Here is a 144,179-nt window from a genome sequence, read left to right on the forward strand (position 1 = left end):
CATCCCCACTGTCAAACATGGTGGTGGCAGCATCATGGTTTTGGCCTGCTTTTCTTTAGCAGGGACATGGAAGATCGTTAAAATTGATGGGAAGATGGATGGAGCCAAATACAGGACCATTCTTGAAGAAAACCTGTTGGAGTCTGCAAAAGACCTGAGACTGGGACGGAGATTTGTCTTTCAACAAGACAATGATCTCAAACATAAAGCAAAATCTACAATGGAATGGTTCACAAATAAACGTATCCAGGTGTTAGAATGGCCAAGTCACAGTCCAGACCTGAACCCAATCGAGAATCTGTGGAAAGAGCTGAAAACTGCTGTTCACAAACGCCTCCATCCAACCTCACTCAGCTCCAGCTGTTTACAAAGGAAGAATGGCCGAGAATTTCAGTCTCTCCATGTGCAAAACTGATAGACACATACCCCAAGATACTGCAGCTGTAATCGCAGCAAAAGGTGGCGCTACAAAGTATTAGCTTAAAGGGGACGAATAATATTGCACGCTCCAATTTTTTGTTACTTATTTTAAACTGTTATAAAAAATAAATAAATTTCGTTCATCTTCACAATTGTGTCCACTTGTTGTTGATTCTTCACCAGAACATTACATTTTTTTATCTTTGTTTGAAGCCTAAAATGTGGGAAAAGATTGAAAAGTTAAGGGGCCAAATACTTTCGCAAGGCACTGTATTTGCATGCGATATCAATATCCGTATGTAGCGGTCTCTTGGTATGTCTATTGTACTCCTGTCCACTGCTATGCTCCTTATTTTTGTATATCTGTCTACCCATACCAGTGTGCATCAGCTGTTATAGGCAGTATAAAATTTGTGGTTTTAAAACAAAAAACACTTTTTGCTACCATATCCCAGGTCTTGTTTGTATTCCTTAACATATTTGGTATACTGGTACCTCGCTTAACGAGTAACCCTCTTAACGAGAATTTCGCTTAACAAGCAAAGCTTTCTGTAAATTTGTAACCCGCTTTACGAGAAAGCTTTGCTGTACGAGTGAAATTCTCACTGCACACACTTCGGCTTTCGTCCATCCACCACACTCTGACCCGCACTTGCAGTCCACACAAACACACACATGTACGCACACATGCACTCACAAACACACACACACGCACACACATACAGTATTATGCTCACCTTACCTTCCGTTCCACCGCCGGTCTCATGGTTCTTGTAGTTCCCGGGTACATCGCGGCGTCCTCGCGGCGAACTACAAGACCCAGGAGGCCTGCGATGGAACGGAAGGTAAGGTGAGCATATAATATAACATAATATGTTTACCTTTCGTTTCATCGCCGGCCTCCTGGGTGCTGTAGTGCGCCGCTGCGCTCCAGTCCATGCTGTGTCTCTGCATCCATAGCGACGAGGGAGGAACTTCCTGTCACCGCTAATAAAAGGCAGAGCGCTGGCCAATCAGAGGAAAGCGGCTCTGCCTTTGACGTCAGCGCTCTGGCCGGGAACTTCCTGCCTCGTCGTTATGGTAACGCGTTACACAGCCCGGCCCCGTACCAGAGAACAGCAAGTCCCAGCAGACCGGCGATGGAACGGAAGGTAAGGTGAGCATATAATGTGTGTGTGTTTGTGTGTGTGTGAGTGTGAGTGTGTGAGTTTTTGCATGTGTGGAATGATAGAACAGGGGACCAGGATGGGACATTTTAGAAGTTGTGGAACGGATCGTCAGCATTGCAATGGTTTCCTATGGGAAATCTTGCTTTGCTGAGCGAGTACCTTGATTAACAAGCACAGTCCCAGAATGGATTGTTCTCGTTAAGCAAGGTTCCACTGTATACGGTATAGATTTCATTTTTTTAGTCCTTGGATGCATTGGGTTAGGCATCAGGTTTTTAATTGGTTTTACAGTATTGTGTGCTTTTTCTGTTACCAATAAACCTTTGACTATCTAATTGGTGGTTTGCACTTTCATAGGCTAAGCACTCTTCTGATCACACACCTTACTTTTTCTTAAATTTTGAGCACTCCCTTTCTTACATCGTTGGCTGTGCATCTAAGGCCCGTTTCACACGTCAGTGAAAAACAGTGACGTTTTTCACTGACGTGTAAAACACGCACATGTCCCTGCGTGTGCCGAAAATCACGGCACACGTGGGTTGTCTAAGTGCAATCCGGGCTCCGTTCTCTGTGGCCCGTGATTGCACTTAGAGATTCACTCACCTGCGCCCGCTCCCGCTGTCCATGGTGCTGATCACTCCCGCGACGCAGCATCCGGCCGGCGGTGACCCCTGCAGCAGCTGCTTTCGGGTCGGCTGTGTCGCGCAAAATGAATATGCGCGACAGTAATCAGCCGGCACAGAAGGAGCAAGCTGCACGGGCTGCAGAGGACATCGCTGGACGCCGGGTGAGTTAAAATGTTTTTTATTTTAAAAGTACGTTTTTTTCTGGCACGTGTTTCACGGATCACACCACTGCGTGGTCCGTGGGACATCAGTGATGCCAGAAAAAAATGGACATGTCTCCGTGCAGCAATCACGCACACGCGGATACGCCGCACGGAGACACGTGCAGTGACAAATCACTGACGTGTGAGCAGAGCCATTCATTATAATGGGTCTGCGTATGTCAGGGATTCTGGTACGTTTAAAAAAAAAAAGCACAAACGTACCAGAATCACTGACGTGTGAAAGGGGCCTAATACGAACTATCCTTTCTCTACGTAATCCTTATCCTGATCATCCTCCTCTTACCATGGCGAGTCCCAGGAGACAAGTGATCCCACACTCAGACTCTCCGAGGAACTTTTTACATTTACATTTCTTGATTCCGACTTCTCGCCCTGCACGTTTCAAGAGGAGATTGTGTGCGGTGATGCCTAAATATTTGAGCAGCCATGGTGAGAAGACAATGGTGGGAAACTGCAATTTAGTGTCTCGAGGTGGATAATTATGAGACACAGTTGCCAACAAGGAGCATCACAATGCAGAAGAGGAAGACGAGGTGGTGGGCGATGAAGTCACTGACCCAACCTGAGAAGGTGCCATTCCAAATATGGAGTCAAAATAATAATTCAAAAAGTACAATATAGTAAAAAGAAAATCATTTTAATTGTCATAATACAATAACTTTTTTTTTTTTTTTGTTTTATCTTAAAAGAAAGACCTAGGTACAGGCATAAGAAATAAGTGGATCAAACACTCCCCAAAGCGTAGTAAGGAGAGGGCATATACAGGATAATATGTATTTGGCACATTGACAATAATTATGTAACTAGCTCTTTAAATCCCTGATATGATGCAGGGAACACACTAACATATCAATATCAGAAAGGGATATGCAGAGTAACCGCACCAAAAGAGGTAGAATGTGTAAACAATATAAACGCATGCATAAGTGCATGTCAATGCAATGGGGTCAATTAAAGGGAATCTGTCATCAGGTTTTTGCTACCCCATCTGAGCGCAGTATGATTTAGAGACAGAGATCCTGATTCCAGCGATGTGTCACTGAGCTGTCTGCTGTCATTTCGATAAAAATCCCTGTTTTCTCTGCTGCGGATCTAGCAGTTATACAGAGCTCGTGAATATGCTGGATTACCTGCAGCACGCCAAGTAGTCCTCTAATGATAATCTGCTGATTTTTGTTTTTTCCTCCCCTCCCAAGAGCTGTAACTTTTATTTTTCCATCAATGTAACTTTTAATATTAGGGCTTGTTTTTTTGCGAGACAAGTTGTACTTTTGAATAAAACAATTAGTTTTACTAAATACTGAAAAAAAAAAAAAACTGAACTGAAAAACAGGAAAAAATTCCAAGTGCGCTGAAATTTAAAAAAAAAAAAAAATGCAATTGAACCATTGTTTTGGGGGTCTTTTATTCACCCTGATCACTATATGGCAAAACTAAAGTGTATGTAGGATGCCTCAGGTTGGTACGAGTTCGTAGATACCAAACATGTATGTATATTTTTAACTAAGGGGTTAAAAAAAATTCAGCAGTTTGTCCCAAAAAAGTAGCACTGTTTGCGCCATTTTCCGAGACCCATAGCGTTCTTATTTTTTCAAGTCTAGGCCTCAGTGACTGCTTATTTTTTGCGTCTTGTTTTGACGTTTTTAATGATACCGTTTTTGGATAGATGCGATGTTTTGATCACTTGTTATTGCATCGACCAAAAAACGTCATTTTGACGTTTGGAATTTTTATCTTGCTGCACCGTGTACCAATCAGAATAATTGATTTTATATTTTGATCAGGCATTTCTGAACTCGGCGATACCATATATGTGTATTTTTTTATTGTTTGATTTTCAGTGGGGCGAATGGGGGAGTGATTTGAGCTTTTTAGGTTTTTATTTTTTAAAACTTTTTTTTTTTTTACATTTTTATTTATTTTACTAGTCGTCCTAGGGGAATTTATCACTGCACAGTCCAATGCCTGTGCTGATCAGAGGGCTCTGATCATCAAAAATGCTGCGTTGCTGTCAGTGTCGTCTCTCACCGGAAATACGTCATCAGCTGACCCCGTGCTACTGTAATGATGAGCCAGGGTAGCCTCTGGCCTTGTAGTCGTGGCTATAGTTTTCAGGCTGGTCCCTGGCTTCACCACTACTTCACGGTCGGGGACTGACTTGGTGGGGCAGAGTGTGATGGTGCATTCGCCGGACGATGTACAAACGATCTTCAGACAAAGGGTGCTGGTAACAAACGACATCCTTTATTTGCACAACACGATCCGGCGGTAAAATCAGGCACTTTCAGTGGAGCTGGGGGCAGCCTGCCCTAACGCACCCTCTGGTGGGGATATGCCCGGGGTACTCCACTTCGCCGGGCTCCCACTTCTTGGTTTCATGCACACCGGACCCACACCAGTTGCTTCGCACCCTGAGGTTACGTTCCCCTCCTTGTTCTCCGGCGCCCCCTGGTGGTCCCGCTCACACACTCTGCCCCTCGATGTTCACACTCTCCCGTCCCGGATCCGACTCCCTCTCACACACACACACACTCCCCTGTGATTCAGCCGGCTCCTCCTCCCCGGTGGCGACAGCCGTCCCACCCGGCCACTAGGGGTGCCCTATCACAACATAAAATAATAAAAGTCAACATTTTTATTAATTACAATTCCGGGTTATCTATGCTGGTACTGGTAGGGGGTAGGCTCACCCACTACACTACCATGGCAACCCAGTGGCGCCACCGTGATCACGCCACGGGGCCACCGATTGCAGTGGGGAACAGTGCGATTCCCACCGCGCCCATTTAAATTGCGCTGTCAGTATTTATGCTCTGCAGTGGGGAGAGGAGACCACAGACCCAAACGCGCATTTCGCGTTGGGCTTCCTCAGGGAGCACTGGTTGTGCTCGTTGGTTGGCACTGTTACGAAGTACCAGTTATTTTTTTATGAAGCTGTCTCTTATAGGGTGGTGGTTACCAATGTTATAAGCACAGGCTGGCCATATTCTGGAGGTACTGGTTGGCACTATTATGGGGTAGAACTTGTTGGTACTGCTATACAAACTGTCTGGATATAATTGGAACAACTAGTTGGCATTATTATGAGGGCACTGACTGGCTTTTCTGTAGTACAGTTTGACATTGGTATGTGGGCACAGTGGTTGGCACTGTAATGAAGTAGAAGCTGACTCTGGTATAGGCCAATAGGTATCAGGGTTATAGAACTATTGGCTGGCATTATTTTGGAGGAACAGTTGCCAGTATTGGGGCCACTAAGCAACAAGCAGTGAACACGGTTCAGTACACAGGGCATGGGAATATTTTACTACAAAAATCTTCCTTCTTCCTCATGCCTGAAACGTGAGAGACCAAATCCGACTCAGAACGAATCTGAAAGCTTATGTCCCCGTCTTTGCGGCCATTTTCCTAAAGTCCTTTCGATAGAATATAATGAGATTTGGACTTCAATAAGATGTCCGCCAGTGAAGAATTTTGGAGACATTTTTTCCTATTATGGAAGAGCCAGCCCTGATATGAGAAGTCAGCTGAGGTGGGAGGGATGAGGCAAGAACAGTGCAATAACCACAGGCTGGTACATCACACAGAGGAGATCCGAGGAGTGTGAGGGAGGACATGGCGGGGCAGCTCGTCACTCTGCTGCTGATTCTGCGTGTGATGGCTGCCGTGTCGGATGGTAAGTCACACTGAGCATGTGAGTCGTTTGCTGGACTGTGCCCATTCTACTCCTGCCGGTCCCTGCACGTTAGCAGCATCTACCTGTGCAAAAGTAGCATCGGTGCAACAGCAAAACTGCATTGCCTGTATCAACCAATTACATCGCTGCTTACATTCTTTTCTATGACCTGATAAAATGAAAGCTGGATTCTCATTGGTTGCTGGTTAGATGGCAAAATTGGATTGTCCACATATCAACCACTCACATTGCAGCTTGCATTCTTGTCTTTGACTTCATGAAATGAAAGCTGCAATCTCATTGGTTGCTAAGTAAATGTTCTCCAGGGTTTCTATGGCTTTTGTATTGATGGTGAAAGAATTCATATGTGACGTCCCCCTGTACGTTTCCACAACACGCACATTTTTTCTATCAATTATAACAAATATCTGCATGGAACTGAATGTCCACAATCCCAGCCCGTGCCACACGGCAAATAGAATTATTCCATATTCCGCCAAAACCTACAGCGGGAAGTTACAAGTTTCTCTTATGTTAAAATTGCAAAAACAAGAACAATTACATTCCTCTGATTTTGAAAAAAACAAAAAAAAAGCACTGCAGGCTATCAACAGATAGAAAAAAAGGGTTATAATGAGCGAGAGTCTCCCGAAATGAAGGCACGTTGTTCAGTATAGAGTCCGTTGGGGCATCTGCAGTCGCAGCATGGTCCCCTGGGGGGCGTCTGTAGTGGCAGCGCGGTCCCCTTGGGGGCGTCCATAGTCGCAGTGCTGTCCCCTGGGGGGCGTCCGTAGTCTCAGCGTGCTGTCCCCTGGGGGGCGTCTGCAGTTGCAGTGCGCTCCCCTTGGGGGCTTCTATAGTGGCAGCGCTGTCCCCTTGGGGACACCTGTAGTGGCAGCGCGGTCCCCTTGGGGGCGTCTGTAGTGGCAGCGCGGTCCCCTTGGGGGCGTCTGTAGTGGCAGCGCGGTCCCCTTGGGAGCGTCTGTAGTGGCAGCGCGGTCCCCTTGGGGGCGTCTGTAGTGGCAGCGCGGTCCCCTTGGGGGCGTCTGTAGTGGCAGCGCGGTCCCCTGGGGGGGCGTCTGTAGTGGCAGCGCGGTCCCCTGGGGGGGGCGTCTGTAGTGGCAGCGCGGTCCCCTTGGGGGCGTCTGTAGTGGCAGCGCGGTCCCCTTGGGGGCGTCTGTAGTGGCAGCGCGGTCCCCTGGGGGGGGCGTCTGTAGTGGCAGCGCGGTCCCCTGGGGGGGCGTCTGTAGTGGCAGCGCGGTCCCCTGGGGGGGCGTCTGTAGTGGCAGCGCGGTCCCCTTGGGGGCGTCTGTAGTGGCAGCGCGGTCCCCTTGGGGGCGTCTGTAGTGGCAGCGCGGTCCCCTTGGGGGCGTCTGTAGTGGCAGCGCGGTCCCCTTGGGGGCGTCTGTAGTGGCAGCGCGGTCCCCTTGGGGGCGTCTGTAGTGGCAGCGCGGTCCCCTTGGGGGCGTCTGTAGTGGCAGCGCGGTCCCCTTGGGGGCGTCTGTAGTGGCAGCGCGGTCCCCTTGGGGGCGTCTGTAGTGGCAGCGCGGTCCCCTTGGGGGCGTCTGTAGTGGCAGCGCGGTCCCCTTGGGGGCGTCTGTAGTGGCAGCGCGGTCCCCTTGGGGGCGTCTGTAGTGGCAGCGCGGTCCCCTTGGGGGCGTCTGTAGTGGCAGCGCGGTCCCCTTGGGGGCGTCTGTAGTGGCAGCGCGGTCCCCTTGGGGGCGTCTGTAGTGGCAGCGCGGTCCCCTTGGGGGCGTCTGTAGTGGCAGCGCGGTCCCCTTGGGGGCGTCTGTAGTGGCAGCGCGGTCCCCTTGGGGGCGTCTGTAGTGGCAGCGCGGTCCCCTTGGGGGCGTCTGTAGTGGCAGCGCGGTCCCCTTGGGGGCGTCTGTAGTGGCAGCGCGGTCCCCTTGGGGGCGTCTGTAGTGGCAGCGCGGTCCCCTTGGGGGCGTCTGTAGTGGCAGCGCGGTCCCCTTGGGGGCGTCTGTAGTGGCAGCGCGGTCCCCTTGGGGGCGTCTGTAGTGGCAGCGCGGTCCCCTTGGGGGCGTCTGTAGTGGCAGCGCGGTCCCCTTGGGGGCGTCTGTAGTGGCAGCGCGGTCCCCTTGGGGGCGTCTGTAGTGGCAGCGCGGTCCCCTTGGGGGCGTCCGGACTTGCAGTGCGGTCCCCTTGGGGGCGTCCAGAGTCCCAAGCGCGGTCCCCTTGGGGGCGTCCAGAGTCCCAAGCGCGGTCCCCTTGGGGGCGTCCAGAGTCCCAAGCGCGGTCCCCTTGGGGGCGTCCAGAGTCCCAAGCGCGGTCCCCTTGGGGGCGTCCAGAGTCCCAAGCGCGGTCCCCTTGGGGGCGTCCAGAGTCCCAAGCGCGGTCCCCTTGGGGGCGTCCAGAGTCCCAAGCGCGGTCCCCTTGGGGGCGTCCAGAGTCCCAAGCGCTGGGCCCTGGGGCAGACAACACAGGGTGAGGGAACCACACATTGTAAGACTTTATTGTTTCACCAACAGGCAAAAACTATATTTTTGGATTAAAATCCTGAAAATTGCAATAAAAAAGCAGCAAATAGTTGGGTTTTATACAGGATGTAGCGTTTGGCTGCGGAAAAAAGCTACAAAAATGCCACATGTAATCAAAGCCTAAATACTAGTAAGAAAAAAAAAAAAGACCATTAGGAATATACAGTATAGCCTGAGAATAAAAAAATATATATCTAAATTGTGTGTACATACGTATATGCGGCAATATACACATATATAATATATTATTTTATATTTAAATACATCCTATATATATATAATATATCTCTCAATGATATATATATATATATATATATATATCAATGTATATATATATATATATCAATGTATATATATATATATATCAATATATATATCTCAATATATATATATCTCAATGTGTGTGTGTATATATATATATATATATATATATATATATATATATATATATATATATATACTAGAAGGTGGCCCGATTCTACGCATCGGGTATTCTAGAATTTACGTATTGTGTAGTTCATGTATGATTTTTGTTATATATATGTGCAGTATGTGCGTATATTTGTGTGTGCAGCGTTGTCTGTGTGTGGGTGTCTGTGTAGGGCAGTTGTTTGTGGTTTCCAGTGTGTGTGTGTGGTGTGTTGTGCAGTGCGCGCGCGCGCGTGTGTGTGTGTTGGGGGGAGGTGTGCACTCTCCATCGTGCTCCATCCCCTATGCTGCGCACCCCCCATCGTGCTACATCTCCCATCCTGCGCACTCCCAAACGTGCTCCATCCGCCATGCTGCGCACTCCCAAACGTGCTCCATCCGCCATGCTGCGCACTCCCCATCGTGCTCCATTCCCCATGCTGCGCACTCTCCATCGTGCTCCATCCGCCACGCTGCGCACTCCCCATCGTGCTCCATCTCCCATGCTGCGCACTCCTAAACGTGCTCCATCCGCCATGCTGCGCACTCCCAAATGTGCTCCATCCACCATGCTGCGCACTCCCAAACGTGCTCCATCCGCCATACTCCACACTCCCCATCGTGCTCCATGCCCCATGCAGCGCACTCCCCATCGTGCTCTATCCCCTATGCTGCGCACCCCCCATCGTGCTCCATCATCCATGCTGCGCACTCCCAAACGTGCTCCATCCGCCATGCCGCGCACTCCCAAACGTGCTCCATCCGCCATGCCGCGCACTCCCAAACGTGCTCCATCCGCCATGCTGGGCACTCTCCATCGTGCTCCATCCCCCATGCAGTGCACTCCCTATCGTGCTCCATCCCCTATGCTGCGCACCTCCCATCGTGCTCCATCTCCCATGCTGCGCACTCTCAAACGTGCTCCATCCGCCATGCTGCGCACTCCCAAACGTGGTCCATCCGCTATGCTGCGCACTCCCAAACATGCTCCATCCGCCATACTCCGCACTCGCCATCGTGCTGCATCCGCCATGCTGCGCACTCCCAAACGTGCTCCATCCGCCATGCTGCGCACTCCCAAACGTGCTCCATCCGCTATGCTGCGCACTCCCAAACGTACTCCATCCGCCATGCTGCGCACTCCCAAACGTGCTCCATCCGCCATGCTGCGCATTACCAAACGTGCTCCATCCGCCATGCTGCGCCAGCATCAGCCTCTCTACCCGCATCATCAGCCTCTCTGCCCGCAGCATCAGCCTCTCTCCTCCCAGCATCAGCGTCTCTGTCCCTAGCATCAGGCTCTCTCCTTCCAGCCTCCCTCAGCATCAGCCTCCCTTTCCCAGCCTTCCCAAGGATCAGCCTCTCTCCTCTCAGCCTCCTTCCTCCCAGCCTCCGCCTCCCAGCCTCCCTCAGCATCAGCCTTCCTCTCCCAGTCTCCCCCAGCATCAGCTTCCCCAAGCATCAGCCTCTACCAGCATCAGCCTCTGTTCTTCCAGCCTCCTCCAGCATCAGCTTCCCTAAGCATCAGCCTCCCTCGTCCCAGCCTCCCTCAGCATCAGCCTCTCTCCTTCCAGCCTCCCTCAGCATCAGCCTCCTCTCCCCAGCCTTCCCTAGGATCAGCCTCTCTCCTCCCAGCCTCCTTCTTCCCAGCCTTCCGATCCCAGCCTCCTTCAGCATCAGCATTTCCCTCTTCCCCATGATCAGCCTCTCTGCTCCCAGCCTCCTCCAGCACGCCCTGCTCCTCTGCCGACACTCACACACCCGATCGCATGCACTCACACACACACCCGATCGCATCCACTCACACACACACCCGATCGCATCTACTCACACACACACCCGATCGCATCCACTCACACACACACCCGATCGCATCCACTCACACACACACCCGATCGCATCCACTCACACACACACCCGATCGCATCCACTCACACACACACCCGATCGCATCCACTCACACACACACCCGATCGCATCCACTCACACACACCCGATCGCATCCACTCACACACACAGACACTGACGATATCGCACTTACGCGCTCATACTCACAACATCCGGGGATATCACATGCTTCTGGCCATGTGATCCTCCGTCAGGTCCTGGAAGATCACAACAGCACATTTTCGCCGCCGAGAAGCAAGCGATATCCCAGGATGTCGTGAGTATGTGGATGCGATGTGAGGTGTGTGTGAGGTGTGTATGAGAGTGAGTGTGAGTGTGATCTGATGTGTGTGTATGTTTGTGTGTGTGCGTGTGGACCTTCCGGCGCAGCAGGACCTTGATGGGCTTGTAACCATGCGAGCATGGTTACCAACGTATCCACACCACTCCCACCACTGCCGTGGGAGCGGGGGCCGGGGGAGGGGGAGGGAGTACAGTACTCACCTCCGTGACAGCGCTTGTAACCATGCGAGTATCCACACCACTTCTTTGGGAGCGGGGGCCGGGGGGGGGGGGGGGGTTGGGGGGGGATAGGGAGTACCGTACTCACCTCCGTGACAGCCGTGTCAGTTAGAGAAATGCGCGGGGGGAGGGAGGGGGTGGGGCCAGAGCTAACGTGCATTGCGTGAGGGGGGCGGGGCGTGGCGTGGCTGAATTGCCAATGCCTGCAGGGTGCCGGGGCGAGAGGCCAATCTGTGGGGGGGGCGGAGCCTGGGCGAGCGGCTGGCCAATCCGTGTGGGGGCGCAGCCTGGGCGAGCGGCCAATCCGTGTGGGGGGGCGGGGCCATGGCGAGCCCAGCGGCCAATCAGCTTTGTGTCACCGTAAGGACACAATTTTGGAGCATGACAGACAGACAGACAGACAGACAGACAGAATAAGGCAATTATATATATAGATAGATATGGGTCGTACACAAAATTTGTTTTCTATGATGTACTCGTAAAACACCTCAACCAAGATTTATCAAAAGTTTCAAAACGGATTTATTTTTTGTCTTCTGTTTTTCCCACCTTGTAAAATGCAATTAAAACACCATAAGCAAATTGCCAAAGATGACGTAAATCCAAAAAGGTCATTACAGAATATGCATTACAACCACTCACTTCATCTCCTGATCAGTGGTGGGTGGACTCGCAGATAGCCGGGATCAGGAGCATAGGGCTGTGGAAAAATAGCGTAATAGGGTCTTACCAGATAAAACGCCAAGAAAAATTAAAATTAGGTAGACTCACCCATAGGGGTTGTGTCAGTCACAACTGCTATAATAGCATAGTACAGAGGTGAAGTAGCTGCAGCCCCGAAGAATTCAGGCAGATATGTTTAGAGGAAACCAGGTGTCTCGCTGCGCTATCACCAATACATGGATAAGATAAAAATGATTCCATGTCTTTATTAGATTGCCAGGTTGAAGTCAATGCGTTTCGGAGGTTGCAGCCCCCTTCTTCAGGACTTCAAGCAACGCCAAAGAATCTTTGTCATTGCTTGAAGTCCTGAGGAAGAGGGCTGCAACCTCCGAAACGCGTTGACTTCAACCTGGCAATCTAATAAAGACACGGAATAATTTTTATCTTATCCGTGTATTGGTGATAGCACGGCAAGACACACTGTTTCCTCTATAGATACCCGGGGTCGGCGGGTCCAACCAGATTTAAAAAAAAAAACAAACAAAACGGTTGATCCCGGATATCTGGCCGAACGTTGGTTCCCATATAAGTCTATGGGGACCCGAATCAGGAGCTTGAGAATGGTGGTAGAAGGGATAGAGGGATTAGAGAAGGCGCTTTATACTTACCAGTCGCCGTGCGGCTTCAACGCTACTTCCTGGGCTGCTCATTATCACTCATACATATTCACTGCTTCCCCCGCCCACTGGCAGTCCTGTTGTCTGTGATTGGTTGCTGTCAGACGTTACCCCCACCCTCTGTGACTGCGTGTCTGACTGCTTTCACTCAGAGGCGCTGTGTTTGTGTCTATACTACTGTAAAAATAAATAAAACAATTGGCATAGGGTGCCCCCTTATTATGATACCCAGCTCAGATAAAGCATACAGCTACAGGCTGCAACCCCCGGCTGTGCACTTATCTTGGCTGTGTATCAAAATATGAGGAACCGTATGCGGCTTTTTATTTTTAATTATTTCAATAATTTTTAAAAACCAGCGTATGATCCACCCCCCCCCAACTTTAATACCCAGCCATGATAAAGCTGACAGCTGGGGGCTACTATTCTAAGACTGGGGAGACCCAAGCATTGGCCCTTGAAGTATAGTGAGCGGTCCCAGAAGCAGAGTGACAGCCGCGCAGAGACCGGTAAGTATGAAGCGCTTGCTTTATTCTTGTTTCCTTTTGATTTTTTTTTTTTTCTTGGTGGCCAGGCCTGGATTGTTACCTGGAGTTCACTGGGAACTTTGGGCCGGGGTCGGTGCTCAGGTTTTTGTTTTTTTTTTGGAACCCGCACGGATCCAGACTTTTCTAGTCCAGGTCCGCCCATCACTACTCCTCTCTGTGACTGTACGAGGCTTTTATCTATATGGACCCTGCAGCCAAGCCGCGCTCTAATGACTTTATCTAAGAACTCCTTATACCAACGATATTAATTTTCAACTTCCACTGCCAGGTTTATATATATCCTGATGAATGTGTTACATGTTTACACACTAGTGCGCTGGGGGGTTTATACTGGTATATTTTACCTCAAAGTTTATATAACTCTAAGCTCGCCTCCCAATACCGGCGCACTGTACCTTCATCATGTATTATACTTAAAGGGGTCGTCCACTACTACTATACTGATGGCCATTCCTTAGGATAGGTCATCAATATCTGATTGACCGGGGTCCGACACCCGGCACCACTGCCATTGAGCTGTTCGTGGTGCTGGCAGCGGCAGCAGAAGGCCGAAAGTGCTCAGTTCCAGACCTGACCACTGACCACGGCCGGTTACTGCACATCTGCCTCCCATTCCTATCAATAAGAGGCAAATGTGCAGTAACCGGCCGTGGTCTCTATCAGAAGACTAAGCAACTCCGGACCTGAGCATTTCCGTCCTCCTGCTGCTGCTGCCACCAGTGAAAACAGCTGATCGGTGGAGGTGCCGGGTGTTCGGACCCCGGCTGATCAGATATTGATGACCTATCCTAAGGAAACCCCATCAAGTCTACCTATAGAGTCTGCTATACTACCCGCTAGGCACTAGTCTGAAAGCACTCAGAACAATTAGTATTTTATCCCCGGTTTGCACCTATTCAATCCTGAGGAGATACACTACCAAATATTGTTTATAACATTGTTTATAATATTATCAACCAATAATATTCACTTCAGGGACACTGCCTAACTATATTACCTGCTATTGTTTATTTTACAACACCGAAAGTCAATAGGAGAAAAGCTTTTGGGCAAATCAACAATGAAGTCACCGGACGAGGTCTTTAAATCGAGGAACATTTCACTGGTGACGTAGACCCGGCTCATACATAGTCTGGTCTCGGCTCATACATAGTCTGGTCTTATCTGTAGTCACGTATGGATGCGAAACCTGGACAATAAAGAAACAAGACAGAAGAAGAATCAATGCCTTTGAAATGTGGTGCTGGTGAAGGATGTTATCAATACCATGGATGGTAAGAAGAACAAAACAAGCCAGACGTCATTAAAAGCAAGGACCACCAAGCAAAACTTGCCTACTTTGGACATATCATAAGAGAAGCAATCACTGGAGAAGGACATCACGGGGGGGAAATGTGCGATCGGACCTCAGCTGTGGGGGGCGGGCCGGCACTGAGGAAGGGAGGGAGGGATTTATCTCCTCCATTGCTGGCTATTGCCATTCTCGCCCGGCACTCGCAGTACACCAGTGTAATGTGAGTGCAGTGCGGTTTCTCTCGCCCCATAGACTTGAATGGTTGAGAGAGAAAGAGGATCGCATTGCACCTGCAGCATGCTGCGATTGTTTTCTCGGTCCCATTAGAGCTGAGAAAATAATTGCTTGTGCGCTGACACGTAGGCTAATATTGGTCCGAGTGGAATGTGATGTTTTATCGCATTCCACTCGCTCCGATTTTCATGCCGTGTGTCTTAGGCCGAACAAAGAGAATAGGAAGACCAGCAACCCGATGGCTTGATATTATCAAGATCATGGTGGAGAAGGAGTCCCTGGTGGACCTGCCTAGGCGGAGGAGTGAGTCCCTGGTGGACCTGCCTAGGCGGAGGAGTGAGTCCCTGGTGGACCTGCCTAGGCGGAGGAGTGAGTCCCTGGTGGACCTGCCTAGGCGGAGGAGTGAGTCCCTGGTGGACCTGCCTAGGCGGAGGAGTGAGTCCCTGGTGGACCTACCTAGGCGGAGGAGTGAGTCCCTGGTGGACCTACCTAGGCGGAGGAGTGAGTCCCTGGTGGACCTACCTAGGCGGAGGAGTGAGTCCCTGGCGGACCTACCTAGGCGGAGGAGTGAGTCCCTGGCGGACCTACCTAGGCGGAGGAGTGAGTCCCTGGCGGACCTACCTAGGCGGAGGAGTGAGTCCCTGGCGGACCTACCTAGGCGGAGGAGTGAGTCCCTGGCGGACCTACCTAGGCGGAGGAGTGAGTCCCTGGCGGACTTATCTAATGCACAAGATCAATTTTACTGCCTAGTATTCATCCATTATTCACCATGGCTCAAAATCGAGCTGAAGGCCGTTAAAAGAAGCAAGAATTGTTTATTTTCATTTTATCTTGTGTTTCAGCATCTTGATCTTTATCAAAATCACTGTTAGATTTTCTTTTTCCTAACTTATAATAGAATGAGGAACATTAGCATGGGTTGAGAGCTTGTGTATTTTGGACAAAATATCAATCCGTTTTTCATTATTTTTTTCATCTATGCAGTCCTGACCCTGTAGTGTTGGAGGGGGGATTGTGGCGTCTGTCCTTCTGGGGAGCACTTGCAAAGTGCTGAGCAGCCCGCCTGAGCTGATAGTATGGGTGTGATCGATGGGCTGTAAGGCAGACACTGTGCACTACACGTATCTGTGTGACTGGCACTCTGTATAAGCTTTATCCACATGCACTAGATAGCCATCAGCATTGAGGACTTTTTTTTTTACATTCAAGCCCTATCCATGTTTTTTATGGGTAGAGCTCATACCTAGAAACCTGTATCGTGCAACATTGCGGAGACTTGTCCGATATTGATCCACCAATGACTTATTCGTACGTCATTGGTCGTGTCCTACAGGTAAACGCGGGCTCCGGCAGTAATCCCCGCACATGTCTGCTGACCTGATCAGTAGACATGTGGCTAACAGGTGCAGGTGGATAGGACATCTGCCCGCTCCTGTTAGCCCCTTAGATTGCTCTGTCAAATACTGGCAGCGCAATTTAAATGGCTGCAGTGGGGATCGCGCTGTTCCGTGCCGCCATCGGTTGTCCATGAAGTGATCACGGGGATCAGCTGATGACCCCTGACACTACCGTGACAAACCTCCTGTGAGAGCTGACCGAGCGCTGGCAATCACACAAAATCAGCATTTCTGCTGAGCGGAGCGATGCTGCTCAGATCAGCAGAAATGAACAGGCGATTGGACTGTGCAGTGATAAAGTCCCCTAGGGGGACTAGTAAAATAAACAAAAAATGTAAAAAAAAAAAGTTTTTTTAAAAAAAACCCTAAAAGTTCAAATCACCCCTTTGATGTTAAAAAAATTAAATATATTATAAATAAATGTTTTTATATATACATACATACATTTGGTATCGCTGCTTTTAGAAATGCCCGATCTATCAAAATATAAAATCAATTAATCTGATTGGTACATGGTGTGGTGAGAGAAAAATTTCAGACGTCAAAATTAAGTTTTTTGGGGTTTTTTTGTCACCGCAAAAGTTTTTTAAAATTCAATAACAGGTGATCAATATGTAGCATCTGGACAAAAATTGTATAATTAAAAAAAAAGCCAGCTCAAGACGCAAAAAAATAAGCAGTCACTGAGGCACAGATGCCAAAAAATGAGAAAGCTACAGGTCTTGGAAAATGGTGTTACTCATTTTTCGGACAAAATTCGGATTTTTTTTTTCCACCCCTTAGATAAAAGTAATAGTATATTTATTCATTTATATAGCGCTATTCATTCCACAGCGCTTTACATACATTGGCAACACTGTCCCCATTGGGGCTCACAATCTAAATTCCCTATCAGTTTGTTTCTGGAGTGTGGGAGGAAACCGGGGAACCCGAAGGAAACCCACGCAAACGCGGGGAGAACAGACAAACTCCTTGCAGATGGTGTCCTTGGTGGGATTTGAACCCAGGACCCCAGCGCTGCAAGACACAGTGCTAACCACTGAGCCACCGTACAGTGCTAACCACTGAGCCACTGTGCTGCCCAGTAAATGTATACATGTTTGGTGTCTACGAACTCGTACCGACCTGATGCATCACACCGACATATCGGTTTTACCATATAGTGAACACTGTGAATAAAATATCCCAAACACTATTGTGCAGTTGCACTTTTTTTTTCCCCAATTTGACCGTACTTGGAATTTATTTCCTTTTTTCCAGTACATGATATGGTAAAAGTAATGGTTTCATTCAAAAGTAAAACTCTATGGTCTATGGGTCCTTGGGGAAAAAAAAGTCAGACAGCACGCCAATGCAAATCGTGTACAGTCTGTTTTGTACAGACTAGTTCATAGAAGATGTTGGAGAATTTTTTTTTTTCTTTTCATACAGGTAAGTCGACTGTGGAGAAAAAAAAATCCCTAAACAGAATGTAGAACAGGTGGCATAATAACAATGGCAGAGCTGAGCGTCGTCCTCTTCTTGGTCCCGGCCTCTGAGTCGTCTCTTTGGCTCGGATCCTGTGACTTCGCAGAACTGGTGGAATTCCCCTCTGAGTCCTGCCGGTTCCGTTTTCCTTTCACTTCTGTGGTTTCTGTGCTATGGCTACATAGGAAGATAACGGCCGTCGGCCGAGCACAATCGGATATTTGCCCAGAATTGTCAGAAATTGCTATAAGGCACAAACCTAACTGTCGTCACTTAAAGGGGTTCTCCACCTTTTGGACTTTTGGGGACAATTATTATTTTTTCTTTTATTTTTTCCAGACTTGCTCGGGGTATAAACATTATTTTTCCACTTGGGTTTCATTAACGATTTTGCACATTTCCCTTCTCTTGCACTTGTCTATTGGAGCCACAACAGAAAATGCATTAATATTATTATTAGGTTGTGCTTTCGAATACAGTAAATGTTCCTGCAGTCCTATGTAAAACTGTGACGCCACAATTCATTACCTGCGACTTTTAACATAGGACTGGAAGGAAACCTACTTCTGACATACTCAGCTCTGCTACCCAAACATCCTGCTACAGGTTCTCCTGAAACGATAGGTACAGGTTTCTTTAGAATTTTGACCACCAACTGTAGAGTACTGTTCTCCATAGAGCTTTATGAGCACCAACTGTAGGGTACAGTTCTCCATAGAACTTTATGAGCACTAACTGTAGGGTACAGTTCTCCATAGAGCTTTATGAGCACCAACTGTAGGGTACAGTTCTCCATAGAACTTTATGAGCACCAACTGTAGGGTACAGTTCTCCATAGAACTTTATGAGCACCAACTGTAGGGTACAGTTCTCCCTAGAACTTTGAGCACCAATTGTAAGGTACAGTCCTCCATAGAACTTTATGAGCACCAACTGTACGGTACAGTTCTCCATAGAACGTTATGAGCACCAACTGTAGGGTACAGTTCTCCATAGAACTTTATGAGCACCAACTGTAGGGTACAGTTCTCCATAGAACTTTATGAGCACCAACTGTAGGGTACAGTTCTCCATAGAACTTTATGAGCACCAACTGTAGGGTACAGTTCCCCATAGAACTTTATGAGCACTAACTGTAGGGTACAGTTCTCCATAGAACTTTATGAGCACCAACTGTAGGGTACAGTCCTCCATAGAACTTTGAGCACCAACTGTACGGTACAGTTCTCCATAGAACTTTATAAGCACCAACTGTAGGGTACAGTTCTCCATAGAACTTTATGAGCACCAACTGTAGGGTACAGTTCTCCATAGAACTTTATGAGCACCAACTGTAGGGTACAGTTCTCCATAGAACTTTATGAGCACCAACTGTAGGGTACAGTTCTCCATAGAACTTTATAAGCACCAACTGTAGGGTACAGTTCTCCATAGAACTTTGAGCACCAACTGTAGGGTACAGTTCTCCATAGAACTTTATGAGCACCAACTGTAGGGTACAGTTCTCCATAGAACTTTATGAGCACTAACTGTAGAGTACAGTCCTCCATAGAACTTTATGAGCACCAACTGTACGGTACAGTTCTCCATAGAACTTTATGAGCACCAACTGTACGGTACAGTTCTCCATAGAACTTTATAAGCACCAACTGTAGGGTACAGGTCTCCATAGAACTTTATAAGCACCAACTGTAGGGTACAGTTCTCCATAGAACTTTATGAGCACTAACTGTAGGTTACAGTTCTCCATAGAACGTTCATATTTCTCCTATCACATCTGTTGTTACCTGCCCCTGGACATTCATCACATCTTCGCATTCTCAGATTGTGGATGTTTCTACTTAGTACCTTGAGTGATCAGGGATGTAAGGTTTTGAATTGGCCCATGATGGGTGTTTCTAAAAAATGAGATGTATGGTGGATTTCATAGGTGGTGGTACGAGCCATGGCACGCAGACTGGTCCCTGCGACCATACACATTTGAAAACTACTAAGCACAGTAACTTAAATTGTGTGTCTGCCAACTATACAGCCGGGTTCAGGGACCGGTTTCTAAAATTATGCCTCATTAATCTGTGTGCCTGTTTTTCATCAACAATTTTAAAAATTAAAGGCCAAATAGTTTCTTATGTTAATAATTGGAATTTCTAAAGGTGCTATTGACATGAATTTCTCACCAGATGTCGGTAACAACCCATCCAATCCACACAGGCAAAGAAATCAAAACCATAGCTGTCCATAAATGTGTAATAATCATAATGACTCAGGGAAAAAGTAATGAACACACTTATAGAAATGTATTTAATACTTCGTATAAAAGCTTTGGAGCTAATAGCTACGTGCATTGCTCAGGTGTGATTTTGGCCATTCTTCCACACAAACACTCTTCCCATCCTGAAGGTTAACTTTGCTCTGAGCCTTCCATAGATGTCAATGAATGTGTAATAATAGTAATGACACAGGGAAAAAGTACTGAACACACTTATAGAAATTTATTTAATACTTCATATAAAAGCTTTTGTTGGTGACGAAGCTTCAAGACGCCTCCTGTATGGAGCAACTAGCTACGTGCATTGCTCAGGTGGGATTTTGACATTCTTCCAGACAAACACTCTTCATAACCTGAAGGTCCCGTCTCCTTCTATGAACTCTGAGCCTTCATTCCTTCCAGACATTTTTTATGTACACATCACTAAAATTCTGTTCATCGATGGTTTGATTTCGTTGCCTTTGTGGGCTGGATGGGTTGTTACTGACAACTGGTGAGAAATGCATGTCAATAGCACCTTTAGTAATATATTTACTTAGAAAATATATATTTCTAAGATACCACCAGTATGCACAAAGCCTCGCTCCCTTTACTTATTGTTCCCCACCAGCCTGTAACCTGCTTGTTGACAGTTTCCATGTTACATACAGTAGGTGGAGAAATCTATCCATCAATTTCAGCCTTTCTCGACCGGTTTCACCTTCTCTATCGCTTGGTTATTTAGAAGCACACGTTATATCTTTCTTTCATCCAGTGTACACATACAATACATAGCAAACAAAAAAAAATGAAGTACGGTAACTTTCCACCTTAAAAAAAAATACCCCTCCCCCTTATTTTGCAGACCTGAAACCCATCGAAATCACAATCGCAAAAGTTCCCAATGGCTTTTCGGTGATGTTGGACTGGGAAAACGAGTGTCTGAAGGAGGAGAGAGAAGTCACCTTTTCAGCTGTTTATAAGAAGTAAGTTCTTTACCTGTAAATTGTCCGTTCTGTAAAGAGCGTCAACATTTTGGGTGATAAAAAAAAGGGTGAAAATCTTTTTTTTTTTTTTTTTTTTTTTTTTTTAAATTTTTCTAAGCCATGGCTCCTTTTTAATAAACAACCGTATCAGGGGAGAACAAGGACTGACCAAACTGAGCACTAAGCTTCATCACTAAAGGGAACCTGTCTCCAGATTTGGGGCCTATAAGCTGCGGCCACCACCAGTGGCCTCTTATATACAGCATTCTCACATCCTGTATATAAGAGGCCAGGCCGCTGTGTAGAACATAAAAATCACTTTATAATACTCACCTAAGGGTGGCTTTACACGCTACGACATCAGTACCGATATCGCTAGCATGCGACCTGCCCCCATTGTTTGTGCGAAACGGGCATATCGCTGTCCGTCGCGCACAAAATCGCGCACCCGCGTCACACATACTTACCTGCATAGCAACGTCGCTGTGACCGGCGTACCGCCTCCTTTCTAAGGGGGCGGTCCGTTCGGCGTCACAGCGACGTCACTAAGCAACCGCCCAATGAAAGCGGAGGGGCGGAGATGAGCAGGACGAACATCCCGCCCATCTCCTTCCTTCCGCATTGTGGCCGGCGGCAGGTAAGGAGATGTTCCTCGTTCCTACGGGGGTCACACACAGCGATGTGCACTGCCGCAGGAACGACGAACAACAACGGCAAAGCGACAGTATCGATAATTGGGAGCGGACCCCCTTGTCAACGAGGAGCGATTTTCGACGTTTTTGCAACGATCCAAAATCGCTCCTTGGAGTCACACACTACGAGATCGCTACAGCGGCCGGATGTGCGTCACAAATTCCATGACCCCGAGATCGCTGTAGCAAAATCGTAACGTGTAAATACCGCTTAAGGGGCGGTGCGGGCTAGTCGGATGGGTGTCTCCATTCTCCGGTATCGGCGCCTTCCTTTTCGGCTATCTTTGTCCTTCTTCTGAAGCCGGGGTGCACGACGTATCCTACTGGTTTAGAAGAGAATTTTTGACCTGCAAATGTGAATGCTGCTGGGTTGGAGGCCATAAGGGAGCTGACAGGTTTCCTTTAATAATTGAGACTACAAGTGAATCTCAATAAATTAGAATATCATCAAAAAGTTAATTTATTTCAGTAATTCAATACAAAAAGGGAAACGCATATATTATATAGAGTCATTACACACAGAGTGATCTATTTCTATATATTATATAGAGTCATTACACACAGAGGGATCTATTCCTATATATTATATAGTCATTACATACAGAGGGATCTATTCCTATATATTATATAGAGTCATTACACACAGAGGGATCTATACCTATATATTATGTAGAGTCGTTACACACAGAGGGATCTATTCCTATATATTATATAGAGTCATTACACACAGAGGGATCTATACCTATATATTATGTAGAGTCGTTACACACAGAGGGATCTATTCCTATATATTATATAGAGTCATTACACACAGAGGGATCTATACCTATATATTATGTAGAGTCATTACACACAGAGGGATCTATTCCTATATATTATATAGAGTCATTACACACAGAGGGATCTATTCCTATATATTATATAGTCATTACACACAGAGGGATCTATTCCTATATATTATATAGTCATTACACACACAGTGATCTATTTCACATGTTTATTTCTGTTAATGTTGATGATTGTGGCTTACAGCCAATAAAAACCCAGAAGTCATTATCTCAGAAAATTAGAATATTATATAAGACCAACTAAAAAAATGACTTTACACTCAAATGTTGGCGCCTCCTGAAAAGTCTGTACAGTAAATGCCTCAATACTTGGTCGGGTCCTTTTGCATGAATTACTGCATCAATGCGGCAATGTGGCATGGAGGACATCAGCCTGTGGCACTGCTGAGGTGTTATGGAAGCCCAGGTTGCTTTGACATCAGCCTTCAGCTCGTCTGCATTGTTGGCTCTGGTGTCTCAGATTCTCTATGGGGTTTAGGTCAGTAGAGTTTGCTGCCAATCAAGCTCAGTGATACTGTGGTTAGTAAACCAGGTATTGGTACTTTTGGCAGTGTGGACAGAGGCCAAGTCCTGCTGGAAAATGACATTTTCATCTCCAAAAAGCTTGTTGGCAGAGGGAAGCATGAAGTGCTCTAAAATTTCCTGGTAGACGGCTGCGCTGACTTTGGTCTTGATAAAACACAGTGGAGCTACACCAGCAGATGACATGGCTCCACAAACCATCACTGATTGTGGAGACTTGACACTAGACCTCAGCAGCTTGGATTGTGGCCTCTCCACTCTTCCTCCAGACTCTGGGACCGCGATTTCCAAATGAAATGCAAAATGTACTTTTATCTGAAAACATCACCTTGGACACTGAGAACAGTCCAGTTCTTTTTCTCCTTGGCCCAGGTAAGACGCTTCTGGTGTTGTCTATTGGTCATGTGGCCTGACACAAGGAATGCGACACTTGTAGCCCATGTCCTGGATACGTTTGTGTGTGGTGGCTCTTGAAGCACTGACTCCAGCAGCGTCCACTTCTTGTGAATCTGCTCCAAATTTTTGAATGGCCTTTTCTTAATAATCCTATAAATGCTGCGGTTAGCCCGGTTGCTGTGCACCTTTTTCTACCACACTTTTTCCTTCCACTCATCTTACCATTAATATGCTTGGATAAAGCACTCTGTAAACAGACAGCTTCTTTAGCAATGACTTTTTGTGGCTTACCCTCCTTGTGGAGTGTGTCAATGACTGCCTTCTGAACATCTGTCAAGTCAGCAGTCTTCCCCATGATTGTGTAGCCCTACAGAACCAGACTAAAGCGGGCTTTACACGCTGCGACATCGCTAGCCGATGCTAGCGATGGCGAGCGTGATAGCACCCGCCCCTATCGTTATGCCGATATTTGGTGATCGCTGCCGCAGCGAACATTATCACTACGGCAGCGTCACACGCATTTACCTGGTCGTCGTCGTCGCTGTGACTGCCGAACAATCCGTCCTTCAAGGGAAAGGGACGTTCGGCATCACAGCGACGTCACCGTGACGTCACTAAGCGGCCGGCCAATCAAAGCAGAGGGGCGGAGATGAGCGGGACGAACATCCCGCCCACCTCCTTCCTTCCTCATTGCTGGCGTGTGGCAGGTAAGGAGAGGTTCCTTGTTCCTGCAGTGTCGCACGTAGCGATGTGTGCTGCCGTAGGGACGAGTAACAACTTCGCCCACGCGACAGCAGCGATATTTGAGAATTGACCCCCATATCAACGAGGAGCGATTTTGGACGTTTTTGCAACGATCCAAAATCGCTCCTAGGAGTCACACACAACGAGATCGCTACAGCGGCCGGATGTGCATCACAAAATCTGTGACCCCAACGAGATCGCTGTAGCAATCTCGTAGCGTGTAAAGCCCGCTTAAGGCACCATTTTAAATGCTTAGGATGCATTTGTAGGTGTTTTGTGGTAATTATTCTAATTTTCTGAGATAATGACTTTTGGGTTTTTATTGGCTGTAAGCCATAATCATCAACATTAACAGAAATAAACACGTGAACCAGATCCCTCTGTGTGTAATGACTCTATATAATATATAGGAATAGATCCCTCTGTGTGTAATGACTCTATATAATATATAGGAATAGATCCCTCTGTGTGTAATGACTCTATATCATGTATAGGAATAGATCCCTCTGTGTGTAATGACTCTATATAATGTATAGGAATAGATCCCTCTGTGTGTAATGACTATATAATATATCGGAATAGATCCCTCTGTGTGTAATGACTATATAATATATAGAAATAGATCCCTCTGTGTGTAATGACTCTATATAATATAGGCATTTCCCTTTTTCTATTGAATTACTGAAATAAATGAATTTTTTCATGATATTCTAATTTATTGAGAAGAACTTGTACTTCTCATGGCACTCATCCACTATCCCCCTCTTCTTCCATTTTTCTTACCCTATTTATCCAAATTTAAGCCCTAGCAGGAATTTCCGACCCAAGGTTTAAATATAAGTCCTACCCCGAAAATAAGCCCTAGTCGCAGTTCAATAATGAAGTGTCCATACAGCTAAAATAGTTAAATAATAATGAAGGACGCTTCATTATAGAAAGCAGACACCCCCTAAAGAGAGAAGACAAACCGCGCAATCATACTTACCACACCCCCGAACAAGACATTGTGGAACGCGAGGACCTGCAGATACACACCCGGTGATACGGGGATGTGAAAGGCGAGGACCTGCGGTTGAACGCATCGATTCATTCTACCGCAGGTCCTTGATGCATCCCAGGTGCCCCTTCCGGTCAGAAGCAGATCTGATGTGTGTGTGTGTGTGTGTGTGTGTGTGTGTGTGTGTTGGACAGAAGTAATAGAGGACCACTGTGGATCACACAAGGAACTGCTGGGAGACCGTTTTTTGGATCACAGGAGGACCTGCGAGTGACGCAGATGTCTGAGGTCTGGTAAGTACGATTCTCCTGGGGTGGTATCTGCTTTTTATGTAATTTGTGCAATTTCCTCAAACAAATTTATGAAAACAAATTCTAAAAAAAATGTGGTTTTGTTCGTACGTCGGTAAAGCGCTCACATGTTAATATAAAAATAAATAAGTTACAAGTTACGCTTGGAAGAACGGGAGGAAAATATGGAAGCACAAAAAGGGAAATTAGTGAGGCGAAGAGGTGACTGGTGTCTATTAGGGTATATTTATTTACTTATTTTTAAAAAAGGAGACTAGCACTGAAGACCACTGTGGTAAAAGGAAGACCAGCACTGAAGACTGCTGTGGTAAAAGGAAGACCAGCACTATAAACCGCTCTGGTAAAAAGGAGACCAGCACTGAAGGCCACTCTGGTAAGAGGAAGACCAGCACTGAGGCCCCCCTGGTAAAAAGGAAGACCAGCACTGAAGACCGCTCTGGTAAAAGGAAGACCTGCACTGAAAACCGCTCTGGTAAAAGGAAGACCAGCACCGAAGACCGCTCTGGTAAAAGGAAGACCAGCACTGAAGACCGCTCTGGTAAAAGGAAGACCAGCACTGAAGACCGCTCTGGTAAAAGGAAGACCAGCACTGAAGACCCCTCTGGTAAAAGGAAGACCGGCACTGAAGGCTGTTTTTGTAAAAGGAAGACCAGCACTGAAGACCCCTCTGGTAAAAGGAAGACCGGCACTGAAGGCTGTTTTTGTAAAAGGAAGACCAGCACTGAAGACCGCTCTGGTAAAAAGGAGACCAGCACTGAAGACAGCTCTGGTAAAAAGGAGACCAGCACTGAAGACCGCTCTGGTAAAAAGGAGACCAGCACTGAAGACCGCTCTGGTAAAAAGGAGACCAGCACTGAAGACAGCTCTGGTAAAAAGGAGACCAGCACTGAAGACCGCTCTGGTAAAAAGGAGACCAGCACTGAAGACCGCTCTGGTAAAAAGGAGACCAGCACTCAAGGCTGCTCTGGTAAAAGGAAGGCCGCTCTGGTAAAAGGACGACCAGCACTGAAGGCTGCTCTGGTAAAAGGAAGACCGCTTTGGTAACAGGAAGACCAGCACTGAAGGCCGCTCTGATAAAAGGAAGACCAGCACTGAAGGCCGCTCTGATATCTAAAATACCGGACTGGCCATCTACACCCTCGGCGGAGGTTCTGGGCAAAGTCTTTGGTGGTGCGACTGTTCCTGCAGTGAATTGTGCCATATTTTCCTGCACTTCCGTTGATTTCTTTCTCTTTTGTTTTAAGGCTCGGAGCGCCGGACAATGAATCCCAGACGTGTGAAATTGATGAAGAATGCTCCTGTTCGATACCTTCTCCTGGACTCGACCACAGCCATAATTATACTCTACTGGTCACTGCTAAAACTCCCAGCGGAAAAACCCTATCAAACTCTCAGAACTTTGATCCCAATCAGGGTAAGTAGAATTTGTTCTGGAGCTGGTTCTCCTCTCATCAGATCATGAATGTGTCCATTGTTCTAGTCTGCACCATACTTCCTTCTTTTCATCTATGACTATGAAAGGCGTTTTTCCAAATTAAGAGTTTTCCCCTCTATTGATCAGCGCCGCATAAAAATGATTCAATCAAATAGCACTCATCCTCCCCGGACTCCAGCGATTCCAACTCTTTGTCACTGCCATGGTCTACGTTATCTGAGCTCAGTGATCGGCTGCAGCGGTCACTTCAGTGCTTCAGTCAAAACACAGACCAAACCACTGGTGTGCTCAGGTTCTCTCGGTGCTGGGCCCATGGGGAAGCCGCCTCCAGTCTCTGAATGGCTTTCACTGGTGGTAAAAACAACATTTTTGGACGGTGTATTTGAAGGGAACCTGTCACCAGATTTGTCCACTATAAGCTGCGGCCAACACCAGTGAACCCCTATATACAGCATTCTAATATACTGTATATAAGAGCCCAGGCCGCGGCGTATAACATAAAAAAGACTTTTATAATACTCACCTGGGGAGGGGTAGTCCAACTCAATGGGTGTCACTGTTCTCCGGTTCGGCACATCCTCTCTATGGCGATCTCCATCATCCTTCTACCCAGCCCAGTATTGATGACGCGTCCTACATCATCCACACAGGCCGGCATTGCAATGCCGGCCTGCGTGGATGACGTAGGACACCTCATCCACAATGGGGCTGGGTAGAAGTCAGATGGCGATCGCCGAAGAAAGGAGGCACCGGACCGGAGAGTAGCGACCGGCCAATAGGGGAGTATAATCAAAGATTTTTTTACGCTATAGAGAGCGGCCTGGGGTCTTATGTATAGTATTCTGGAACTCTTTATATAAGAGCCCACTGGTGGTGGCTGCAGTATATAGGGGCCAAATCTGGTGACTAGTTCCTTTTTAAAAAAAAAACCAAAAACACCCCTCCCCTTGAAATGCCTTGTTTATAGTTGGCTGTATGTGGATGGAGAGCCGAACTTCCCAATCATTGACTTCCATTATATCCGCTACCCGAGTCAAGCCCGCTAGTTTGGGTTCCCATTGACTTGTATGAGGTTCGGGAACAAGTTTATGTCAAGTTCGGATCCCGAAACAAACTTTTAACTAAAGTCCAGGCAAACGCGAATATTCAAGGGTCCGCTCAATCTGTAGACATGAGCATTGTATAAATCCAAATTTCAGAGGCTCACCCCTAGGGAAGGCTTCCAAATAGTGGATGGGGGCTCCTCCTCCACCTCGGTAAGCCCAGTGGGAAAAATCCTCCAATAGTGACCGAAAAAGGATCGAAGCAAAAAATGGCCAAGCGTAGAAGGCGCCAACCTACGGATGTAGTAACCGGGACATCTCAAATGGTAGGATTGTGAACCGTTTATTTAAAGGGAACCTGTGAGCAGATTTGGGGCCTATAAGCTGTGGCCACCACCAGTGGGCTTGTCGCGGGCGGAGGAGGGGACGCCGCGCTCTCCCTGCTGCTCGGGTCCGGCTGCTGCGGCCTGCTGCTGCTCGGTGGCTCGAGCGATGGGCTGGATCCCGGGGACTCTAGCGGCACTCCTCGCCCGTGAGTGAAAGGGGATTGGGTTTTGGGATATAGTTTATTGTCCATGACGCCACCCACGGTTGTGGTGATTTGTTGGCACCACCTCTGCTCTCTATGAGGGTCCCGGGAATGATGGTGGGGAGCAGCTAGTTGTTGTGTTGCCCCTCCGTGGGTAGGGGTTGGTGATCCCGGGGCCCAGTGATGAGGTGGGAGATGCAGGGCTTGGTGGGCGCAGGGACGCAGGGGCAGCGCTGTGCCTTGCGGCACTGTGGTACTCACTCAGCCTGAAACGATGACACAGTTCTCGGTAAAACACACGGCTGGAAAGACTGTTCCCACGGACGGCTGCACTTGCTTTCCCCAGTAGGTGACGGTGACGGTCCCTCTGTCCTGCACCTCAGTTGATGTTGGTTGCGATGGGTTCCCACCGGTAACCCGCTCCCCGGCTTGGATATGGGCCGGAGAAGCCCTACTTTGCCCGCAGGCGCTGGCCCTGAGAAACTGGTGCCCTGGCGGTGTCTCTCCGTTACGGTTGGACTGTTGCCTTCTATCGGGATTTGGTTGTTGGGAGACAGTCGTCCCCTTCACTGACGGATTTGGCAAATTATGGCGACTCCTAGCCTTGCCGGGATCCGAAAGGCCCCTGCCCTGGTGCTGACTGTCCTTTGTATACTGCTCCAGACCGCCGGGCCACTACCCGTCCGCGGTCCTTCCAGCAACCTCCGAGCAGTCACCCCTCCAGACAATCTGCAAGTGACAGCAAGGTCTGCTGACCTTGCTGTCACTGTCCGGGCACACAGCCGGACTCACTTCAGGCTTACTACTGTCACTTCAGCTTTTCTCTTTAGCTTTACTACTACTTCCTTAACTCGACTCCTTCTTTACTCCTCTCACTTCCTCCTCCTAGACTCATCTCTGATCTGCCTGGTTCTTCCCACCTCCAGGGCTGTGTACTCCTCGGTGGGCGGAGCCAACCGCCTGGCCCACCCCCTGGTGTGAACATCAGCCCCTGGAGAAAGGCAACAAGGATTTTGGTAGCTTGGGTGTTCCTAACTGGGGTGTAGGGTGTGGTGGTGTGATGACCTGTGACCCCTGGCTTGCCCAGGGCGTCACAGGCTCTTATAAACAGCATTCTAACATGCTGTATACAAGAGCCCAGGCCGCTGTGTAGAATGTAAAAATCACTTTATAATACTCACCTAAGGTGCGGTGCGGTGCAGACTGGTCCAATGGGTGTCTCCGTTCTCCGGTACCAGTGCCTCCTCTTTCGGCCATCTTTGTCCTCTCTTTTCTGAAGCCTGTGTGCATGACGCGTCCTATGTCATTTACGCTAGTCAGCATTGAGGTCCTGCGCAGGCGCACTTTGATCTGTCTTGAGCAGGGCAGATCAAAGTATTGTAGTGCGCCTGCATGAGGCCACAATGCTGGCGAGTGTGGATGATGTAGGACGCGTCATGCACCCAGGCTTCAGAAGGAAGACAAAGATGGCCGAAAGAGGAGGCGTCGGTACCGGAGAACGGAGACACCCATCTCACCAGTCCGCACCGCCCCTTAGGTGAGTATTATAAAGTGATTTTTATGTTCTACACTGCGGCCTGGGCTCTTATATACAGGATGTTAGAATGCCGTATATAAGAGCCCACTGGTGGTGGCCGCAGCTTATAGGCCCCAAGTCTGGTGACAGGTCCCCTTTAAATGTTACTTTTTCCAAACGCGTTGTTCATTTAATTGAATAGTTCTTAATCCTACAATTTGCAGCATAATTTGTCATAATAATCTAATAAATTTTATATATATATAATACACACAGGCCAGGACAAGTTATTAATAATTTGAAATAGGTTTTCTTTGTCGCTCCATGGGAGACCCAGACAATTGGGTGTATAGGCTATGCCTCCGGAGGCCGCACAAAGTATTACACTAAAAGTGTAAAGCCCCTCCCCTTCTGCCTATACACCCCACGGGCTCCTCAGTTTTTTGCTTTGTGCGAAGGAGGCAGACATGCACGCACAGCTCCACAGCTTAGTCAGCAGCAGCTGCTGACTATGTCGGATGGAAGAAAAGTGGGCCCATATAGGGCCCCCAGCATGCTCCCTTCTCACCCCACTCTTGTCGGCGGTGTTGTTAAGGTTGAGGTATCCATTGCGGGTACGGAGGCTGGAGCCCACATGCTGTTTTCCTTCCCCATCCCCCTTGGGGCTCTGGGTGAAGTGGGATCCTATCGGTCTCCAGGCACTGAGGCCGTGCTCCATCCACAGCTCCTGAGGACCCTGCTGGATAGGAGCCGAGTATCGTTCAGGGACATGGCCCTGCTACTTGAAGGTACTCTGTGTCCCCGTGGGGACCGCGCACAGCAACGCTCCAGCATTGCTGGGTGTGCTAGTGCACCGGGGACTGCGGCACTGACCGCGTTTGTGCTATTACACACTGCAGCGTCGCGGAGTGTGTTAGTGTAAGGGGACTGCCGCGCTAACCGCCGCTGCCATTACTATTACTGCGGCGCGGCTGGGACTGTTAGTGCGCCGGGGACTTCAGCGCCGACCGCGCTTTTACGGCGGCCGCGCTCATAACTCGAGTCCCCGGCTTTTTGCGGCCTAGTCTCGTTCTTCCCGCCCCCAGCCCTGCCAGTCAGGGGAAGGGCGGGACGCTGTACAGCACAGCAGCACTGAGGGCTGGAGCATGCTTTGCATACTCCACCCCCCTCACTGTGCACAGTGGGGCACCAGTTCCCGCACTTTCTGGGTCACGCCCACGGCTCCTTCTTCTCCTTAGGACGCCGGCAGCCATTACTCAGCTCCTCTGACGCTGCAGAGGACAGACAAGCACTGGGGGACTCAGACAGGGATTCTGCTGGCCACACAACCGCTCTAAACAGGCGGTAAGCAGCACCTCAGGTGCTAGCCACACTGGTGCAGTAGTGTAAATATAATTATAGGTATACGTTACACTGTATGGTGCACGGTTGTTTCTGGCTATATACCCTATTGTGTTGCTCAGGGGAGTCAACAGCATGGCTCCCACAAGAAGCAGGGGTGCCAAAACACAGGCTTACTATGCTGCCTGCGCCGCATGTACGACCTCATACCGGCAGGCTCCACTGACCCTCATTGTGCGCACTGCTCGGCCCCCGTGGCACTTACTCAGCCGGAGCCTCTGCTAAGGGAGGCCCAGGGGGAACCACCTGCTAACAGGTGACAGGGACGGAGTTTACAGCTTTTACTGAAAGGCTTTCTGAGACTATGGCTAAGATACTAGAAGCTTTGCAGTCCAGACCGGTATCTCAAACCAGGGACACTGTGGAATCATTGCCACCTAGTTCCCCTCAGTCGGAACAACCATGTCCTCCCGGGGTGTCTCATAGATCCCAGAGTGAGGTCTCTGACACGGACCGCAGTCCCAGACCGCGTAAGCGAGCTCGCTTGGAAATTCCCTCGACATCATCACATATGGTCAGGGTCTCAGCGGGATGACTCTCTGTATGATGAAGCGGAGGTAGCTGATCAGGATTCTAATTCTGAGGCTGCGCTCAACCTTGATACTCCTGATGGGGACGCCATAGTGAATGATCTTATCGCGTCCATCAATCAAATGTTGGATATTTCTCCCTCTGCTCATCCAGTAGAGGAGTCAGCTTCTCAGCAGGAGAAATTCCGTTTTAGGTTCCCCAAACGTACAACGAGTATGTTTCTGGACCACTCTGACTTCAGAGAGGCAGTCCAGAAACACCGGGCTAATCCAGATAAGCGTTTTTCTAAGCGCCTTAAGGATACACGTTATCCCTTCCCCCCTGACATGGTCAAGGGCTGGACTCAGTGTCCCAAGGTGGATCCTCCAATCTCCACACTGGCGGCTAGATCCATAGTTGCAGTTGAAGATGGGGCTTCGCTCAAGGATGCCACTGACAGGCAGATGGAGCTCTGGTTGAAATCCATCTATGAAGCTATCGGCGCGTCTTTTGCTCCAGCATTCGCAGCCGTATGGGCGCTCCAAGCTATTGGAGAGGGTCAAGCGGAAATTGAGGCATTTACACGTACGTCTGCGCCGCAAGTGGCGTCTATAACCTCTCAAACGTCGGCATTTGCGTCCTACGCTATTAATGCTGTCCTGGACTCTGCGAGCCGTACGGCGGTTGCAGCCGACAATTCGGTGGCAATACGCAGGGCCTTGTGGCTCCGGGAATGGAAGGCAGATTCAGCTTCCAAAAAGTGCTTAACCGGTTTGCCATTTTCTGGCGACCGTTGTTTGGTGAGAGGCTGGATGAAATCATCAAACAATCCAAGGGAAAGGAAACATCCTTACCCCAGGCCAATCCAAGATTACCCCAACAGAGAAGGGGACAGTCGAGGTTTCGGTCCTTTCGGGGCGCGGGCAGGTCCCAATTCTCCTCGTCCAAAGGTCCTCAGAAGGATCAGAGGAACTCCGATCCATGGCGGTCTAAGGCACGCCCTAAAAAGACCGCCGGAGATGCCGCCACCAAGGCGGCTTCCTCATGACTTACGGCCCCCTCACACCGCATCCTCGGTCGGTGGCGGGCTCTCCCGCTTTTCCGACATTTGGCTGCCACAGGTAAAAGACCGTTGGGTGAGAGACATTCTGTCTCACGGTTACAGGATAGAGTTCAATTCTCGTCCTCCGACTCGATTTTTCAGAACATCTCCGCCTCCCGAGCGAGCCGATGCTCCTTCTGCAGGCGCTGGACACTCTGAAGACAGAAGGAGTGGTGGTCCCTGTTCCTCTTCAGCAACAGGGTCACGGTTTTTACTCCAACCTGTTTGTGGTCCCAAAGAAAGACGGATCTTTCCGTCCTGTCCTGGACCTAAAACTGCTCAACAAACACGTAAAGGCCAGGCGTTTCCGGATGGAATCCCTCCGCTCCGTCATCGCCTCAATGTCCCAAGGAGATTTCCTTGCATCGATCGATATCAAAGATGCTTATCTCCACGTACCGATTGCTCCAGAGCATCAGCGCTTCCTGCGCTTCGCCATAGGAGACGAACACCTGCAGTTCGTGGCACTGCCGTTCGGCCTGGCGACAGCCCCACGGGTTTTCACCAAGGTTATGGCTGCAGTAGTTGCGGTCCTCCACTCTCAGGGTCACTCGGTGATCCCTTACTTAGATGATCTGCTGGTCAAGGCTCCCTCTCAAGAGGCATGCCAGCACAGCCTCACCGCTACTCTGGAGACTCTACAGAGTTTCGGGTGGATCATCAATTTGCCAAAGTCAAATCTGACACCGGCCCAATCGCTGACATATCTTGGCATGGAGTTTCATACCCTCTCAGCGATAGTGAAGCTTCCGCTGAACAAGCAGCGTTCACTACAGACGGGGGTGCAATCTCTCCTTCAAGGTCAGTCACACCCCTTGAGGCGCCTCATGCACTTCCTGGGGAAGATGGTGGCAGCAATGGAGGCAGTCCCTTTCGCGCAGTTTCACCTGCGTCCTCTTCAATGGGACATCCTACACAAATGGGACAGGAAGCCGACGTCCCTCGACAGGAACGTCTCCCTCTCTCAGGCAACCAAAGCTTCCCTTCGGTGGTGGCTTCCTCCCACTTCATTATCGAAGGGGAAATCCTTCCTACCCCCATCCTGGGCGGTGGTCACGACGGACGCGAGTCTGTCGGGGTGGGGAGCAGTCTTTCTCCACCACAGGGCTCAGGGTACGTGGACTCGGCAGGAGTCCTCACTTCAGATCAATGTTCTGGAGATCAGGGCAATGTATCTAGCCCTAAAAGCTTTCCAGCAATGGCTGGAAGGCAAGCAGATCCGAATTCAGTCGGACAACTCCACAGCGGTGGCTTACATCAACCACCAAGGAGGAACACGCAGCCGACAAGCCTTCCAGGAAGTCCGGCGGATTTTGATGTGGGTGGAAGCCACGGCCTCCACTATCTCCGCAGTTCACATCCCGGGCATAGAAAACTGGGAAGCAGACTTTCTCAGTCGCCAGGGCATGGACGCAGGGGAATGGTCCCTTCACCCGGACGTGTTTCAGGAGATCTGTTGCCGCTGGGGGATGCCGGACGTCGACCTAATGGCGTCCCGGCACAACAACAAGGTCACGGCATTCATGGCACGTTCTCACGATCACAGAGCTCTGGCGGCAGACGCCTTAGTTCAGGATTGGTCGCAGTTTCAACTCCCTTATCTGTTTCCTCCGCTGGCACTGTTGCCCAGAGTGTTACGCAAGATCAGGGCCGACTGCCGCCGCGCCATCCTCGTCGCTCCAGACTGGCCGAGGAGGTCGTGGTACCCGGATCTGTGGCATCTCACGGTCGGCCAACCGTGGGCACTACCAGACCGACCAGACTTGCTGTCAAGGGCCGTTTTTCCATCTGAATTCTGCGGTCCTCAACCTGACTGTGTGGCCATTGAGTCCTGGATCTTAGCGTCTTCAGGATTATCTCAAGAGGTCATTGCCACTATGAGACAGGCTAGGAAACCAACGTCCGCCAAGATCTACACAGGACGTGGAAAATATTCCTGTCATGGTGCTCTGATCAGGGTTTTTTCTCCCTGGCCATTTGCCTTGCCCACCTTTCTGTCCTTTCTTCAGTCCGGATTGGAAAAGGGTTTGTCGCTTGGCTCCCTTAAGGGACAAGTCTCTGCGCTCTCTGTGTTTTTTCAGAAGCGCTTGGCCAGACTTCCACAGGTACGCACGTTCCTGCAGGGGGTTTGTCACATCGTCCCTCCTTACAAGCGGCCGTTAGAACCCTGGGATCTGAACAGGGTGCTGATGGTTCTTCAGAAACCACCGTTCGAGCCACTGAGGGATATCTCTCTCTCACGCCTTTCGCAGAAAGTGGTTTTCCTAGTAGCAGTCACTTCATTTCGGAGAGTGTCTGAGCTAGCAGCATTGTCATGCAAAGCCCCTTTCCTGGTGTTTCACCAGGACAAGGTGGTTCTGCGTCCGGTTCCGGAATTTCTACCTAAGGTGGTATCCCCGTTTCATCTCAATCAGGATATCTCCTTACCCTCTTTTTGCCCTCATCCAATTCACCAATGTGAAAAGGATTTGCACTTGTTAGATCTGGTGAGAGCACTCAGACTCTACATTTCTCGGACGGCGCCCCTGCGCCCCTCGGATGCACTCTTTGTCCTTGTCGCTGGCCAGCGTAAAGGGTCACAGGCTTCCAAATCAACCCTGGCTCGGTGGATCAAGGAACCAATTATCGAAGCTTACCGTTCGGCGGGGCTTCCGGTTCCCTCAGGGCTGAAGGCCCATTCTACCAGAGCCGTGGGTGCGTCCTGGGCTTTGAGGCACCAGGCTACGGCTCAGCAGGTGTGTCAGGCGGCTACCTGGTCGAGCCTGCACACTTTCACGAAACACTATCAGGTGCATACCTATGCTTCGGCGGATGCCAGCCTAGGTAGGCGAGTCCTTCAGGCGGCGGTTGCCCACCTGTAGGAAGGAGCCGTTACGGCTCTATTATGAGGTATTATTTACCCACCCAGGGACTGCTTTTGGACGTCCCAATTGTCTGGGTCTCCCATGGAGCGACAAAGAAGAAGGGAATTTTGTTTACTTACCGTAAATTCCTTTTCTTTGGCGCTCCATTGGGAGACCCAGCACCTGCCCCTGTTTTTTTGTGTACACATGTTGTTCATGTTGAATGGTTTCAGTTCTCCGATATTCCTTCGGATTGAATTTACTTTAAACCAGTTTATAATTTGTTTTTCCTCCTTCTTGCTTTTGCACCAAAACTGAGGAGCCCGTGGGAGCACGGGGGGTGTATAGGCAGAAGGGGAGGGGCTTTACACTTTTAGTGTAATACTTTGTGCGGCTTCCGGAGGCATAGCCTATACACCCAATTGTCTGGGTCTCCCAATTGGAGCTAGAAGAAAAGGAATTTACGGTAAGTAAACAAAATTCCCTTCTTCTGGTATTGTATCCTGACGTTAGAGATCTTTACTAACAGTTTGCTCGATTACGGCTCTGTCACATTGAAGTGAATGGATCTGAGCTGCAGTTCCAAGTAGAACCACAATAATTTGTGTGGCGCTGTTGCAGCACCTCATTATTCACTATAATCTTACGGATATTTTAATCTTGCATATTTCACCAGAGACTAAATCTGCTCCCAAGTTTTCTGTCACAGTCAGTGACGCATTGGTCATCATTGCTATCAAAGACCATCAGCATAATGAAGAATATAACATAACTCTCAGAAGAAACGATTCAGCGGAGGAGGTCAGTGGCTCACAGCATCTTGTACTGTATATGGTGTGTTATACCAAAATATAATATGAATGGTAGATCTAACAAATCTTAAAAGGACGATGTCAGAAATGACATACACACACACACACACACACACACACACACACACACACACACACACACACACACACACACACATACATCCACACACACACACACACACACACATCTACACTCACACACACACACGCCCGCGCGCTCACTCACACACGCTCACTCACACACGCTCACTCACTGACACACACACACATCTACACACACACATCCACACACACACACACACATCTACACACACACACACACACACACACACACACATCTACACTCACACACAGACACACATACATAAGTATTTGATCCCTTGCTGATTTTGTAAGTTTGCCCACTGACAAAGACATGAGCAGTCTATAATTTTAAGGGTAGGTTAATTTAAATAGTGAGAGAACATGCAAAATAATAGAAAATCACATTGTATAAATTTATTTGCATTTTGCAGAGAAATAAGTATTTGATCTCTCTGGCAAACAAGACTTAATACTTGGTGGCCGCTCCCTTGTTGGCACCCCAGCAGTTAAACATTTTTGTAGTTGATGATGAGGTTTGATGTCAGGAGGAATTTTGCTCCACTCCTCTTTGCAGATAATCTCTAAATCATTAAGATTTTGAGGCTGTCGCTTGGCAACTCGGAGCTTCAGCTCCTCCATAAGTTTTCTAGGGGATTAAGGTCTGGAGACTGGCTAGGCCACTCCCTGACCTTAATGTGCTTTTTTTTTAGCCACTCCGTTGTTGTCTTGGCTGTATTTTTTGGGTCATTGTCGTGCTGGAAAACTCAGCCATGACCCATATTTAATGTCCTGGCGGAGGGAAGGAGGTTATCACTCAGGATTTTACGGTACATGGCTCCATCCACTGTCCCATTGATGCGATGAAGTAGTCCTGTGCCCATTGCAGAGAAACACCCCCAAAATATAATGTTTCCACCTCCATGCTTGACAGTGGGGATGGTGTTCTTTGGGTCGTAGGCAACATTTCTCTTCCTCCAAACACGGCGAGTTGTGTTATGGCCAAAGAGCTCAAATTTTGTCTCATCTGACCACAGCAAGTTCTCCCAATCACTCTCACAATTATCCAGGTGTTCATTGGCAAACATCAGACGGGCCAGCCGCACATGGGCCTTCTTCAGACGGGCCGGCTGCACATGGGCCTTCTTCACACGGGCCGGCTGCACATGGGCCTTCTTCACACGGGCCGGCTGCACATGGGCCTTCTTAAGACGGACCGGCTGCACATGGGCCTTCTTCAGACGGGCCGGCTGCACATCGGCCTCCTTCAGACGGGCCGGCTGCACATCGGCCTCCTTCAGACGGGCCGGCTGCACATCGGCCTCCTTCAGACGGGCCGGCTGCACATCGGCCTCCTTCAGACGGGCCGGCTGCACATCGGCCTTCTTCACACGGGGGCCGGCTGCACATGGGCCTTCTTCACACGGGGGCCGGCTGCACATGGGCCTTCTTCACACGGGGGCCGGCTGCACATGGGCCTTCTTCACACGGGGGCCGGCTGCACATGGGCCTTCTTCACACGGGGGCCGGCTGCACATGGGCCTTCTTCACACGGGGGCCGGCTGCACATGGGCCTTCTTCACACGGGGGCCGGCTGCACATGGGCCTTCTTCACACGGGGGCCGGCTGCACATGGGCCTTCTTCACACGGGGGCCGGCTGCACATGGGCCTTCTTCACACGGGGGCCGGCTGCACATGGGCCTTCTTGAGCAGTGGGACTTTGCGGGCACTGCAGGATTTTAATCCATTACGGCGTAATGTGTTACCATTGGTTTTCTTGGTGACGGTGGTCCCAGCTGCCTTGAGATCATTAACAAGTTCCCCCCGTGTAGTTTTAGGCTGATCTCGCACCAACCTCATGATCCTGGATACCCCACAAGGTGAGATTTTTCATGGAGCCCCAGATAGATGTCGACTGACACTCATTTTGTATTTCTTCCATTTTCTTACTATTGCACCAGCAGTTGTCTCCTTCTTACGCAGCGTCTTACTTATGGTTTTGTAGCCCATTCCTTGGGCAGGTCTATAATCTTGACCCTGACATCCTTAGAAAGCTCTTTGGTCTTTCCCATGTTGTAGAGGTTAGAGTCTGACTGATTAATGGAGTCTGTGGACAGGAGGCTTTTATACAGGGGACAATGTAAGAGCTGTCTGTAATGCAGGTAACAAGGGGATTAGGAGCGTCTAAGCGTCTGTAGGAGCCAGAACTCTTAAGCTGGGTTCACACTAAGCGACAACGACGTCGCTGTTACGTCACCATTTTCTGTGACGTAACAGCGACCTTGTAAGTCGCTGTTATGATCGCTGCTTAGCTGTCAGACACAGCGACGCAGCAGCGATCATAACGTCGCTGTGCTAAATGTGCAGAGAGCCGGGAGCCGCGTTTAGCGCTGGCTCCTTGCTCTCCTAGGTACAGTACACATCGGGTTAATTAACCCGATGTGTGCTGCAGCTACATGTCACAGTGCAGAGAGCAGGGAGCCGCGCGCACTGCTTAGCGCTGGCTCCTTGCTCTCCTAGCTACAGTACACATAGGGTTAATTACCCGATGTGTGCTGCAGCCACATGTGCACAGAGCAGGAGCCGGCACTGGCAGCAAGAGCGGAGGCTGGTAACGAAGGTAAATATCGGGTAACCAGGGAAAGGTCTTCCCTTGGTTACCTGATGTTTACCTTGGTTACAGCTTACCGCAGCTGCCAGACGCCGGCTCCTGCTCGCTTCATTTCGTCGCTCTCTCGCTGTCACACTGCGATGTGTGTGTCACAGCGGGAGAGTGACGACCAAAAAATGAAGCAGGACATTCAGCAACGAGCGGCGACCTCACAGCAGGGGCCAGGTCGCTGCTGGATGTCACACACAGCGACAGCGACGGGACGTCGCTGCAACGTCACAGAAAATGGTGACGTAGCAGCGACGTCGTTGTCGCGGTGTGTGACACCAGCTTTAGGCTATGTGTGCACGGGAGAATGTAGCTGCGGATTTTTCTGCATCAAAATCCGCAGCTTTCCCCCGGAATCCGCACCTTTTCAAAGCGGATGCGGATTTTGGTACGGATTTTTTTTTTTTTCTTCTTCCCAATTTTAAAGCCAAAATCCGGATCAAAATCCGCAACAATAATTGACATGTTGCAGATTTTTCCGGATCAAAATCCGCACCAAATCCGCTGCGGAAAAATCCGCAGCGTGGGCACAGCATTTCTAAAATGCCATAGAAATGGCTGGGAAGTGCCTGAGCTGCAGATTTTCGGGAAATCCGCGGCAAAATCCTCGCATTTTCCGCAGCGTGGAAACATAGCCTTATTAATGGTTGGTAGAGGATCAAATACTTATTTCTCTCTGCAAAATGCAAATAAATTTATATAAATTTATATAATTTATACAATGTGATTTTCTGGATTTTATTTTGGATATTCTATCACTGTTAAACTTAACCTACCCTTAAAATTATAGACGGTTCATGTCTTTGTCAGTGGGCAAACTTACAAGATCAGCAAGGGATCAAATATTTGTTTCCCCCATTGTATTTATTTTTTTAATCTAAATATTTTTTTAATTTAACAGACCTCAATCTGTATTAACAATAAAAATGTGAAATCTTGCAGTTGTCACACTGACCGCAGGGACTATTCTAGAATCTTAACTCCCTGGTTGTTTCAGGAAGCAACATATGTACATTAGTCACAGCGGTCAGACCCCAAACCTGTATTTAGTCTTAACGCATCTAATGATCATGTGCACAGGTCATTGCAAAATGAAGGTGAGCTGTGACATCACCTATTGTGAATGGTGGATCCTGTGTTATCTACTGTATATAGAGGTGTTATCAGTCATTGTACAGAAGGAGGAGGTGAGCTGTGACATCACCTATTGTGAATGGTGAATCTTGTGTTATCTACTGTATATAGAGGTGTTATCAGTCATTGTACAGAAGGAGGTGAGCTGTGACAACACCTATTGTGAATGATGGATCCTGTGTTCCCTACTGTATGTACTGTATGTAGAGGCGTTATCAGACATAGTACTGGAGGATGTAAGCTGTGACACCCCTTATTCTGAATGGTGGGTCGTGTTATCTACTGTATATAGAGGCGTTATCAGTCATTGTACTGGAGGAGGAGGTGAGATGTGACACCCCCTATTGGGAATTGTGGATCTTGTGTTACCTACTGTATGTAGAGGTGTTATCAGTCATGGTACTGGAGGAGGTGAGCTGTGACACCCCCTATTGTGATTGGTGGGTCGTGTTATCTACTGTATATAGAGGCGTTATCAGTCATTTTACTGGAGAAGGTGAGCTGTGACACCACTTATTTTGAATTGTGGATCCTGTGTTACCTACTGTATATAGAGGCGTTATCAGTCATTGTACTGGAGGAGGTGGAGGTGAGCTGTAACATCCCATTTTGTGAATGGTGGAACCTGTATTGTCTACTATGTATAGGTGTTACCATTTCAGTCATTGTACAGGAGGAGGTGGAGGTGAGCTGGGACATCACCTAATGTGAATGGGGCTACATTTTAATTTTTTTCTGGTGCCATGTCCTTCTCCCAGACAGTGACTGTGGCATTAGTCACCTATTTTGTTTGCTTATGCTGAAAAAAACTCCCTGCTGGCATCCTTTCCTCCTCTGTGCTCAGTGGTTTATCCCGATCCCCCTTCCTCAAACCACTTCTACTTAAGATCTCTCAGATTTTCCTTAGGAACCTGGCTGCCCCCCTCCCAAATAGGGGTCTTTGATCCAGGTCATAAGGTAACCTGGCCATCCTCTCATTTTATGCATTCTCCTTTTGAGCACTTGGCAGCACGGCTCGGCGTCAGTATTCACTTGCACAAGCAGGTTCTGCCCCCCCTCCCCCCCCTCCAATGCTGAAGCTGAGGAGCCTACCCCAAGTACCCGCAGACGATCGGGTACCATAGCGCATCCTTGGCCTCTAAGGATCACTCCCAGAAGAGAACCACGGATGGCACTGCTTCTCTCCTGCCTAGTCCAAACCCCAGTGGGACACCTCTGACTCAGATTTGGATCTTATTTGGGCACTCTCTTGGATAAGGACAAGTCCGCTGCCACCTCCTTCCATTTTGTCAGCACCATCAACAGCACTTTTCCCAAAAATGAAGACTTCAATGAGTTTCTATCTAAATAATGGAAACACCCAAAAAGGCAAATTGTTGACCCACTGGATAATAAGATTTAGTGATAAGAAGTAGTGAATATGCACCTTATCACACAACCACTGCTCCTTTTATATCACCACTGAGCGCAAGCAACAACATTATATCACCACTGAGCACGTGCAGCTACATGCACCAGTATAGCACATTGTTCTTGTAGACGGATGTCACAAGTCTGTTACAATATTGTTGTCATGATGTGTGGACCATTTAACTTTTTTATTTTTTTTGCTTTTTAATTTAGACATCTGTAATTATAAGACTGTACCCTCACATCATTCCTCTCAATGAGCTCCTTCCCGAGCAGACTTATTGCGTGAAGGTCAGTGTGTATTGTATTGAAACAATGGCATTGAGTCCATTCAGCCCAGAAGAATGTTTCACAACTCCAGCTCCAGGTAAGAAACTCCTACAGTAAGTCTAGCACCAGGTATAATCAAGACTTGACTTTTTTTGTTTTTGTATTTTTTTTTTTTCTTAAAGCTCTATGAAATCGAATGTTTATATATTGTATTATAATTTCTGAATTGTCTAACCAATCATCATATATTCATGGCTAGAGAAGGGTGCACGGGCTGTGCGATAGATTTGCTTTAATTCGTGATTGGAGATTCTTTTACTGTCCTTACACATGACGCATTATAGTCCTTCCCTCATCTCCTACCACAAATTAAAATTGTTTGTAATACCAGTCTAATGTACCAGTTCCTATTCATCGGGTTTTTTGTGGGCACTTTTAGTACTGGAGCTTCCTTTCTCTTGCTTCATGCTATGCATTGCAATTACAGTGGATTAAGGCTATGTGCCCACGTTGCGTTCTGTCCCTGCAGAAATTTCTGGAGCGATTTGAACAGCACACGTGCGCTTCAAATCGCTGCAGAAACAGTCCGTACTGAAAAGCCGATTTCTTGCGCTCTGGATGCAGCCTCTCCCATACACAGAGCGGGGGCTGCATCCAGAGCGCACGAAAGAAGTCACATGTCACTTCTTAGAACACAGCGATTTGGCAGCAGCCGAAGTGCCGCGTTCTAATACGCCACGTGGGCATGGATTAGGCACAATCTTCATAGATTGTGCTGGGGACGTAGGACGCCTGCAGTTACGCTGCGGTGCAGATCGCAGCGTAACTGCATGAAAATACGCTGCGTGGGCACAGAGCCGAAGTGCACCAAACTGAAAGCCAACTTCTATGTTAGGTCTGCATGGAATTTGACAGACAGGAGAGCAGGAACCGAGAAAAAGCCTTCCTGTAGAAAAACAAAGCCACACGCAACTTCCACTACAGAAACAAAGCCACACCCCAGCTTAATGCCCAAAAACAAAGCTACACCCCAACTTCTCGTTCAGAAACAAAATTACACCCCAACTTCCTGTCCAGAAACAGAGCCGTGCCCCAATTTCCTGTCCAGACACAGAGCTTCACCCCGACTTCCTATCCAGAAACAGAGCCGCGCCCCGACTTCCTGTCCAGAAGCAGAGCCACACCCCGACTTCCTGTCCAGAAGCACAGCCGCACCCCGACTTCCTGTCCAGAAGCACAGCCCCACCCCGACTTACTGTCCAGAAGCACAGCCGCACCCCGACTTACTGTCCAGAAGCACAGCCGCACCCCGACTTACTGTCCAGAAGCAAAGCCGTACCCCGACTTACTGTCCAGAAGCAAAGCCACACCCCGACTTAATGAACAGAAACAAAGCCACACCCTGACTTACTATCCAGAAACAAAGCCACACCCTGACTTACTATCCAGAAACAAAGCCATGCCCCAACTTCCTGTCCAGAAGCAGAGCCACACCCCGACTTCCTGTCCAGAAGCAGAGCCACACCCCGATTTCCTGTCCAGAAGCAGAGCCACACCCCGACTTCCTGTCCAGAAGCACAGCCGCACCCCGACTTACTGTCCAGAAGCACAGCCCCACCCCGACTTACTGTCCAGAAGCACAGCCGCACTCCGACTTACTGTCCAGAAGCACAGCCGCACCCCGACTTACTGTCCAGAAGCACAGCCGCACCCCGACTTACTGTCCAGAAGCAAAGCCGTACCCCGACTTACTGTCCAGAAGCAAAGCCGCACCCCGACTTACTGTCCAGAAGCAAAGCCGCACCCCGACTTACTGTCCAGAAACAAAGCCACACCCTGACTTACTGTCCAGAAACAAAGCCAGACCCTGACTTACTATCCAGAAACAAAGCCACACCCTGACTTACTGTCCAGAAACAAAGCCACACCCTGACTTACTATCCAGAAACAAAGCCAGACCCTGACTTACTATCCAGAAACAAAGCCACACCCTGACTTACTATCCAGAAACAAAGCCACACCCTGACTTACTGTCCAGAAACAAAGCCACACCCTGACTTACTGTCCAGAAACAAAGCCACACCCTGACTTACTATCCAGAAACAAAGCCAGACCCTGACTTACTATCCAGAAACAAAGCCACACCCTGACTTACTATCCAGAAACAAAGCCACACCCTGACTTACTGTCCAGAAACAAAGCCACACCCTGACTTACTATCCAGAAACAAAGCCAGACCCTGACTTACTATCCAGAAACAAAGCCATGCCCCAACTTCCTGTAATTAGTCTCCCTGCCTCTGCTTGCTGTTAGTGACAAATTGCACTTGACAATAGTCATCTAGTTACATAGAAGGGAGACACTTGGTGACTGGCTTTTTTTGTGAGATTATTCTGGAGTAAGACACTAGTTACAATGGCAGCATCCTCTTGCCAGGTTCCTTAATAAGGAGAGGGGTATTTTTAAACATTTTTCTCTTGTCTTGCAGGACTGCCGAGTAATCTGGCCATGAATGCACTAGACTTAACATACCTCTTGAAGTGGGACTGGGACTTTGACCAGTCTCCAAATGCCACATTTTTTGTGGAAAAATGGTAAGTGCTCTTGTCTGATAAAAGAGGAAAGTCGCTGTAGATCTGCCTTCTGTAACTAGCGCACCATGTTTTTGATTTCGATATTTTATAAACGGAAATCTTTTCAGATGGAAAAAGAAAAATAACTAAAATAATGTGGTTGCATAAATCTACACACCCTTACTCCAATATTTGTTGAAGTCCTCTTTGAATTTATGACAGCAGGCAGTCTTTTTGGGTAGGAGTCTATCATGTGGTACATTTAGAATTGGCCATCTTTGCCCACTCCTTGCAGCTGCTCCAAATCTGTCAGATTGTGGGGGCAGCTCCTGCGTACAGCGCCCTCTTCAGGTCACAAACAGCAGATTTTCCATTGGATTCAGATCTGGACTCTGGCTGGACCTTTCCAAAACTTAGTTCTTCCAGTGAAGCCAACCTTTTGTTGATTTGGTCATTGTTGTGCTGAAATGAGAAATTCCTCTTTAGCTTTTTGGCAAAAGTCTGAAGGATTTGATGCAAAACTTACTGATAATTAGAACTGTTTATAGGTCCCAAAAAGACTGACCCGCACATTCAACAGGTGGGAACAGGTGCACACAATATAACTACAAAATACAGACACCTGCACTCTAGAATGCTAACAATGAATAAGGGAACTCTGGTATTGCATTACTGCTATAGGAATATTTGAAAAAAATAGATATTTAGCTTATGTATTGGCCAATGCATGCAAGCCCAGTAACCAACAGCAAGGTGATCTCAATATACCGAGACTGCCCTATAACCAGGCTGTGTCCATCCTCCTTAAAGCTGGATCTTTTCTGCCCAGACATGGAGGCTTTTATCCCAGATAGAGGTATTTAAGTTAGGGTCCCAGTATATTGAGACCTTGCCATTGGTTACTGGGCTCACATGCATTTTCCAATATATAAGCTAAGTATCTATTTTTTCAAATACTCCTATAGCAGTAATGCAATACCAGAATTCCCTTATTCATCGTTTGCATTCTAGAGTGCAGCTATACGTATTTTTGTTTATAGTTCCCTCCACCTTGAATAAAGCCCTGGTTCAAGCTGCGGTTCAGAGCCCTAAAGCATAATGCTGCCTCCACCATGGCTCATTGTGGGTATGGTGTTCTTTTCATAATGCAGGGTCCTGGTTTTGCAGAAAATATTTTGTTTGAAATTATGGTAAAAAATGTAATCCTCGGTCTCCCCAGACCATGACACATTTTTCCACATATTTTTCGGAAAACATAATGTGCATTTCGCAAAAGTTAGTTAGACTTGTATGTTTTTCTCTATTAAAAAATTCTTCTGACTTGCCACCTAACACCACAGGTCAAACATATGAAGAATACGAGAGATTGTTGTCACATGCAGAACACAACCACTACTTGCCAGAAATTCCTGCAGCTCCTTTAGTGTAACTTAAACTCACTGTTGTGCCAAAATTTGGCCACTTCTTGTGAACCTTTCTCGTGACTAATAACTTTCATCAATTTGATGCCTTTGATATCTGTAAGATGTTTACAGGCCATGGCTTCTGCTATAAAATGCAACCAACAAAATATCCGGAAAATCCTACTTAACTTTTATATGGGCTTTATCAGAATCACTATAAATGGCGGCGGCTGTGCACTGACTACTATGTAACATGAGTGTAAACTGAATACAATCACATCCAAAGTTATAAGAGGGTGTTCACACTTATGCAACCTTATTATTTTAGCTTTGTAATTTTTATTTGTATTCCCGGATCATATGCCTTAAATGCTGATATCTGAGATTTACAGCGGCATTTAAAGGGTTAAGCAGCAGCAATTGGATCTAGCTCTTGTCGCTGCTGTTGGAGGCTGATGCCGGCTGTATAACACAGCTTTTTCCATATACTCGGCGTGTATATTGGTAAGGGGTTGAAACGGCGCCCACCCTGCTTATAAAGTTTATCTGGTCTTGCAGCACCTTCTCTACCATCTTCATTCGCATCGTTCTGTGATTCTTGGTGCAGAATCCTAATGAACAACTAACAACGATTCCTTTTTGGTCTCAGCCTTAGTTACAATGGATGCACTAAAATAAAGGGATGTGAAAATATAACGACTCCTCAGTGTGACTGCTCTGGATTGAATTTCATTGGGAAGTTTATCCTCCGTGTCTCTGTGTATGACGGCCAAAGAAAAGAAAAAAGCGCCAGCACCATACGCTTCTCTGCCAGGGAAGATAGTAAGTACAGTCATCAACATGATTATGTACTGTACAGTGTGTCCACCCATATCCTGTCCATCGCCATTAACTTGAGAACAACAGCAGCTATAGGCATAGAAGTGGTGTCTAGGTATAGTAAAGTAGCCATGCGCTACGCAGTGAAACCCCCTATAGCGCCACCTGGTGGAAAACAACGGAGTTAGCATTTTTATCTCAAAAACTGAACGAGATAGAGGAAAAGAGTGCATTACAAACATCAATTCAATACGAATCGACACCTTGCATACAGAAATGCTATGATTAGGACGTATAAAACTCACAAGGCTGCGGACATGAAGCGATACCTCATGGAGACCTTCCTACAAGTCATTGGGTATGGTGGCTGTGTGGAGTGGCCTCCACGCTCACCTGACCTGACCCCATTGGACTTCTTTCTGTGAGGTCACATCAAACAGCAGGTGCATGCGCCCCCTCCACCAACATTGCAGGACCTACGACGACGTATCACAGATGCTTGTGCAAACGTGTCACCTACCATATTGCGCAACGTGCAGCAAGATACAGTATGCTGTGCAGAGGCCAGATGTGCATTGCAGCTGACGAGGGCCACTTTGAGCATCAAAGTTAAATGAGCGCCATATGCATGACCAGCATTCAATGTTTTGGGGGGGTCATGGGTTTCATATCATAGCATTTCTGTATGCAAGGGGTCGATTCACATTGAATTGATGATGCCCTACAATTTTGTAATTCACTTTTTTTTCTCTATCTCGTTCCATTTTCGAAATGAAAATGCTAACTCCGTTGTTTTCCACCAGGTGGCGCTATAGGTGGTTTCATTGCGTAGCACATGGCTACTTTACTATACCTAGACACTACTTCTATGCCTATAGCTGCCGCCGTTCTCAAGTTAATGGCGGTAGACAGGATATGGGTGGATACACTGTATAGTCATGTACACCATTCATTTATTACATTTATGTACCTGGACAATTAAGAAATGACAAATAGGAAACAGCTAAAATTTTGCTTAAAACTTTCAAAAGTTAGAAAAAAACTTGCAATTTTCAAACTTTTTTAATTTTTGTGTCATGAAAAACTAGCACGCTGCACAAAGTAACTAACAAGGAACATTTACCGCATGTCTTATTTACGACAGCATAATTAAAACATTGTATTTTTTTGTTAGGAAGTTACAAAGGTTAATAGTTCAACATCAGTTTGTCATTTTTTTCCCAAAAAATTAGGGGCCACTTCACCTTTGAAGTGACTTTGAAAAGCCTATATGTCAGAATATACCCAAAAGTGACACCATTCTAAAAAAAACAACTGCACCCCTCAAAGTAATCAGTATAAAACTTTTAATACTAAGTATTGATAGGCGGACACACAGATACCTGGGGTCAGTGGGTCTAAAAGCCGCTTTACATGCAGCGATATCACTAACGTGCGTACCCACCCCCGTCGGTTGTGCGTCACGGGCAAATCGCTGCCCGTGACGCACAACATCGCTAACATCCGTCACAGCAACGTCACACGGCAGCCATCCAATACCAGAGGAGGGGCGGAGATGAGCGGCCGTAACATGCCGCCCACCTCCTTCCTTCCGCATTGCCGGTGGACGCAGGTAAGGAGATGTTCCTCGGTCCTGCGGTGTCACACACAGCGATGTGTGCTGCCACAGGAACGGCGAACAACATCGTACCTGCAGCAGCAACAATATTAAGGAAATGAACAATGTGTCAACGGGCAACGATTTTTCACGTTTTTGCGCTCGTTGATCATCGCTCATTGGTGTCACATGCTGCGATGTCAGTAACGGCGCCGGATGTGCATCACTAACGACGTGACCCCCAACGATATATCGTTAGCGATGTCGCAGCGTGTAAAGCACCCTTAACAGCCTTAAAAAAAAATAAATAAATAATTGTTTCCGGTCCATAATTGATCCCGGATATCTGGCCAGATTTCGGTCTCCATAAAAGTCTATTAAAAATGGTGGTAGAAGGTATAGGAGCAAGCACGCTATACTTAGTCTCCGGCACAGCTGTAACTGCTTCCTGGGCACTCATTCTACTTCCGGGGTTGCTCATTAGCTTCATGCATATGCACTGCTTTTCTCGCCCACCAGCATCTGTGATTGGTTGCAGTCAGACAGGCCCCCAACATGAGTGGCAGCACGTCTTACTGCTTCCAATCACATATAGTGGATTAAAAATTTTCAGTCTGGTTGAGCGCTAATGAAAGGGCTGCCAGTCTTGTAAGGTGATTTGCTTTATTATTAATAGTAATAAAAAAGCTCCTGTTTTACATAACGCGTTTCAGCAAAATCTCTGTTGCTTTCCTCTGGTATAACAGGAGTAGTTTGCATACATTAAATTTATAGGTAAAATAAAGACCCCACAGGTGAAACTAGTGGGTGTGCCGTAAATTTAAGTTATTGGGTCATTTAACCCCATGGGTACCAAAGTTTTATATTGAGTCAAAAGTATAATAAGAATTATAATAAAACACATATTAAACACATATTTAAAAAGATGATGGCTAAAAAAATGTTTTTATAACTGTTATATAAATAAAATTGAATGAATTTATACTTGTTATGTTAAATTAAGTTATATAAAGTGTATCGATAATGTAGACACATTTCATAAAATCTTTATGCTATGGAATATTCCCCTTATATTTGATTTTAATATTGTGATATTTTAATATTTTTAAAAAAAATATAAAAAAAATTTTTAAAAGGATTTTTTTGTATTTAGAAGTCATGATAACACTCAAATAATAAGAATAGGAAGCCCTTTTTGGATTGTTGTTACAGTTGGGGTTATTCCCCATATCCAATTTACTATCCATTTGTTATACCAGTCGTTATTATACCAGTATTAATATTGATTTCTTTATTATCTCTTGTTTTTTGGGGAAAGTATATATTAGAGGATGATTTCTCAAATATTAATTGTTCTTTTTGTATATATAAATATCAAATATTAATTGTTCTTTTCTTTGTCGCTCCATTGGGAGACCCAGACAATTGGGTGTATAGCTTCTGCCTCCGGAGGCCACACAAAGTATTACACTCAAAAGTGTAACCCCTCCCCTCTGCCTATACACCCTCCCGTGCCTCACGGGCTCCTCAGTTTTATGCTTTGTGTGGAAGGAGGCACACATCCACTCACACATCTCCATTTTAGTCAGCAGCAGCTGCTGATTGTATCGGTTGGAAGAAAAGAGGGCCCCCACGGGGCCCCCGGCATGCTCCCTTCTCACCCCACTAAGTCGGCGGTGCTGTTAAGGTTGAGGTACCCATTGCGGGTACGACGGCCGGAGCCTCATGCCGTGTTTCCTTCTCCATTCCTGAGGGCTCTGGTAGAAGTGGGATCCGAAGCGGTCATCCAGGTTCTGGGACCGTGCTCCCTCCGCAGCCCCTGAGGGAATCTGCTGGACAGGAGCTTATCTATCCTCAGGGACAGGGCCCTGCATCCACGAGGTACTCTGTGTCCCCATGGGGACTGTGTATGGAGCGCCTGGTTTCCGGACGCCGCAACTGACTGCTGAATTGTGAAGACCGGGGACTACCGCGCCGACCGTGCCTGCTTGTCGGCCGCGGTATTAAATTTAGTCCCCGGCTTCATCGCGGCCTAGTGGCAAAACTCCCGCCCCCGGGCCTGTCTATCAGAGATAGGGGCGGGACAGCCGACCTGACGTCGGATGTGAGGGCCGGGGCATCCTGTATGCTCCCTCCCCCCTCACTGATCACTGTGGGGACCCCAGATTCCCGCACTTTTCCTAACGCCACCCATGGCTTCACTCCTCCCCTGAGAGCTCCGGCAGCCATCTTTAGGACATTCTGCCGGTGGAGAATCACAGAGAACAGCTCTGCAGCTCTGGGAGACCAAGGCAGGGAATCTGGAGCACACACACCCCGCTTTTTAGCGGTCGGTAAGCCGCACCGGTCACTCGGTGTTGGTCCCCTTGGGTGCCGGTATAGATACGTATATATATACTTTTCTGTTCGGCCGGGCTGTATACCCTTTTTTCTATATACCCTCAGTGATCACGCTCCTAGGACACAACAGCATGTCGGCCACAAGGAGCAAGGGCACTAAAGCACAGGTTTTTTTTGCGACATGTACCTCTTGTAGGGCCATGTTACCTGCGGGTTCCACCTACCCTCACTGTGAGCAATGCTCGACCCCTGTTACGCTTGCTCAGCCGGAGCCTCGGTCACTAGTGGGCCCCTCGGCTCAGGCAGACCCCCCTGCTTCCACTGTCCAGGTGGCAGCGACAGAGTTTGCAGTTTTTGCTGACAAGCTCTCAGAGTCACTCTCACAATCCATGGCTCAGTCTATGGACGAATGGTCTGCCAAGTTGCTGGAAGCCCTGCAGTCCAGACCGGTCCTTACACAGGCCCCGGACCCTGTTAGATCGGCACCTCCAGGTCCCTCTCGGTGGGCCCTAGGTCTCACGTGGAGGACTCCTCCACGGACCACAGTCCCAGACCAGCTAAGCGGGCTCGCTTGGAATCTTCCCCGACTTCCTCACGCTGCTCGGGTTCCCAGCTTGAGGACTCTCTGGAGGACGAGGCGGAGGTCGCAGCTCAGGGCTCGGACCCTGATGTTGCTCTCAATCTTGATACACCTGAAGGGGACGCCTTAGTAAATGATCTTATCTCGTCCATCAATCAGGTGTTGGATCTATCTCCCCCGCCTCCACCTATAGAGGAGTCGGCCTCTCAGCAGGAGAAACACCAGTTTCGGTTTCCCAAACGTACACGGAGTGCATTTTTTGATCACTCTAACTTCAGGGATGCCATACAGAAGCCCAGAGCGGTTCCGGACAAGCGCTTTACTAAGCGCCTTACTGACACACGTTACCCCTTCCCCGCTGACGTAGTTAAGGGTTGGGCTCAATGTCCTAAGGTAGATCCCCCAGTCTCCAGATTGGCGGCTAGATCTGTGGTTTCGGTTGCAGATGGCTCATCACTAAAAGATGCCACTGACAGGCAGATAGAACTCCTGGTGAAATCCATCTATGAGGCCACGGGAGCGTCTTTTGCCCCGGCTTTTGCAGCCGTGTGGGCACTCCAAGCTATCTCAGCTTGTCTGGCTGAGATTAATGCGGTCACACGTACGTCTGCCCCGCAGGTTGCATCTTTAACCTCTCAGGCGTCGGCGTTTTCTTCCTACGCCATGAACGCAGTCCTAGACTCTGCTAGCCGTACAGCGGTGGCATCCGCTAATTCTGTTGCAGTCCGCAGGGCCATGTGGCTGCGCGAATGGAAGGCAGACTCGGCTTCCAAGAGGTTCTTAACCGGTTTGCCGTTTTCTGGCGAGAGATTGTTTGGCGAACGATTGGATGAGATTATTAAGGAATCCAAGGGAAAGGACTCCTCCTTACCCCAGTCCAAACCTGAGAGACCTCAGCAACGAAAAATACAATCGAGGTTTCGGTCCTTTCGTCCCTCCGCCAAGCCACAGTCCTCTTCGTCCAATAGACAGAACAAAGGCCAGAGGAACTCCTATGCGTGGCGGTCTAAGTCACGCCCCCAAAAGACCGCCGTAGGCACTGCTTCCAAGGCGGCCTCCTCATGACTCACGGCATCCCCGAACCGCATCCTCGGTCGGTGGCAGGCTCTCCCGCTTTCGCGACGCCTGGTGGCCACATGTTCTAGACCGATGGGTGAGAGACATCCTGTCTCACGGTTACAGGATAGAGTTCAGCTCTCGTCCTCCGACTCGTTTCTTCAGAACCTCCCCGTCCCCCGCGCGAGCAGACTCACTTTTTCAAGCAGTGGACGCTCTGAAAAATGAAGGAGTCATGACCCCCGTTCCCACTCAGGAACAGGGTCGCGGTTTTTACTCCAACTTATTCGTGGTGCCAAAGAAAGACGGATCATTCCGTCCCGTTCTGGACCTCAAATTGCTCAACAAACACGTGAGCACCAGACGATTCCGGATGGAATCTCTCCGCTCGGTCATCGCCTCGATGTCACAAGGAGACTTCCTCGCATCGATCGACATCAAGGATGCCTATCTCCATGTGCCGATCGCACCAGAACATCAACGCTTTTTGCGTTTCGCCATCGGGGACGAACACCTTCAGTTCGTGGCATTGCCCTTCGGCCTGGCGACAGCCCCACGGGTTTTCACCAAAGTCATGGCATCCGTTGTGGCGGTCCTGCATTCTCAGGGGCACTTGGTGATTCCCTACTTAGACGATCTCCTAGTCAGGGCACCTTCTCGGGCGGCGTGTCAACACAGCCTTACCGTCGCTCTGGAGACCCTCCAGCAGTTCGGGTGGCTCATCAACTTCCCAAAATCCAAGTTGACACCGACCCAATCTCTGACCTATCTAGGGATGGAGTTTCATACACAGTCAGCGGTAGTCAAGCTACCACTAGACAAACAGCTGTCACTGCAGGCAGGGGTGCAATCTCTGATTCAGACTCAGTCACACCCCTTGAGACGCCTCATGCACTTCCTGGGGAAGATGGTGGCAGCGATGGAAGCAGTGCCCTTCGCGCAATTCCATCTGCGCACGCTCCAGTGGGACATTCTCCACAAATGGGACAGGAGGTCGAACTCTCTCGACAGGAACGTCTCTCTTTCCCTTGCAACAAAGACGTCTCTTCAGTGGTGGCTTCTTCCCACTTCTCTATCACAGGAAAAATCCTTCCTGCCCCCAACCTGGGCTGTGGTCAACACGGAAGCGAGCCTGTCAGGGTGGGGAGCGGTGTTCCTCCATCACAGGGCTCAGGGAACCTGGACTCCGATAGAGTCTTCCCTTCAGATCAATGTCCTGGAGATAAGGGCAGTGTATCTGGCCCTATTGGCTTTCCAGCAGTTGCTGGAGGGCAGGCAGATCCGTATCCAGTCGGACAACGCTACTGCCGTCGCATACATCAACCACCAAGGCGGCACGCGGAGTCGTCAAGCCTTCCAAGAAGTCCGGCGAATTCTGCAGTGGGTGGAAGCCACAGCATCCACCATCTCCGCAGTTCACATACCGGGCGTAGAAAACTGGGAAGCAGATTTTCTCAGTCGTCAGGGCATGGATGCGGGGGAATGGTCCCTGCACCCAGAAGTGTTTCGAGAGATCTGTCGCCGCTGGGGAACGCCGGACGTCGATCTCATGGCGTCACGGCACAACAACAAGGTCCCGGCCTTCATGGCACGATCTCAAGATCACAGAGCTCTGGCGGCGGACGCATTAGTTCAGGATTGGTCGCAGTTTCGACTGCCTTATGTATTTCCTCCTCTGGCAATGCTGCCCAGAGTACTACGCAAGATCAGGTCCGACTGCCGTCGCGCCATTCTCGTCGCTCCAGACTGGCCGAGGCGGTCATGGTACCCGGATCTGTGGCATCTCACGGTGGGTCAGCCGTGGGCGCTGCCAGACCGCCCAGACTTGCTGTCGCAAGGGCCGTTTTTCCATCTGAATTCTGCGGCCCTCAACCTGACTGTGTGGCCATTGAGTCCTGGCTCCTAGTGTCTTCAGGGTTGTCTCAGGATGTCATTGCCACTATGAGACAGGCCAGGAAACCGACGTCCGCCAAGATCTATCACAGGACTTGGCGGATTTTCTTGTCCTGGTGTTCTGAGAAAGGTTTTACTCCCTGGCCTTTTGCCTTACCCACTTTTCTTTCCTTCCTTCAATCCGGAATGGATAAGGGGTTGTCACTTAGTTCTCTCAAAGGGCAAGTATCGGCACTCTCAATATTCTTTCAAAAGCGCCTGGCCAAGCTTCCGCAGGTCCGCACGTTCCTGCAGGGAGTTTGCCATATAGTCCCACCTTACAAGCGCCCGCTTGAACCCTGGGACCTTAACAGGGTGCTAACGGCTCTTCAGAAACCGCCTTTTGAGCCGCTGCGGGATGTCTCCTTATCACGTCTTTCGCAGAAAGTGGCATTTCTAGTAGCAGTTACTTCACTCCGTAGAGTGTCGGAGCTTGCAGCACTGTCATGCAAAGCCCCCTTCCTGGTTTTTCACCAGGATAAGGTGGTTCTCCGTCCTGTTCCGGAATTTCTCCCTAAGATGGTGTCGCCTTTTCATCTCAATCAGGATATCGCCTTACCTTCATTTTGCCCTAATCCAATTCACCGCTTTGAAAAGGATTTGCACTCATTAGATCTAGTGAGAGCACTTCGTTTCTACGTGTCTCGCACAGCGCCCCTGCGCCGTTCAGATGCGCTTTTTGTCCTTGTGGCTGGTCAGCGTAAGGGTTCGCAAGCTTCCAGGTCAACCTTGGCTCGGTGGATCAAGGAACCGATTCTTGAAGCTTACCGTTGTCCGGGGCTTCCGATTCCTTCGGGGCTGAAAGCCCATTCTACCAGAGCCGTAGGGGCGTCCTGGGCATTGCGGCACCAGGCAACGGCTCTACAAGTGTGTCAGGCAGCTACGTGGTCTAGTATGCACACTTTCACAAAGCACTATCAAGTGCATGCCTATGCTTCGGCAGATGCCAGTCTAGGTAGGCAGGTCCTTCAGGCGGCGGTGGCCCACCTGTAAGAGGGAGTCGTGTCGGCTCTTGTTGTCGAGGTATTCTTTTACCCACCCAGGGACTGCTTTTGGACGTCCCAATTGTCTGGGTCTCCCAATGGAGCGACAAAGAAGAAGGGAATTTTGTTTACTTACCGTAAATTCCTTTTCTTCTAGCTCCTATTGGGAGACCCAGCACCCGCCCCTGTTCCCTTCGGGCTAGTTGTTCTTTTGTGTACACATGTTGTTCATGTTCAATTGTTTCATGGTTTTCAGTTCTCCGAACATCCTTCGGATTGAATTTACCTTAACCCTTTAGTGACGGAGCTAATTTTCACCTTAATGACCAGACCAAATTTTGCAATTCTGACCAGTGTCACTTCATGAGGTTATAACTCTGGAACGCTTCAACGGATCCCGGTGATTCTGAGATTGTTTTTTCGTCACATATTGGACTTCATGTTAGTACCAAATTTAGGACAATATTTTTTGTGTTTATTTATGAAAAAAATTGAATATTGGCAAAAATTTTGAAAATTTAGCAATTTTCAACTTTTGAATTTTTATACCGTTAAACCAGAGATTTCTGTGACACAAAATAGTTAATAAATAACATTTCCCACATGTCTACTTTACATCAGCACAATTTTGGAAACAAAATTTTTTTTTGTTAGGAAGTTAGAGGGGTTCAAAGTTTATCAGCAATTTCTCATTTTTACATCAAAATTTACAAAACCAGTTTTTTAGGGACCACATCACATTTGAAGTGACTTCAATAGGCCTAGATGACAGAAAATACCCAAAAGTGACACCATTCTAAAAACTGCACCCCCCAAAGTACTCAAAACCACATTCAAGAAGTTTATTAACCCTTCAGGTGCTTCACATGAACAAAAGCAATGTGGAATGAAAAAAAGCAAAAATTAAATTTTACCTAAAAATGTTGCTCTAACCCAAATTTATTCACTTTTAGAAGAAATAACACAACAAAATGGACCTCAAAACTTGTTCCCCACTTTCTTATGAGCGCGCCGATACCCCACATGTGGTCAGAAACCTCTGTTTGGACAAATGGGAGGGCTCGGAACAGAAGGAGCAATATTTGAATTTTGGAAAGCAAATTTGGCTGAAATAGATTGCGGGCACCATGTTGCATTTACAGGTCCGCTAAGGTACCTAAACAGAAGAAATCCCTCACAAGTGACACCATTTTGGAAACTAGACCCCTCAAGGCTTCTATCTAGGGGTATAGTGAGCATTTTAGATCCACAGGTACTTCACAGATTTTGTTAACGTTACGTTGTCATATTGAAAATTTTAATAATTTTCTCAAAAATGTTGCTTTAGCATCAATTTTCTCACTTTTTCAAGAGGTAATTCCAAAAATTTGACCTCAAGGTTTGTTAACCACTTTTTTATGAGCGCGGTGATACCTCACATGTGGTCTGAAACCTTTGTTTGGACAAATGGGAGGGCTTGGAACGAAAGGAGCAATATTTGAATTTTAGAAAGGAAATTTGGCTGAAAAAGATTGCGGGCACCATGTCGCATTTGGAGGTCCCCTAAGGTACCTAAACAGCAGAAACCCCGCACAAGTGGCCCCATTTTGGAAACTAGGCCCCTCAAGGAATTTATCTAGATGTTTGGTGAGTACCCTGAACCCTCAGGTGCTTCACAGAATTTTATAACGTTGAGCCATGAAAAAAAAAAAAAAAAATTTTACCACAAAATTGTTATTTCAACCAGGTAGCTTTTTTTTTTACAAGAGTAAAAGGAAAAAATTCAGCATAAAATTTATTGTGCAATTTCTCCTGAGTTTGGCGATACCTTATATGTGGTGGAAATCAACTGTTTGGGCGCATGGCAGGGCTCGGAAGGGAAGGAGTGCCATTTGACTGCAAAATTGGCTGGAATCAATAGCGGACGCCAGGTTGCATTTGGAGAGCCCCTGAGGTGCCTAAACAGTGGCGGTCCCCCAAAAGTGACTCCATTCTGGAAACAAGACACCTCAAGGCTTTTATCAAGGTGTATAGTGAGCAGTTTGAATCCACGAGTACTTCACAGAATTTGATAAGCTTAGGTTGCCATATTGAAAATTTTCATTTTTTTCACAAAACTGTTGCTTTAGCATCAAATTTCTCACTTTTTCAAGAGACAACAACAAACCGTGGACCCCACAGGTTGTTATCCAATTTCTTGTGAGCGCAGGGATACCCCACATGTGGCCAAAAACCTCTGTTTGGATAAATGGGAGGGCTTGGAATGGAAGGAGCACCATTTGAATTCTGGAAAAGTTGAAATAAATTGCGCGCACCATGTCACATTAGCAGGGCCCCTTGGGTACCTATACATCAGAAAACCCCCACAAGTGACCCCATTTTGGAAACTGGATTTTATTCAGGAGTATAGTAAGCATTTTGAATCCACAGGTACTTCACAAAAATGTTGCTGTAGCAACAAATGTCTCACTGTTAGGCTCTGTAGCCATGATCCAGCGACACGGCATCTAGTACACAGTGTCAGCCTCCTGCAGAGATGTGAGTGTTGTCCACGGGAGAACGCAGCTGCCCAAGCCCACGATTTGGGTTCAGGCCGCTGTGGAGCTCTATGCTACCTGCAGAGAACACTCATCTCCGCAGCATAAATTGACATGCTGAGGCTCAGGAAGCTGCGCCACAGGTCGGTTTATGCTGCGGAGAAAAGAAGCACATTGGGCATGGGATTTCTAAAAATCCTTCCACTGTGCTTCTACTGCACAACGCAGCGCTATGGACGCAGGGAAAACACTCTGCGCCCAAAACGCTGCAAACCCTGATTGTGGGCACACAGCGTAAAATGCTACAATGGATGAATGGATAGATGTCAAACAAATATAACGTCCCATTCCCCTGCATATTCTAAGCTGGCGCCCTTTAGTGCCTTTCATGTGGCACTAAAGGGTGCCTAGCCTTGTATTTAGCCCCCCAAAAAATTAATAATTAAAATAAACGACGTGGGGTCCCCCCTATTTTTGATGGCCAGCTAGGGTAAAGCAGACAGCTGTAGCCTGCAAACCACAGCTGACAGCTTCACCTTGGCTGGTGATCAATTTGGAGGGCTCCCCAGGCGTTTTTTAAAAAAAAAAAAAACGTGGGGTCCCCCCCAAATTAGATCACCAGCCAAGGTGAAGCTGACAGCTGGGGTCTGGTATTCTCAGGGTGGGAAGAGCCATGGTTATTGGACTCTTCCCAGCCTAAAAATAGCAGGCCGCAGCCGCCCCAGAAGTGGCGCATCCATTAGATGCGCCAATCCTGGCGCTTCGCCCCAGCTCATCCCGCGCCCTGGTGCGGTGGCAGACGGGGTAATATATGGGGTTGATACCAGCTGTAATGTCACCTGGCATCAAGCCCTGGGGTTAGTGATGTCACGGCATCTGAACAGATACCCGACATCACTAACCCAGTCAGTAATAGAAAAAAAAAAGACAAAAAAAAAATTTATTTGAAAAAACACTCCCCGAAACATTCCTCTTTTACCAATTTATTGAAAATAAAGAAATTCCGGTCGCTGTAATCCATTTTGGAGGTCCCGCGCCGACTCTGGATCTTCTAGAATATGGGGGGCACGTTCAGGGAACGTATCCCCCATTTTCTGGAAGAGCAAGCTCTCCATGAGCAGTGTGGGTGCAGTAATCTGAGAATACTGCACTCACACTGCCCCGGTCCAACCTAGGGCAGAGTGACCTGCAGTAACCTCATTCCAGAATATGAGGGGTACGCTCACAGAACGTACCCCCCATTTTCTGGAACAGCAGCCTCTCCATGTGAGGAGTGTGGCTGCAGATCACTGCACTCACCCTCCCCCGGTCCACAGTGGAGCCTGTGCATCAGCGACGTCAGCAGGATCCCTGCTTGCAGGGATCCAGCTGACAGCCGCTGTCTGCGCATGCGCCGCCAGCATTGAAGAAGGAGGCGGCGATCGCGGGCCCGGAGCGGCAGACAGGTAACGTATAACCGGGGGCTTGGGGGGGGGGGGGTGACCTAGTGGGACCTGGGGACACCTTTCTGCCGCATGTGACGTGTCACATGCGGCAGAAAGAGCAGAATGAAGGCGGCCGCGCGCTGTGCGCCGCCATCTTCCACGCTCCGGAGGGGGGAGGGGGGTGGTGGCTCTGGAGAACCGGAGGGGGCTCCGGTGACCAGAGGGCTCCGGTGGACCGGAGGAGGGGTCAGGGGGAGGACATTTCCCTGCGATCTGAAATGTTTGATCATTTCAGATCGGAGGGAAATGACTGCAGAGCCGGCGCCGGCTGCAGTTTTCTGTGCGCTTCGGCGCCATTTTGGATGTCCGGTGGGGGTAGGGGTGGGGGTGGGGGGACTCTCCGGTACCGGGGGCTTTGGGGGCACTAGGGGGTTAGATTTCTTTCTCATCTGACATGTTTGATCATGTCAGATGAAAAAGAAATCAGTTTTACCGGCCATTTCTTTTTTTTTCATGTGTTCGTCGGTATACGGTGTATACCGCCGATCACATGATCGGGGTCCAAAAAAAACACCCCGATTCATAATCTGGGGGGTCTCAGCTACCCCCGGTAGCTGAAACCCCCGAGATTTTCGGTCGCTGGGGGGCGCTACAGGGTTTTTTCGGGCCGCCGCTTTAAAGCGGCGGAACAGAATAAGTACCCTGTTTTGCCGCCGCTTTAAGTCGTACGGCCGTCGTTATGAGGTTAAACCAATTTATAAGTTTCCTCCTTCCTGCTTTTGCACCAAAACTGAGGAGCCCGTGAGGCACGGGAGGGTGTATAGGCAGAGGGGAGGGGTTACACTTTTGAGTGTAATACTTTGTGTGGCCTCCGGAGGCAGAAGCTATACACCCAATTGTCTGGGTCTCCCAATAGGAGCTAGAAGAAAAGGAATTTACGGTAAGTAAACAAAATTCCCTTCTTTGTATATATAAATATCAACTATTAATTGTTCTTTTTGTATATATTACCTCTTCCTTTTTCAGTGCTTCCAATCACAGACACTATGTGAGTCTATATTGTACGGTAAAAATAAACTTAAAAATTGGCGTAGGATCCCCCCATATTATGATACCCAGTACAGATAAAGCACATGACTACAGGCAGCAGCCGCCAGCCACGCACTTATCTTGGCTGTGTATCAAAATAAGAGGAACCGCATGCAGCTTTTTTTAAATTCATTTTGATTAATCATTTAATCAAAATCGTGCTCACCCCTCCCCAATATTGATACCCAGCCATGATAAAGCCTGACAAGGGGCTGGTATTCTCAGGCTGGTGAGACCCATGCTTATTGGGCCACACTCCAGCCTATAAGTAGCAACCTACAGCCGCCCAGGATTGCTGCATATATTAGATGCGGCAATCCCGAACTTAACCCAGCTCTCCCGATTGCCCTGGTGCAGTGGCAGTCAAGGTAATAAGGGGTTAATGTCATCTCACATTTGCCACGAAGACCTAGATTAGTGATGGGGAGGGTCTATGAGACCCCCCATTTCTAATCTGTAAGTGAAAAAAATAAACACAAAGACCGAAAAAATAATTTATTTGAAATAAAAATTTAAAAAATCACCACCCTCTTTCACCATTTTATTAACTCCAAAACACCCAGGTCTGACACAAAGTCCCACGACGATTCCATTCTGCTACATGTGAAGTGACAGCGTGCATAGAACATGACTGCCCGCTGTGGACTTCAAGCAGAGAATGAGCTGCAGCTGTAAGCGGTGACATCACTCAGGTTATTTGCGGTCACAGCTGGAGGTCCCCAGGTAACCTTACATCAGGGGACCTCAATGAACTGCGTTTTTTTGCCAAGAGATGCAGATTTGGTGCTGCAATTTCTACAGCATATTCCTGCACCTAATCTACACTTTCTGGCAAAAAAATGTAGCAAAACTGCATCATAGCGCATGCGGTCTTGATGCTATTTTTTACCAGGAGCTGTAGATTGAGTGCAGGAATATGGTGTAAAAATTTCAGCACCAAATCTGCATCTCTTGTCCAAAAAATGCACAAAAACAGTTTTGACGCCGTTAATGTGCAGTTTTCTGCCAGGAGTTGCAAATTTGGTACTGAAATTTCAACAGCATATTCCTGCACCCAATCTACAGCTTCTGACAAAAAAAATCACATCACTATTGCATCAAAACTGCAAAAAAAAATGCAGTCTTCTGCCTGGAGATACAGGTCTGTGAACTCACAGACCTCACCTCAGGTAAGGTCCCCTGAGGTCAGATTACCTGTGGTAAAAGGTGGAGGACCGTGGGAACCTGCAGCTGCGACCGCAACTAACCATCACCGCTCATCGCTATGGCTCATTCTCTGCCTAAAGTTACAGTGTGCGGACATGTTCCATGATCGTGCGCTATCACTTCAGATGTAGCAGAACTGGAATCATCGTGGGACCTCATGTGGATTACGTCGGACCTGGGTGTTTTGGGGGTTAATAAAGTGGTAAAAGAAGGTGGGGTTTTTTTGTCTTTTATTTCAAATAAATGATTTTTTTTGTGTCTAATGGATGAAACAATTCTGGGCGGCTGCAGGCTGCGATTTATAGGCTGGGTGGCCCAATAATCATGGGTCTCCCCAGCCTGTGAATACCAGCCCCCAGCTGTCGGGCTTTATCTTGGCTGGGTATCAAAATTGGGATGGCCGCACGACGTTTTTTTTTTTTGTTTTTTTTTTTTAAATGATTTAAATAAATTTAAAAAAAAGCCACATGCGGTTCCTCTTTTGATACACAGCCAAGATAAGCGCACGGCTGGGGGCTGCATACTGTAGCTATATTCAGTGTCCACCGCTTACTTCAAAGCATGCACGCCTTGTACTAAGCGGTTGATGCCACTCTAACCGAAACGGTTATTATTTTTGATTGAAAACAGCTTTGTAATAAATATTGGAAAAATTATTTTCAGACTATTGGCGTGCCAAGTATCTGTCTTGAATTACCCCCTAGGACTAGAGTGGTGCATGCACATGGACGCTCCATTTATCTATGTGACTGGCGTATACAACCACTGTGGCCAGTGCTCCGTTTAGAGCTCTGTTTTCAGTGAGACGATAGTGATGAGCAAATTCTCACACTTTTAATTTTCTCCAGGCTGCTTCGTGTAAATGATACACATGAAATTGACCAATACACATCTCGTATGTTATATTAGGTCCTATACTAAAGCCACTCCATATGAACCATGTGTATAAGAAGAATAAATGGGAGCATTAAAGGCTAAATATAAAAATATTTATTTATTCATCAAAAAAGAGATAAAAGCTTCACATCATCATACATGTAAATAAAAATAGTGAAAAAGGTGTTAGATAACAAAAACAGGATGACCACTCATACACTTGCAAAGGAAAAATTTAAGGTTAAGTATAGGATGTCTAAGTGGGCACCGTATCCCTCAAAATAACAATATGTAGCCCTATAGATTAGTAAGTATAATTATAGTAGGGAAAAAATATATATTAAAGAACCCACATGAGGCCATAGGCCAGGGCTCTAGATGTATATGATCCCCCTATAGTGGCTCAATCAATCTAACACTAAGGCAATAATGAAAGGATCAAAGTCATCAAACAATAAGTTTTTTTTTTCCTCAAAAGCTTACCCATAGATCAAGGTAATATTCAAATCCCTTGCAAGGGTTATAAACAACACTCCAACGCGCGTTTCGCAGCGATATAATGTCTGCTTTTTCAGGGATGGTATAATGATGGAAGGATATAGTCAGTCAGTCATCTCTGTCCCCGCTGAATGCTGGAGATGACACACCGCCTGTGACATGCATGCAGCTGCACAGGGCACAGTCTGCAGCCCCTCCTGGGCCTTAGCCCTTCTCGTGTCTCTCCAGAATCCTACTCACAATTAATAATGATCTATAGCTTCTGACACATGTGATCTGAACAAGATATCTTGGGGAATGTAGTTGCCAGATATACTGACGTGTCACGGATCAGTGCAGCATCGTATTTTTGTCCAGGTTATGTGACCTTTATCCATTTCTTACGTAGTTATCCTCTTTTGGCCACTAAAACTGTCAGACTTAGATATAAGTGTAAAGACACCAGTATGAGGGATTGATGTGCAATATTTGTATATTTACAGCTAATTTTGGGCCTCCAAAAGAATTGAAGATGCAAATTATAGACCACAACCTGTTCATTAATGTGACTGCACCTGATGGATTCAGACACACGGAGATATATAACTACTGCCCCTGGCTGACCAACCTGAGCTACTGGATCAATGCAACACATGACCCGGAGGTAAGTGATACGTGTATAGAGCCCTGATCACAGCCACAACCACTTTATGACCCGGAGGTAAGTGATTCATGTATAGAGCCTGATCACAGCGACAACCACTTTATGACCCGGAGGTAAGTGATACGTGTATAGAGCCTGATCACAGCCACAACCACTGTCTGACCCGGAAATGCCCCAAGAACAGAGAAACGTTATCATCACCCTTCCCCCACTCTTATTTCTAGATCCTGTAAAGGGGAATGATAGGGTAGATCTGTATGGTGTAGCACTAACGTCAGCGTCTGTACAGACAGGCCGGGGTCGTGGTACTCCAGTCTTGATGGCGGTCACAGATATCTGACCAATATATTATGTTTTATCCTGTGTTACAGGTGACATTTGAAGAAAAGAAGCAGCCATTTTTTACAATTCATTCACTAAAAAAATCAACTACTTACTGTGCAAAAGCAAAGATGGCGTGCAAGAATAGTAATAGGAGCAGCCTGTACAGCGAGGTGTATTGTATCACAACAGGTGGGTACGAAGGCAACGGGGACGTATGTCTGATCTGTGGATGATAGATAGCGATAAAAGGATAGATGGATGGATGGATGGATGGATGGATGGATGAGGGATGGATGGGTGAGGGATGGCTGGGTAAGGGATGGCTGGGTAAGGGATGGCTGGGTAAGGGATGGCTGGGTAAGGGATGGCTGGGTAAGGGATGGCTGGGTAAGGGATGGCTGGGTAAGGGATGGCTGGATGGATAAGGCATGAATGGATGGATGGATAAGGGATGGATGGATAAGGGATGGATGGATAAGGGATGGATGGATAAAGGGATGGATGGATGGATAAGGGATGGATGGATGGATAAGGGATGGATGGATGGATAAGGGATGGATGGATGGATAAGGGATGGATGGAAGGATAAGGGATGAATGGATGGATGGATAAGGGATGAATGGATAAGAGATGGATGGATGGATAAGGGATACGGGATGGATAAGGGATAAGGGATGGATAAGGGATAAGCGATGGATGGATGGATAAGGGATGAATGGATGGATAAGGGGATGGATGGATGGATAAGGGATGAATGGATGGATAAGGGGATGGATGGATGGATAAGGGGATGGATGGATGGATAAGGGATGGATGGATAAGGGATGGATGGATAAGGGATGGATGGATAAGGGATGGATGGATAAGGGATGGATGGATAAGGGATGGCTGGATAAGGGATGGATGGATAAGGGATGGATGGATAAGGGATGGCTGGATAAGGGATGGCTGGATAAGGGATGGCTGGATAAGGGATGGCTGGATAAGGGATGGATGGATAAGGGATAAGCGATGGATGGATGGATGGATAAGGGATGAATGGATGGATGGATAAGGGGATGGATGGATGGATAAGGGATGGATGGATAAGGGATGGATGGATAAGGGATGGATGGATAAGGGATGGCTGGATAAGGGATGGCTGGATAAGGGATGGATGGATAAGGGATAAGCGATGGATGGATGGATGGATGGATGGATGGATGGATAAGGGATGAATGGATGGATGGATAAGGGGATGGATGGATGGATAAGGGGATGGATGGATGGATAAGGGATGGATGGATAAGGGATGGATGGATAAGGGATGGATGGATAAGGGATGGATGGATAAGGGATGGATGGCTGGATAAGGGATGGATGGATGGATAAGGGATGGATGGATGGATAAGGGATGGATATATAAATAAGGGATGGATAAATAAGGGATGGATAATTAACCCTAGAACGCGCAAGCAATTCAGTCTACCATAGAAAACAAATGACCTAGCAAGCCTGCGAGGCCCCAGGTATGCGTTCTAGGGTTAAGGGATGGATATATAAATAATGGATGGGTGGATAAATGAGGGATGGATAAGCTATAAATGGATAGATTGCTGGATAAATAAGGAATAGATGGATGGATGGACAGATAGATAAAGATAGGTAGATGAATATATAGATATGCTTTGAATAGAGAGATATGATATTGATTTTACTGATGGATATACCATGGTGGATAAAGGATAGATTGATAAAGGATATATGGAAAGATATATCTATAAATAGAGACATGAGAGACATATGAGATAAATATTAGATGGTGACACAGTTATGATACTGAGAAATATGAAATAGATAACATAACAGTTGTGATATACGATGCTTTGAATGATTCATGACGTTTTCCACGTAATCTCACATTACGCACGCACACTGAAATGTGTTTGATTGGGGTTTTATGTGATATGCCAACACAAATTAGCAAGTGTTTGTGAAGTGTAAGGGTACTTTCACACTTGCGTTATTTTCCTTCCGTTACAATCCGCCCTTTTGGTAAACAGCGGAATCCGTTAACGGATTCCGCTGTTTCCCATAGACTTGTATGGGTGACGGATTGTACCAAAAGGAGCTGCGTTGCTTCCGCTGGGCGACGCTCCGTTGCTTCCGCCCAGCGGGAGGAACGCAGCATGTAACGTTATTTTGAGCAGCGGAATCCTCTGGATTTCACTGCGCATGCTCTTTTTTTTTTTTTTTTTTTTTTTTTTTTTTTTTTTTTTTTAAATCAAACTTTATTTTGGCTCGCGGTGGCCGAACGTTCAGCTGAGCGCCCGGCCGTCGGCAAGCGACAGCGCTCAGCTGAATGACCGGCCACCAGCATGCCCGGCCGCCGGCAAGTCACAGCGCTCAGCTGAGCGCCCGCCCGCCGGCATGCCCGGGCGCCGGCAAGTGACAGCGATCAGCTGATCACCCGGCGGCCGGCTGCAGGGAGCGATCAGCTGATCACCCGGCGGCCGGGAGCGATCAGCTGATCACCCGGCAGCCGGCTGCAGGGAGCGATCAGCTGATCACCCGGCAGCCGGGAGCGATCAGCTGATCACCCGGCGGCCGGCTACTGGGAGCAATCAGCTGATCACCCAGCGGCCGGCTGCAGGGAACGATCAGCTGATCGTTCACTATAGTCTGCCGCTGGTAAAACCGGGAAAAAAAAAAAAAAAAATCAAAACGAATTGCGTTGTTTTGCAGCATCCGTTGCATCCGTTGTGTCACTATATGCAACACATCCGTTGCATCCGTTACACAACGCAATGCAACGGATACCGTTCAACGCAAGTGTGAAAGTAGCCTAAGGCAATGATACCTGGTTTTCTAAAATATGCTTAAAGTATAAATCTGAAAATTGGGATGTGCATTTGTATTCAGCCCCCGAGTCAATACTTTGTAGGACCACCTTTCTCTGCAACTACTGCTGCAGTCTTTTTTGGTCAGTCTCCCCAGCTTCGCACATCTAGAGGTAAGATTTTCCCCTTCTTTGCACTCTCGCTCAGTGAGACTGGCTGGAGGCAGCTGCGAACAGTAATTTCCACGTCTTGTTACAGATTCTCATTGGGATTTGGGTCTGGACTGTGACTGGGCCGTTCACACACATGAATGTGCTCTGATCTAAAAAAAATCCATTGTAGCTCTGGCAGTATGCTTAGGGTCATTGTCCTGCTGGAAGGTGAACCTACACCCCAGTCTCAACTCTTTTGCAGCCTCTAACCGGTTTTCCTCCAGGATTGCGCTGTATTTAGCTCCATCCATCGTCCCATCAACTTTTATCAGTTTTTCTGTGTCTGCTGAAGAAAAGCCTCCTCATGGCGGGATGCTGCCTCCACCATGTTTGACGGTGGGGATGGTGTTTTCAGGGTGAAGTGCAGTTAGATTTCCACCACACATAGCATTTTGCATTTAGTCCAAAAAATTCTACTTTCGTCTCATCTGAGCAGAGCACCTTCTTCCTCATGCTCACGGTGTCCCTTACATGGATTTTGGCAAACTGCAAACTTTTTATGTCTTGCTTTCAAAAACTTCTTTCTTCCTGCCACTCTTCCATAAAGGCCAGATTTGTGTGTGGAGCATATAAATAACCGTTGTCCTGTGGACAGATTCTCCCCACTGAGCTGTGATCTCTGTGGCTGCTCCAGTGACCAGGGGCCTCTGCTTCTCCAATCAGTCCTCTCCTTGATTGGGATATCAGTTTCAGTGATGGCCATGCCTTGGTAGGTTTGCAGATGTGCCATACTCCTTTCATTTTTGAATGATGGATTGAACAGTTGTCCATGAGATATAATCCTGCTTTCCTCTTCTCCACAACTTTATCCCTGACCTGTCTGGTGTGTTCCTTGGTATTCATGATACTGTTTGCTCCTTAATGTTCTTACACAAACCTCTGAGGCCTTCACAGAACACCTGTAGCTCTGCTGAGACAAAATCACACATAGGTGGATTCAATGAACTAATTAGGAGACTTCTGGAGGCGATTGGTCACTCGGGATTTTATTTAGGGGTATCAGACTACAGGGGACTGAGTACAAATGCACGTCACAAATTTAAGATTTATATTTTTTAAATATTTAGAAAACCAGGTATTCCTTTATTTACACTTCATAAATACATGCTACTTAGAGTCGGCTATATTCTTTGGTATATGTATAATGCAGCCGCAGCAGCTTACACCTCTTCACACTAGCTTTATTCTGTTAGGATGTGTTTTTTTATTTTTCATATTTGTGATAAATAGATATGAGAGACGTCAGGAATATATACTATAGATATGTCACACATTGTTTGGCTCAAAACTTGCCAAGTATCCTGACTACCTGACGCTCTTCACACAGCAGAGTCAGACACTCTACACCAGGGGTCTCAAACTCGGCTGGGTGTATGGGCCGCACAGAGGAAAAAAATAATTTGGGGGGCCGCATTCTTTGCAGGCCAAAGTGACATTTTTATTTGTACCATATTTTTTTATTTATTTATTTTTTTACACACCTTTGGATCACTGATTTTGAACATTTTTCACTTTTCACGTTATTATAAAAATGTGCACATTCTTTGTTTAAATATATATATATATATAAATATATAAAAAAAAAATTTGATGTTAAAAAAAGTCATGCCTTATTTTGAGAGGTTTTTTTTTACATTTTATCCCTTTTTTGTAACTAATAGTGTTACAATTAGCTCTATATAGAAATTTTGGCCAACATCTTTTAGTAATGTTCCCTATCTTGTTGTAATGTGCCCATCCTTGTCTCCTTGTAGTATTGTGCCCCATGCTAGTCCCCATCCTACAGTAATGTTCCCCATCCTTGTCCCCATCTTGTAGTAATGTGCCTCATCCTTGTCCCCATCCTATAGTAATATCCCCAGCCTTGTCCCCATCTGATCATAATGTGCCCATCCTGTAGTAATGTGTCCATCCTTGTCCCGATCTTATAGCAATTTTCCCCATCCTTGTCCCCTTGTAGCAATTGCCCTATCCTGTAGTACTGTGCCCATCCTATAGTTGTCCCATTCTATAGTAATGTGCCAATCCTACAGTAATGTCCCCATCCTATAGTAATGTGCCCACCTTGTCCCCATCCTGTAGTAATGTCCCCATCCTGTAGTAATGTCCCCATCCAATAGTAATGTGCCTATCCTATAGTAATGTCCCCAGCCTTATCCCTATCCTATAGTAATGTTTCCCATCCTTGTCCCCTTGTAGTAATGTCCCTATCCTGTAGTACTGTCCCCAACCTTGTCCCCATTTTATAGTACTGTGCCCAGCCTTGTCCCCATTCTACAGTAATGTCCCCATCCAATAGTAATGTCCCCGTCATATAGTAATGTCCCCATCCAATAGTATTGTGCCCATCCTTGTAATGTCCCCATCCTTTTGTAATGTCCCCAGCCTTGTCCCATGCTATAGTAATGTGCCCACCTTGTCTCTATCCTATAGTAATGTCCCCAGCCTTGTCCCCATTCTATAGTAATGTTTCCCATCCTTGTCCCCTTGTAGTAATGTCCTTATCCTGTAGTACTGTCCCCAACCTTGTCCCCATTTTATAGTACTGTCCCCAACTTTGTCCCCATTCTACAGTAATGTCCCAATCCTATAGTACTGTCCCCAACCTTGTCCCCATCCTAAAGTACTGTCTCCAACCTTGTCTCCATTCTATAGTAATGTCCCCATGCTATAGTAATGTCCCCAGCCTTGTCCCCATGCTATAGTAATGTCCCCAGCCTTGTCCCTATTCTATAGTAATGTGCCCACCTTGTCCCCATCCTATAGTAGTGTCCCTATCCTATAGTAATGTGGCGGCGGCTGAAAGGGGACAGTGGCTATAACTTACCGATCGCTCTCCTCAACTTCCACAGACGCCGGAGTGAAGTTGAGGAGAGCAGTCTCCGGCCCCAGATCCACAGTGATTGGAGAGATCGGTCACAAGGCCGATCTCTCCAATCAGAGCTGGGGGCGGATGAAACTGAGGTCACCCAGCTCCAGCCAATGATCAGGGCTACAGCTGCACTGATCATGACTGGATTTCAATGTTTCAACCATTTTCAATTGCTGAAACATTACAGTGGCTGTGATTGGCTGAGCGGCGTTCGTCAGCCAATCACAGCCTCCGTAGGTTCGGGGAGGAGACACCAACCGTCCTGAGGTCAGGCAGAGGTCCCCTCCTCCCTGAATCTAAGGTATTTGCAAAGCGATTGCAGCCACCGGGGCTCCGGGGCCGCGATTTTGCCATGACGTACTGGGTACGTTATGGGTTTTTAAGTACCAGGGAGCCATAACGTACCCAGTACGTCATAGGTCGCTAAGGGGTTAATGTGCCGTCCTTCATATACATGCACAAAAATTAACCCACCATTCTTCTCACCTGTCCCGTGTTCCCTCGGCTGCCTCATCTCTGCTTCTTGCTGTCTGCAGGCCCGTGCCCCCGTTGACATTATGTCAGATGATTGTTTAGTCGGAGCTGCGCGCAGAGTCAGGCTCTCTATACTCAACGTTTCCAATGCAAACGTAGCCATCAGCCAATCAGAGGTAAGCAGCTGAGGTCAGACAGTTTCCATTGGAGGAATAGTTGTGCACAGTGCACTGGACTCTGAGAGCGCAGTGCCGGCAAAACATTCATGACAAAGGAGGGAGGGCACCAAAGGAAAAATGAATAGATACTATAGGGGGATCTAAACCACTTAGCACATTAGAGAGATCAGAAGCAACAACAAGGAGAAGGAATGTGCAAAAAAGTGGGATCACCAGATAAATAATGTACAAAAATATCTTTATTTAAACATAGACACAAGTACCACATGTAAATAAGAACAATTAAAAAGCATACAGCTTAAGAGAACACACACTGAGGGGGCCAATGGTGTGACACCCAAAGACCACCTCAAACCCTCAAAGAGCCAGAACCCCACTTAAGATGGAATAATGAAATAAGTAATATTATGGGAAAACCCAAAAATGCATATCACCAAGGATATAAGCAGTGTCCATGGACCCAGACAGTCAGCATAACAGATAAATGATAGACAAGAGTCAAGCTGACATGCCTCGGTCAAAACCAGGATAGATTGACAATGCACAATAGTAATAGCACATAACAATATCAGCAGTAATAAATATAGTGCTAAGCACAAATAGAGAGGCCAATACTACCTACAGATGGACGCACAGGGGGGTAAAGACATGGCATGGAGGGATGAGGTACCAGCCCCACGCGTATCGCTACAGACAAGGTGTAGCTTCCTCAGGGGAAATGTGTGGTGTGGAAAACAACGTGCCTTTTTATGCTACAGCGTAATTACAAAATTGCCTACCAGCATGTGGAAATGAGGTCAAGAGAGAGTGATTTCTTTGTCGCTCCATTGGGAGACCCAGACAATTGGGTATATAGCTTCTGCCTCCGGAGGCCACACAAAGTATTACACTTTAAAAAGTGTAACCCCTCCCCTCTGCTATACACCCTCCCGTGCATCACGGGCTCATCAGTTTTTTGCTTTGTGTTGAAGGAGGACTGCTCTGGGAGAGGGGGATCCTAACCGGTCGCCAAGCCTGGGACCGGGCTCCATCCGCAGCCCCTGGGGGATTCTGACGGACAGGAGACTGGACATCATCAGGGACAGAGCCCTGCATCATAAGGTACTCTGTGTCCCCTGAGGGACGGTGCATGCAGCATCTGTGTTACAAATGCCGCAGCGGTTGCTGAGTGGTTTGTGAGACTGGGACTACCGCGCCGACCGCGCCATGTTTGCCGGCCGCGTTTTTAAATTTAGTCCCCGGCTCTTGCGGCCTAGTACCATATACTCCCGTTCTCGGACCTGCCAGTCACGGGTAACGACGGGACGGCCGACTGGACGTCGGCAGGGAGGGCTGGAGCATACGTTGGTATCCTCCTTCCCCCTCACTGAGCACTGTGGGGCACCAGTTTTCAGGATTGAGTCCTGGCTCCTAGCGTCATCAGGGATATCTCCTGATGTCATTGCCACCATGAGACAGGCCAGGAAACCAACGTCCGCCAAGATCTATCACAGGTCTTGGAGGATCTTCTTATCCTGGTGCTCTGATCAGGGTTTTACTCCCTGGCCGTTTGCCTTGCCCACTTTTCCTTCTTTCCTTCAATCCGGAATGGACAAGGGCTTGTCTCTCGGCTCTCTCAAGGGACAAGTATCGGCGCTTTCCGGTCCCACCTTACAAGCGTCCGTTAACACCCTCGTATCTTAACAGAGTGCTGACGACTCTTCAGAAGCCACTTTTCGAGCCGATGCGGGATCTCTCTATCTCGCCTTTCGCAAAGGGTGGCCTTCCTAGTGGCAGTCACATCACTCAGAAGAGTGTCTCAGCTAGCAGCGCTGTCATGCAAAGCCCCCTTCCTGGTGTTTCACCAGGATAGGGTGGTTCTACGTCCGGTCCCGGACTTTCGCCCTAAGGTATCCCCGTTTCATCTCAATCAGGATATCGTCTTACCCTCTTTGGGTCCGCATCCAGTTCACCAATGTGAAAAGGATTTGCATTTATTAGATCTGGTGAGAGCACTCCGGCTCTACATTTCTCGCACGGCGCCCCTGCGCCGGTCTGATGCGCTCTTGTCCTGATCGCGGGCCAGAGTAAGGGATTTCAGGTTTTCAAGTCAACCTTGGCTCGGTGGATCAAGGAACCGATTCTTGAAGCCTACCGTTCCTTTAGGCTTCCGATTCCTGCAGGGCTGAAGGCCCATTCTACCAGAGCCGTCGGTGTCCTGGGCATTGCGACACCAGGCTACGGCTCGGCAGGTGTGTCAGGCGGCTACCTGGTCGAGTCTGCACACTTTCACGAAACACTATCAGGTGCATGCCGATGATTCGGCAGATGCCAGCCTAGGTAGGCGACTCCTTCAGGCGGAAGTTGCCCACCTGTAAGAGGGGGCCGTTTTTTCGGCTCTTTTTTATCGAGGTATTCTTTTACCCACCCAGGGATTGCTTTTGGACATCCCAATTGTCTGGGTCTCCCAATGGAGCGACAAAGAAGAAGGGAATTTTGTTTACTTACCGTAAATTCCTTTTCTTCTAGCTCCTATTGGGAGACCCAGCACCCGCCCCTGTTCCCTTCGGGCTGTTGTTCTTTTGTGTACACATGTTGTTCATGTTCAATTGTTCTTTTGGTTCATGGTTTCAGTTCTCCGAACATCCTTCGGATTGAATTTACCTTATACCAATTTATAAGTTTCCTCCTTCCTGCTTTGGCACCAAAACTGATGAGCCCGTGATGCACGGGAGGGTGTATAGCAGAGGGGAGGGGTTACACTTTTTAAAGTGTAATACTTTGTGTGGCCTCCGGAGGCAGAAGCTATACACCCAATTGTCTGGGTCTCCCAATAGGAGCTAGAAGAAAAGGAATTTACGGTAAGTAAACAAAATTCCCATCTTTTCTTCTATGGCTTCTAGCGCTTTAGCCTACTGCGCATGCGCATACTACGTAAATTGCACATCTAGTGGGATTCTTCATACCGATCGTTACTACAGGTATCTTCCTAACGCATGCGCACATGCGATCCTGCATGGCATTGTTTACTCATGTGACTGGGATTACGTGGCAATATGGCAGCCTCCACCGGGCGTCCTCCGTCTCCATGGCACTCTCTCTTGACCTCATTTCCACATGCTGGTAGGCAATTTTAGCACCCGCCCCTATCGCGTGATATGTGGTAATCGCTGCCGTAGCGAACAATATCGCTACGGCAGAGTCACGCACATACCTGTTCAGCGACGTCGCTGTTGCTGCCTAACAATCCCTCCTTCAAGGGGGAGGTGCCTGTGGGATCACAGCAACGTCACAAAATGGCCGCCCAATGGAAGAAGAGGAGGGGTGGAGATGAGCGGTCGGAACATGCCACCCATCTCCTTCCTTCCTCCTTTCCGGTGGACGCAGGTAGGATGATGTTCGTCGTTCCTGCGGTGTCACACACAGCGATGTGTGATGCCGCAGGAACGACAAACAACCTGCAGCATGAACAACCAACGATATTATGAAAATGGACGACGTGTCAACGATTTTTGCCGTTTTTGCGATCGTTGATCGTCGCTCCTAGCTGTCACACTCTGCGATGTCGCTAACGACGCCGGATGTGCGTCACAAACACCGTGACCCCGACGATATATCGTCAAATGGTGTCAAGCGTGTGTGACAGTAATCAGGTGAGGACAAAGACAAGTGTGTCCTGCCTAAAGTCTAGCATGGTGGTGGAGGGTCACAGTTTGGGGCTCCATGAGTGCTGCCGGCTGTGTGAAGCTACAGTTCATTGAGGGAACCATGAATGCCACCAGGTGACATACTGAAGCAGAGCAGGATCCCCTGCTTCCATATCCCAACATGATAACGACCCCAAACACCTACAGGAAGACCACTACCTCACTAAAGAAACTGAGGGTACAAGTCCTGGACTGGCCAAGCATCTCCAGACCTAAACTTTATGGAGTATCTGTGGGGCCTCCTCAAATGAAAGGTGGAGGTGCGCAAGGTCTCTAACATCTCCAGCTCTGGGATGTCATCATGGAGGATGGAAGAGGATCCAGCGGCTCCTGTGAAGCTCTAGTGAATTCTATGGCCAAGGGAGTTAAAACAGGTCTTGAAAATAATGGTGGCCACACAAAATATTCACACTTCGGCAACAATTTTACCATTTTTACTTAGGGGTGTACTAACGTTTGTTGCCAGCAGTTTAGACATTAATGGCTGTGTTATTTAGAGGACACCAGATTTACACTGTTATACGAGCTGCACACTGACACTGCACATTGTATCACAGGGTCAGATCTGCAGTGCTGTACCAGGAAAAGATATAATATGTTTACAAAAATGTCAGGGATGTACTCACTTTTGTGATATAGTATGTGTATGTGTGAGTATATACAGACATACCTACACACATGTGGTCAAAATTATTGTTACACCTCTTTTAATGAAAGAAAAACCGAAAATGGTCACAGAAATAACTTGAATCTAACAAAAGTAATAATAAAACATCTATGAAAATTAACAAATGAAAGTCAGACATTGCGGCTTTTCTGCTTCCACAAAATTTTTGAAAAAATCAAACTCATGAAATTGGCCTGGACAGAAATGATGGCACCCTGCTCCTCCTCCTCCTCCTCCTCCTCCACCTCCTCCTCCTTAACTTAATATTTGGTTGCAGAACCTTTTGAGGCAATCACTGCAATCAAACAATTCCTGTAACTGTCAATGAGACTTCTGCTCCTCTCCACAGGTATTTTGGCCCAATCCTCAAGACCAAACTGCTCCAGTTGTCTGGTGTGAGAAGGTTGCCTTTTCCAGATGGCATGTTTCAGCTCTTTCCAAAGATGCTCAATAGGATTTAGGTCAGGGCTCATAGAAGGCCATTAAGAATAGTCCAGTGTTTTCCTCTTAGCCATTCTTGGGTGTTTTTAGCTGTGTGTTTTGAGTCATTGTCCTGTTGCCAGTCCCATGACCTGCGACTGAGACCAAGCTTTCTGACACTGGGCAGCATATTTTTCTCCAGAATCCCTTGACAGTCTTGAGATTTCATTGTATCCTGCACAGATACAAGACACCCTGTGCCAGATGCAGCAAAGCAGCCCCAGAACATTACTGAGCCTCCTCCATGTTTCACAGTAGGGACCGTGTTCTTTTCTTGATATTCTTCATTTTTCCATCTGTGAACATAGAGCTGATGTGCCTTGCTAAAAAGTTCAATTTTTGTCTCATGTGTCCAAAGGACATTCTTCCAGAAGCTTTGTGGTTTGTCAACATGTACTTTGGCAAATTCCAGTATGGCTTTTTTATTATTTTTTTTCAACAATGGTGTCCTCCTTGGTCATCTGCCATGAAGTCCACTTTGGTTCAAACAATGACGGATGATGTGATCTGACACTGATGTTCCTTGAGCTTGAAGTTCAGCTTTTAATCTCTTTAGAAGTTTTCTGGGCTCTTTTGTTACCGTTTGTATTATCCATCTCTTTGATTTGTCATCCATTTTCCTCCTGCGGCCACGTCCAGGGAGGTTGGCTACAGTACCATGGATCTTAACTTTCTAAATAGTATGTGCAACTGTAGTCACAGGAACATCAAAGTGCTTGGAGATGGTCTTATAACCTTTATCTTTAACATGCTTGTCTATAATTTTCTTTCTAATCTCCTGAGACAACTCTTTCCTTCGCTTCCTCTGGTCCATATTGAGTGTGGTACACACCATGTGACCAAACAGCACAGTGAGTATCTGTAGCCCTATATACAGGCCCACTGACTGATTACAAGATTGTAGACACCTGTGATGCTAATTAATGGATGCACCTTGATTTAACATGTCCCTTTTGTCACATTTTCAGGGGTCCCATCATTTCTGTCCAGGCCTGTTTCATGAGTTTTATTTTTTTTAAACATTCTGTGGTAGCAGAAAAGCAGCAACAGCAATGTCTGACTTTCATTTGTTCCTTTTCATAGATTTTTTTTTTATTTATTATTACTTTTGTCAGATTCAAGTTATTTCTGCGACCATTGTGGGCTTTTTCCATTAAACGAGGGCTACCAACAATTTTGACCACGTGTGTGTATATAAAATGGATCCTGCAGTACAAAGTTAGGGCGGCTTTGCACGTTGCAACATCGCACGTGTGATGTCGGTGGGGTCAAATCGAAAGTGACGCACATCCGGCGTCACTTTCGACGTCGTTGTGTGTAAATTCTAGATGATACGATTAACGAGCACAAAAGCGTCGTTATCGTATCATCGTTGCAGGCTCCGACTTTTCCATAATTATGCTGCCGCGACAGGTACGATGCTGTTCCTCGTTCCTGTGGCAGCACACATCGCTGTGTGTGAAGCCGCAGGAGCGAGGAACATCACCTTACCTGCCTCCACCGGCTATACGGAAGGAAGGAGGTGGGCGGGATGTTTACATCCTGCTTATCTCCACGCCTCCGCCGCTATTGGCCGCCTGCCGTGTGACGTCGCTATGACGACGCACGACCCGCCCCCTTAGGAAGGAGGCGTGTCGCCGGCCAGAGCGACGGTCGCAGGGCAGGTGAGTGCATGTGAAGCTGGCGTAGCGATAATTTTCGCTACGGCAGCTATCACAAGATATCGTACCTGCGACGGGGACGGGGACTATCGCGTGCGACATCGCAGCATTGGCTTGCGATGTCGCAACGTGCAAAGCCCGTCCCCATAGGATCCTGAGTGTCCTTCAGCTGTAATGATTATTATCTTCTGTTTTGTCTTAGATCCCAGGTCCTATACGTTTGCATGGATAATAGGATTCACGTTTTTGGGAATAGTGTTGATTTCCGTCCTCCTTTACTTCTGCTTCTGCCCCTTCAAACGTTACATGAAGCAAATATTCTTCCCATCTAACAAGCTGCCGTCTAGCTTTGAGAAGGTAAGAGGCTGGATAATGACGAGGTCTATAGCGTGGGACAGCAGCGTGCCTGTACAGACGTACACACACATCCCTCTGTCCGGCTCGTAACGGAAGAGTTCCGGTACACCATAGCCGATTGTGCATCTTTACGAGGATATCTTTTCACACTTGCATGTATTTACAAATTAAACTTATGATTCTTTCAAGAAGGAGAGAGAAAAAAAACAAAACATAATACAAATGTCACGTCTCCGGGGCCTGCTCCTGTGACGTCTGCCCCGGTCACCAGACGCCACTCTACTGTCATGTCTCTACAAGGGTTGCTCCGGTGACATCTGCCCCGGTCACCAGGCACCGCTCTACTGTCACGTCTCAGCCAGGCCTGCTCCGGTGACGTCTGCCCTGGTCACCAGGCGCCGCTTTACTGTCACGTCTCCGCCAGGCCTGCTCTGGTGACGTCTGCCCCGGTCACCAGGCGCCGCTCTACTGTCACGTCTCCAACAGGCCTGCTCCGGTAACGTCTGCTCCGGTCACCAGGCGCCACTCTACTGTCACGTCTCCGCCAGGCCTGTTCCGGTGATGTCTGCCCCAGTCACCAGACCTCGCTCTACTGTCATATTTCCACCAAGGCCTGCTCCGGTGACGTCTTCCCTGGTCACCAGGCGCTGCTCTGTTCACACTGCAGCCTGTGCTGGTGATTGGGGAGAAGTCAGTTCCCGTGGCTCTGGTGGGCAGAGTCGCTACACATTCACCAAGCTTGGTCTGGCTGGAACTTGCAGTACTGCTGACTGACTGTAGGGGTGTGTGACTTCCAGCTAGTATCAGCTCCTACTTCAGCCTATGGGAAGGCACCACACCCTTTTTATATCCTTCAGTGTCCCCGGTTCCTTGGCAGAGATAGTCTTGTGTTGCTTTGAGCCACATCCTTCCTTGTACTGTGCACCTTGCTTCATGTCTCATATGAACTCGGCTTTGTTTATTGACGTCCCTCCTGCCTGCTGTTTTGTACCTCGCCTGATATCTCGGTTTGACCTCGGCCTGTCGACTATCCCTACCTCTGGACAGCAGCCTACAATAGGCAGTGAACCCCTGGACCCTGCAATAATTCCAGATCCCTGTATAGGGGTTAAAGGGTCTCAAGGTACCTTGGGGTCCTGCTTAGTGGGTGGCTTGCCGTTACAACAAATAGTCACACGGAAGCGATTAGGTTAATGTATACGGTACAGGTTTTGTGCTGAGAAAATTTGCAGTGATTTTACCAAGTCTCATCTACATACTGCAGAAATTTTCAGATTTTTTTTTTTTCGCTGACACCAGTGGGGAAGTTAAAAATCATCTTGAAATGTGTTGTAAATTTTGTTAATTTTAAGATTTTTGGTTTGCTTTTTTTCCAGGGTTTGGGGGATCCATCATTGAATTGTATGAAGACACCATTTTTATCGCATACAGAAGAGGCCACGGACCGCTGCTATATAGTGCAAAATTCCTTTCCTGAAGATTTGGTGCAAGTTAATTATAATAAAACATCTCAGGTCAACAATCAGGATTCTGGGAACTATTCACATGAGGGTCAAACGACAGGGGAGGCGTTCACCCAGTGATCTTCAGATGTTGGGCCAGTGATGGTCAGCTAGGTCTCCTAGCTCCTCTACAGGATAGAGTTGGCTTATTGTAGTTATGGTATCCAGGTCAGGAGAGCCCCTCCATGATCTGACTATGCAACTTTTACCAATTTTCCACCCACTTGTTGCTGACCGGGTAGTTCTTTTTGGAAAGTGGAGTTCTGCGCAAGTTCCAGAAAAGATGGGACCAAAATGGGGCTTGACACTCTTTTCTCCATGAGCCCAGAACTGCATACAACCAAACATTCATATGGGGGCACAATCTTATACCTTTTTTTTAGGTGCGGCAAAATAGTGACTTCTGGATGCATTTCTACAGAAATAACCAACATCTTCCAAGTTCTCATGTACACAAGCACAGATCGCACTGATAATAATGATCTGTGCTTGAGAGAGTGAACCTCTACCTGACTTTTATGCATAAAGCACAGGAGTCCTAATGGAGCATACTCCATAAATGAACAAGGCCGTGGAGATAGGTTCTTTCCTTTTTTTTATCATCATCATCATGTTATTTTTGGTTCAAATGTCTTGTGTTTAACTAGTTTCTTAATGTACTTGAACTGTTTAGAATTGCATTTTTATTCTACAAGTGTTGAAGGCTCTGGCCTTTTCAAGAGAGGGATAGTGAAGTCCGGCTCTCCACTGTCTCAATATCGTGACAGCTTTGGGAGACTTACTGCATCTGAAGTGGGAGATACCACTCTGTGGCGTGTGAATTTGTGTAAACATTGGGACAGCTGTGATGCAGTCCTTCTTACAGGATGTGTTACTATATACCATGCATTGTGAGATGGATTCCTGTGTATGATCGATCAACAGGAGGAGGCAAGAAGAAACAGCTATAGAGGTAAAACTGTCACAGCTTTTACTCCGTATGTCCACTGTGACCTCAGTGTGGATGTAGTGAAGTACTTTGATTAACCTTTTAGAAGCGGCTATGTTTCCATATCTAGTAGATTACCCCTTTAGAAGCATGTATGTCCTCCTTATGCAGATTAACTCTTTGGGAGCAGCAGTATTCTCTTTTATTTAGGTCGTATAATATGGTCACCATATTACACACCTGATATATAATAATATTCTGTATGAAATAACATTCAGGCTCCTGGCAATTTTTTTCTTTTTAACTTTCCTTTTGCTGATTCGAAAAACATTATGATGCATTACTGAATTAATCCTTCATGTTTGCATTTCTCTTTCAGTAAATTTGAGAAAAATATTGAAATATTTTACTTTATAGAGCTGCAACTCAAAAAATGGCAAAAAAGGGCCACATTTGAGTATAAGGTTTTAATTACCATTCAGAGAATTGCCGTCACCCATCACTGCTGTTGGTATCTCCCCCGAGAAGAGAATCTCACCAGATTACTTTCGTAAACTTAAAGTAATACTTGCACCCCTGAAATACTTGGGGAAATCATTTTGAATTCTTAGTCTTATGTTTTCATCTACTATCATCATGTACTATAATTTTTTGTGGTTTTTTTTAAGACGTGATTGCCTTTAAAGAGGACTAACCACCAGGATTTTCCTAAATAATCTAAAGCCAGTGCTATACTAGCAATATCAGGCTGATTCTAAATATCCCATTAGTTGTGAGATTGGATGTATACTTTCTGAAATGCAGGCAAGTAAAGTTTGTGCAATGCACTGCTACTTGATTGATAGCAGCTACAGAATATCTAATAGGTGGGTCGGGTTTTGCTTGTTATTCCCACCCCTCTCTGCCTATCTGTCCTTCCTTCCCCTGTCTCTGTTATTACAGAGGAAGGAAGGCCGGGGGAGGAAGGACAGACAGCAGTGGGAATAACTAGCAAAAGCCGACTCACCTATTAGATATTCTGTAGCTGCTATCAATCATATAACCGTGCATTTCACAAACTGTACTTGCCTCTATTTCAGAAACTATACATCCGATCTCACAACTAAAGGTATGTATAGAATCAGCATGATAGCGCCAGTATAGCACTGGCTTTACTTTATATAGGAAAATCCTGGTGGTTGGTCCTCTTTAAAGGGATCATTTCTGGCCACTAAACCACCAGCATTTCATTGTGCATTTGGGATTTAGTATTTCAAATACTACTCATGTCTATTCCGGCCATTTTGGCTGATGAGGCCATTGGCAACAGCTGCACACACAGCATGGATTAGGCCAAGGCCAGAAAACCTCACTACTGTGCACAGTGAAGCCACGTAACTGTCCACGGGTCATCATGCATGCTTCTGATGCAATCATCGCCCTGACGCCTCTTGGTAAAGTACTTTTAATACCAATTTCTTTTTTTCAATTAGGTATATTTTATGATGCTAAACCCCAGATGCATAACAACTTTCTGGTGGTTTAGTGGCCCCAAACCCACTGACTGGTACCCTCTCTAATTGATGAGAATTCTCCGTACTGCACTGGTGTGAATGTTTTATATCTTTAGACAACTTTTTATAAGTGTTTTTATTTATATATTGTACTTTGCTGATGCAATGGGTTTTTTAACTTACCAAAAAGCCATTCAAACAGCTTCACTGATAGCTGGAAGTCCAAAGCCCCCTCCCGCATGTGCCTAGAACAAAGGGGGCAAGCTGCACTTTGCAAATCGCAATTACTCCTTTACTTTTGAATAGGTATGTATTGCTATTTCTACGCACAGCACTAGGTCGGGAGTTGATATCTGTCCGCACTATCTAAAATGATAGTGGCTTGAAACCCCCTTTTAAAGGGCTATTCTCAACATTCACACACGCACACACAATATATATATATATATATATATATATATATATATATATATATATATATATATATATATATATAATATATATTAATGTGTGGGTATGTATATATATATATATATATATATATATGTATGTATGTATATATATATATATATGTATATGTATGCATGTATGTGTGTATATATATATATATGTATGTATGTGTATAAAAAGTTTATTGTAGCATAGGTATTGGATAATGTAGAGGCGTTTATGTATGCGTTGTGTTTACTTGTTTTAGTTCACACGCCAAATGTACCATTTTGTCTCATAATTTAGCCTACCATCCCCATTATGACAATCAATTTCTAGAAGACGTGGGATGGCGTCTCTTCGCACCACGCTTACTTTGCTCTGAGTCTTATCTAAGACCTTTAACATTAAGCATTAATTGTGCAGAGTCCAGCGTTTCATGTACAAAGCTGCTTTACATTCCATCCCCTGCCTCCTGCTTGTGATAGGTTTCTCCGTCAAGCAGGAGACAGGGAAGTGTTGCATGATAATACAATTTATAGGATAGGATACATTGCTGCATCTTTTAAGAATACAGTGGATTCTCAGCGCTTACAGATAGCAAATAATGGTGGTGCGAGCTAGGGTGGCTAATCATTGTAGGGACACAATATATCTTCAGCAGTGCTTTGTACATGGAGGGCATATAGAGGAAGAAAAAGGGTAACGCCGGGTATGAAGGAGTCTCAGCTATCTGAGGGAATGTGATGGGTAATGATGTCATCCTCTGGTTTACAGGAAGTCACATACTGACTTCCTGTCTACGCAGTTAATCATATACTGTGCTAGTAGTCAGTCTAAAGCCTGCTTTACACGTGTCAATTTCGCATACGATATCGTATGCGATGTGACACACCCCAATCCTATGTGCGACACGTTCAATTTGTTGACCGTGTCGCACAAACGATTATTTCCCGTCACACGTACTTACCCTTACATACGAACTCGCTGTGGGCGGCGAACATCCACTTCCTGGAGTGGGAGGGACGTTCGGCGTCACATCGACGTCACAATGCGGCGGAGATGAGCGGGACGTAAACATCCCGCCCACCTCCTTCCTTCCGCATAGCCGGCGGGAGCCGCGGGACGCAGGTAAGATCTGTTCATTGTTCCCGGGGTGTCACGCACTGCGATGTGTGCTGCCTCAGGAACATTGAACAACCCGACGTGCAATTTTAAGGAAATGAACGACGTGCATGCGATGAACGGTTTTACGTTCAATCGCACGTAGCTGTCACACGCTACAACAGCACTAACTATGCCGGATGTGCGTCACTTACGACGTGACCCCGCCGACACATCGTTAGATTTGTAGTAGCGTGTAAAGCCCGCTTTATGACTACTACATGACGTAGCTGCCAACAATGAAGTGGGAAAATGTATGGATATAATTGAAACAAATGTCACACTGAGAATAATGCTGGTTAGTTGCCATTTATATGTGCAAAAAAAATAGTTGGAGTGCCACTTTAAATACAGTTACATTATCTGTGACATCATTTGCACTTAAATTGTATAACGTTTTTTTAAGATGTCTGCATTTTATGTATATAGGTTTTGTTTGGGGGCATAATTTTACAATGTACTTACCAAAAATCTATAAATAACGTTTATTGCTTCCTTTTGATTTTCTATATTTTTTTAATAAAAATAACCAATTTGATGTCTTCTGTCTCGTCATTTCCATTCTTTTAGCCTGTGGAGGATAAACCGTGCATCGATATTATAAAAGCATGGCTATTTTGTTATACCGTAGTTATAGCTCCACTCTTGGGCATGGATTGGGTCTGGTATTGCACCTCGGCCTCATTTTAAAGAGCACAGTTTTAGCCTATTAACTGGCCACATCATAGAATAGTTGCTGTAATGCTGGGTAAAACATGTATTTGTTAATTCTTCCTCTCTGTTGCGGAGTTTAGATTCTGACTCATGTCAAAACTAAGCAGAAATTCTTCTTTAGGGGCTTGTACTTTTTCCCATGCATGATGTTGACCAATCATAGGAAGGAAGCATTCTGCAGGGAGAGAAAGAACACTCCCCCAGAGAATGTTTGGCCTTGCTTTCTCTGTGTGAGACATATGACAGGCAGTATATGACTGTTGGTAGCTACCGTGTAGACTACAGGGAAGCTGAGTCATTACAAATGGCTGATCTTATGATAGTCAATTTCTGGAAAAGGAAGGGGGTAGTACAGTAGAGCTGACCTGTGTCATTACAAACACTTCCATCTTTCATCTTCCAGAAGTCAGAATGAGGGCAAAGGAAGTAGAGTTAAGGCCCCGTCACACTAAGCAACATCGCTGCTAACGAACAACTTTTGTGACGTTGCTAGCGATGTTGCTGTGTGTGACATCCAGCAACAACCTGGCCCCTGCTGTGAGGTCGTTGGTTGTTGCTGAATGTCCTGGGCCATTTTTTAGTTGTTGCTGTCCCGCTGTGAAGCACAGATCGCTGTGTGTGACAGCGAGACAGCAACAACTAAATGTGCAGGCAGCAGGAGCCGGCTTCTGCAGAGGCTGGTAACCACAGTAAACCGGGTAACCAAGAAGCCCTGTCCTTGGATACCTGATATTTACCTTTGTTACCAGCCTCCGCCGCTCTCACTGTCAGTGCCGGCTCCTGCTCTGTGCACATGTAGCTGCAGGACACATCGGGTTAATTAACCCGATGTGTGCTGTAGCTATGAGAGCAAGGAGCCAGCGCTAAGCGGTGTGCGCTGCTCCCTGCTCTGTGCACATGTAGCTGCAGCACACATCGGGTAATTAACCCGATGTGTGCTGTAACTAGGAGAGCAAGGAGCCAGCGCTAAGCGGTGTGCGCTGCTCCCTGCTCTCTGCACGTGTAGCTGCAGCACACATCGGGTAATTAACCCGATGTGTGCTGTAACTAGGAGAGCAGGGAGCCAGCGCTCAGTGTGCGCTGCTCTCTGCACGTGTAGCTCCGTGCGCTGGTAACCAAGGTAAATATCGGGTTGGTTACCCGATATTTACCTTAGTTACCAAGCGCAGCATCTTCCACGCGGCGCTGGGGGCTGGTCACTGGTTGCTGGTGAGCTCACCAGCAACTCGTGTAGCCACGCTCCAGCGATCTCTGCCAGGTCAGGTTGCTGGTGGGATCGCTGGAGCGTCGCAGTGTGACATCTCACCAGCAACCTCCTAGCAACTTACCAGCGATCCCTATCGTTGTTGGGATCGCTGGTAAGTTGCTTAGTGTGACTGGACCTTTAAGCAATGTGTCATTACAAAACACCTCCAAATTTCATCTCATTGCAGTCAGTGTGAGGGCAGAGGGTGTAGAGCTAAGCTTTGTGTCATTACAAACATTTCTAGACTTCAACTCTGCTGTACCAAAACTTCACACTTACTACTAGGAGTTGAACTGTGTGTTTCATTACAAACACCTCATCTCATGGCAGTCAGTGTGAGGTCAGAGGGAGTAGAACTAAGTTTTACAACTCCTTTAAGAGGTATTTTGGCCTTGAAAGTTGTGGTCCAACAGCTTCTTTAATGCAATCCAACCTGGGACTAAAAAGTTGCTAAACGTTTCACATATGTAATCAACCTATTTCGTTTCCTCGCTTACCTGTTAATGACACTTCTGCCCGTATTGGTGTTCCTTTCAACCTGCTTCCAAGATGGCAGCCACAATGTCATTGGGAGATCATTGGTAAGTCTAAACCACTCCTCTCCAGCCTTTTCTGTCTGACAGCACAGGGAAGGCATGTTTTAAACTATGCACTCTCCATGCAAATCACTCAGCCATCTTCGAAACCGGAGGAGGAGAACTCCAAACTGAGCGGAGTAGGCAAATGGGAGGGCACCAGGTAAAGTGACGTTACATGAGCAATGGCAGTCACTTTTCAGTCCTCAGGATTATTTTTGATCTCCCATTGACTTTAATAAAACAAAAGATGCATATGACTGTATAGTTGGCTCCTTGCTTTGGCCATTGCTATCTTTCACTGCACATGTCACAGCCCCTATTTTCAATAAAGTGAGGCCTCGGAGGTATGAATCCCTATATTAGACATATACCGTAAAAACACTTGCTTGGAATTAGGATGAACCAGTGATTAATTTATCGCCGTAGTGCACCTTCTTAAATCCCAACACTCCAAGTTGCGACCATCGATGGCAATCCAGATCTATGGTGCCTGGTAGTAACCTTATCAAGGGTTGGTTTGCAAATTTTGTAAAAATTATGCTCAGACACTTTAATTTTCCTTTAATATGCCTTTGATTAAGAGGCATGACAAGATGGGTTATTCTCACTTCTACAATTGTGGGAAGTTTTTTTGGGGGGACTATGTACAGTACAGACCAAAAGTTTGGACACACCTTCTCATCTCTAGAACAACTGTTAAGAGGAGACTTTGTGCAGCAGCCTTCATGGTAAAATAGCTGCTAGGAAACCACTGCTAAGGACAGGCAAGAAGCACAAGAGACTTGTTTGGGCTAAAGAACACAAGGAATGGACATTAGACCAGTGGAAATCTGTGCTTTGGTCTGATGAGTCCAAATTTGAAATCTTTGGATCCAACCACCATGTCTTTGTAGAAAAGGTGAATGGATGGACTCTACATCGCTGGTTCCCACCGTGAAGCATGGAGGCGGAGGTGTGATGGTGTGGGGGTGGTTGCTGATGACACTGTTGGGGATTTATTCAAAATTGAAGGCATACAGAACCAGCATGGCTACCACAGCATCTTGCAGCGGCATGCTATTCCATCCGGTTTGCGTTTAGTTGGACCATCATTTATTTTTCAACAGGACGATGACCCCAAACACACCTCCAGGCTGTGTAAGGGCTATTTGACTATGAAGGAGAGTGATGGGGTGCTACGCCAGATGACCTGGCCTCCACAGTCACCAGACCTGAACCCAATCGAGATGGTTTGGGGTGAGCTGGACCGCAGAGTGAAGGCAAAAGGGCCAACAAGTGCTAAGCATCTCTGGGAACTCCTTCAAGACTGTTGGAAGACCATTTCCGGTGACTACCTCTTGAAGCTTATCAAGAGAATGCCAAGAGTGTGCAAAGCAGTAATCAAAGCAAGAGGTGGCTACTTTGAAGAACCTAGAATATAAGACATATTTTCAATGGTTTCACACTTTAAGTATTTCATTTCACATGTTTTAATTCATAGTTTTGATGCCTTCAATGTGAATCTACAATTTCTTTATCGTTCCTTTGGGAGACCCAGACCATGGATGTTTAGCTTCTGCCTCCGGAGGACACACAAAGTACTACACTAAAAAGTGTAGCTCCTTCCTCTGAGCTTATACACCCCCTGGTGAGCAGACTAAGCCAGTTTATCGCTTTGTGTTCAGGAGGCATACATCCACACATGCATTCTCATATGATTTTTTCCTTTTGGAATGAGTTTGAAGAACTGTGGGTCCACGTCTGGACCCCCGGCATGTCCCTTCTCACCCCACTGTGTCAGCGGTGTTGTAAGGTTGATTTCCTAGGCTGGAGCCTTACATGCCGTGCTCCTTCACCATCCCTCCTGGACTCTGGCTTGAAGTGGGAGCCAGCACTGTCTCCATGCCTGGCAGGAGACCGGTCTCCATCCGCAGCCCTTCAGGACCCTGCTGGACCGGAGCACTCATCCCCAGGGACATGGCCCTGCGTCTCAGCAGCTAAGTACTTGAGACGTTTATATTTGGGGGTCCCTGTGCTTTATTGTTGGGGGAGAGTGTGCTTATTGTATTTTCTGACATTTCCGGCGGGTTCTCTAGCTGTCGCCCGAGACCGCGCCGATGGTGCCTGCGCGTCGGCCTCGCCGCTCAAATTTAGGCCCCGGCTTCGCCGGAGGCCTAGTTTCGTTTCACTGCCCTAGCATGTCACTCATGCAGAGGGACAGCGTGGCTCCTCCCGGCGGCCGTTCTGCACAGGGGAGGGACACTCCCCACTGCTGTGCGTGTCTCCTCCCCTGTAGGTCTCTATGGCTCTCCAGATCCCGCTCTTCAGGCAAGTCCCGCCCTCTCTCTTTGCTCCGGCGGCCATTTTCTCAGAGTTCTCTCAGCGTTGGTCTGTGTTCTGCATCCCTGCTGAGGTGCTGTGTTTGGGGGTCCGGGCTTCGGGATCTGGAGGGCACACAACACCACTCTGCACAGCACAGCGGTCTGGTAAGCCACAACTGGCTCTGGTTGTGGACCTCTGATATAGTCTCTGGGGTTCATTCTCTGGCAGAGCCCTCACTCCAGCAGCATGTCTCATACGAGGAGCAAGGCTCCAAAGCTTTACTCTGTATGCGCTGCATGTAAGCTCCTGCTGCCTGAACCGAGCACCTATCCACATTGTCATGCCTGCTCTACCTTGGCGGTGCCACAGCCTGGAGTCTCTCCCCCAGTGGTCTCTCAGGCTGCTCCTGCTCCTGTGGCTGAGCCCCCGCCCTGGGTAGAATCCTTTTTTAGGTCTATCTCCCAGTCTTTTGCTGAGTCCATGGGACTTCTGTCCAGGACTTTGCTGAATCTGCATCAGCCCCCCTCACAGGGTGCCTCTGCTGCTAGGGCTCTCTCAGGACCGGAGCTCACAGAGGATTCATCATCAGGTCCCAGACCCCGTCCTCCTAAGAAGAGACGTAGGGTTCCCTCTCCCTCCTCCTCCCGCGGCTCTGATTCAAGAGCGGACTCGCAGGATGAGGAGGATGCCTTTACGGGGGGCTCGGAGGCTAACTCCATGTACCCCATTGATCTGTCCGAAGGGGACTCAGATCTTATTGACTTGATTGCTTCCATTAATTCTGTTCTGGATCTTAATCCGCCAGTATCAGAGGAGCAACCGTCTCTGGCAGAAAGGCACCAGTTTACCTCGCCTAAGAGGGCAAAGAGTGTGTTCTTTAACCACTCCAGTTTTCAGGCTGCTGTGTCCAAGCCCAGGGCCTGTCCTGACAAATGCTTCCCGAAGCGTGGTTCTGATGACCGTTTTCCCTTTCCACCTGAGGTGGTCAAGGAGTGGGCTCAGTCCCCAAAAGTAGACCCCCCCCCGGTTTCTAGGCTCTCAGCCCGGACTGTTGTGTCGGTGGCTGATGGCACCTCCCTTAATGATTCCACTGACCGCCAGATTGACCTTCTGGCCAAATCCGTATATGAAGCGGCGGGGGCCTCGTTTTCCCCGACTTTTGCAGCAGTGTAGGCTCTCAAAGCCATATCTGCTTCTCTAGAGGAGATGCATTCCCTCTCCAGGGAATCTATGCCCGAAATGGTTGCCTTGACTTCCCAAGCTTCAGCTTTTTCATTCTATGCCATGTCTGCCATGCTGGAGGCTTCTCACCGCACTGCGGTGGCTTCGGCTAATTCCCTCGCTATCCGCAGGATCTTGTGGCTTCGAGAGTGGAAGGCAGATGCTTCTTCAAAGAAGTACCTTGCTGGGCTCCCTTTTGCTGGGTCCCGGCTGTTCGGAGAACAGCTGGATGAAATTATTAAGGAAGCTACTGGCGGGAAGAGTACTTCCATGCCACAAACCAAAGCCAGGAAACCTGCCCAGGGTAGGAATCAGTCGAGGTTTCGCTCCTTTCGTTCCTCCAACTGGTCGTCCTCTAAGCCTTCGGCCTCGTCCACTAACTCAGCCAAGGACCAGAAATCCAACTGGCGCCCAAAAGCGCGTCCACAGAAGATGGCAGGAGGTGCTGCCACTAAGGCAGCCTCCTCGTGACTATCTGCCCGCTCCAGCAACATCCTTGTTCGGTGGCAAGCTCTCCCACTTTGGCGACGCTTGGTTTCAACACGTCTCCGATCAGTGGGTGAGAGATATCATCTCCCACGGCTACAGGATAGAATTTTCTTCCAGTCCGCCAAACAGATTTTTTCTCTCAACCCTCCCCTGCTCCAAGGCCGCCGCCTTCTCACAGGCCGTGGCATCCTTGCAGGCCAACGGAGTAATTGTACCGGTGCCCGCCCGGGAACGGTTCAGAGGTTTCTACTCAAATCTCTTCCTAGTCCCCAAAAAGGACGGTACTTTCCGGCCCATCCTGGATCTCAAGCTTCTCAACAAGCATGTTCAGGTGCGGCACTTTCGCATGGAGTCTCTGCGATCAGTCATTGCCTCAATGACCCAAGGGGATTTCCTGGCGTCCATCGACATCAGAGATGCCTATCTGCATGTGCCAATTGCAGTCTCACACCAGCGTTGGTTACGTTTTGCAATCGGAGAAGATCATTTCCAATTTGTGGCTCTCCCCTTCGGGTTAGCCACAGCCCCTCGGGTATTCACCAAGGTCATGGCTGCAGTGATTGCGGTTCTGCACCTACAGGGGTTGGCAGTGATCCCTTACCTGGACGACCTTCTAGTCAAGGCTTCATCCAGCGCAGACTGTCAGCGGAGTGTCTCGCTCACTCTCGCCACTCTAGCCCAATTCGGGTGGCTGGTCAATCTTCCCAAATCCACTCTGACTCCGACCCAGAGTCTCATGTACCTAGGGATGCAGTTCGAGACTTTGCCGGCACTTGTGAAGTTGCCCTTAGTCAAACAGCAGTCCCTCCAACTGGCAGTGCGCTCTCTGCTGAGGCCCCGCCGTTATACCCTCAGGCGTCTGATGCAGGTGCTGGGTCAAATGGTGGTGTCAATGGAAGCTGTCCCCTTTGCCCAGTTCCATCTGCGCCCCCTGCAGCTGGACATTCTCCGCTGTTGGGACAAGCGGCCTTCCTCCTTACACAGGCTAGTGGCTCTGTCGCCACAGACCAGGAGCTCTCTTCAGTGGTGGCTTCGGCCCCTCTCTCTGTCCCAGGGGCGCTCCTTCCTGGCCCCGTCCTGGGTGATCCTCACCACGGATGCTAGTCTATCCGGCTGGGGAGCGGTATGTCTCCACCACAGAGCGCAGGGCACTTGGACTCCGTCCGAGTCAGCCCTTTCAATCAATGTGCTGGAAACCAGAGCCGTGCTTCTAGCTCTTCTAGCTTTTCACCACCTGTTGGCGGGCAAGCAGATTCGAGTCCAGTCAGACAACGCGACAGCGGTTGCCTACATCAATCACCAAGGCGGGACACTCAGCCGCCTGGCAATGTTGGAGGTACAACGCATCCTTCAATTGGTGGAGGACTCCAAGTCCACTATATCCGCAGTCCACATCCCAGGCGTGGAAAACTGGGAGGCAGATTATCTCAGCCGTCAAACCGTGGACGGTGGCGAGTGGTCCCTGCACCCGGCAGTGTTTCAGTCAATCTGCCGCAAATGGGGCACTCCGGACGTTTACCTAATGGCATCCCGTCACAACAACAAAGTTCCTGTTTACGTGGCTCGCTCCCACGATCCTCAGGCATTCGCTGCGGACGCTCTGGTTCAAGACTGGTCCCAGTTTCGTCTGTCCTACGTGTTTCCCCCTCTAGCTCTCTTGCCCAGAGTCCTGCACAAGATCAGAATGGAGGGCCGTCGAGTCATCCTCATTGCACCGGACTGGCTCAGGCGAGCTTGGTATCCAGACCTGCTCCATCTGTCCGTAGAGATGCCGTGGCATCTCCCGGACCGTCCAGACCTTCTCTCGCAAGGTCCGTTTTTCCGCCTGAATTCTGCGGCTCTCAAATTGATGGCGTGGCTCTTGAGTCCTGGATTTTGACGGCTTCTGGTATTCCTCCTGAAGTCATCTCCACTATGACTCGGGCCCATAAGTCTTCCTCCGCTAAGATCTATCACAGGACTTGGAGAATTTTCCTATCCTGGTGTCGCTCTACTGGCCATCCTCCTTGGCCTTTCTCCTTGCCGACCCTTCTGTCTTTTCTACAGTCCGGTCTGCAGCTAGGTCTGTCCCTCAACTCTCTCAAGGGACAAGTCTCAGCTCTGTCTGTTCTGTTCCAGCGGCGTCTCGCTCGGCTGCCTCAGGTCATAGTATCATAGTATCATAGTTTTTAAGGTTGAAGGGAGACTTCAAGTCCATCTAGTTCAACCCGTAGCCTAACATGTTGATCCAGAGGAAGGCAAAAAAAAAAGGTCTCACATCATTCCACCTTACCGGCGGCCCTTGGATCCCTGGGACCTTAATTTGGTTCTCACGGTTTTGCAGAGACCCCCCTTTGAGCCTCTTAGGGAAGTTTCCTTGTATCGTCTTTCACAGAAAGTGGCCTTTCTGGTGGCCATTACTTCCCTCAGGAGAGTCTCTGATTTGGCTGCGCTCTCTTCGGAGTCACCTTTTTTGGTTTTTCATCAAGACAAGGTGGTTCTCCGTCCGACTCCGGACTTTCTTCCTAAGGTGGTCTCTCCTTTCCACCTTAACCAGGACATTACCCTACCTTCCTTTTGTCCGGCTCCTGTTCATCGCTTTGAAAAAGCGCTGCATACTCTGGATCTGGTGCGTGCTCTCCGGATCTATGTGTCTCGCACCGCTGCACTTAGGCGGTGCACTTCTCTTTTTGTGCTAACCACACCACTTCTATGTCTATAGCTGCCGCCGTTCTCAAGTTAATGGCGGTGGACAGGATATGGGTGGACACACTGTATACCTGCACTGTGCTAGCCATGATGGGGCTGGTAGTGAGGAGATTGGATATATAACATAATTAAAGTCACTGTATAGTGATATTCTTGGTACAGTTTATCAGAATGACACGTACACTCTATGATAATACTACATATTAAGGGAACTGCACAAAAATAGAAACCAAGGGAGTTAAATGGCTAAAACAATAACAAATGGGGTTTTTTTATATTTGTCATATATATGTACTGTCACTTTATCATGTCCAGTTGACTCCTTGAATATATTAGCACTGTCACTTTGAGTCTTTATAACCTCATTATGTTAATATGCACTGTCACTTTAAATATGTGCCACTTGTCCCTTGTATATTTCTCACTCCCTGTGTTGTCTGATGAGTGAGTGCGCCTTTTGCCTCAGCATTCGCATGGTGTCTGCGTGTACCCGGTAACCATTGCAATGTATACTGGTGTCATGGCTGCATGCAGACTTCCTTGATCACTGCAGGTGACATGAGTGGAGTGTGCATGCACCGCTCCCCTGGACTTTCTTAGTGGTCAGGTCAGGTGCCACTTTACACCCAGGCATGATTTGATTCAATGCAGTCATGTGACCACTGATTGCTAAATATTTAAAGGGAATCTGTCACCAGGTTTTACCTCCTAATCTGAGAACAGCATAATGTAGGGGCAGAGATCCTGATTTCAGTGATGTGTCACTTACTAAGCTACTTAATGGAGTTTTGATAAAATCACTGTTAATCAGTAGTAGATTATCATTCCATGACTACTTACCTGCTGCCAGGTAGTCCAGCATATTCATGAGCTCTGTGTAACTGCTAGATCTGCAGCAGAGAAAACATTCATTTTATCAAAATGACAGCAAACAGCTCAGTAAGTGACACATGGCTGGAATCAGGGTCCAGGGTCTCTGTCTCTACATTATGCTGCTCTCAGATGGGGGAGCAAAAACCTTGTGACAGATTCCCTTTACGGACCTGCGGTCTAGTATTGTGTAACATCGCCCCTGAAGAAGGAACATCACAAATATGCGAAACGCGCGTTGGGGCTCTTATGTTTGGCCACTGGGTGTGGTGTACCGTATGATGGGTAAAATGGATTCCTCTTCTAATATGGTTACTTGGTCTCTTGGTCTTTATTTGAAATGATGGTTTCGTCCCTTTCTCTCTAAAAATCTTAGGACTTAATTCATGTGCAATCCATTTATATACATATAATCTTTTTCTTGTGAATTTTCATCCTATATAGTTTTGGTTTACTTACTTTTATTTTCAATTAATTCTTACTGTTTTTTAGCCATTTTTCTCCATTGGTTTCTGTTTTTGCTCAGCTCTATATTGTGGAGTGGCTCACAGGCCTTTTTCAGTACATTTCTGACTTTATGGCCTTATAAACCTTTACCAACTTGTGCCCATTAGCACTAATGCTATTGATATAAAGGGAACTGACTGTGTATGTGCATCCATTGGTTTGTGTGGCGAAATACATATGCACCACCATGCCGGTGAACTAATGCCGATGACTATATTTACAACTATGTACAGTTAGGTTCAGAAATATTTGGACAGTGACACAAGTTTTGTTATTTTAGCTGTTTACAAAAACATGTTCAGAAATACAATTATATATATATATATATAATATGGGCTGAAAGTGCACACTCCCAGCTGCAATATGAGAGTTTTCACATCCAAATCGGAGAAAGGGTTTAGGAATCATAGCTCTGTAATGCATAGCCTCCTCTTTTTCAAGGGACCAAAAGTAATTGGACAAGGGACTCTAAAGGCTGCAATTAACTCTGAAGGCGTCTCCCTCGTTAACCTGTAATCAATGAAGTAGTTAAAAGGTCTGGGGTTGATTACAGGTGTGTGGTTTTGCATTTGGAAGCTGTTGCTGTGACCAGACAACATGCGGTCTAAGGAACTCTCAATTGAGGTGAAGCAGAACATCCTGAGGCTGAAAAAAAAGAAAAAATCCATCAGAGAGATAGCAGACATGCTTGGAGTAGCAAAATCAACAGTCGGGTACATTCTGAGAAAAAAGGACTTGACTGGTGAGCTTGGGAACTCAAAAAGGCCTGGGCATCCACGGATGACAACAGTGGTGGATGATCGCCGTATACTTTCTTTGGTGAAGAAGAACCCGTTCACAACATCAACTGAAGTCCAGAACACTCTCAGTGAAGTAGGTGTATCTGTCTCTAAGTCAACAGTAAAGAGAAGACTCCATGAAAGTAAATACAAAGGGTTCACATCTAGATGCAAACCATTCATCAATTCCAAAAATAGACAGGCCAGAGTTAAATTTGCTGAAAAACACCTCATGAAGCCAGCTCAGTTCTGGAAAAGTATTCTATGGACAGATGAGACCAAGATCAACCTGTACCAGAATGATGGGAAGAAAAAAGTTTGGAGAAGAAAGGGAACGGCACATGATCCAAGGCACACCACATCCTCTGTAAAACATGGTGGAGGCAACGTGATGGCATGGGCATGCATGGCTTTCAATGGCACTGGGTCACTTGTGTTTATTGATGACATAACAGCAGACAAGAGTAGCCGGATGAATTCTGAAGTGTACCGGGATATACTGTCAGCCCAGATTCAGCCAAATGCCGCAAAGTTGATCGGACGGCACTTCATAGTACAGATGGACAATGACCCCAAGCATACAGCCAAAGCTACCCAGGAGTTCATGAGTGCAAAAAAGTGGAACATTCTGCAATGGCCAAGTCAATCACCAGATCTTAACCCAATTGAGCATGCATTTCACTTGCTCAAATCCAGACTTAAGACGGAAAGACCCACAAACAAGCAAGACCTGAAGGCTGCGGCTGTAAAGGCCTGGCAAAGCATTAAGAAGGAGGAAACCCAGCGTTTGGTGATGTCCATGGGTTCCAGACTTAAGGCAGTGATTGCCTCCAAAGGATTCGCAACAAAATATTGAAAATAAAAATATTTTGTTTGGGTTTGGTTTATTTGTCCAATTACTTTTGACCTCCTAAAATATGGAGTGTTTGTAAAGAAATGTGTACAATTCCTACAATTTCTATCAGATATTTTTGTTCAAACCTTCAAATTAAACGTTACAATCTGCACTTGAATTCTGTTGTAGAGGTTTCATTTCAAATCCAATGTGGTGGCATGCAGAGCCCAACTCGCGAAAATTGTGTCACTGTCCAAATATTTCTGGACCTAACTGTATATATATATATATACTGTAGCTTCATAATATCAGGAAACGGAAATGTAATCACACTAAGTTTTTGGAAATATTGCAGAATGGGGAATTGTGTAACCTCAGGTTCATATATTTGTAACCTACTGTATATCCGTTCTGAGCTGGCCGATGGCTCCTATGTGAACTGTGTAGGACGCAGCTTTTTACTTATTGACAACATGTCCGTAGGATGAGGTCATCAATGTCTGATCGGTCGGGGTCCAACACCCGACACCTGCGCCGATCAGCTCATGGCGGCAGCAGATAGCTGGAAATGCTCTGTTTCGGAGCTGCGCCATCAATCAATAGTGGCCGGGTACTGCACATCCGCCTCCGTTTCATATCAATAGGACGCGGATGTGCAACACACAGCTGCAGCCGCTATCAAGAGACAGGGCAGTTCCGGAACTGAGAATTGCCTGCTGCGGGAACAAAGGACAACTGATCGTTGGGGGTGCAAGGCTGATCAGACATTGATGACTTACCCTAAGGGGTACTTTGCACACTATGACATCGCAAGCCGATGCTGCGATGCCGAGCGCAATAGTCCCCGCCCCCGTCGCAGCAGCGATATCTTGTGATTGCTGCCGTAGCGAACATTATCGCTACGGCAGCTTCACATGCACATACCTGCCCTGCGACGTCGTTCTGGCTGGCGAACCACCTCCTTACTAAGGGGGTGGGTTGTGCGGCGTCACAGCGACATCACACGGCAGGCGGCCAATAGCAGTGGAGGGGCGGAGATGAACGGGACGTAAACATCCCGCCCACCTTCTCCCTTCCGCATAGCCGGCCGGGACGCAGGTAGGAGATGCTCCTCGCTCCTACGGCTTCACACACAGCTATGTTTGGTGCCGCAGGAATGAGGAACAACATCGTACCGTCGCTACTGCGAATTTATGGAAATGTCGGACACTACACCGACACCGACGCTTTTGCGCTCGTTAATCGTATGTAAAAGGATTTACACACTACGATGTCGACAGCGATGCCGGATGTGCGTCACTTTCGATTTGACCCCACCGACATCGCAGCTGCGATGTCGTAGTGTGCAAAGTCCCCCTAAGAATACACCATGAATGTAAAAGTATTGCGGACAAGTCCCTTAATAGTAGAATTTATTACCTGGCAATATGACAGGTCCATGTTGTACATATTTTTCCCTATCGTATGCATAGGGTATTTAGGCTCCGAAATAGAAAAGATCTCCAGCTTCCAAATGCATAAAATCAATTTCTTTTATTCCAAAAATTAAAATCCAAAGGACAGGACTTGATCCAAAATAATAAGAGCAATTTGAAATGGAACGCGTTTCAGACAAGATGTCCTTTGTCAGAGCATGTCACTTATTTCAGGTCCCTGCACCAGCAACGCTGTTATCCTTGCTTCTAAAACAGGGAGGTGTTCCTATACAGGTGAGCTGGTTAAAACCTTCTCTTCACTATTTAAGTCCCGGTTTGCAATAGAATCTGGTCAGTCATTTATTATACCTAGCTGGGATCAGTTAGGGATGGTTGAGGTCCTTTTTTGAGAATTGAGGTGTGCACGTATCTCCCCTGACGAGCCAGAGGCGGCGAAACGCGTTGGGAGGCACCAGGACTGGATGGTGGTAGTCACAATGTAGGGTCAGCTGTGGACTGCCCCTGTAAGGACGGGAGCTTTTTGGTTAAGAGCCAGTGCGTTCTTGTGAAGCAAGGCCCTGCTCCTGACCCATTTTCATCTGACCGGACGGTACGCTGGCATGATGGATATTGATAGCTGAATTGGGTAAGATCGCTCCTTATTTAAATACTAGAAGGTGGCCTGATTCTAACGTATCGGGTAGTCTAGAATGTGTATGTAGGGTAGCAGATTGAATAATAAGGTAAGGAATGGACTGGAGGGGTTAGGTTTAATTTAGTATTCTTATAATTGTTTATTGGTTTTAAAATGACAAACAACAAAAGGAACAGTTTTAATAGATGAGTCTAATGTTTAATGATGTCCATGGCTTGTAATAAAAGAAGGCCATGAACAGTGTAAAGTTAGGTAAAAATATGCTGATGCTGAGATGTGGCCCAATGCTGGTATGTGTCCCCATCGTGGTGCAGCCACCATCCTGACATGTGCCCCCATCCTGCGGGGTAATGTGTGCGGGGGGCGGAGTGTGGGGGGGTGGAGCTGAGCGGGGCCATGGTGCTGAGGACCTCAGTGCCGGGGACTGCATGGCTGGGGACAGGTGACTATCCAGGTGTGTGTGTATGTTCAGTGTATACCTGCAGAGGGCGGAGTGTGGGGGGGTGGAGCCGAGCGGTGCCATGGCACTGAGGACGTCAGTGCTGGAGACTGCATGGCTGGGGACAGGTGACTATTCGTGTGTGTGTTCAGTGTATACATGCGGAGGGCAGAGTGCGGGGGAGGGGTGGAGCCGAGCGGGGTAATGTGTGCGGGGGGCGGAGTGCGGGGGTGGTGGAGCCGAGCGGGGCCATGGCGCTGAGGACGTCGGTGCTGGGGACTGCATGGCTGGGGACAGGTGACTATTCGTGTGTGTGTTCAGTGTATACATACGGAGGGCAGAGTGCGGGGAAGGGGTGGAGCCAAGCGGGGTTATGTTTGCGGAGGGCTGAGTGCGGGGGAGGGGTGGAGCCAAGCGGGGTAATGTTTGCAGGGGGCGGAGTGCGGGGGGGTGGAGCCGAGCGGGGCTATGGCGCTGAGTACGTCGGTGCTGGGGACTGCATGGCTGAAGACAGGTGACTATTCATGTGTGAGTGTGTGTTCAGTGTATACATGCGAAGGGCTGAGTGCGGGGGAGGGGTGGAGCCAAGCGGGGTAATATTTGCGGGGGGCGGAGTGCAGGGGGGGTGGAGCCGAGCGGGGCCATGGCGCTGACTACGTCGGTGCTGGGGACTGCATGGCTGGGGACAGGTGACTATTCGTGTGTGTGTAAGTGTGTGTTCAGTGTATACATGCGGAGGGCTGAGTGTGGGGGAGGGGTGGAGCCGAGTGGGGTAATGTGTGCGAAGGGCGGAGGCGAGCGGTGGGTATGTGTCGGCTGGGTTGCCGGTGTGGGCTCCCGGGGGTACAGCACTCACCGGGGAGTCGGGGCTCCGTGTGGGTGCGGGGAAGTGTCGGGCGTCGTCCTGTCGGCCTGTAGTTCGGGCTGTTCAGTTAGCTGAGCCGTTGGTCGCAGGCTCTTTAGCGCGCGCGCTGTGGCGACGGTTGTCACTGGAATTACATAATTTTGGAGCGAGACAGACAGAATAAGGCAATTATATATATATATATATAGATAGAGACATTGTTGACATCCCTAGTTTGAGTCTATCCTGCATAGAACCACTGTTTGGTACCTGTCCCTGCTGTTACACTTTGTATTCCCGGCGGGGTATAAAGGTAGGTGACACCCAGGAGTATACTGGTGGGTCCATGGGTCACCTGAATTATACTGTAAACTGACAGTATGTTTTACACGGGCACATGTTGGTTGTATGTGTTTTGTCTAATCATATTAAAGGTTAAGTTTTAACTATCTCATTGCTAATTTCACGAATAGTCCCTTCCCCAACAGATTAAGACTATGTGCGCACGTTGCGTAAATTCATGCAGTTACGCTGCGCTTTGTAGCGCAGCGTAACTGCATGCGTCCTGCGTCCCCTGCACAGTCTATGGAGATTGTGCAGGGGCCGTGCGCACGTGGCGTCTCAGAGCGCAGCGCTTCGGCTACTGCCGAAGCGCTGCGCAAAAAGAAGTGACATGTCACTTCTTTCCTGCGCTTTGCCGGCAGCTCCTGCTCTGTCTATGGCAGGAGCTGCAGGCAGAGCGCATGGAATCGGCGCTCACTACGGACATTTCTGCAGCGATTTAAAGCGCACATGTGCTCTTCAGATCGCTGCAGAAATTTCTGCAGGGCTAGTACGCAACCTGCGCACATAGCCTTAGTCAAGGTAAAAAACAGATTGGGCATGTCAAATTTCAACGTTAGGCTACACGGAAGGTACACGGGCGCCTCTGTAGCCAGATGATCCCTCCATGAGCCAGCAATACATGCAAGGCTATTACCTGAAGTTTCAGCAATGTTTATTCCTTCGGACTCAGCCAAGAGTGCATGGTTACCGAAAATAGGGTCAACCCATGTAGATATACAGTGCAGACCAAAAGTTTGGACACACCTTCTCATCTCTAGAACAACTGTTAAGAGGAGACTTTGTGCAGCAGACCTTCATGGTAAAATATAACCTAAACAAACTTTCCTATGACTGGAAAGGGGTCCACAAGAATATAAAACCTAAAATATGTAGCCCCAAGATACCAATAAATTAAGTAAAGGTGGGGATACAAAGAGAAAGGACCACGAATAGTCAAAGTGAAATACAAACTTTATTAAATATAAAGGTGATACAGGGTGCACAGTAGTTGCAGGCTAGATGGAAAAAGCCTGCCAGAAACAACCCACAGCAATACCAGGACAAACCACCAGATGGCAAAACCTGATGACAGGCAGCAATATAATAAACGATTATGCAGAGTGTATAATAGCCCGTAGAAAGTCAAATAGGGACAGTGTAAAGTTACCAGTTTATGGAGGAGATCTGTAGAATCTCACAAAAGTCCCAATAGCAAAAAGGGGCATAAATGGTTAACAAATATTACCTTGCGTCATGTCAGAGCAGGAATGGTGGATGTGTCCAGGCGTGGGGGCGGGGCCTCGACGCGCGTTTCACCAAAGGCTTCGTCAGGAGGCGGGCTATTATACACTCTGCATAATCCTTTATTATATTACTGCCTGTCATCAGGTTTTGCCATCTGGTGGTTTGTCCTGGTATTGCTGTGGGTTGTTTCTGGCAGGCTTTTTCCATCTAGCCTGCAACTACTGTGCACCCTGTATCACCTTTATATTTAAAAAAGTTTGTATTTCACTTTGACTATTCGTGGTCCCTTCATGGTAAAATAGCTGCTAGGAAACCACTGCTAAGGACAGGCAACAAGCAGAAGAGACTTGTTTGGGCTAAAGAACACAAGGAATGGACATTAGACCAGTGGAATCTGTGCTTTCGTCTGATGAGTCCAAATTTGAGATCTTTGGATCCAACCACCGTGTCTTTGTAGAAAAGGTGAACGGATGGACTCTACATAGCTGGTTCCCACCGTGAAGCATGGAGGAGGAGGTGTGATGGTGTGGGGGTGCTTTGCTGGTGACACTGTTGGGGATTTATTCAAAATTGAAGGCACACTGAACCAGCATGGCTACCACAGCATCTTGCAGAGGCATGCTATTCCATCCGGTTTGCGTTTAGTTGGACCATCATTTATTTTTCAACAGGACAATGACCCCAAACACACCTCCAGACTGTGTAAGGGCTATTTGACTAAGAAGTAGAGTGATGGGGTGCTACGCCAGATGACCTGGCCTCCACAGTCACCAGACCTGAACCCAATCGAGATAGTTGGGGGTGAGCTGGACCGCAGAGTGAAGGCAAAAGGGCCAACAAGTGCTAAGCATCTCTGGGAACTCCTTCAAGACTGTTGGAAAACCATTTCCGGTGACTACCTCTTGAAGCTCATCAAGAGAATGCCAAGAGTGTGCAAAGCAGTAATCAAAGCAAAAGGTGGCTACTTTGAAGAACCTAGAATATAAGACATATTTTCAGTTGTTTCACACTTTGTTGTTAAGTATTTCATTCCACATGTGTTAATTCATAGTTTTGATGCCTTCAATGTGAATCTACAATTTTCAGAGTCCTGAAAATAAAGAAAACTCTTTGAATGAGGTGTGTCCAAACATTTGGTCTGTACTGTATTACCAACCAAAATCAGTAGTTTCTCCAGACTTATCCAATATGTGTGGCCAATATGATTGCAACGCCACAAGTGGTAAAGGAGGGGATGGTTAAAACTTATGGCTCCCCAATGGAAAGAAAGAAAATGTTTCACAAATCACTTAAAAATGTCAAATGGAATTCTTAAAAAAAAACACCAAAACATGAGCATTCGTCATCCAGAAGACAAAGGTTCTTCCTCTTTATGAAAAGAGCATTTCCTGTCATTTTTGCAGATATGATGTTTATGTGAATTGTGCAAGAACATCAGAGGGTTTGTGGTCGGCAGAGGAAACCGTCTGTCACATTCTCAAAATATATACCAAGTCTCATAGGAGTTGTCATAGGGGCATGCGCACAAATCCTAGAGCTCCATAGCCCAAACCTCGAAATCAACTCCACCTTCACAAGAGGGAGAAGAAATCATGGAACATCAACCACAACAGTATTTAATGTAGTCTAATAGTGGACGCTTCAGGGATAGTTGCTATGTTTACACAGACTTTTTGAGGATTTTTTTTTAGATGAAATCCTCCTCAAAAACACCTTTAAAAAATTCTTGGAAAACCCTCCCTATTTGTTTCAATGGGTAATTCATTTTGCTGTTTGTGTGAAGATATTTTTGAATTTATTTTTTACTACCTGCAATAACCGGCGTTGCTCGGGATAGTAATTAAGTGGCTCTATATCTCTCACTCTCCCGGTCTCTGTGTGTGTGTGTGTGTGTGTGTGTGTGTGTGTGTGTGTGTGTGTGTGTGTGTGTTTCTCTGTGTCTGTCTCTGTGCGTCTCTGTGTCTGTGTGTCTTTCTCTGCTTGTGTCTCTGTCTATTTCTGTGTGTCTGTGTCTATTTGTCTTTGTATCTGTCTGTTTCTGTGTATCTCTGTGTCTGTCTCTGTGTGTGTCTGTGTGTCTCTCTGTGTGTCAGTCTCATTGTGTCTCTGTATCAGTGTGTCTCTGCCTGTGTCTGTCTTTGTGTCTGTCCGTCTCTGTGTGTCTCTGTCTTTGTGTGTCTGTCTGTCTCTGTGTGTCTCTGTCTCTCTGTGTGTGTCTGTCTATATCATATTACCTCACACATAAGCTTCTTATACTAAGAATGCCCTTCATTGCCTATAGCAACCGATCACAGCTCCTATTAATGACCTGCAGCTCCCATCTCCATTGACTTCAATGTAAGCAGGTTTTTGGCTTATAACAGTAAAGCGCGGGGTTAACTTCCCCTCAAAAAATAGTCTATGACGTTCCCTGAGTCACATGAGGTGTTTGTGCAAAATTTTGCAATTGTAAACGCGATGGTGCGGATTCCTTTAGTGGACATACACACACACACACACACACACACACACACACACACACACACACATTCACACACACACACATTCACACACACACACATTCACACACACACATTCACACACACACATTCACACACACATACATACACACACACACACACACACACATACATACACACACACACATATACACAAACATACACACACACATTCACACACACATTCACACACACATATACATACATACATACACACACACATATACACACACATACACACACACACACACACATTCACACACACATATACATACATACATACACACACACATTCACGCACACATACACACGCACGCACACATACACACACACACACACACACACATACATATGCACACACACACACCTTTATATATTAGATTTCTGATGTGAAAAAACAAAAACGTAAAGAAAAGAGAAAACGACGCTTCTTGGAAGTGGATCCTGATAGAATGTTCTGCAAATTATTTGGAACTGTCCAATCAAAAGGCTGCAAAAAAAAAAAATCAGGAAAAAACAATGTTTCCAAAATTCTTCAAAAGCGTTTCAGAAAACAAAAAAAGAATCCTCCAAAAACTTTCCAAAGAGGGAACATTTCTTGAAAAGATTGGAAAATGCATAGTTTTTGAAAGCTTCTAAAACCTGTGTGAACCTCACCGTCTGGATTCCTTCTAGACTTCTGCTAATTCCTCAGGGTTGTTCCCTGTACGGTGATCATCTGTAATCTCCTGATTGACAATGGACAGGGTTTAAAAAAGGATCTTGTAGACATATATGGGACGAGGCCTAACTGCCTGCGATTTGGGGCAACAATTCCAGTTTATATGGCACGAATTCCCATTGAAAAAATGAATGTATATTGAGCATTGCATATCATTGTTAAAAAATAATAAAATAAAAAATAAAGACAAACTGCTTTACTCGCTCTCCTTGAGTCCAGCAATATGTCTCCACCTTTGCTACTGGTGGTGATTGGCTGCAGCGTTGGCGACACATCAACACCACTTCAGCCAAGCTCGGCTGCTCTGATTGGCTTGTGCAGTCAACTGAGCTCACTGATTGGCCACAGAGCATTACAGACTCCGGGAGCAGCGGAGGAGACTCAGCGCCGGAAGAAAGTGAGAAAACACGGTGATAGAGAAAAGGAGTATTCAGAAATCTTTAAGGGTATGTGCACACAAGCAAGGCGTTTAAGTCGCCTCATACTGGCATGTCAGACCTGGTGTGTCACTCTCCATATAGAGAAAACTTCCCCCTTTAGATCCCAGTCTTAGCCTCTCACCTAGCCAAACCAGATTTCATACTTTGCACTGATGAGGGGTAATACCCCCCAAAAACACGGTGTCTGCATATTGAGATTCTAGTTTGGCTTATATATCCTAAGTCATATGGCAAGGCTTGTTTAAAGGGAACCTGTCACCAGATTTTTCCATATTCTATGAAGGTGCACCTTGGCCCTGACTCCCCTTTTAGACCCCAAAAATAACTTTATAAAACTTGGCCATTAGGTATGCTAATTACCTTGGTGGGCCACAGGGGCAGGCTCATTTTCTGCCCCGTTCCCCCCTCCTGCCTCTGATCGCCGGCCTCCTTCCTTGATTGATGGGATGACGCCCTCCGTCATCCTCCTCGTCGCATTTTCAAATCTCGCGCCTGTGCAGGTAGGTCTGCTCGCGCAGGCGCAGTTCACTCTGCCATATCTTGGGCAGGGCGCCGGTGAGCTAGATGCGCAGGCGCGAGATTATGGGCGGGTAGTAGGATGACGCTGGTGAGGTCATGCACAGCGAACACCTCACCAGCGTCATCCTACTAAATTGTCAGGTTGCCTGAAGCTACTCCCTGACTTAGGGTCCACTACCCAGTCGTGCCCTGGTCCCAGCCTGGTGATGGTTCAAGTCCTCCTCGACAGTTCTGTGCCCCTTGTCACGATCCCCTGCGACCGGGGGTCCAGCTCCTACTAGGCCCAGACCACCGTCTGCTACCTGGTTGCTTCCAAGGAGCCCGACTCCTAACCTCCTCTTTCCTTTACTCCCTACACTTCACTGACTGACTCCTGATACTCCTGATCTCCCCTAACCAACCCCCCAAGTGGGCGACCCTATTCCACTCAGGCCGTCCACTGGTGGGTGTGGTGCAGAGTGTTCCTAGGATTTTATTAGCTGTTGTCGGCAACACCATGTAGTTGGGGATCCGTAACCAAGGAGGAGGTGGATACTGCACAGAGGGCAGATTGCACAATACCCTGTGACGACCTGATAAGCCAGGGGCGTCACAGATAGAGGGATAGATAGATAGATAGATAGATAGAGGGATAGATAGATAGATGGATATAAGGATAGATAGATAGATCGATGGATATAAGGATAGATAGATAGAGAGATAGATGGATATAAGGATAGATAGATAGAGGGATAGATAGATAGATATAAGGATAGATAGATAGAGGATAGATAGATATAAAGAGGGATAGATAGATGATAGATAGATGATAGATAGATAGATATAAAGAGGGATAGAGAGATAGATGATAGATAGATGATAGACAGATGATAGATAGATAGATACAGTGCTTTTTTTGCGGTGGTACGTGCCGGTACGGCGTACCGGAAAATCTGAAGAACGCTGAGGATAAGCACCTCTGGCTCTGTCCACATTGCTAATTTGTAAACTTGCTATATCATCAGCCATTGGCTGGAGCAGGGTGACCTCTGTGTCTCCCCCCCTCTGGTCTGATTGGAGCTAGCATCCATGTGATACTATCCCTCCAATCAGATGTGGAGGGGCGGTGGGTGCCCACCCTCTTCAAGATGTTTATGGACGCTGAAGATTGAGGTCACAGCCGGTCACCCCGATCAGCTGCCATCCGGTAAGGTATTTGCTCCCCTCTGCTGTCTTCCACTCCCCCCCGACCTCCGTTGCCCCCCGTGTCCGATTCAACACCCCCCCCACCGACCTCCGCTCCCACCTGCCCTGTATTCACTGTGCTGCTCCTGCCGCCGGTGATCGGGTCCCCCAGTACTCGCCCCCCGCCTCCAGCTTCCCCCTGCTACCACCGGCGCCATGTCCGCTCCCAGCTGCTAAGCGGGAACACTAGAAAAAAAAATCTCACACTTACCGGTGTGCAGCCTCCCGGGACACGTGTGATCGGCTTCAGGACCTGCCGGTAATCAGCTGGTGCAGTCACACTACGACATTAGCTGACAGTCTACGTCCAGCGGTGGGGCCGGCTTTTTACCGCCCACCTGGTTTAAGCGATCAGGTGATGCTCTGAGGTGACTGCAGCAGCTGATTACGGCTCCTAGAGCGATCAGTCGTGTCCCGGGATTTTGCAGACAGGTGAGTTTTTTTTGCACTGATGCATCAGCTGATTGTATAACCGGCTTTTATACAATCAGCTGCTGTGTCGTGTGATTCATGTCATTTAACCTGACATCATCTGATCACTTTGCCTTCCAGCAAACCGATCAGATGATATTGGATCCGGATTGGACAGCGGGACCCTTGACCCAGGATTACTGCAGAGGGGGGTTCTTTATGTCAATAAAGATGGAGTCACTAATTGTGTTGTGTTTTATTTCTAATAAAAATATTTTCTCTGTCTTGTTTTCTTTTTTATCTTTACAAGAAATTCATGGTGGCCATGTCTAATATTGGCGTGAAACCATGAATTTCAGGCTTAGGGCCAGTTGATAAGGGGTTAGGGCCAGCTGTATATTATTACCCAGCGAGCCACCCGTGACCAGGGCAGCTGAAAGAGTTGGATACAGCGCCAGAATATGGCGCTTCTATGAAAGCGCCATTTTCTGGGGAGGCTGCGGACTGCAATTCGCAGCATGGGTGCCCAGAAAACTTGGGCACTCTGCGCTGCGGATTCCAATCCCCAGCTGCCTAGTTGTACCTGGCTGGACACAAAATTTGTGCGAAGCCCACGTCATTATTTTTTCTTAAATTATTTCATGAAATTCATGAAATAATTAAAAAAAGGGCTTCCCTATATTTTTGGTTCTCAGCCGGGTACAAATAGGCAGGTGGGGATTGGAGGAAGCCCGTACCTGCCTGCTGTACCTGGCTAGCATACAAAAATATGGCATAGCCCACGTCATTTTTTTTTTTTTTATTTACATTTTTGGGCAAAAAACTCCTGCATACAGTCCTGGCTGAAGGATGTTGAGCCTTGTAGTTCGGCAGCTGCTGTCTGCTCTCCTGCATACACTAGTGGATGGAGTATGCTGAGCCTTGTAGTTCTGCTCCCCCTGCCTCTCCTGCATACACTAGTGGATGGAGTATGCTGAGCCTTGTAGTTCTGCTCCCCCTGCCTCTCCTGCATACACTAGTGGATGGAGTATGCTGAGCCTTGTAGTTCTGCACCCCCTGTCTCTCTCTCCAGCATACAGTACCATTTATAGTATGTAGTAAACCATGCACAGGATCTCCCGGCAGCACGACAGCAACGACAGCACTCCCTCCCACTCCTCAAACTCGGCCGCCGGCTGACAGATCCTCCCCACCCCACCCCCTCCTCAATCTTGGCCGCCGGCGCCTAACAGCCCCCCCCCTCCCCCGCAAATATTTTTTTTTACAAAAAAAGCACTGGATAGATATAAGGATAGATAGGGGGATAGATAGATGATAGATAGATATAAGGATAGTTAGAGGTATAAATAGAGGGATAGATAGATGATAGATAGATAGATATAATGATAGTTAGAGGTATAGATAGAGGGATAGATAGATAGATAGATAGATAGAGGAATAGATAGATAGAGGGATAGATAGGTAGGTAGATAGATAGATAGATAGATAGATGGATAGATAGAGGGATAGAGTGATAGATAGATAGATAGATAGATAGATAGATAGATAGATAGATAGATAGATAGATAGATAGACGGATAGATAGATAGAGGGATAGATAGATAGAGGGATAGACGGATAGATAGAGGGATAGACGGATAGATAGAGGGATAGAGGGATAGATGGATAGATAGATAGATGGATAGATAGATAGATAGAGGGATAGATAGAGAGATAGAGAGACAGATAGAGGGATAGATAGATAGATAGATAGATAGAGGGATAGATAGAGAGATAGATAAGAGGAAGATAGATACATAAATGAATAGATAGAAGGATATTTATCTGTTTTACAAAAAGCGCTTCCATAGACCGGAGAGTAGCAGGATCGTTACCCTTTTTTTTTTCTGGACTGTTTATTAAAAACTCATGCCAGACAATATATTTTTATGAAAAACCCTAGTAATACCCCGCTGTGCTGATCCAGGCTGCATACACCCAGATGAGCCGCTGTAATCTGTAATCTGCTGATCATCACAGGCACAATCTGTAGAAGTTTCTTCAGCCTCAAAATAAAAAAAAAAAATCACAGATTCCTTAATTTTATTTTAAGGAAGAGGTAATAAAAGTCTTGTATTACGGAGAGTCCTGGGATTTCTTGAGCACTGGCCACACAGGGAAGAGGTTAATGTGTGCGGTTATGAGAGAGGGCAGGAGCGGGGCTGTCAGTAACAGGCGGTGACCGGGGGAGGCCGCGGCTGTTCCTGGATAGGAGGAGTCTGCAGACACAGGAAGAGCGGAGGCAGCAGCAGCAGGCCCGGGACACTGCGACCGAGGACGGGAAGATGTGGCCCCTTCTCCTGACACTGAGCACCCTGGCGCCCGCCCCCCATAACACGTCCGAGGGTGAGTTATACCCTGGGCTCCTGAATGGGGTCACCGCAATGTGTTATATTATCGCACAGTCAGCACAGCAGAGCCGAGTGTGGCATTAGGATAACGCGTCAGTTCTGTCCTATTACAAAACACTTGGTTATGTCTCCGTTCACATGTACAGTTTGGTATGCACATTGTCGTGCATGTTATACTAAGGCTACTTTCACACTTGCATATTTTTCCTGCAGTCGCAATCCGCCGTTAACGGATTCTGCTGCTTCCCATAGACTTGTATGGATGACGGATTGAGACTGATGGACCTGCGTTGCTTCCGTTGGCCGACGCTGTGTTGCTTCCGCCGGGCGGCAGGAACGCAGCCTGTAATGTTTTTTGAGCAGCGGAATCCTTAGGATTTCGCTGCGCATGCTCTCTCTGGCTCCCTGCACACGTAACCAGGGTACACATCGGGTTACTAAGCAAAGCGCTTTGCTTAGTTACCCGATATTTACCCTGGCTACATGTGCAAGTAGGCAGCGCTAAGCGGTGTACGCTGGTAACCAACGTAAATATCGGGTAACCAAGCAAAGTGCTTTGCTTAGTTACCCAATATTTACCCTGGCTACGTGTGTCCCCTCCCGCACTCCACTCCGCATGTATGCACACGCACACAAGCACGCACACACATGGACACACACCCCCTGTCCCCAGCCATGCAGTCCCCGACACTAACGTCCTCAACGCCATGGCCCCGCTCGGCTCCACCCACCCCGCACTCCACGCCCCGCACACATTCTCGGCAGCCGAACGATCAGCTGATCACCCGGCGGTCGGCTGCTGTGAGCGATCAGCTGATCACCCGGCGGTCGGCTGCTGTGAGCGATCAGCTGATCACCCGGCGGTCGGCTGCTGTGAGCGATCAGCTGATCACCCGGCGGTCGGCTGCTGTGAGCGATCAGCTGATCACCCGGCGGTCGGCTGCTGTGAGCGATCAGCTGATCACCCGGCGGTCGGCTGCTGTGAGCGATCAGCTGATTACCCGGCGGTCGGCTGCTGTGAGCGATCAGCTGATCACCCGGCGGACGGCTGCTGTGAGCGATCAGCTGATCACCCGGCGGTCGGCTGCTGTGAGCGATCAGCTGATCACCCGGCGGTCGGCTGCTGTGAGCGATCAGCTGATCACCCGGCGGTCGGCTGCTGTGAGCGATCAGCTGATCACCCGGCGGTCGGCTGCTGTGAGCGATCAGCTGATCACCCGGCGGTCGGCTGCTGTGAGCGATCGGCTGATCACCCGGCGGTCGGCTGCTGTGAGCGATCGGCTGATCACCCGGCGGTCGGCTGCTGTGAGCGATCGGCTGATCACCCGGCGGCCGGCTGCTGTGAGCGATCGGCTGATCACCCGGCGGCCGGCTGCTGTGAGCGATCGGCTGATCACCCGGCGGTCGGCTGCTGTGAGCGATCGGCTGATCACCCGGCGGCCGGCTGCTGTGAGCGATCGGCTGATCACCCGGCGGTCGGCTGCTGTGAGCGATCGGCTGATCACCCGGCGGCCGGCTGCTGTGAGCGATCGGCTGATCACCCGGCGGCCGGCTGCTGTGAGCGATCGGCTGATCACCCGGCGGCCGGCTGCTGTGAGCGATCAGCTGATCGTTCACAATAGTCTGCTGCCGGTAAAAGTGTAAAGAAGAAAAAAAAAAATTAGATTCCGTTGTTTTGTACGATCCGTTGCATCCGTCACACAACGCAATGCAACGGATGCTGTTCAACGCGAGTGTGAAACTAGCCTAAGATCCATGCATACATATATATATATATATATATATATATATATATATCAGTGTGCGGATTTTATAACAGCTTTTATAGCTGTTTTTAGCTTTTTATAATTTGGTATCCTCTAAATAACTCAACACACTGCAATTAATGTCTAAACCGTTGGCAACAAAAGTGACTACACCCCCAAGTGAAAATAGACAAATTGTGCCCATGGTGTGAATATTTTGTGTGGCCACCATTATTTAACAGCACGGCCTTATTTCTCTTGGGCATGGAGGTCACTAGAGCTTCACAGGAGCCACTGGATCCTCTTCCATCCTCCATGATGACATCACAGTGTTGGTGGATGTTACAGACCTTGCGCTCCTCCACCTTCTGTTTGAGGAGGCCCCACAGATGCTCCATAGGGTTTAGGTCTGGAGACACTTGGCCAGTCCAGCACCTTAAGGCCCTGTGCCCACAGGACAATGTACCCGCGGATTTTGCCGCAGAAAACCTGTGGATTTATCTAGATTTTCCAGATAAATCCACAGGTTTTAGCAACTGCAGACACTCCCCATGTTATCCTATGGGACATGGGGAGTGCTGTGTCCATGCTGCGGTATGTGCGGCTGCAGAATATGCTGTGGATGTCCCGCAGCCGCACATAACTGCATGTCAATTATTCCTGCGGAAATACCTGCAGAATTCCCGGCCCTCCGCTATGGAGATAGAGGCCGGGACTTCCGCAGCAAGTCACACGAATGTCCGCAGGTTTTCCATGGATATTTCGCTTAAATCCCGCAGCAATGTATAGCTGCGGATTCTGGGGAGCTGCTGCGGGAAACCTGTGGACGTACCTGCGGCTATATCCACGGGTACAGAGTCCCGTGGGCACATAGCCTAAGGCAATGTGCCCATGGGAGCTTGCACCTGTGGATTTTGCCGTGGAAAACCTGCGGATTTATCTGGATTTTCTAGATAAATCCGCAGGTTTCAGCAAGTACAGACACTCGCCATGTTATCGTATGGGACATGGGGAGTGCTGTGTCCATGCTGCGGTATGTGCGGCTGCAGAATATGCTGCGGATGTCCCGCAGCCGCACATAACTGCATGTCAATTATTCCTGCGGATTTATCTGCGGAACTCCTGGCCCTCCACTATGGAGATAGAGGCTGGGACTTCTGCAGATAAGTCACACGAATGTCCGCAGGCGAGGTGAGTGGATCCTGTCTTGTTATACCGCTGTATGGTCTTGGCCACTGTGCCGCAGCGCAGTGTCAGGGTGGTGGCAATCTTCTTATAGCCTCGGCCATCTTTTTGTAGAGCAACAATTCTTTTTTCCAGATCCTCAGAGAATTCTTTGCCATGAGGAGCCATGTTGAACTCCCAGTGACCAGTATGAGAGAGTGTGTGAGAGAGAGAACACCAAATGTAATACACCTGCTCCTCATTCAAACCTGACACCTTGTATAACTAATGAGTCGCATGACACCAGGGAGGGAAAATGGCTAATTGGGCACATTTCACTTAGGGGTGTACTCACTGTTGTTGCCAGCAGTTTAGACATTACTGGCTGAGTGTTTAGTTATTTAGAGGACACCAAATTTCCCCTGTTATACAAGCTGCACACTGACACTGCACATTGTATCACAGGGTCAGATCTTCAGTGTTGTCCGATGAAAAGATATAAGAAAATATGTACAAAAATAATGTGAGGGGTGTACTCACTTCTGTGATATACTGTATATATTGTGTGTGTGTATGTATGTATATATATGTATGTGTGTGTGTATATATATATATAATATATATTAGTGCAGACCAAAGGTTTGGACACACCTTCTCATCTCTAGGACAACTAGTAAGAGGAGACTTTGCGCAGCAGGCCTTCATGGTAAAATAGCTGCTAGGAAACCCCTGCTAAGGACAGGCAACAAGCAGAAGAGACTTGTTTGGGCTAAAGAACACAAGGAATGGACATTAGACCAGTGGAAATCTGTGCTTTGATCTGATGAGTCCAAATTTGAGATCTTTGGATCCAACCACCGTGTCTTTGTAGAAAAGGTGATTGGATGGACTCCACATGGCTGGTTCCCACCGTGAAGCATGGAGGAGGAGGTGTGATGGTGTGGGGGGGGCTTTGCTGGTGACACTGTTGTGGATTTATTCAAAAATTGAAGGCATACAGAACCAGCATGGCTACCACAGCATCTTGCAGCGGCGTGCTATTCCATCCGGTTTGCGTTTAGTTGGACCATCATTTATTTTTCAACAGGACGATGACCCCAAACACCTCCAGGCTGTGTAAGGGCTATTTGACTAAGAAGGAGAGTGATAGGGTGCTATGCCAGATGACCTGACCTCCACAGTCACCAGACCTGAACCCAATCGAGATGGTTTGGGGGTGAGCTGGACCGCAGAGTGAAGGCAAAAGGGCCAACAAGTGCTAAGCATCTCTGGGAACTCCTTCAGGACTGTTGGAAAACCATTTCCGGTGACTACCTCTTCAAGCTCATCAAGAGAATGCCAAGAGTATGCAAAGCAGTAATCAAAGCAAAAGGTGGCTACTCTGAAGAAGCTAGAATATAAGACATATTTTCAGTTGTTTCAAACTTTTTTGTTCAGTATTTCATTCCACATGTGTGAATTTATAGTTTTGATGCCTTCAATGTGAATCTACAATTTTCAGAGTCATGAAAATAAACAAAACTCATTGAATGAGAAGGTGTGTCCAAACTGTACTGGTCTGTACTGTATGTATATGTAATATATATATATATATATATATATATATATATATATATACACACACACACACGTATATTGAATCAAAATAGAAACACAACCCTTTGTTTGCTCATTTTTTCATGAGCCGATATCACTCTTAGTACTCACTTTTGTGATATAGTGTATATGATGATATACAGTATAATTTATAGTTATTATTCTATTTTTATTATATGTATGTATTTATGTCCTTGTTTCCATTAGGCCTTCAGATGTTATATATATATAAAAACACGTACCCATTAATAGTCTATGGGGCTGTACGTCCGTCATAGCCTTAATGCCCCCGTATAGACTGGACAATAAGACGCTTGTGTGAACAACACATCAGTATTGTTGTTCCTTAGGGGTACTTTACATGCTGCGACATCGCTAGCAATTGCTAGCGATGTCACGTGCGATAGCACCCGCCCCCGTCATTGTAACAATATGTGGTGATCGCTGCCGTAGCAAACATTATCGCTACGGCAGCGTCACACGTACTTACCTTGGCAGCGACGTTGCTGTGACCGCCGAACAATCCCTCCTTCAAGGGGGAGGGGCGAACGACATCGTACCTGCAGCAGCAACGATATTAAGGAAAGGAGCGACGTGTCAACGAGCAATGATTTTTCACGTTTTTGCGCTCGTTGATCGTCGCTCATTTGTGTCACACGCTGCAATGTCGCTACCGGCGCCGGATGTGCATCACTAACGACATGACCCCGACGATATATCGTTAGCGATGTCGCAGCGTGTAAAGTACCCCTTAGGCAATCAAGCGATGAGAGGTGGTAGCATGCAATGTGTTTTTCAAGCGGATCCCATTTGAGAAAGCACTAACAAAAAACTCCTAAAAGAAAGCACATAATGCACAGCAGGGTTAAAAACGAAAGTTGTGGATTTTTGGTCCATTCTTCTGGGAAGCCGCCGCTATGTTATATATGGGAATCTAAAAAATACCGGCACAAAAGACGTCCTAAGTGACGTCAGATAAGATTCTTCGAGGAACACATCGGATGTATTTTCCTGAAGAGTCTTCTGCTTCAAATAAAGATGGCGTGTGCACACACCCTTATATGAATCCTAAATCTACCGATCTGTGAGGCCTCTGTAGCACTGCAAAGTCTGTGTAGTCCAGGCCATAGAAAGGTTTACCGGACCCTGACCCAGCAGCCGTGTAGGTAGTCTGTGGCTGCCAGACCAGACCCCTCCGAACGTCCTCCCACCAGCCGCCATCCCCTGCTCCTTTTCTTACGGTATTGCCAGTCCAGGCGTGACTAACACAAGACCTCCCGCTGACTAATCAGAAGAAATGGCGGCAGGTAGGAGAAGGGTCGCAGGGCTTTGCTTCAGCAGCCACAAACTACCGACGTGGCAGCTGCATTGGGGTCCTGCAAATCTCTGCGCAACTCTCTACTATCCATCTAACCATAGAAATGGCAGCGCTCCAAGCTGTGGTGGTAAAAAACAGCAGCGCTTTATCCACCCACGTCATTTCAGATGTTTTGGCTCACAAATAAATCTGAGGCGTCTTCAAGTATGCAATTTTATGTGAGAATTTGTATATTAGGCTGCTTTCACACTACGTTTTTCTAACATGCGTCATGAACGTTTTTTTGCTCTAAAAGTGGATCCTGTTTTTACAAAGAAAAACGCATGCAAACATGTGTTTTTTTGCAGGATCATGTCACTGGATGTTTAGGGGCGGGCATTGAAGTCATGTGATCGGGAGTGAGGGGAACTAAACGTGATAGACTGGGAGCCGGCATCTGACAGCTGCGGACGCTGGTAACTAAGGTAAACACCGGGTAACTAAGCGAAGTGCTTTGCTTGGTTACCCAATATTTACCTTGGTTACGAGCGTCCGCAGCTCTCAGGTGGGGGAGAGAGAGGGAAGGGTAGAGAGAAACTGATCACGCCAGGCTAGTTTCTGGGCATGCTCAGTAGAGCAAGCAGGATCCTGTCTATCAGCATTCCAGTGTTCACATGCGTTTGCGTGCAGTATAGTCAGGATCCAGCAATATGCAGTATTTGGACGCAGCTCAAAAACACTACAAGTAGCGTTTTTGAAAAAAGTTAAAAAAAACTGCAAGTCGCTGGATCCTCACTATAACGCACGTGAACGCATATGAATGCATGTTGACGTGAGTTCATTGCAAATGCATTGAAATGAAAACGCATTTGCACTGGATCCGTTTTTGCGTTAAAAAAACGTTCATGACGCATGTTAAAAACACGTAGTGTGAAAGCCGCCTAATTATAATTTCCTGAGTGATTTAGGAAAACTACCGCTATCATGGATGGTCACTGTGCGCTTGTCTGTAGGTCATGACTCATAAAGTGATGCTAGTCTCTCCTGTGCATTGCCTCTATAAAACTCCGCAGGAAAGAGTAAAGGCCGCTTTACACGCTACGACATCGTTCAAGCCATGTCGTTGGGGTCACGGAATTTGTGACGCACATCCGGCCGCTTTAGCGATGTCGTTGCATGTGAGACCTATGAGCGATTTTGCATCGTCGCAAAAACGTGCAAAATCGCTAAGCGGTGACATGCCCCCCTATTCCCAATTATCGTTGCTGCTGCGTGTACGATGTAGTTAGTCGTTCCTGCGGCAGAACACATCGCTATCTGTGACACCGCAGAAACGAGGAACCTCTCCTTACCTGCGGCCGCCAGCAATGCGGAATGAAGGTGGTTGGCGGGATGTTACGTCCCGCTCATCTCCGCCCCTCCGCTTCTATTGGGTGGCCGCTTAGTGACGTCGCTGTGACGCCAAACGAACCACCCCCTTAGAAACGTCGCTAGGCAGGTAAGTATGTGTGACGGGTCTGAGCCCGTGTCGCACAACTGATGGGGACGGTCACACACACACGCTAGCGATATCGGTAACGATATCACAGCGTGTAAAGCGGCCTTTAGAGGGAACCACATCCCACGTGGTTTTATACAGGCAATGCACAGGAGAAACTAACATCATTTTAGCCGTTGGAAGAGGTCCGATTAAAAGGGAGCAAGCCAAAATCACAGCTGCTAGGAGGGGTGTATAAGGAGATCTCATTGAAATCATTGATGTTTTCTAATTGGCTATTTACTACTGCATTGCCAGATGTTGCTTTGGAAATCACCAGACCAAGAATTGGACATGTGATGAGTGTATGCTTTTGAGGCAACCCGCTGTATCATACCCTTAGGTCAGGGCCACACGGGGACTACTGCGATTCTCGCATGACACTCGGCTCACACTGGCAGCACAGCAGGAGCCGAGTGTCATGCGAGTGTCACTGAGACAGGTCCGATCATGCGAACTCGGCTGCGGGGGGCAGGCTGGCTCTGAGGATGGGTAGGTTGGCGCTGCGGGGGGCAGGCCGGCTCTGAGGAGGGGTAGGTTGGCGCTGCGGGGGGCGGGCCGGCTCTGAGGAGGGGTAGGTTGGCGCTGCGGGGGGCAGGCCGGCTCTGAGGAGGGGTAGGTTGGCGCTGCGGGGGGCGGGCCGGCTCTGAGGAGGGGTAGGCCGGCTCTGCAGAGGGGACGGAGTGATTTATCTCCCTATCTCCTCCGTTGCCAGCTATTACCATTCTCGCTCTGCACTCGCGGTACACCAATGTAATGCAAGTGCAGTGCGATTTTTCTCTCGCCCCAAAGACTTGAATAGGTGCGAGAGAAACCTGGATCGCATTACACCCACAGCATGTTGTGACTGTTTTCTCGGTCCGATTAGGGCTGAGAAAATAATCACTCATGGGTGCTGGCACATAGTAATATTGGTCCGAGTGGAATGCGATGTTTTATTGCATTCCACTCGCTCCGTTTTTCATGCCGTGTGGCTTAGGCCTTAGGGCGCTTTTCCATCTGCGATTTTCTTGTGCGAGTGCGATCCAATAAAAAATCAGATTGCACTCGCACCAGTGATAATCAATCAATCTGTCCCGTTTTTTCTACACAAGATTCGGGCTCTTGGTGCAATCGCAGCATGCTGCATTTTGCACCAAGTCTCAGCTCTCGAACCCCCATGCACGCTTATGGGAGCGAGAAGAAAAAAAAATCGCACAACGGATGGCATACGCATGTCACACGGATCTTTGGTGTTAAAAATCTACAGACTTGCATAGCACTCACATCATACGGATGCTATAGCGGCGAGAAAAAAAAAACCGCAGACCATACGCATGACACTCGCCCCACTTTTCTGGGCGAGTATTGCAGTTATTAATCACAGATGGAAAAGCGCACTTAGAGTCACTATTTGATGTAGAGTGGTCTCTTGTGAGGTGAAAACGGGATGCACTTTGGACTAACAGCACTATCCTTTGAGGGGAACAAGTAACATAAGACTAACTGTTACCTCTGCTTCAGTCCATGGACTTTGTATTATAATTATTACTTTTTGTCATAACACACTGGACTACCTGCAACTAATTTGTTATTGATTTTCAACAAAATTGGAGGATACTATATGTTGAAAAAGTGATTTATATTATACACCATGTTATGTTGTTCAATTTATTCTACAAACGACCCCTGAGGAACCTCCCGCTGGGAGGAGAAACGCGTCGGGTCAGTTAGGGGTACATGGGTTGTGAGGTGAGCGACCCTATGGTTTATGGTGCAATAAGCAGGTATGGCATCCAGCAATACCCTTTTTATTATCTGAAGATATAGACTTTGGATGTCCCTTAGATCCTTGACTATAGGACTATTGATTACCGGACGGATTAGGGGTTGTCCTGACTGCTATATTCACATTTCGGGGAAACTATCCCCTTTCTGTGTTAGAGGTCCCCCATAATAGTAGTATCCAATGACTGATATTTACCTTCTCTAGAGTCACAAACCTGAGGGGTAATGCTGATAATATATCTCAATCATATGTCATATCTTCTTGGAAGGGGGTTTCATATTGTCTTTTGTGTCTACAGCACATCTGCCTAAGGCTATGTGCGCACTAGTGCGTTTTACCCGCGGATTTGCTGCGGAAATTTCTTGAGAAATGTCTGCAATCTTTGTGCAGACATTTCCCAGCAAATCCTATGTGAAAAAAAAATAGCTGTGCGCACTGTGCGGATTTTTCTCAAGAAATTTCCTTGAAGAATTTCTCGAGAAAATTTCTTGAGAAAATGAGCATGTCAATTCTTTTCCGCAGGTACCTGTGGATTTCGGCAGTACAGCCTGCAAAATCCGCAGGGAACAACCTGCGGCTAATCCGCATGCGGATTTACCGCGGATTTGGTGCGAATTTTTTTCCGGAGGTCCGGAAATCTTCCACTCCTAGAAGTTTCTCAAGAAATTTTCTTGAGAAACTTCACAGTTCTAGTGCGCACATAGCCTAAGTGTCGAAATCATTTCTGAAGTGTCCTGTAAGCGTTGTCTTACTTTTAATGATATAGAATAAACATTTATATTTTAGAAGTTGTCCTTGTCTGTGAAAAGTTTAGTTTCCGATACCTTCAGGATTGTTTTTATCTGTGAACCCACTCATCACTAGTTATAAGTACTGAGCACCTGAGCATGGTAGTGCCCGCTCATCACTAGTTATAAGTACTGAGCACCTGAGCATGGTAGTGCCCGCTCATCACTAGTTACCAGTACTGAGCACCCGAGCATGGTAGTGCCCGCTCATCACTAGTTACCAGTACTGAGCACCCGAGCATGGTAGTGCCCGCTCATCACTAGTTATAAGTACTGAGCACCTGAGCATGGTAGTGCCCGCTCATCACTAGTTATAAGTACTGAGCACCTGAGCATGGTAGTGCCCGCTCATCACTAGTTACCAGTACTGAGCACCCGAGCATGGTAGTGCCCGCTCATCACTAGTTATAAGTACTGAGCACCTGAGCATGGTAGTGCCCGCTCATCACTAGTTATAAGTACTGAGCACCTGAGCATGGTAGTGCCCGCTCATCACTAGTTATAAGTACTGAGCACCTGAGCATGGTAGTGCCCGCTCATCACTAGTTACCAGTACTGAGCACCCGAGCATGGTAGTGCCCGCTCATCACTAGTTATAAGTACTGAGCACCTGAGCATGGTAGTGCTCGCTCATCACTAGTTATAAGTACTGAGCACCTGAGCATGGTAGTGCCCGCTCATCACTAGTTATAAGTACTGAGCACCTGAGCATGGTAGTGCCCGCTCATCACTAGTTATAAGTACTGAGCACCTGAGCATGGTAGTGCCCGCTCATCACTAGTTACCAGTACTGAGCACCCGAGCATGGTAGTGCCCGCTCATCACTAGTTATAAGTACTGAGCACCTGAGCATGGTAGTGCCCGCTCATCACTAGTTATAAGTACTGAGCACCTGAGCATGGTAGTGCCCGCTCATCACTAGTTATAAGTACTGAGCACCTGAGCATGGTAGTGCCCGCTCATCACTAGTTACCAGTACTGAGCACCCGAGCATGGTAGTGCCCGCTCATCACTAGTTATAAGTACTGAGCACCTGAGCATGGTAGTGCCCGCTCATCACTAGTTATAAGTACTGAGCACCTGAGCATGGTAGTGCCCGCTCATCACTAGTTATAAGTACTGAGCACCTGAGCATGGTAGTGCCCGCTCATCACTAGTTACCAGTACTGAGCACCCGAGCATGGTAGTGCCCGCTCATCACTAGTTATAAGTACTGAGCACCTGAGCATGGTAGTGCCCGCTCATCACTAGTTATAAGTACTGAGCACCTGAGCATGGTAGTGCCCGCTCATCACTAGTTATAAGTACTGAGCACCTGAGCATGGTAGTGCCCGCTCATCACTAGTTACCAGTACTGAGCACCCGAGCATGGTAGTGCCCGCTCATCACTAGTTATAAGTACTGAGCACCTGAGCATGGTAGTGCTCGCTCATCACTAGTTATAAGTACTGAGCACCTGAGCATGGTAGTGCCCGCTCATCACTAGTTATAAGTACTGAGCACCTGAGCATGGTAGTGCCCGCTCATCACTAGTTATAAGTACTGAGCACCTGAGCATGGTAGTGCCCGCTCATCACTAGTTATGAGTACTGAGCACCTGAGCATGGTAGTGCTCGCTCATCACTAGTTACTAGTACTGAGCACCTGAGCATGGTAGTGCCCGCTCATCACTAGTTATAAGTACTGAGCTCCCAAGCATGGTAGTGCCCGCTCATCACTAGTTATAAGTACTGAGCTCCCAAGCATGGTAGTGCCCGCTCATCACTAGTTATAAGTACTGAGCACCTGAGCATGGTAGTGCTCGCTCATCACTAGTTATAAGTACTGAGCACCTGAGCATGGTAGTGCCCGCTCATCACTAGTTACAAGTACTGAGCTCCCAAGCATGGTAGTGCCCGCTCATCACTAGTTATAAGTACTGAGCACCTGAGCATGGTAGTGCTCGCTCATCACTAGTTATAAGTACTGAGCACCCGAGCATGGTAGTGCCCGCTCATCACTAGTTACGAGTACTGAGCACCCGAGCATGGTAGTGCCCGCTCATCACTAGTTACGAGTACTGAGCACCAGAGCATGGTAGTGCCCGCTCATCACTAGTTACGAGTACCGAGCACCCGAGCATTGTAGTGCTCGCTCATCACTAGTTATGAGTACTGAGCACCTGAGCATGGTAGTGCTCGCTCATCACTAGTTATGAGTACTGAGCACCTGAGCATGGTAGTGCCCGCTCATCACTAGTTACGAGTACTGAGCACCCGAGCATGGTAGTGCCCGCTCATCACTAGTTACGAGTACTGAGCACCCGAGCATGGTAGTGCCCGCTCATCACTAGTTACGAGTACTGAGCACCAGAGCATGGTAGTGCCCGCTCATCACTAGTTACGAGTACCGAGCACCCGAGCATTGTAGTGCTCGCTCATCACTAGTTATGAGTACTGAGCACCTGAGCATGGTAGTGCTCGCTCATCACTAGTTACGAGTACTGAGCACCTGAGCATGGTAGTGCTCGCTCATCACTAGTTACTAGTACTGAGCACCTGAGCATGGTAGTGCTAGCTCATCACTAGTTACTAGTACTGAGCACCTGAGCATGGTAGTGCTCGCTCATCACTAGTTACCAGTACTGAGCACCTGAGCATGGTAGTGCTCGCTCATCACTAGTTACTAGTACTGAGCACCTGAGCATGGTAGTGCTCGCTCATCACTAGTTACTAGTACTGAGCACCTGAGCATGGTAGTGCCCGCTCATCACTAGTTATAAGTACTGAGCTCCCAAGCATGGTAGTGCCCGCTCATCACTAGTTATAAGTACTGAGCACCTGAGCATGGTAGTGCTCGCTCATCACTAGTTATAAGTACTGAGCACCTGAGCATGGTAGTGCCCGCTCATCACTAGTTATAAGTACTGAGCACCTGAGCATGGTAGTGCTCGCTCATCACTAGTTATAAGTACTGAGCACCCGAGCATGGTAGTGCCCGCTCATCACTAGTTACGAGTACTGAGCACCCGAGCATGGTAGTGCCCGCTCATCACTAGTTACGAGTACTGAGCACCAGAGCATGGTAGTGCCCACTCATCACTAGTTACGAGTACTGAGCACCTGAGCATGGTAGTGCCCGCTCATCACTAGTTACAAGTACCGAGCACCTGAGCATGGTAGTGCCCGCTCATCACTAGTTACCAGTACAGAGCACCCGAGCATGGTAGTGCCCGCTCATCACTAGTTACCAGTACTGAGCACCCGAGCACGGTAGTGCCCGCTCATCACTAGTTACCAGTACAGAGCACCCGAGCATGGTAGTGCCCGCTCATCACTAGTTACAAGTACCGAGCACCTGAGCATGGTAGTGCCCGCTCATCACTAGTTACCAGTACTGAGCACCCGAGCATGGTAGTGCCCACTCATCACTAGTTACCAGTACTGAGCATGGTAGTGCTCTCTCATCACTAGTTACGAGTACTGCGCCCCCGAGCATGGTAGTGCCCACTCATCACTAGTTACGAGTACTGAGCACCCGAGCATGGTAGTGCCCGCTCATCACTAGTTACCAGTACTGAGCACCCGAGCATAGTACTGCCCGCTCATCACTAGTTACCAGTACTGAGCACCTGAACATGGTAGTGCCCGCTCATCACTAGTTACCAGTACAGAGCCCCTGAGCATGGTAGTGCTTGCTCATCACTAGTTACGAGTACTGAGCACCCGAGCATGGTAGTGCCCGCTCATCACTAGTTACCAGTACTGAGCACCCGAGCATGGTAGTGCCCGCTCATCACTAGTTACAAGTACAGAGCACCCGAGCATGGTAGTGCCCGCTCATCACTAGTTACGAGTACTGAGCACCTGAGCATGGTAGTGCTCGCTCATCACTAGTTATAAGTACTGAGCACCCGAGCATGGTAGTGCCCGCTCATCACTAGTTACCAGTACTGAGCACCTGAGCATGGTAGTGCTCTCTCATCACTAGTTACGAGTACTGAGCACCCGAGCATGGTAGTGCCCGCTCATCACTAGTTACGAGTACTGAGCATTTGAGCATGGTAGTGCCCGCTCATCACTAGTTACGAGTACTGAGCATTTGAGCATGGTAGTGCCCGCTCATCACTAGTTACGAGTACTGAGCACCCGAGCATGGAAGTGCCCGCTCATCACTAGTTACCAGTACAGAGCACCCGAGCATGGTAGTGCCCGCTCATCACTAGTTACCAGTACTGATCACCTGAGCATGGTAGTGCTCTCATCACTAGTTACGAGTACTGAGCACCCGAGCATGGAAGTGCCCGCTCATCACTCGTCATTAGGTGATTTGCCAATATGTAAGTTTATTGTCTATGGATGCATTCATGTGCCTTCTGTTCTATCTTCTCCAGACGGGGACTTTCCTTGAAGCGTTTCTTTGAGTGAATTATGCAGGGTGGACCAAGCAAAAGTGCACAGACATCAGTGTTTACTTTTCAGTTGCTGTTCATTGTAAATAATGTTGGTTGCCTTGGTAATTTTTTTTTCATTTTTTTTAAGGGCACATATATAATCAGTGACTCCAACTTCAGCTGCTTTGTCTATTGGAGTGTAAGGCCCTGTGCGCACTGGAAAACGGAATTTTCTTAAGAAAATTCCGCAGGGTCTGAAAGATTACCGCATCCGCGGTAAAAAACCGTGGCAAACCGCACCCGAAAACCGCATGCGGTTTGCTGCGGTTTTACCGCGGTATTGTTCGCGGTATTGCCGTGCTTTTGCCGCATGCGGGTTGGTACATGTGCTTTAATGCATTCAATGCAATAAAGCACATTGAAAGAAAAAAAAAAAGTAATTTCCTTCTGAGATATATAGAAGACAGATAAATAGATAAATAGACAGAAGAATAGATAGAAGGATAGAGGGATAGATAGAGTCCCTGTAAGCACACGGTAATGTGTTGTTCACATTACCGGCCGTGGGAAATGCCCTGTGGTTACCTCTCTGCTGTCTCGTTGCGAAGCTGCATTCAGCAGTGTCAGTCGCGGCTGGATGCAAGCATCGCAGGACGTGGATTACGCCGGAGCTGTGTGTTTCGGGGGGGAAGTTAATAAAGGGTTGAACCAGGGGCTCTTTTGTGTTTTATTTAAAATAAAGGATTTTTCGGTGTGTGTGTGTTTTTTCACTTTACTTTCGGGTTAATCATGAAAGCTGTCTCATAGACGCTGCCATGATCAAGCCTGGACTTAGTCGCGGCGATCCGCCGCCATTAACTCCTTATATTACCCTGATTGCCACCGCATCACGGCAACAGGAAGAGACGGGGACACTCCGGTACTGCTGCATAATGATGCGACAGTCCCGGGACAGCTGCGGGCTGATATTCTCGGCTGCGGGAGGGAGGGGGGCATTAACTCTGCCCCTCGCCCTCCCCAGCCTGAGAATACCGGGCCGCCGCTGTGTGCTTACCTCGGCTGGATGGTAAAAACACGGCGGAGCCCATGTGTTTTTTTTTTTTTTTTCTATATGTCCGTTTGCTTTCTATGTGTATTCTATATGTCTGTGTGTGAGTATGTCTGTGTCTGTAATGTGTGTGTGTTTACTCTCTGCTCCGCTTCCTCTTCCTGTCATAATGACATCACTTCCCTGCAAACCGCAGGCAGCGATAAACATTATGTCCCGAAACCGCGAAATACCGGAGGGAATAACGCATGAAAACGCAATGAACCGCACAGAATTTGCTGCCTGCATTATTCCCTGTGGGATTTCACGATTACATGGCAGTCAATGGAGTGAAATCCCGCAGCGACGTGCGGAAAAGAAGTGACATTAAATTGTTTTTGCTGCGGGAATCCCACAGCAAAACATGCAGCTGTCAAAATTCGCATAGTGCGCACAGCATTTTTTTTCCCCATAGGTTTTGCTGGTGATTTACTGCAGAGATGTTATGAACATAACATGCAGCGAAACATGCAGCAAAACCGCAGGAAATCCGCGGCAAAAAACGGCAAGTGCGCACAGGGCCTAATGTGGTCTAAAATCTCATCTCTGGAATATGTTATAAATTTTATGTATCCTTATAGATACTTTCAAATCTTTACAAAGGTGGCCAATGTATGTAAAGCGCTGTGGAATTAATAGCGCTATATAAGTGAATAAATATAATAATGATAATAATAATAATATCGGGGACACTTTTGTATAACCTCTCCCTCTCCCCATATTCGACAATCATTTGTCACCTCAATACTATAGTATATGTAAGGGGGCTATGAATCACTATGGGCAAAGGGTGACCTAATCAACAGTCCTACAGAAAGCTATCATGGGGAATATATACTAATACTTATAATTATACTAGAAACAGGCCTGATGGTATCGCATCGGGATTCTGGTGTAATGAATCTGTCTAGGCTTAGTGGTGTGACAGGAGCAGTGGACATGTGTCACACTGTTTGCACTTTCCAATATATCTGTTGTATGTCATCCCTCCGCATTTGTGTATTGTATGTGTTGCATCATTTGACGTCTTTCACCCCTGTGCACTGTCTCTTCCTTGTTGTGTGCTGTATATTGGTATCTGGTGTTGTGTTTCTTGAGCTGTGTTCACTATGTGGTGTCTCCCCTGTGTGCTGTGTGTGTGTTTACACTATATAGTCTCTTGTAAGCTGTTGTTACTATAATTGGAGATGGTACATTTGTTTTGTGTAGTAAATAGAAATGTTGTTATATTCTATGTATTAGGTATATTGATGTAAATATATTATTTATGTATGTACAGGTAAACTATGTATATCTGTATCTATGTCTCCTCAATCTATATATGTCTATATATCTATCATCTATGCTTATCATATTAAGAAATTACCGTATATATCTATGTATTTAGCTGTGATGTATAAATGTGCTAATAATATATAATATAAAGTATATAATATGTATCAGATATCTATGTATAATACATGTATAAAATATGCAATTTTTTAAGGCATACATCTAGGTATGTATGAGTATATATCTATGTAGCGATGTCTATATCCATATGGATTAGAGCCGGAAGAGGAGATATGGTGAGCAGCCGTCCTGCCCATTTCTTCAGCTGTTCACAAAAAACCCAGCCCAGTGAAAAGACCAATAAGGCTATGTGCGCACGTTGCGTAATTGCATGCGTACTGCATCCCCAGCATAATCTATGAAGATTATACAGGAGACGTGCGCACGTGGCGTATTAGAGCGCAGCGCTTCGGCTGCTGCCCGAAGCGCGCGTTCTACGAAGTGACATGTCACTTCTTTCCTGCGCTTTGCCTGCATCCCCTGCCCTGTCTATGGGAGGGGTTGCAGTCAGAGTGCATGGAATCGGCTTTTTTTTTTTCATTACGGACTGTTTCTGCAGCAATTTGAAGCGCACGTGTGCTGTTCAAATCGCTGCAGAAATTTCTGCAGGGACAAACGCTGCGTGCGCACATAGCCTAAGTCTCTCAGGATCTTTGACACTGTAGTTAGAAACGTGGGTTTCCATCACCAACTGTTTCAAAGTCTATGATACATATCTCCCCTGTGATGACCTTAAATGTTTATACATAGGTATATATGTACCGTATTTTTCGGATTATAAGACGCATTTTTCCTCACAAAACTTTGGGAGGAAAATGAAGGGTGAGTCTTAAAATCCGAATGTATCTTACCGGGGGGTTGTGCAGAGGGGTCAAAGGAGGCAGGGAGATGCTCCGAGCAGTGCACTGTGCTGCCGCTGCTGCTGGTCTGTGCGACGCAGTTCTGTGCATCGGACAGCGCTGCTCTGTTCTGTGTGGAGCCGCTCCGTTCTGCTCTGTGCACGACTGCACCGTTCTGCTCGGCTGCTCTGTGCACAACTTCTCTGTTCTGCCTGGCTCCTCTGTTCTGCTCGGCGCTCTGCTCCTCTGTTCTGCTCGACGCTCTGCTCCTCTGTTCTGCTCGACGCTCTGCTCCTCTGTTCTGCTCGGCGCTCTGCTCCTCTGTTCTGCTCGGCGCTCTGCTCCTCTGTTCTGCTCGGCGCTCTGCTCCTCTGTTCTGCTCGGCGCTCTGCTCCTCTGTTGTGCTCGACGCTCGGCACTCGCTGCTCCATCACCAGCCCCGCACAGAGCAGAGCGGCATCACCAGCCCCGCACAGAGCAGAGCGGCATCACCAGCCCCGCACAGAGCAGAGCGGCATCGCCGGCCCCGCACAGAGCAGCGCGGCATCGCCGGCCCCGCACAGAGCAGCACCCGCAGTGAGTATTTGAGCCCCCTCTGTACTACTTGCAGTACTCCAGTACCGCCCCTGCCTCCTGTGACCCCCGCTCTGCTGCTTCCCCCTCTCCCTGGTAAGACACCACCAGATTATAAAACGGACCCCATATTTTTTTTCCCTCCAAATTTGGGGTGCGTCTTATAATCAGGTGCATCTTATAAAACGAAAAATAAGGTGTATATATAATATGTGTGTGTGTATTTTGCACAAAATGAATGGTGAAAAATATGTTATCTATGTACAGGGTGGTCCAAAAGTAGGTGGACAGTATGTGTAATAGGGTTATCAAACATGGTGTAAAGTGAAACTGACTCAGTTGCCCTTAGCAACAAATCAGATTCCACTTTTCATTTTTCACAGACTCTTTGGAAAATGAAAAGTGGAATCTGATTGGTTGCTAAGGGCAACTGAGTCAGTTTCACTTTACACCATGTTTGATAACCCTATTACACATACTGTCCACCTACTTTTGAACCACCCTGTGTATCATATAGCAATGTGTATATTCTGATATGTATCTACGTATGTATATACAGTTAGGTCCAGAAATATTTGGACAGTGACACAAGTTTTGTTATTTTAGCTGTTTACAAAAACATGTTCAGAAATACAATTATATATATAATATGGGCTGAAAGTGCCCACTCCCAGCTGCAATATGAGAGTTTTCACATCCAAATCGGAGAAAGGGTTTAGGAATCATAGCTCGGTAATGCATAGCCTCCTCTTTTTCAAGGGACCAAAAGTAATTGGACAAGGGACTCTAAGGGCTGCAATTAACTCTGAAGGCGTCTCCCTCGTTAACCTGTAATCAATGAAGTAGTTAAAAGGTCTGGGGTTGATTACAGGTGTGTGGTTTTGCATTTGGAAGCTGTTGCTGTGACCAGACAACATGCGGTCTAAGGAACTCTCAATTGAGGTGAAGCAGAACATCCTGAGGCTGAAAAAAAAGAAAAAAATCCATCAGAGAGAGAGCAGACATGCTTGGAGTAGCAAAATCAACAGTCGGGTACATTCTGAGAAAAAAGGAATTGACTGGCGAGCTTGGGAACTCAAAAAGGCCTGGGCGTCCACGGATGACAACAGTGGTGGATGATCGCCGCATACTTTCTTTGGTGAAGAAGAACCCTTTCACAACATCAACTGAAGTCCAGAACACTCTGTGAAGTAGGTGTATCTGTCTCTAAGTCAACAGTAAAGAGAAGACTCCATGAAAGTAAATACAAAGGGTTCACATCTAGATGCAAACCATTCATCAATTCCAAAAATAGACAGGCCAGAGTTAAATTTGCTGAAAAACACCTCATGAAGCCAGCTCAGTTCTGGAAAAGTATTCTATGGACAGATGAGACAAAGATCAACCTGTACCAGAATGATGGGAAGAAAAAAGACTGGAGAAGAAAGGGAACGGCACATGATCCAAGGCACACCACATCCTCTGTAAAACATGTTGGAGGCAACGTGATGGCATGGGCATGCATGGCTTTCAATGGCACTGGGTCACTTGTGTTTATTGATGACATAACAGCAGACAAGAGTAGCTGGATGAATTCTGAAGTGTACCGGGATATACTTTCAGCCCAGATTCAGCCAAATGCCGCAAAGTTGATCGGACGGCGCTTCATAGTACAGATGGACAATGACCCCAAGCATACAGCCAAAGCTACCCAGGAGTTCATCAGTGCAAAAAAGTGGAACATTCTGCAATGGCCAAGTCAATCACCAGATCTTAACCCAATTGAGCATGCATTTCACTTGCTCAAATCCAGACTTAAGACGGAAAGACCCACAAACCAGCAAGACCTGAAGGCTGCGGCTGTAAAGGCCTGGCAAAGCATTAAGAAGGAGGAGACCCAGCGTTTGGTGATGTCCATGGGTTCCAGACTTAAGGCAGTGATTGCCTCCAAAGGATTCGCAACACAATATAGAAAATAAAAATATTTTGTTTGGGTTTGGTTTATTTGTCCAATTACTTTTGACCTCCTAAAATGTGGAGTGTTTGTAAAGAAATGTGACAATTCCTACAATTTCTATCAGATATTTTTGTTCAAACCTTCAAATTAAACGTCACAATCTGCACTTGAATTCTGTTGTAGAGGTTTCATTTCAAATCCAATGTGGTGGCATGCAGAGCCCAACTCGCGAAAATTGTGTCACTGTCCAAATATTTCTGGACCTAACTGTATATGCATAGATACAGTATGTATCTATTATGTATCTAGAGATATGTATGTATCTAAGGCATATCAATGTATTTAAAAAAAGTAAATCACTATTGATGTGATATGATACTACCGGTATGTACATATTATTGAGATGACTAAAGAAATTAATATAAAACATATTTATAAACTACATTTTTAGCGAACACTTTATCACTACCATGTAACAACTGTCCTTGTAGTGGTGTATCTAAAACTTTCACTTTGACATGGGAGCGTTGCTTGACGCAACATACAGTATGGCTGCCCATGGCCAAAGGCTGGTTGAGGTAGATAAATACCCACTCGATGTAGAGTCTGTCCTTGTGCCTTGTTAATTGTCATTGCTGGCTTAACAGGAAACTGTCGTCTTCGTAGTTTGAATGGTTACCCAGTTACTGCGGCTGCGCAACTGACAGTGCCGCAGTGCGTTGTGAGATACGGTTGTGTGCCGCCCCCATATCAGCAGCCAGGCTGCTCGGATCCGGATCCGCGGTGGCTCAAGGGGCGTCCGGACCCGGGGGTCGTGCGTCCACTCAAATGAAGGGGGGTATTTACAGGGGATTGTGTTAGAGTTCGTGACGCCACCCGTGGTATGTGGTAATGTGGAGTACCACCGCTGCAGTTGGGAGTACCCGGGGGCGAAGTAGTGGGGCGGTCAGGTGTTACACTAATATATATATAATATATATATATTTGCATGTTTAAGGAGACATATACTAACATGTATAATGGCGCCATCATGCTGCTTGTGTTCTGTATTATACTTATGTTTGTGTGTTTGTTTTTCGTCTCCAGATCTTCTTGCACCATCCAATGTCCACATAGATTCCTACAACTTGCAGCACACGGTGAGGTGGGACGCTGCGCCGGTGGAAGATCCGCAGCTCCCGCTAATGTACCGTGTGGAATGTGTCCTGTAAGTAATACTGATCTATTTATACTCTGCACATACACAGTATAGCGGTATGGATATTGTGTAACCTATACCACAAGAGATGGTCACGACGTATGGAACGATCACTGCCCCATTTAAGGAAGGACGATGCCAGTGATTGTATAGCAGACTGATGACTACCAGCGCTTATTCCGATCACTTCTAAAGGGTGGGGGCTTCATCTGTTCTGCTGATGTAGATGGGCAAATCTCCCACATTCCCCCCCAATCCCTATTTATATTAACTTTTCTAACTTAGTATTAACTGATCATATAGTGCTGTAATATATCTGGGGGTGTAGAGTGTCTAGCATTGATACCTGCTGTATACCACCAATTAGGGTACATATGGGTTTATATCTCATACCCCTGGAGATCGTAGTTTAGTGGTTAACACTTTAAGGATTGTTACCATAAATATCTGCTGGATGCATGTCCCAGTGATGGCATACACATCTATCTTGAGAATGGGGCCCATCACTCGCCACCTGGAATGGAGAGGTGCACTTTTGATTTTATAGGGTTTTTTTTGTTAAGATATTACTTTAGTTAGTTAGACAGTATGAAAATAAGCAAGTTTGCAATTGACTTGCTTTTTCTATCTTCTAATATTCTCCTGCTGTGAGAGCTTTTATCTTACATGATGCACATCTGGTCTCCATAGAGCTTGGCAACAGAGCTTGCACAGTAGTTACATTCTTGTAGAGGCATTAACTCCTGACATCCCAGCCAGCACATTGATTTTCTATAGAGCAGTTAGCTGCTCCCCTTCCTTTCCTCTACCTCTCCGCTTCTGATCGAGCTACTGGGAACAGTCCTGTAGAATCACAATTAACTGGTACCCAGCATAAGCCGTTTCCAGAGCACTTCTATTAATCACAGCTCTCACTTTCCTGAACCGTGTGCTTGTTCAAAGTTACTGTTATCTCTGTATACAAATATAGCAATAACAGTGCAGGCTCAGAACAAACTCTGACAGACCATTAATGGGTTGTAGCAGAACAGAGCTCGTGACTGGAACCGTCAATCAAGGAGGAGTGGCCACACCCCAAATGACCAGGATGTAAGGAGAATAAGAGCTGTCGGCTGCTTAAAACACAACTTGAGCATGTCCCTTTAAGAGAGAGCTTCTCGTGCATAGATACTTTCCCATTCTGTTACTATTTATACGGCTTGAAGCTATAGAGAATTCCACATATACATTCCAGAACCTAAAATATATGCTAATAAGGAATCTGTGAGCAGTTTTTTTTGCTATGTAATGTGAGAGCACCATGATGTAGGGGAAAATACCCTGATTCCAGTGATGTCACTTACTAGACTGTGTTGCTGTTTCAATAAAATCAGTGTTTTATTAGCAGGAGATTATCACTACAAGACTGCCTGCTTCATGCCTCATAGTCCTCCTGCTCTGTGAAACCAACCACCCCACCACTGATTAACAGTATTTTGTGAATCTACAGTGGACACAGCTGCCAATCAGTGGTGTGGGCGGAGTTATACAGGGCTCAGCATTCTCAGCTCTGCTACATCTACAGCAAAGAAACACTGATTAAATCAAAATGACAGAAAGCAGCCCAGTAAATGAAACATTGCTGGAATCAGTGTCTCAGCCCCTACATCATGCTGCTCTCAGATTACAAAGCAAAAACCTGGTGACAGATTCCTTTTAAGCTAATCATAAATCTCCCCTTTATATTAGACATCCACTTTTTCCACCGGAGCATACAGACCTCCTGTAAACACTGATTCTTGTACTAAACCTTATAAATATTTATACTGGAGGGGGTGTGAAAGAGTTGGACAGATCGATTCCTGAGACTCCAGTCTGTTGTCACTTTTCAGAAGCTCTGACAGTCTCCTACCTATAGGCTATGTGCGCACATTGCGTAATTGCATGCAGTTACGCTGCGATCTGCACCGCAGCGTAACTGCATGCGTCCTGCGTCCCCAGCACAGTCTATGGAGATTTCGCAGGAGCCGTGCTCACGTGGCGTATTAGAGCGCAGCGCTTCGACTGCTGGCAGAAGCGCGCGTTCTAAGAAGTGACATGTCACTTCTTTCGTGCACTCTGCATGAAGTCCCTGCTCTGTCTATGGCAGGGGCTGGGAGGGGCTACATGCAGAGCGCATGAAATCGGCTTTTGTTTCTTCAGCGATTTGAAGCGCACGTGTGCTGTTTAAATTGCTGCAGAAATTTCTGCAGGGCCAGTACGCAACGTGCGCACATAGCCTTAGGTATCCCCCGCGCAGATTTTATTTAGCCAGGCTGCAATGTTATTAACTAAACATGGGACAGCCCATATGATGATGCCATGTCTTTGGAAGCTTCTGATTTCTGGTTTATTGGCAACATCTGAGTTAATTAGAGACACACCTGTGGATTTATTTTAATGCACACCTGAAACACACTGCTTCTTTGTGTAGCATCATGGGAAAGTCAAAAGAAATCAGCCAAGATCTCAGGAATTGTGGACTTGCACAAGTCTGGATCATACTTGGGTGCAATTTCCAGATACCTGAAGGTGCCTCATTCATCTGTACAAACAATTACACGCAAGTACAATGAAGATGGAATATCCAGCCATCATACCTCTGAGGAAGGAGATGGGTTCTGTGTACTAGAAATGAATGTGCTTTGGTCAGACATGTGCATATCAACCCAAGAACAAAAGCAAAAGACCTTGTGAAGATGCTGGCGGAAGCTGGTAAGATTGTGACATTATCCACAGTGAAACGAGTACTGTATGAACATGTAGGCTACTCTGCCAGGGAGAAGCCATTACTCCAAAAGGAACATAAAAAAGCCAGATTAATGTTTGCAAATGTGCACAGGAACAAAGACCTTAATTTTTATAGACATGTCCTGTCGTCTGACGAAACTAACATTGAACTGTTTGGCCATAATGACCATGGTTATGTTTGGAGGAAAAAAGGAGAAGCTTTGAAGCCTAAGAACATCATCCCAACTGTGAAACACGGGGGTGGCAGCATAATGTTGTGGGTATGTTTTGCTGCAGGAGGGACTGGTGCACTTCACAAAATAGATGGCATCATGAGGAAAGAAGATTATGTGGCAATACTGAAGAACATCTCAAGACATCAGCCAGGAACTTAAAGCTTGGACAGAAATGGGTCAATGACCTGAAGCTACTGCCAAACTGGTTACAAAGTGGCTTAAGAATAATAAAGTCAAAGTTTTGGAGTGGCCATCACAAAGCCCTGATCTCAGACCTATTGAAAATTTATGGGCAAAGCTGAAAAAGCCGGAGCTAGCGGCGACCTACAAACATGGCTCAGCTACACCAGTTCTGTCAGGAGGAATGGGCCCAAATTCTTACAAATTATTGTGAGAAGCTTTTGGAAGGATCCAAAACATTTCACTCAAGTCATACAGTGTAAGGGCACTAAAGAAATGGAGGGAAGCTTCTGACTTTGCAGAACGTAATAAAAATGCCTTAAAACATTCTCTCTCTCATTATTCCGGCATTTGGTAAATATAAATAATTTTTCTTCCTAATTGACCTAAAACGGGAAAGGTTTATCTTTTGATTTCATGTCAGATAGTGAGAAAAACCTGCAGATGTGTCTTTATAGAGAGCGGAGGGAAAAACCTGCAGATGTGTCTTTATAGAGAGCAAAGGGAAAAACCTGCAGATGTGTCTTTATAGAGAGTGGAGGGAAAAACCTGCAGATGTGTCTTTATAGAGAGCGGAGGGAAAAACCTGCAGATGTGTCTGTATAGAGAACGGAGGGAAAAATCTGCAGATGTGTCTGTATAGAGAACGGAGGGAAAAACCTGCAGATGTGTCTGTATAGAGAGCAGAGGGGGAAACCTGCAGATGTCTTTATAGAGAGGGAGGGAAAAACCTGCAGATGTGTCTTTATAGAGAGCGGACAGAAAATTCTTGTTTCAACTTTATGTAGTAGATAATTCCATATTATGTTGTTTAATCCTTCGGTCCGCTCTTCTCTTCCTTCCGTCCCTGTTGCATTGCAGCTTTTGTGAAATTCGGCCATCATCGTATATAACACGTGCCCTGTGTCTATATTTTTCAGGTTCAATGAGATTCGTGTGGTCTGTGAGAACATCACGGAGACGCATTGCGACTTCACTGACGAAGTAGAACCTTTTTGGAGGGGTAAATACAGAGTACGGGCTGAGGTGGGCGAGTGGCGGTCTGCGTGGGCCGAAGCTCCGGGTGAATTTCAGGCCAGTATACACAGTGAGTGCACGCCATAATCTGACTTTCCACATATTAGATGGAGGGTTGTGTTCTGAATAATGGAATATTCGGCTCGATTATATTAAATTTGGGATATAAATGGCGTTTTCTGCGTTGGTTAACCCCTTTTTGTCCGCTGGATCCCAATCTGACAATCTGATTATGGGATTTGCTGTTCCTGCAGCGCCTCCACAGGGACAATGAAATATTACACCTTCTTCTTTCAGTTCTTTCCACTGCGCGATTTCCTTTGTAGCTTGTCCACTCATTGGAGCAGCAAAGGTTCCCAGATCTAAAAGGGTATTTTAAAAGATTTTCATACGGTTACTTCAAGGACATCACCCTGATTTATTGATTTGTATATTACACTTATTATTTATTTTTATAATAATAATTAATTTTATAATTGTATTTAATATGTTGGTGCTATATAAATTATTATTTGTTTATTGTTATAAAAAATATTATTTGTTATAAAAATTATCAATTATAAAAAATATTATTATTTGTTATAAAAATTATTTATTATAAAAATTTATAATTTATGGTTATAAAAATTACAATTATTTATGGTTATAAAAATTATTTATTGTTATAAAATTATTTATTGTTACAAAAATTATTTATTGTTATAAAAATTATTATTATGCTTTGGCTTCTTCGAGTACGGTTTTCCATTTTTACTGTAATATGTCTTCTTCTGCATTGCAGCAAAAATTGGTCCCGTAAGGTCCCTGGTCGTGGAGTCCCATGCAAATGCTGTGACGATACGTTTTTTACCTCCAGTTTCACCGGTTCCAGACAATTTTATATTAAAATACAGGCTGTATTACTGGAAGGAAGACTCGGAGGATACGGTGTGTAGATTTGGACTCTTAAAGAGCACCAACCACCAGGATTTTGCAATATAAACTAAAGGCAGTGCCATGCAGGCAGTAAGATTCTGAATCCAGCCATACCTGTCAGGCCTAAAACACACGTCCGCAAAAAAAACGTCCGTATGACACGGTCCGTTTTTCGGGTCCGTGTTCCGTATTTTTTGGGCGTTTCTCCGGTACGTATGGCATCCGTGTGATGGCGTATGCGAGCCGTGTGTACGTGTAAAATGTCCGTGTTTGTGTGTAAAATGCCCGTGTATGTGTACGTGGAATGTCCGTGTGGAATGTCCGTTCGTGTGTTGCACGATGTCGTTGATACATGTCGGCTGACAGCAGACAGAGTTGCGCGATGAGAATGAACTCGGGTGAACTTCACCCGACTTCATTGTCATGCCGCGGCTCTGTCTGTGTGCCGCGTACTGATTAGCGGTCACCTGTGAAGGATTTACCAGTGACCGCTAATCCCCCGAGTGACTGAAGTGAGCAGCCCTCTCTCATACTTACCGCTCCCTGATCACCAGCGCGACGAGGAACAGCTGTGCAGAGAATACGCGGCAACAATTACTTTGAATATGCCGGCCACTCATTAATCAATCTCGTATTCCCTGCTTTCCCTACCCACAGACGCCTGTGATTGGTTGCAGTCAGACACGCCCCCCACGCTGAGTGACAGCTGTCTCACTGCACCCAATCACAGCAGCCGGTGGGCGTGTCTATACTGTGCAGTAAAATAAATAATTAAAAAAAACGGCGTGCGGTCCCCCCCAATTGTAATACCAGCCAGATAAAGCCATACGGCTGAATGCTGGTATTCTCAGGATGGGGAGCCCCACGTTCTGGGGAGCCCCCCAGCCTAACAATATCAGTCAGCAGCCGCCCAGAATTGCCGCATACATTATATGCGACAGTTCTGGGACTGTACCCGGCTCTTCCCGATTTGCCCTGGTGCGTTGGCAAATCAGGGTAATAAGGAGTTTTTGGCAGCCCATAGCTGCCAATAAGTCCTAGATTAATCATGTCAGGCGTCTCCCCGAGATACCTTCCATGATTAATCTGTAAATTACAGTAAATAGCAGAGCTGGATGCGACGCTGGACCATCCTGGATTACGCCGGACATGGAGGGCTTTTTCGGGCTTATTAAATTGGTGAACAAGGCAATTTGTTAGTGGTTTTTTTTCTAATAACGGATTGTTCGGGTGTGTGTGTTTATTTACTGTAATTTACAGATTAATCATGGAAGGTATCTCGGGGAGACGCCTGACATGATTAATCTAGGACTTATTGGCAGCTATGGGCTGCCAAAAATCCTTATTACCCCGATTTGCCAACGCACCAGGGCAAATCGGGAAGAGCCGGGTACAGTCCCAGAACTGTCACATATAATGTATGCGGCAATTCTGGGCGGCTGCAGGCTGATATTGTTAGGCTGGGGGGCTCCCCATAACGTGGGGCTCCCCATCCTGAGAATACCAGCCTTCAGCCGTATGGCTTTATCTGGCTGGTATTAAAATGGGGGGGACTGCACGCCGTTTTTTTTATTTATTTATTTTACTGCACAGTATAGACACGCCCACCGGCTGCTGTGATTGGGTGCAGTGAGACAGCTGTCACTCAGCGTGGGGGGCGTGTCTGACTGCAACCAATCACAGGCATCTGTGGGTGGGGAAAGCAGGGAATACGAGATTGATTAATGAGCGGCAGGCATATTCAAAGTAATTGTTGCCGCGTATTCTCTGCACAGCTGTTCCTCGCCGCGCTGGTGATCGGGGAGCGGTATGAGCCGGGGGAAGAAAAAAAAACGAGCGCCAATGTAAGTATGACTGAGAACAGCAGAAAAAAAGGTAAGTATACTGAATTTAATTTAAAAAAAACAAAAGAAAAGATCGCTAGTGTAAAAACACACATGCACGAAACGTGCTGAACACGGACATACTCCATGTGCGGTACGTGCAGGCACGGACCCATGGACTAAAGCGGGTCCGTGCCTGCGTGCTGCCGGCCAAAAACGGACATGTCATCCATGTAGAAAAGCGCACACACGTACTTATCACACGGACACACGTTCCATGTGATTTTACGTGTGTGTGCCATCTACCATTGATTAACATGGGTCTCTGTGTCTACGTGTCTCCGGTACGTGCAAATACGTACCGCACACGTACAAATTACACGGATGTGTGTTGCGGGTCTCATACAAAGATCGGATTCTTGGTTGCAGAAATATCTTCAATCAAAGTTGCAGAAATGCCCTGCACTTTGACAGGTGCAACGGGGGCGGGGCTTTGTGGGTTGGGTCCTTGGCATCTATTCCTCCTCCAGTGTCCTCTATGATGTGCCCCCTTTTTTTAATTTGTGCCGCGCTGCTATTGCTGTTGTTGGTGGCGCGTGCATATTGACACAGTGATTCTGTCTTCATTAAAATGGTGCCGGAGTCCGCGCCACAAAGCCCCGCCCCCGTTGTATCTGCCAATCAAAGTGCAGGGCATTTCTGCAACTTTTATTAAAAATATTTCTGCAACTCAGAATTTGATTTTTCTACAACAGGTATGCCTGGATTCAGCATCTTACTGCCTGCATGGCACTGCCTTTACCTCATATAGCAAAATCCTGCTGGTTGGTTCCCTCTAAATAAGTGTTTAACACCAGAGTATTAGTGATTATGCATAGGAAGGTTTTATATTGACCAATCTGAATGTTTAAAATGTTATTCCCAAGATATTAATTTATCCTCTCTCTATATGAAAAGTGATAACTTTCTGACCGTGGAAACCGCTCATGATCCTGAGATTGGGGTCTGCACAGCCACCTCTTGAATGATGCATTTTCCTGACATCTGGTGTGTTGTGTTTTTTGTTTTTTTTTTTTTTTATTTACCGTATTTTTTAGATTATAAGACGCACTTTTCCTTCCAAAAATTTGGGAGGAAAATGAGGGGTGTGTCTTAAAATCTGAATGTAGCTTACTGAGGTGTGGTGAAGACGGGTCAAAGGAGACAGGGGTAATGATATGTAGTGTGCTGCCGGCGCTGCTCTGTGCAGCACTGTTCTGTGCGTCAGACGGTGCAGCTCTGCTATGTGCAGCGGGGCTCGGCTTTGTGCAGGGCTGGTGACGTGGCTCTGCTCTGTGCGGAGCTACTTTGATCTGATCTGATTTGCGTGTGGCTGCACTGTGCGGCAGGCGATCATTCTGAAGATGTCGGCGGTCAGAGCTTCAAATAGTGGCGCCTAGAGTCAGCGTGTGCGCAGATGGAGCTCTCATCTGCGCATGCGCCGACTCCGGCCCTCATTATTTGAAGCTCTCACCGCCCCCCTCCACACAGAGCAGAGCCGCACCACATAGAGCAGGCCCGGCACGGAGCAGAGCCGCGTCGCCAGGCACGGAGCAGAGCCGCGTTGCCAGGCCCGGCCCGGAGCAGAGCCGCGTTGCCCGGAGCAGAGCCGCTTCGCTAGGCCCGGCACGGAGCAGCGCCAGCAGTGAGTATCTGGGTCCACCTCTGTACCACTCTAAGCATCGCAGTACTCCAATAATACCGCCTCTGCCTCCTGTGACCCTCGCACCGCTGCTGCCCCTGCTCCCTGGAAAGACACCACCGGATTATAAAACGGACCCCTTTTTTTTGCTTTTTTTTTTTTTTTTTTTGCCCTCCAAATCTGGGGTGCGTCTTTTAATCTGGTGCGTCTCATAAAATGAAAAATATGGTAATTGTATATATTAATAGTGAGCGGCTTCCAAGCAGTTAATACAGTCGAAAGGTGTCCAAAAAGACAGAACGTATGCACTGCAAGTGGTGTGTGTGTGTGTGTGTGTGTGTGTGTAATAAATAAATATATATATATATATATATATATATATATATATATATATATATATATATATATAGCAGTCGGACCCCAACAATCAGCAAATTATCACTTCTCCTAATAACTTGTCAAATTTGAAATAACCTTTTCACTACAAGACCCAAAGCAAAATGTATATTCTTCCAATAGAAGCATGTAAAGGAGGTAACTATGTGTATATCCTATTTTGAGGAGTTACTATATAGTGCACAAGTGCCAGTAACGCAGAATATGAATCCATTGAAATCCATGTTGGAAGGTGCAGTGTCCGTAGTTATCCTTTCTGTTAGTCTCCATTTCTGTGTCTGGTCGCTGTTGTTAGGATATATCATGTGTGTTGCAGATGGAGCTCCCTTTAACAGTGTCAACGCACTTCGGCCTGAAGGACCTGGAGGAGCTGACGGTGTACTGTGTGCAAGTGGAAGCTTCCACTAATTTAATAGAAGGTGAAAAGAGTGATCCCAAATGTGCCAAGACGTTGAGGAGAGGTAATTCATCCTATATCACACTGTAGCGTCAGTGTCTCTGCAGAGACATCGACTTACTCTTTGCCGCCCTGGCCACGTTGCGTCTTCTCCTGCACTTCCCTGGCCATCCACGTGTGATGCTGCCTTGTTCCCCTCCCGGGCCTTGTACATGCTGCACAGGGTTCCTGGAGTGAACCTAAGACGCGCGTGCACACACTGGCCCTCCTCTCAAAGGGCCAGCGTGCCATTGCCAGGAAATATCTCTCAGCCTATGGCTGAGAGGCACAGTATATTTAAGGCATCCTCCCTTTAGGGAAGGTGTCTGTGCAACACATTGTTAGTCAGGCTACCAGTCTGTCTGGCTAGTTGTCAGGTCCCGTTATCCCTTTGTCCGTCACTCTTTACCTGCCTATCCCTGCTGTGCCCACCATTCCTGTCCATACCCGCCTGCCTCAGTCAACCCACCTATACCTGAGTCCTTCTCCTGTCCTGGGGGTTACCTTCCACAGTCCCGGTCACTGCCCTGGGAGTGGTGCCTAACATCCGCCTCATGGTGAGTGCATAGTGAAGCGTCTCCCTCTAAAAGTTAAGCCTGGGTCCCCTCCAGTGGGTCCACTAACCCCGCTTGCTATCCTTACACCGGCAGGGAGCGTTACTCACACGTTATATCATGGAAGCTCCATATTTCCTGATTGCAGCAGAATTTGCTGTTTTGATTGCACATATCTGTAGCAGGGTGCAGTACGACGCATGTGGGTTTTGACAACAACATCCAGACAAATTTAGAGTGGAGAAATGAGCTTGTTGCAGAAATTCTTCAGATTTTTACCGGGGATTACAAAAATTGCATATACCCAGGGGTGTACATATAAATCTAGGGGTCCTAATTGGGTGCCACCATAGCCCCGACTGCCATTAGACACCCCATGATGTTCCAGTGATCCCATTGCTATGGCAGTGACAGAAGGCCCCTCTAACTTCTTAGATATGTGTCCGTTGCTCACCATAGCATCTAAGAAGTGATCAGAGCTGGGTCCAGTCGTAGCAGTTACTGGCAGGTGTCTGCTGTGTGACACAGCTCGCATCCACCAGGTATGGAGCAGGCTCAGCACCTGAAACCGCTCCATACAAATCCTCCTGTCTCCTGCTGTACTTCTATGGCGGCTGATGAGAGAGGTGGGCTGATCGCAGGCCCCAGTGGATCATTATATCCTGGAGCGTTCCTTTATGCTATTGAATGGATGCATTGCCCCAGATGATATAAAGAAAGGATTTCTCTAATCTTTTTATTTTTTCACATTATTCAGAATACACTGGACAGGAGCTGGCTGTGATTGTCACCTGTATTACCTTGGTCTGCATGATCTGCTCCATCGTCGGATATGTGATCTATAGATACAACGCACTTCTTAAGCATTTTCTGTATCCTCCTTTCAGGTTGCCAAATCATATACAGGAGGTAAGTGCTGACAATTTCTACCTGGCACCGATTATTATCTGTTATGTCTGTGTATAGGGCAAACTGTGCTTTTCTGATAAATGCTAACATTTTGGATGCTTGTGGCCACCACTAGGTGGAGCTACCTGCATACAGCATAGTTGCGTCACAATTAGGTTTTTGCCACAACTTGTAAGCAGTGTGTCCAACCCATACCTTTTAAAGAGTTATTCACTTCTTAAAGAAGTTGTCCAGGACTCGTAAATTGATGAGGAAAGTTATTGACATCAGCTCGGTATGGGTCAGACACCCGGCACCTCCACGATCAGTTGTGTGTAGCTTCCAATGCATCCGGGTGTACAAATTGCAGGATAACACAGCTGTGCACGGCGTAAAGTGTCACTTCTCGAGTACTGCAGCTCAGCTACCATTTACTTTAATAGGATCTTAGCCACAGTGCCTTTTATAAAAGTCCTTTACAAACCCTATAAGATTTCATGGCAGAGCCACAAGACCATCGCCTATTGGGAGAAAGGGGTTCATTGACCCCATCTGCCAGTCGACAGCTGCCACTTTCTTCATGGATTGGTCCATCAGAAGTGGGATCGTTATCGTTAATAATAATAATAATATAATAATAATAATTTTATTCATTTATATAGCGCTATTAATTCCACAGCGCTTTACATACCTTGGTAACACTGTCCCCATTGGGGCTCACAATCTAGAGTCCCTATCTGTATGTCTTTGGAGTGTGGGAGGAAACCGGAGTACCCGGAGGAAACCCACGTAAACACGGGAAGAACATACAAATTCCTCCAGATGGTGTCCTTGGTGGGATTTGAACCCAGGACCCCAGCGCTGCAAGACCGCAGTGCCAACCACTGAGCCACCACAAGACTGCAGTGCTAACCACTGAGCCACCACAAGACTGCAGTGCTAACCACTGAGCCACCACAAGACTGCAGTGCTAACCACTGAGCCACCACAAGACTGCAGTGCTAACCACTGAGCCACCACAAGACTGCAGTGCTAACCACTGAGCCACCGTGGCGCCCATGGAAAGTCTTGAGTCTCTCCTCTGACATCCCCTCTACAGACTATTGGCTTCACCCCTGAGGAATAGCTAGATTCTTCTATGGCAGAATTATTTATTGGCCCCCACCCCTCTGCTATGGTTTTGGTGACCCCTTATAAACCTGAGGTGTGATCTGCATAAAGTTATTACTAGGGCAGAGACCCCCCAACGTTACAGGCCCTTCAATGGAGGGGGCCTTACAATTGGTCCCTTTAGCAGTGCAAGCACTTTGGTTAATGCAAAGTCCCATTCTCTCCACAGAGTATTGTTGTCTGTATTCTGAACCCCTTTTACAATGGTCCTGGCAGAGTGGCTTATTGGCACCCCTTCCCGCATCTATGGCCCTGCTATGACCCCTTAGTCATCCACAGTAATATGATCTGCATGCTGTAATTACTAGTCCAGAGTCCACTAACCTATATACTAAATGTGGAGACACGAGGGTCAGGGGTGCCCTCATACGCTGGTCTGACTGTACTTAGGAAGCCTACACGGACCAGGGCTCATCCCACAAATCCCCGTACTCCTTCCCTGTGGGAAGAACACTACTGAGAAAGCACAAGGAGAGGTTACCACGCTCCAGTAAGAGTTCCCATCAGACAACAGTATATAGTTCATTCCCAGCAAGTACACAAGATGGTGCAAGTGACAGTTTCACCATGGATTAGAACCTCTGTGACTTTAATTAATCCAGGGCCATTACCCCAGCCAGCCACACCCCACTTTTGACGGGCGCCCACTGAGGAGAGGAGATAGTGGCAAACCTAGGTAGTCGATCAAGCACAGTGAGGTATGTGGCCAGGTGATCGTATTGTCCCAACCTGGGTTCTCCAAACGAATTTGTGAACACAGTGTTGGGTAGTGGATCAGTTCTATAATCCACCAGCTGGAACCATGGTCCCTAGGCTGAAGTTCTGTAGAATTACCAAAGATGGGAGCTGAGGGATATAAAAAATAAAAGGGCCCTGCTCCTATTTCAGGGCATTGTGTCCCACAGGATTGGGGGGGGAGGGGGATGATCATGGCTGTCCCCTCATTCTTCAATTGTCCTCTAGATGACTCAGACTTGTACACCGCAGGGGGCTGATGCAATCAACAATCAGCAGTCATTCCACAAGTTGGCATACAAAAAAGGGCACCTGATAGTCCAACATGAAACAATGGCCCTTGACTCACCAAACAATGGAACAATAAGTCTGGCATAATTTAAGTATAGTTCACCCCCACACAAGTTGTCCTTATTGACTCTGAGTCGTCACAGTAAACATCTTGAGTGTTAATGTATATAACTTTGTGTTTTTCAGTTCCTAGAGTGTCCTCCAGAGCAATCCGATGAGGCAGCATTTTGTGCCAGTCATAATGAAGAACATCACATCGATATTATAGAAATCACATACTTGACAGAGGATAATCAGATGAGTGATGAGCCAAGCCTGGTGCACGCTGAGAAAACCTGAAGAAGTTCTGACTAAACATTAACATGACTTACAACGCGTTTTCAGAACAGATGAGGCCTGTGCAGATGCCACGTCACGTGAAGGGAGCAAACATATCTGGGACTTATACCATGTAAACGCTCAGGACAAGTGTTAGACAGTCTACGCCTGGACTTCACCTGACTCATAGACAAGACTCCTGGCACAGATAGCGACATGGTTATAGCTATCAGATACCCAGGAGAATATGTAGGGCGCTTATTGTTTTTTGGAATAATTCAGGGTATTGCATGAAGACAAATCATTATATCCTGATGCCTAGATATTGAGGGCCATCTTTTGTTTTATAGAATGGTCCTTTATTCAGTGGCTTACGGTTTCTGATAGACTTGCGAGTATGACAGTGTTTGCACATTTATGGAGACTCCTGCACCTTCCATGTGATAGAATGGCTTGTGTTAGAAGAGAGGACTCTTGGATGGTGTGGGACAGGCAGAAAAGAAAGAATTTTGGTGACATCTGGTGGAGTCTGAGTCCACTCTTGGGCCACTAGTAGGATGGAGCAGGGTCATCAGCCATCACTTGCTCAAGGATTGAGTTGAGGGTCTTGTAGTGGCTGACAGTGGATTCAAAGTATAACATAAGATGCCCCTTTTGCATACTAAATACTAAAAGTGGCCGTACACCTCCAATAACGGTTATTCCTATGGCTATATCATGTCTGAGTGTGCATGTGTTCTGCAGAGAGAAAGGGGGTAAATCATTGGCAGACAATTCTGGTAGTGACTTTTTCCCTGTAAAAACAAAATGATTGGGCATGTTGAAATCCAATATGTCCTACCATTTCTTCCCCAACATCTGCTGTGTTATGGCACTCCTATAAACCTCAGGCGGTCCACCTAAAAGTATTAGGTCTCATCACTGTTTACACATGGGCGTGTAGTGTAGATAGTCAAACAGATAGCGGTCTGTTCTTGCCTTCTGGTAGGCTCCTCAACGATAGCCCCTGTCTTAAATAGATGCAAATGTAGGAGGTCTATGCTCACCACTAGGAGAGCCATCATGGTGGGAAAAGTAGGAGGTTGTGTCTATGCTCACCACTAGGAGAGCCATCATGGTGGAAACATAGGAGGTCGTGCCTATGCTCACCACTACGAGAGCCATCATGCTTGAAAAGTAGGAGGTTGCGTCTATGCTCACCACTAGGAGAGCCATCATGGTGGG

At 47.3% G+C, this 144,179-nt stretch overlaps 2 protein-coding genes across 3 annotated transcripts in view; both read left to right on the forward strand.

The window, feature by feature from the left end:
- Nucleotides 1–5,983: 5,983 nt before the first annotated feature.
- Nucleotides 5,984–80,641, forward strand: IFNAR1 (interferon alpha and beta receptor subunit 1). 2 transcript variants are annotated; one of them, XM_075332977.1, is made up of 11 exons: nucleotides 5,984–6,115; nucleotides 20,824–20,944; nucleotides 26,699–26,868; nucleotides 36,510–36,634; nucleotides 42,144–42,297; nucleotides 44,689–44,794; nucleotides 46,826–46,998; nucleotides 63,575–63,735; nucleotides 64,107–64,248; nucleotides 77,312–77,466; nucleotides 78,843–80,641. In XM_075332977.1, the coding sequence occupies exons 1-11, from the start codon at nucleotides 6,055–6,057 to the stop codon at nucleotides 79,047–79,049; spliced, it is 1,575 nt and encodes a 524-aa protein (XP_075189092.1). In that variant the 5' UTR covers nucleotides 5,984–6,054; the 3' UTR covers nucleotides 79,050–80,641. The 2 variants fall into 2 exon arrangements, with proteins under 2 accessions (XP_075189092.1, XP_075189094.1); XM_075332979.1 differs by lacking the exons at nucleotides 77,312–77,466; nucleotides 78,843–80,641 and adding an exon at nucleotides 71,587–71,684.
- A 27,560-nt stretch (nucleotides 80,642–108,201) lies between these two features.
- Nucleotides 108,202–144,179, forward strand: part of IFNGR2 (interferon gamma receptor 2) — a 37,691-nt gene continuing 1,713 nt past the window's right edge. Inside the window, exons 1-7 of the mRNA XM_075335016.1 lie at nucleotides 108,202–108,330; nucleotides 129,456–129,576; nucleotides 133,652–133,818; nucleotides 134,530–134,675; nucleotides 138,880–139,024; nucleotides 140,311–140,462; nucleotides 142,824–144,179. The exon at nucleotides 142,824–144,179 is cut by the window's right edge and continues 1,713 nt beyond it. Coding sequence (XP_075191131.1) covers nucleotides 108,270–108,330; nucleotides 129,456–129,576; nucleotides 133,652–133,818; nucleotides 134,530–134,675; nucleotides 138,880–139,024; nucleotides 140,311–140,462; nucleotides 142,824–142,976 — 945 coding nt within the window. The 5' untranslated portion in view covers nucleotides 108,202–108,269 and the 3' untranslated portion in view covers nucleotides 142,977–144,179. The remainder of the gene's footprint in view (nucleotides 108,331–129,455; nucleotides 129,577–133,651; nucleotides 133,819–134,529; nucleotides 134,676–138,879; nucleotides 139,025–140,310; nucleotides 140,463–142,823) is intronic.

Source organism: Anomaloglossus baeobatrachus, chromosome 2, assembly GCF_048569485.1.
Source record: "Anomaloglossus baeobatrachus isolate aAnoBae1 chromosome 2, aAnoBae1.hap1, whole genome shotgun sequence".
Taxonomy (NCBI): domain Eukaryota; kingdom Metazoa; phylum Chordata; class Amphibia; order Anura; family Aromobatidae; genus Anomaloglossus; species Anomaloglossus baeobatrachus.

Bases quoted from the DNA above. Each gene is read 5' to 3' on its own strand.
- IFNAR1 (XM_075332977.1), top strand. From the start codon at position 6,055: ATGGCGGGGCAGCTCGTCACTCTGCTGCTGATTCTGCGTGTGATGGCT. The intron at 20,945-26,698 runs GTAAGTTCTTTA...TTTTGTTTTAAG, and splicing joins TTTTCAGCTGTTTATAAGAA to GCTCGGAGCGCCGGACAATG. The intron at 46,999-63,574 runs GTAAGTACAGTC...GTATATTTACAG, and splicing joins CTTCTCTGCCAGGGAAGATA to CTAATTTTGGGCCTCCAAAA.